At 38.3% G+C, this 124,687-nt stretch overlaps 2 protein-coding genes, 1 non-coding gene and 1 pseudogene across 7 annotated transcripts; 1 reads left to right on the top strand and 3 right to left on the bottom strand.

Moving 5' to 3' along the window:
* Window positions 1-6,898: 6,898 nt before the first annotated feature.
* On the top strand, window positions 6,899-97,402 carry AQR (aquarius intron-binding spliceosomal factor). Of its 5 annotated transcripts, XM_036259252.1 has the most exons (36): window positions 6,899-7,132; window positions 11,478-11,534; window positions 14,941-14,981; window positions 19,691-19,726; window positions 22,540-22,660; window positions 26,686-26,826; window positions 28,515-28,583; window positions 29,603-29,703; window positions 32,318-32,394; window positions 34,267-34,331; window positions 35,623-35,739; window positions 36,940-37,053; window positions 39,189-39,292; window positions 42,866-42,968; window positions 44,809-44,929; window positions 47,739-47,880; window positions 50,703-50,881; window positions 54,457-54,624; window positions 55,980-56,149; window positions 60,815-61,056; window positions 62,741-62,887; window positions 63,643-63,712; window positions 66,149-66,259; window positions 67,924-68,033; window positions 70,440-70,575; window positions 72,842-72,887; window positions 72,975-73,051; window positions 75,341-75,478; window positions 80,114-80,185; window positions 81,219-81,406; window positions 81,984-82,155; window positions 84,354-84,524; window positions 88,360-88,445; window positions 93,204-93,378; window positions 95,832-95,945; window positions 96,917-97,402. In XM_036259252.1, the coding sequence occupies exons 1-36, from the start codon at window positions 7,058-7,060 to the stop codon at window positions 97,247-97,249; spliced, it is 4,389 nt and encodes a 1,462-aa protein (XP_036115145.1). In that variant the 5' UTR covers window positions 6,899-7,057; the 3' UTR covers window positions 97,250-97,402. The 5 variants fall into 5 exon arrangements, with proteins under 5 accessions (XP_036115145.1, XP_036115139.1, XP_036115154.1 ...); XM_036259246.1 differs by having other exon boundaries at window positions 72,842-73,051; XM_036259261.1 differs by lacking the exons at window positions 6,899-7,132; window positions 11,478-11,534 and adding an exon at window positions 21,212-21,388 and having other exon boundaries at window positions 14,939-14,981; window positions 72,842-73,051; window positions 96,917-97,401.
* On the bottom strand, window positions 12,261-12,658 carry LOC118628385 (60S ribosomal protein L36a-like). The gene has a single exon (XM_036259298.1). It carries the CDS (start codon window positions 12,622-12,624, stop codon window positions 12,304-12,306), a length of 321 nt encoding a protein of 106 aa, XP_036115191.1. The 5' UTR covers window positions 12,625-12,658; the 3' UTR covers window positions 12,261-12,303.
* On the bottom strand, window positions 76,443-76,505 carry LOC118621980. Its single transcript, XR_004957857.1, has one exon. It is a non-coding gene; the product is annotated as a U7 small nuclear RNA (small nuclear RNA).
* On the bottom strand, window positions 91,135-91,577 carry LOC118628376 (annotated as a pseudogene).
* Window positions 97,403-124,687: the final 27,285 nt, after the last annotated feature.

Below are 124,687 nucleotides of genomic sequence, written 5' to 3'. Positions count from 1 at the left end.
CATGCACCAGGAGGTCTCTAGTTCAATTCCCAGTCAGGGCACATGCCTAGATTGTGGGCCAAATTCCCAGTGGGGGGCATGCAGGAGGCAGTCAATTGATGTTCTCTCTCATCGATGTTTCTGGCTCTCCCTCTCCCTTCCTCTCTCTCTCAAATCAATTCAGAAAAAAAGAACCAATGAATGCATAAATAATTGTAACAACAAATCAATATTTCTCTTTCCTCTCTCTAAAATCAATAAAAATTTTAAAAGCAATCCATATGTTTCCTATTCAGTTATGATGGTTTTGGCTGTAACTGATAAAAAGTTGACTCAAACTGCTTTAGCAATAGGAATCTTTATTGGCTTACATGACTTGAAGTCCAGTGACTATACGAGCTCTATTTTGTCAAGTCATATCATTGAATTAACTGTTTCCTTTCATCTGCTCTGCATTTCACGAAAGGGCATTTCCCTTGTGGTTTCTGTATGCTTTGTTTGCAAGGGGGCCCTCATGCTTCTTTCATGACAGTAGTGTGGGATAGTTAGTGAAAGAGATCCAGAAACTCATGAGACCAAGGAACAACTTTTCCAGGTGTCTACAGCAAGCCTTATCTCTCACCTGCCAGAATTGCTTCACAGGCACATTCCTGAGCCAACCACCGACAAAGGAGATAGAATTATCTGAAGCTGGGGCTAAGGCTCAGCTTCCTTCCTTTGGGTACATGGTTGCCTGAAGATGATAGGGACACTGGTCAAATTTGAAGTTGTGTTGGGAAATAAGGGAGGATTTGATAGGCAATCAATGATTTCCACTGCACCTAGCTTAAAAAGAGAGCATTTGAGACAAACAACCTGTTAATTCTGGTTACTGTTACATTTTGTTCTTTGCCTTTTATAGTCAAAGTTGTTGAAAATTCATTTTGCCCCTACTTGCTCATTGCCTCTTCAAGCATTAACTTCTTAGTCCTATCTTACCTATAGTTTTTCTCACCACCTCTTGGGAGCTACGGAGGATCATTGCAGTGGGTGGGCATTGTTAGTTGCAACACATCTTCTCTCCTGCACTGTGTATCAGCCAGGTAGTCTGGGTAGGACTGACCTCAACTGCAGCTTCAGCAATGGGTCATTATCAGTGTGAGACTCTCAAAATATTCATATTTCTCTCTTCATTATGACTGTTCAGGAATAGATACCAAGGGTCTAAGCACAGCATTACCCGTGCTAGAGTAATTGGGTCAGGAGTGAATAGTGACTTCAGTTAAGGTGATTTGATCAGAGTGAAACCTCATACTTATTTCAATGATCAAGGAAGGAAAAGTGAGTGCAGAAACACTTTTTCTAATTTCATACCATGACAGATGCTAGTCTGGTGAAGAAGTCAAAACACAGGGTGGGGTGGGAGGGCCAGGGGGAAAAGAGTCGAAAGAAACATTGAGAAATGGAGCTGGAAGCCTAGTTAAATTGCCTGAAGCCTAAGCTATCACTAGACTTAATTTATTTACACTTGCAGAGTTCCTTTATTTTAAAGCCCATTTGAATTAAATTTTCTTACAACAAAAAGATCCCAACTGATGATGGTCACCAATGGTCTCCTAACTGCCAAACCCATGGGCTTTTTGAAGTTCTTGACCATTTAGCTTTCTTTGAAGCCTTTCACACTGTGACAGTCTTGGATTTTGAAACTCTTTTTTCTTGATTACCTGCTTCCTTCCCTATTTCTAAAACAAATTTTAGAAGGCTTATAAAATAAAGGAAAAAAAACAATACACATAGTGTAATTAAAAACATTTTTTCTCTATTGATTTTAGAGAGAAAGAAAGGGAGAAGAGAAAGAAATAGAAAAAAACATCGATGAGAGAGAACATCAATTGGCTGCCTCCTGCATGCCCCCCACTGGGGATCTGGCCCACAACCTGGGCTTGTGCCCTGACTGGGAATTGAAGCGGGGACCTCTTGGTGCATGGGTGTGCTCAACCACTGAGTCACACTAGCCGGGCAACATAGTATAATTTTAAAATGTCCAAACCTATCAGCCAAAACTCAGCTAAGAGAAATGATGTGAAAATAAAAGGGGAGGAGGGATTGAGAGAGAGAGAAAGATATGAAGCTACAATTTGTCATAGGTGTTATAAATTAGAACCTCTCATATAGATCATTCGAAAGCTATATATGATCTGAAGCTTATTGGGTTAATATCCTCTTGGCCACAGAATTATAAGATACATTATAAATTTAATAAATATTTAAATTGGCAAAAATAAAATTGCTCATCACCCCCTGGATTTTCTCCAGCTAACTCAGACTGTCCCCTCTATAGAATAGAATCATCTTGACTTTTATTATTTATTTTTTTTATCCTTCTGAGGACATTTTTGCATTTATCCTCAGATAGAGAAGGAGGGAAAGAAGGAGGAAGACAGAGGAAGAGAGAGAGAGAGAAAAAATGACGTGAGACTAGGTTGCCACCCACATGACCCCAACCGGAGCCAGGGACAAATTACAACCGAGGTACATGCCCTTATCAGGAACTGAACCTGGGACTCCCTGGCCTGCCGGCTAAGGCTCTAACTGCTGAGCCAAAATGGCCAGAGCTCATCTTTTTAATACCTACTCTACCCTCTGTCTTCTCTATTGTGCGTGATGGTCCCACTATTCTTCAATTACGATTAATTTCTCTTTATTCTACATTTTCAGCATCTTCCACATTTATTCCTTCCTCTTCATTTTACTGCCAAAACCCAAATTCAGGTGTTTTTTTTTTGCTTTTTTTGCTTTTGGATTTGCTATATCCTCCTAACTGGTATTCCCATCCCCATGTTACCTACTCTAATCCATCAAATATACTACTGAAAAGTCATCTTCCAAAAGTACATTTCCAATCAATAGTTTCCCATTGCCTTCCACAATAAATACAGTCTCCTTCCCATAGCTTTCAAGGCCTTTGACATGTTAAGCCTTATCGCTTATTCCTCACATCCTACAGAAAGGCCTGTTTTCTTTCCTTGTGCTGTAACTATACCAGAAATGTTGTCCCTGATGTTTTTGCTTATTAAAATTTTATCTACTTTGAAACTCACCACAAAAACTATTAATCTTATTTTACCTTTTTCTTGTTTTATAGACTATATTTGTAAATAAAATGTCATTCAAAATCTGTTGCGTCTAAAATTGTGATCATGCAAATTTTCATCTCTAGCCTCTATCAACAAACTTTATACAATCGCATGTAGCAGGAAAATAGGACTCCACATTTAATTTCTCTATCTACAGACACCTTTTTTTTTCTTTCACACCTTCTTATTTTCAAACAGGTTATACATGTTACAAAATTCAAAAGTTAAAAAATCCTATAAAGTTTAAAATAAGCCTTCCCTCACCCCTGTTCTCCCCTCCTCCAGTCCCCCCTCCATTAGGAACAGTGTTACCAATTTCTTGCCTGTATTTATCCAGAGAAAATTTCCTAGAGATACATGTTTAGTTTATGTATGGATTTGAAACAGTAGAGGTGTGTGTTCAAACTCAATGACAAGAAAACAAGCGAAGATGGCAGCATAGGTAAACGCGGTATCGTGTCCTCCCACAACCACATCAAAGTTACAACTAAACTACAGAACAACCATCATTCAAAACCGCCTGAAATCAAGCTGAATGGAAGTCCTACAACTACGGAATTAAAGCAGCAGCCACATCCAGACGGTAGGAGGGGCGGAGGCCCGAGGGGCGGCTGCTGCGGCGGGCGGGACGGGCTGGTCCCACACCCACGTGTGGCGGATAAAAATCAGGAGGACACCTCGGCTGGGAAGGCCCTTCCTGAGGACTGAGGGGTCCCCGTCCCACACCAGGTGCCCTACTCAGGGTTCCAGTGCCAGGAAGAGAATCCCCATAACTTCTGGCTGGAAAAACCAGCGGGAACTGAGGCTCAGGGAAGCTGACGCGGCTGGAGCCCCAGGCAGCTCCTTAAAGGGCCCGCGCACGGACTTATCGGACTCTCTCCCTCTAAGCTCGGAGGGGAGGCAGCTCGAGGGGCGCCAGAGACATACAGAAAAGAACTGAGCTGTTTGGCACTGGAGCGAGGGCTGGAGAGGGGGCTTTCTCTGGGACAAAGGTGCTGTCAGAGGTCTTTGTTCCTTTGGTGAGCCTTTCCCGGGGGGCGGCAGACAGAAGCCATATCTGGGACTCCAGCAACCTGGCTCACACTGGTAGCCCCACCCTGCTGACACCCTGAGGCCCCGCCCCACCCAACTTTCAGGCCCACCCAAGCTGTTGCCACTTGCTTAACCATAGGATTGGCCTGTCTTGGATCCTGCTTCAGGTTTTTCCTGAATTCTTTCAAATGAGCAGCATCTGGTCTCAGCGAGCCCCATACCTCTCATTAAGTAATACACTGAAACAAACACAGGGAGGCAGCCAAAATGAGGAGACAAAGAAACAGGTCCCAAATGAAAGAACAGAACAAAACCCCAAGAAAAGAACTAAGCGAAATGGAGATAAGCAACCTAACAGATACTGAGTTCAAAATACTGCTTATAAGGATGCTCAATGAACTTAGTGAGAACCTCAGTGAACTTAGGGAGGGCCTCAAGAGCATAAAAAAGGACCAGTTAGAAATCATGGATACACAGTTAGAATTGAAGGAGGCATTAACTGAAATAAAGAATAATTTACACAGCTTCAATAATAGTGTATGTAAATCCAAGGAGTAAACCATCGATTTGGAATATAAGGCAGCAAAAAATGCCCAATCAGAACAGCAAAAAGAAAAATGAATCCAAAAAAATGAGGATAGTGTAAGGAGCCTCTGGGACAACTTCAAGCGTGCCAACATTCACATCTTGGGGGTGCCAGAAGGAGAAGAGCGAGAACAAAAAATCAAAAACCTGTTTGAAACAATAATGGCAGAAAACTTTCCTAACTTGGTGAAGGAAACAGACATACAAGTCCAGGAGGCACAGAGAGTCCCAAACAAGATGAACCCCAAGAGGTCCACACCAAGACACATCATCATCAAAATGCAAAAGGTTCAGGACAAAGAGAGAATCTTAAAAGCAGCAAGAGAAAGGCAACTAGTTACCTACAAGGGAGTTCCCATTAGGCTGTCAGCTGATTTCTCAAAAGAAACTTTGCAGGCCAGAAGGGAGTGGCAAGAAATATTCACAGTGATGAAAACCAAGAACCTACAACCAAGATTACTCTATCCTGCAAAGCTGTCATTTAGAATCGATGGCCATAGAAAGAGTTTCCCAGACAAGAAAAAGTTAAAGGAGTTCATCACCACCAAACCGTTATTATATGAAATGATGAAGGGTCTTTTTGAAGAAAAAGATAAAATATATGAACAAACAAAATGGCAATGAATACATATCTATCAACAATGGAATCTACAAACAAAATGAACAGGTAGAACAGAAACATTCTCATAGATACAGAGAACATTTTGTTGGTTGCCAGTTGGGAGGAGGGCTGGGGGAATGGGTGAAAAAGGTGAAGGAATTAAGAAGTACAAGTTCATTGCTAGACTGACAAACCTCAAAGGGAAAGGGGTTGGGGGGGGTGGGAAAAATAAACCAAAGAACTTAAATGCATAACCAATGGACACAGACAATAGTGTGGGAAAAGGTGGGAGGGGGGCGGGAGTGGGGAGAAGGGGGTCAATGGGGAAAAAATGTGGAACATCTGTAATACATTTTACATCCAACAATAAAGATTTAAAAAAAAAAAAAAGAAAGAAAGAAAAGAAAAGAAGCAATCCAACTTAAAAATGGGCCAAAGAATCTGAACGGAGGCTTCCCCAAAGAACATGTATGTATGGCAAATAAGCACATAGATTCTCAAGATCAGTCGTCATTAGGAAAATACAAATTAAAGCCACAATGAGATATAACACATAATTATTAAAATGACTAAAATTTAAAAGACTGATCAAACTCACTGTCGGTGAAGAAGAGGAGGAACTGGAATTCTCATCTATTACTGGAATGAATGTAAAATGATACAACTACTTTGGCAAACTGGCAGTTCCTTTAAAAGTCAAACATATACCTATCCTATGACCAAGCCAATTCACTCTTATGTATTTATTCAGAGAAAGAAAATTGTATGTGTATACTAAAGCATATGTACACAAATGCTCATAGAAGCTTTTTTTACAATAGCAAGAACTGGAAACAATCTCAATGTTTATCCACAGATGAGTGAGTTAACAAACTGCTGCATATCCATTAAATAGAATTCTCTGTAATAAAAAAGAATAAACTATTAAGACATCATTGACATGTATAAAATCTCAAAATCATTATGCTGAGTGAAAAAGAGAAAAAGTATATACTATATTGTTTTATTTATATAAAAATTTATAAACAATAAACTAAAATATACAAATATAGTGACAAAAAGCAGATCAGTGATTGCCTGAGAATGGTTGGGTACGAATGGTGATAGGGATAGACTGAAAAGGGCGTGAGAAAACTTTTAGGGGCATTAAATATGCTTATGATCATGATTTTGGTGATGCTTTCACGGATGTATGACTGAAAACGGATCAAATTTTACTCTAAATGTGTGTAGTTCATTATATGTCAACTTATATATCCATGAGTCTGTTCAAAATAGTTAAAACCAAGCCCCGCATTCTGTGTGTGTTTTTTGTTTTCCCCCCACTACTGCTTTCTTTTAAGGTTGAAAGAAACTTTAACCCCCCCAACCCTTAACCCCTGTACCATACCTAGAGAAACCCTCCCCTAGCACCACCTGCTTGGTTCCTCACCTAGACCTCAACACAGCCTGCTGGGTGTTTTCTCCGAGTTCCCGCTAGGGGGAGCATGCGCAGGAGGTCAAAGCCTCGCCTCTCTAGCTCAGACCCAACGCCTGCATAGACTTCCGGCCCAGTTCAGTACTGCTTCCGGGGGAAGGTCTGGGTTGCGATAAGCGGCCCTTGCGGAGCTGAGAAGTCTGAGGGTACCGGGGCGGAGGGATCGCGTTGGTAGGCAGCCGCAGCCGCCTCGTTGGGGAAGTGGTCGGGTTCACCGTTGCTCGGTGAGGTCCCTTCTTCTCCACGGGAGCGGAGCAGCGTGCTGCCATGGCGGCTCCTGCTCAGCCCAAGAAAATTGTGGCCCCTACGGTGTCCCAGATCAACGCGGAGTTCGTGACCCAGGTGCGATGGGGCGAGCCCGGCGTGTGTGAAGGGAGCACGCGCGGGGTGCTGGGGCTGCCTTGGGGAGAGAGGCCTTAAAAGAATCCTGCCATGCGGGGTTGGCTGTGGTCGCGCCTGTCGTTGGAGCAGTGGGTCCCCGGAAGAAGGAGCACCCCGGTGCACCTTAGACTGGCCAGAAGCCTTCCTAGCAGAGGTGATGCTCAACTGATGGTTGAGAAAGGAGTAGACTTTTTCTTGGCCGTAGAATAACCTGGGTTTTTGAGTGGAGTGACGAGAACCAGCTCCGAATAGGTGCGTCTCTGAAGAGAGCAATGTCGTGGTCTGGGACCCTTTATATAGAACCCATTTACTGTATTGCGTTGTAAACCACGGTTCGCTTTGAATAGGGAAACCATCCCGTAGCCTCGGCATCATTCCTAATCCCTATCTGTTGCTTTGGGTGTTGGATACGAGTGCAGATAGTTCAATGCTGAAGTTATTACTCCACCTGCTTCCTGGTCCCTGCCTCAGCGAATTTGCCAGGGCAGAAGTCTTGGACTCATCGAGTGCTCCCTTTACCTTAAGCCCGGTTGCCAATGATTGCCACTTGGACCTAGGCATCCTACCTAACCTGTCTCTTGTCTTTCCTCCAGCCCATTCTTCATATTGCTGTCAGGGGGATTTTGCACAAATGCAAATCTGATCACATTACTTACCTTCTTCAGATCTTGAAAGAGTTCAAGTGCCCTTAGAATAATGACCCACATGTTCAGAGTGTTGTGTGATCTGGCCTGTGCTTATATCCGGCTTCCTCTCTCATTCTTCTCTCTTTCTAACTCTGCTTTAGCCATACTGAACTGCATTTATTCGAATGTGCCTTCCTATTTTAACCTCCTGGCCTTTGGACATTGTTCCCTCTGCCTGGAATCCTCCCACCCCCACTCCATCTCCCTTCCTTTATATGGTTATTTCAGTATTGTTTATCTTCATTACTTTGGAGAAGCTATTCCTGACTATTTAGACTAGATCAGATCTTCCATTTTCATTTGCATTTGTGTGTGTGTGTGTGTGTGTGTGGTAAAAGTCATTTATTAGTTTCTTTCTCTCATGGAGCTTATATTTTAAAGGGATGAGCCAGGAAAATGAAACAAGGTGTTGTGACAGAGACTGGGGTGAGGTATGAAAGGTAGTCAGGAAAGTCCTCTCTGAGGTGACATTTGAGCTGAGTCCTGAATGCAAAAAAAAAAATCCAGTCCTGGGAAGAGCAGAAAAATGTCCAGGGAATAGCAAATGCAAATGGTCTTACTGTGTGAAGGTAAAGAAAGCCAGGATGAAACACACACACACACACACACACACGCAAATGCAAATGGTCTTACTGTGTGAAGGTAAAGAAAGCCAGGATGAAACACACACACACACACACAGAGAGAGAGAGAGAGAGAGAGAGAGAGAGAGAGAACAACAAAGAAAAGAAAGCCAGGATAGTGAACATAAGAAGTGAGAGGGAGAATGGTATGAGATGAGAACAGAGTATGTGGGGACCAGATCATATAGTTTTGGAGGCTGAGGTACGAAGTTTGGGTTTTATTCTAAATACAGAGTTGGCCTGGCCAGTTTAGCTTAGTGGTTAGAGCATCGGCTGGCGGACCAGAGAGTCCTGCATTCGGTTCCTGCTAAGACCATGTACCTCCGTTGAAGTTGGGGTCGTGTGGGTGGCAACCGGTCGATGTGTCTCTCTCTCATGTCAATGTTTCTCTCTCTCTTCCTTCCTCTCTCCCTCCCACTCTATCTGAAGATAAATACAAAACAAAACAACAAACAAAAACTCAAAAAAGATTAAATACAGAATTTAATTGCAATCCAGTGAATAATTTTTAAGGAAGATCACTGTGGCTAATGTGCCACATTAATTAATTGAATAGGGGTAGGAGAGCAACAGTAGTGACAGGGTTACCAGGTAAGAGATGATGGTCGTCTCTACTGTTAAAGGTCAAAGTAGACAGATACACTCTGAAACTAGAGGCAGTAGGATTTCGTGGTGCTTGTGGAGGGATGGAAGAGACAAATTGAAGATAGTTTGAACAACTGGGTGAATGATAGGGACATTTGCTGTGTTAGGGAAGACGAGGAAAAGAGAAGGTTTAGTGGAGAATGTCAGGATTTCTGTTTCGGCCGTGGTAAGAATGATTTGCCTGTAGACATTCAATTGATAATGTTGAGAAGGTTGTTGAGTATGTGAGTCTAGAGCATGTTGGCAAGATCTGGATTTGATAAATTTGGAAGTTATTCATCCAAGATGGTATTTAAAACTGTAGGATTGACTGAGATGTCCTACAGAATGTTGTTTATAAACATATATTTATATCCAGCTTATCCAGCTTTAGATTGTGAGAGCTGAGGCTAGGGACTGTGCCTGTTTTATTCCCCTGTACTGCCTGCACCTAGCAATTGTTTTAGGACACATAGTGTGATGCATAAGTATTTGCTGAACGAATGAATGAGTGAATTAATGAATAAATGTACCAGGGTATTAAGATGTAGTGGGAGGAATTAACATTCTTAGCACTCTTGGGCCATAATAGCAAACATTTATGCTTAATATTGGACAGATAACCATTTTGGGCTACTTAGGCTGCAAAGGTGAAAATGTGATCCTTATCTTCAGGGAGTTCACAGTCTGTATACGGAGACTTATCCCCCAGTAGGGGGCATTCAGGAGGCAGCCAGTCAGTGTTTCTCTCTCTCCCTCTCCCTCTCTATCTAAAAATCAATAAAAAACATTAAAAAAAAGAGAGAGACTTATTTTGAACAATCTTTGCTGTCATAGCTAATACTAAGTGGAGAATGGGAAGAGTTTTTATTTTACATGAGACTAGAGAGTGTGGGGAGGGTGATATATTCCTGGAGGTGGAGATGTCTGAGTGGTCACAGGTTAGACCCCAAGAAAAAGGAGAAACTCAGGAAAAAAAGACACATGATAGATGCTAATAAATGTTTGCTAGATCTTTAATCAAGTAGAAATGTACAGTAGGCAGTTTGGATCAGAAGGTAGGATTTACATATTTATTTGGAAGTCCCTGAAGCCATCAAAACAGATCAGATTCAGTTCTCTTAATGTTAGGAAAAGAAGGCAGAGTTTTGTGATACCCACAGGGAACAGAATAAGAAGTGAGAATACCACAGAATAATTAGGGGTGAAGTGTTTTCTTTTGGGTTTGAGGGTGAATGGTAATTTGGGAAAGTGTCATATAAGTGGGCCATTATTGTAATATTTTCGAGAATTCCTCAGGGCCAAAGTCCTCACTGCTTGGGAGGATCTTTAAGTGTGTCAACTGTGATAGATATTTGGCTATAGTATCAAAACAGACATAGGTCCCATCTCTTAAGTGTTCCAGTTGAGTGATAATAAGCAATCAAATGATTAATAATACAGAAAGACAAGACTATAATAGAGTTATTTACAAATTGAAGAGAAGGAAGAATCAATTGACCACCACCAGGTGGTGTTGAAGAAAGCCTCATAGAAGAGGTAACGTTTCAGATTTTACTTCATTTGTCCATCCATCATCTATCATTTGATTGCCTCCAATATGCCAGACACTGCATATAACCATTTTATAAACTTTGTCATTGCCAGAGTTTTCTATTTTTGAAGAGATTGTAGTTTAGGGTTTTTTTTGTTTTGTTTTGTTTTTTAAACAGTATTTCAATAAGACCATGTTGTTACTTGAATATTATATAATCCATCTAAGTATCTGGAAACATTGTATATATGTGTGTAAAATTCACAATTTCCAGGTAAAACCCAATCTGCTGAAATATAACATACTAACTCTTATTCTCTGTAATAACCCACTGATAGACTACAATTTCTTTAGTTTTTTTTTAGGTAAGTATGGGTGTGTACTAACCATTTAAAGATTAATTTTATAAATCAACATTTCTGAAGATTTTGATTCTGGTTTTTAGTACTAGCTCCACTGTTAACAATTATAATATTGGGCAGCTCACTTAATTTTTCTAGACATGGCTTTCCTTATCTCTATGCTGAAGATGTTTGACTGGTTATTAACTTTGCTCTGTTGTTTCCCCATGTGTGGTTAAAAAGTATGTTATGTTGTTGTTGTTTTTTAAAATTACAATGGCAGCTTACAGTGCAGGACATTAATGGCATTTAGTAGGTTGTGGCAAAGGGTGTGAACTGGCCTGCAAGCCCATATGATCCCCTCAGAAGGTAGAATTACTGTCCCCTATTGTCAGTAGTACCCTGTTAAGAAACAGCTTGTCACTGAATGATCTCAGTCTTTTCACTTTGCAGTGGTATTAATCTATGACTTACTGTTTTTACTGTTTACTTTTGCAGTTAGCATGTAAATACTGGGCTCCCCATATCAAGAAAAAATCACCTTTTGATATAAAGGTAAGTATTTTTGGTTTGCAACATACTTTTTAAAATAGATATGCTTTTTGTATCTCTTTTTAAAAGCTAATTTGCCCTGGCCAGTTTGGCTCAGCGGTTGGAGCATTGGCCTGCGGTCCGGAGAGACCCAGGTTCGGTTCCCGCTAAGGGCACGTACTTCGGTTGCAGTTTGTCCCCGGCCCTGGTTGGTCGTGCGGGTGGCAACCACTCGATGTGTCCCTTCACGTCGATGATTCCCTTCACGTCGATGTTTCTCTCTCTCTCTCCCTCCCACTCTATCTGTACAAAAAATGGAAAAATATCCTCGGGTGAGGATAAAAAAAAAAAAAAATTGAATTGTGGCCCTGGCCAGTTTGGCTCAGCGGTTGAGCATCGGCCTGCGGACCAGAGAGTCCTGGGTTCAGTTCCTGCTAGGGGCACGTACCACAAAAAAAAAAAAAAAAAAATTGAATTGTGGTGTTTAAGGCATCTTTAGTCAAACTGAACTTAACCCAAGATTTGAGCTTAATTATTTTAAATATACTTTGTTTTGTCAGCAACCCCGTTTTATTCATCAGGAGGATATCAGTAAACATGGCATATATTATTCATTCTTAATTATCAGCAGGGTTGCTTTCTCTTATATGCTAATTGTATACATGTTTGTGTTTGTATATGTTGGGTTTGGGGGTTCCTAGGAACATTTTTTATTAATAACAAAAATATCTTTTTTTTTTTTTTTTGATGTGAACATATCCTCCAGATTTTATTGTCACATAAAATATGAAGCTTAGAACTGGATCACTTGGCCCTTTCTCTTCTTATCTCCTCCTAGTTCAAAATGCTTGCATCTCTTGATAGCCAGCATTCTCTTAGATCTGCAGTTGGGCTCAACACATTCAAGCCTCAGCACAATCTTCTTTGTAGTTTTAGCCTTTTTGCGGAAAATCGGCTTAGTCTGCCCACCATAGCCACTCTGCTTCCTGTCGTAACGCCGCTTTCCCTGCGCATAAAGAGAATCCTTGCCCTTTTTGTACTGTGTTACTTTATGGGGTTGATGCTTGCCACACTTCTTACAGAAAGTCCGGCGGGTTTTAGGAATGTTCACCATGCTTGCGAGAGCGCTATCGGCACGCAAAAAGGACAAAAATATCTTGATGACACTGCTAGATCGAGTTGAACCTAATTACATTTAGGTTTTTAGAAATTAAATGAATATGCAGGTTGTTTTAGTTAATACAAGTAATAATTCTAGATGAATCTGCATATGCCTATTTAGAAGAACTTCATTGTGGGTTGGTATTTAAGGAAGATTACTCCTTAATTTTATTATATAATTTGAATTTTGATGAAAAGAAAAGCAATAACAGAAAATTTCATGTAAAATAAACAAAACTTGCTTGCCTCATTGTCTCCCTCTACTACCCACATTTATTTAACAAATATACTCTGAGCAGTTAGAAGACATTATAGTTACCATAAAATAATAATATACCATGTTAAAGCACTTCATAATTTTACAGTAGGATTTTTTATTTTATTTTTTTGCTATTGTCACTAGTACTATTACTTCTACTGATCACTATTAAAAGCTCACCACATGCCAGGACTTGCACTAAACTCTTTGCATGCGTTGTCTTATTTACAACAGCCCGTGGGGTACTTTGTATTATTAGATGCTTTGTGTAGATTGGGAAACAGCCTTAGAGTGGTTAGGCAGTGGCAGTCCTAGCCATCAACAGTAGAGATGAATGGTGTGAACCTGGCTTCCAACTCCAGAGCCTAAATTCTTTAGTAGTACACCATCCTGCCCACCCTAACCTGAATAAGAGGACATTCTGAGGCTTTATCATATGTATTTGGAAAACTGTAGTTAGCATTTTTAATTTACTTTCCTTCTGGCTTTTTAAAACTCATTTTTATATTAGATTGAGTCTGATAATATTTTTACACTCTAAGTTTTAAAAAATCCTGATCTTACGATCTTTTATTTTCCCTAGAAATAATACAAATACATAATTTTTAAAGTTAAATTTATTGGGGTAATATTCGTTAATAAGATTATGTACGTTTTGAGTGTACAGTTCTGTAATGCATGATCTGTATATTGCATTGTGTGCTCACCACCCAAAGTCAAGTCATCTTGTCACTATATATTTGACCCCCTTTACCCTTTCCTATCCCCGCTTCCCTATGGTAACCACCATACTGTTGTCTGTGTCTATGAAGTTTGTTTTATTTGTTTGTTTGTATTTGTTCATTTGTTCCTTTCTGTTTTGTATCCCACATGTGAGTGAAATCATATGGTTCTTGTCTTTTTCCATCTGACTTATTTGGCTTAGCATGATACTATTAAGATCCATCCATGCTGTCGCATATGGAAGTTGTTTTATCTTTTCTTATTACTGAGTATATATGTACCACATCATTTTTTTTTTTATCCTCACCCGAGGACATTTTTCCATTTTTTGTTCAGGTAGAGTGGGAGGGAGAGAGAGGAACAGAGAGAGAGAGAGAGAGAAACATTGATGTGAAAGGGACACATCGAGTGGCTGCCACCCGCACAACCGACCAGGGCCGGGGACAAACTGCAACCGAGTTATGCGCCCTTAGCGGGAACCGAACCCGGGTCTCTCAGGACCGCAGGCCGACGCTCTAACCGCTGAGCCAAACCGGCCAGGGCCCACATCTTTTTTTAATCCTCATCCAGGGATATGTTTTTATTGATTTTAGAGAGAGAGGGAGAGAAAAAGAGAGAAAGAAACATGGATGTGAGAGAGAAACACCCATCTGTTTCCTCCCATACATGCCCCAACCAGGGATTGAACCTACAACCTTTTTCGTGTATGGAATGACACTCCAAGCAACTGAGTCACCTGGCCATTGCTGTACCACATTTCTTTAATCCAGTCATCCATCAAAGAACACTTAGATTTGAACACATTATTTTAATGATTCTTTTTAGGACTTTTTTTTTGTACTTCAGATAGAGTAGGAGGGAGAGAGGGGGCAAGAGAGAGAGAGAGAGAAACATCGACGTGAGAGAGACACATCGACTGGCTGCCACCCACACTACCCCAACCTGGGCTAGGGACAAACTGCTACCAAGGTACGTGCCCCTAGTGGGAACTGAATCCGGGACTCTCTGGTCCGCCGGCCAAGGCTCTAACCACTGAGCAAACCAGCCAGGGCCTTTTTAGGACTCTTTATGTAGATATTTATTATTTATGTTTTTCTATTTTGCTTTCTGTTATCACATTTTGAGGAATGTAATGGGATTATGAAAAACCTCTTAAGTATTATTTCAGTGGCAGTAATATTTGATAGCTTTTCTAAACCAAATTATTTTGTGTAATCTCAGTAATTGAAAAATATGTATGAAAATAGTTGTTTGAGATAGTAAACATTTTTATATTTTTAATAACAGGTCATTGAAGATATATATGAAAAAGAGATTGTCAAATCAAGGTAGGAATGAGTTTAATTTTCATATTAGGGATTAGATGGGACTAACTTAGATTTTATCCCAACTTCTTAATAAAATATGATCATAATTAGAATTTTCTTTTCTGTTTTGGTTTGGTCATCAGGGAAATGATGAGTACAAAATCTTTAATTTAGCTGTTAAAGAGTCATAAGAGTTTATTTTGTTTTTGAAGGAAATTAAGGGAAGTCAATATGGAAATTATTTCAATTCAATTTTCTCATTTCCTGATTAGTCTTTTAAAAAGATTATTTAAAAAAAATTTTTAAGTAAAACATAATTAAATACAAAATAATAAATATGTATTTTATACATAATGTATAAATATATAGTAAAAATAAAAACTTTTGAACAATATATAGAAGGGGATAAGTATAAATAAACCTTCTTTCTTGTCTCTTAACCTTCAGTTTTTTTATATATATGTGTGTGTGTGTGTGTGTGTGTGTGTATTTACACTTATGTTTATGTTTATATATATGTTCCAGTCTACTTCCACTCCAGATTTTTTTTTTTAAATAAGAAGGAGTTTTCACTCTACATACCATTCAGCATCATGTTAAACACAAAAAAACGAAAACAGTGTTTCTTTGGTATATTTTCATACCTGCAACTGTAGATATATATGCCTAGTACGTATTTTAAAAGGATAGTTGATTAACTATGAAATAGAGGCATCTATGTTATAAATGTAACAAACGTTATAAAATGTCAGATTTGATATTTTTCGTGTGTTTGAGTTTTATGAGGTAAATTTTGCTAAATATTGTAAAGGCAAAACCATGACAATGTCAAAATAAGAGACTAGCTGCTTCATTTCAGGGATTGTTGTTTGGCGAGCCTGCAGAAGTAGGCAGGGCCAAAAACCATGTTTAATAATTTTTTTTAAAATTTGAAGAGTAAGGGGAAGCCAGTGAAGAGTAAGCACAATGGCAATAGTTTTAAAGAAGAATTTGGAGGGGGTAAGAGGCAGGAAGTTAGTTAAGTGAGTATTATCATAGTTAGTTTATATATATGAAGATGAAGATGACTTGGATTAGTGTGGAAAGTTGGGATGGAGAAGAGATGCTAATTTCAGAGAGAAGAGATGTTTGGTGGTTGGATGTGCTGAGTGAGGAAAAGGGTGGAATTAATGATGACTCCAAGTTTTTGTCTTAGGTTGCTGGGTGATTATTACTGACTTTTGTTATTGTTGTTGGGTGGGATTGGGTGTTGATCATTAAGTTGCTTTTGGAAATGTTTAATTTTTGCTGCTAACAAGCCATGCAGATGGAGATGTAGAACAAGCAGTTGGGTATCTAGAGGTAGAGCTTAAAAGAGAGGCCTGGGTTGAGCCCACTTTGTATCAACCACATTTGCAGTGCTAAGGATACAACAGGGCAGTTTAAGTCTCAGCTTAGGGAGCTTCCTGTCTGGACACAAAAAATTACACAGATATGTAATGTGAACTGGTAGTAAATGCAAGAATTAAAGTGTGGTAAGAATTCAGTGACAAAGGCTGCTATTTTGGATTGAATGATCAGGCAAAAATCTTCTGAAGATATGATATTTGAGCATACACACACACACACACACATACATATATATATATACATACATACACACACAACTGATTTGTTGGTCTGAGGATGGGTATGGATGAAATTACCTGAGGTAACTTAACTAAAGATGATCAGGTAGATAAAATCTAGGATCCTTTTCCCTTATACATTAAGGATATACCAATCTGAAAATTATCTTGAACTTTCAGGACTAGACCTCTGCCTCTTTTTGGAACAGGCTTTCAGTCCAGTGGATAGCAATTGCTTGTGTGTTTTGTTTGTTTGTTTGTTTTATTTGGACCTTTGTTCCTCAAAGGCAATTTTTGTATAACTAAAAGCTGCCACTGATTTTTAAATTATATAGACTTGGCTACATTATTTTTAATTGCAGAAAGAGGGAACTGTTGTCAGTTGGGCTTACTTAGATTTACCTTGGCACTTTTAACAGCCATATTCCCATCTTGTACATATTTTTAAATATTGGAATGCAATGAAATGATTGCGTTCTCCCCCAAGTCTCAAAATTCAAAAAGTTAAATGTGCTTTTATAACATACAAACTATAGTGTATATTTAAAAATGTAAATGATTATTTTTTAGACCAGTGTTTTGTGGAAGCCCTGTTGCTGTGTTAGGTATGCATAGCATCTTCATTATTGGGGAATGACTAGATGTCAGGTTTATTAATGTGTTTGTAGCCTATAAAAATAGGCAGTTTTAATATTATAAATAAGGCACTCTTAATGTTATACATTAAGATTCTTATAATACTCATTTTTGGGCATCAACCCTATGTCCCTATGAGCCATCTGGGAATTAAATCAGTTTTTAACATGGTATAAATGACCATTTTTAGGATCTCAGAATTAGATCTTAAAATATCATATTTTCTGATCATCCCTGTAATGTGTGGTATATTATACAGTTGAGTTCATTTGCTCTCCTTATCATTATCAAATTTGGCAAGGTCATCTTAATATATTTTTGTTTGATTTTACAATGTTAAAAGTAATTGTTACTTCTTGAGTGCTTACTATTTGTCAGATTCTGTTCTGAGCACCTTGCATATAGTAGCTCATTTATCCTTACAACAACCCTATGATAGTCACTGTTACCCTCATGTTGTGAGTGAGGAAATCGAGGTACAGAGAGGTCAAGTAACTAGCCCAAGATGTTTTCTAGTAGTTAGAGGCAGAACCAGGTATTAAATTCTTGTCTCTGACTCTTTTCCAATACTCTGTTCTTAAATAGGACAGGGTTCATTGCCCTTTAGGATGCTGAACCAGCACATTTTGGTATGATTATTAATCCTTCATGAGTTTATCCAAGTGGTTTTTATACTAGAAAAAAAAAGTGGGGGTGACTTACAGAACAATTTACTTTTGCCAGTATTTACATTTATTTTTATTTAAAATGTTTAAACACCTTTACTATGAAATAGAAAAGGGCATAAAACAGAAATGTATAACTTTCTGAATTATTATAATTCATAACACCATCAACGTAAAAAAAAAGAAAAAAAAACTGTCAGCATCCCAGAAGCCCTTGTATGCTTCCTTTACCATTTTAATATGTAAGTATGCATATTAAATTACCCAATTGTAGGAGGATTTAATGAAATTTATGTTAAACCCTTGGCACAGAGGCACAAAACATGCTCTCAGTGAATACTGGTAACTTAATAATAATAACCATCCCAGAATCCTTTATTACTTATATTTGTCATTGTTGCTTTTAACTTTTCATCTTTATCTTTAAACGTCTTCTGTAGTGCTAGACCTATTTTTATATTTTATATGTACACCTTTACTTAAGCTCTTTACTTTATCTGTCACAGATTATTGGCAGAAGCATAAAATTCCACATTTAATGAATACCACCAGGATTACTATTTGCTTTATCTTGACCTATTAAGACAGATTTTTCACTTCTCCAGTCATCCAAAAAAAATAATAAATAAGTCACTCTACCTTTTTTTGTACCTGAGGAAACTGAGTCCTAGAATGTTTAAAAGATGTTGACCAGGTAACATAGAATCATGACTAGAATACTTACCTATCTGTCTCACGAGCCAAGATTTTCTTTCTACATCAATGAAATCCTATTTGTGGCTCAAATGTGAGGCTGCAGTTATGTGCAAAATGGGCAGTGAGTGAATTCTGCTGTCCAGCATGCAATTAAAGTGAATTGTCTGTAGCGAGAGATCTAGAGGGTGTCACAAAAGATAATGATTCCTCCCAGTGGACTGGCTCGCTGTGGAAGCCAGTATCTTGACAGTGTTCTATCTTTGTGCTTTTGCACAGGAAAAACCTTCATTTCTTTCTCTCTGAAGTTCTTTGACATTGCTTACTTAGTGAAACTATCAGAAATCAGTGGAATAAGATTTTGACAGGGTAATGTTGTCTTAGGTTTTATAAATTCATAACACATTTAATTTTTAAAGCTAGAGGCTATTATCTAGTGGTAGTGTCCTGGTCTGGCTACTTTGTTTCTAATGTACAAAATTATAAAACTAAATTAGTGAATGTTTGACCTGCCTTGGAGAGAGACCCTGTAACTACAGCATGGTTTATTCATATAAAATGAAATACTTCTTTTAAAAAAAAGATAATAAAGAGAGATGTCTGATATTCCCTCCACAATTTTTTTAATATTTTAGACTTAATGTTAAGACGACAAAGCATGTGAAAAGCCTGATTCCCATGTTTGTGACATATATATATATATATATATATATATATATATATACACACACACACACATACATACACACACACGTGTCTCTTGTGCTTATAGGAGAGCATGACTTAAGCAGAATGTTTCCATTTGAATATTAAGTGAAAGAATTTTGGTCATTTTTAAAAAACTGAGGCAGGCTAGCATTTGGCAGTTGTAATCCAATATTATGAATATAAATGAACATTAGTGTTTTGATTAGAATTATTTGGCTATGAATCTATGTGTTATATCCTAGTATGTCATGGTGCTGATTGTATTTCTTTCATGGGTAGGATAAGAATTCACTTGTTACTGTTCTTAGGAAGTTTTTAAAAATAAAGTGTTCTGAAACAAAACACAAACCAAAAAATATATAAGCAAAATTAGCTTTTATTAGTGTATATCTAAATATGATTATTATTTTTATAATTTTAGGTTTGCCATCAGAAAGATAATGCTCTTGGAATTTAGGTGAGTTCAAAGTCTTTGAAGAAGTTAAAGATGACAACATGATTTAACTTTTAGCTAAATTTTTATACATTTCTCTGAATAGTTAAGAAAATAATTCTAAAGTTTTGAAGATTTATATTTTTGTGACTTGATTATTTTGGAATATATGTATGATAGCCTTTGTTTTCAAAGATGATGCCCCATTGTCAGTATAACTTGTATTTTGAGTTGTTTCTCACTAAGTAAGATAGTGTGTGCTGAACAATTTTTGAACTCTAACTTGGTTCCTCTAGTCATCAGTGTAAGTAAATTGGAGTGCATTCTATAGCTATTTTGTTCCTTCCAAGCTAAGTTGCTGTTACCAAGGCATCTTTGTTCTGACCTAACTACTTATAAATATTTCAGACTAAAGAGAATGTACAATTTTTAGATCACAAAGATAGATTAGGTTATATTTCAAGCAGATATTGCCTATAGGCTGGAAATAAAATCTAGGGTTGTTGTTTATGATGGTAATATTTACCATTTATTGAATACTTGTACTAGGTAGGCACAGTGTTAAATATTTTACACACAGAGCTCTCATAGCAACCCTGCAAAGTCAGTATTGTACTTTCCACTTAGTGGAGGAAGAAACTGAGATCAGAGAGATTAAGTAATTTGTTGAACATAATGCAGTTAAGTAATTGGCAGAGCTTGGATGCCAGTGTCTGATGCCAAAGCTCATTTTTCTTCTCTACACTGCCTTGAGGTATAGTCTGTACCAGAGGTCAGAGTCTCTGTTTTTTTGTTTTTCTCTTTATAGATTTGAGAGAGAGAGAGAGAGAGGAAGGGAGAGGGAGAGAGAGATAGAAACATTGATGAGAGAGAACATTGATTGGCCACTTCCAGCATGCCCCTCCACTGGGGATTTGGCTTAGAACCTGGGCATGTGCCCTGACTGGGAATTAAAGCTCTTGGTGCGTGGATCGACGCTCAACCACTGAGCCACACTGACTGGGCCAGATTCTCTGTTTTAACAACTGTTGCTCTATACACACACTGATTTGATCCTCACACACACACAAAGGCATGAAGTTGGTGTTCTTATCAGTTTTATAGTGAGAAATTAAAGTTTATAGTTGTGAATTAACTAGTAAGTTGACTACCTACTATATGCAAAGAATTGTGTTGTTATTGAATACTTGATCTCATTTAAGGTCTAAATAACCCCAGTAAGATCTTCCTTATTTTATAGAGGAAAATACTGAGGCCAGAAGTTGGACCCATCTGGCCCTTAGGTTAATAATGCCCTTTCCATCATATCATGCCATCTTTCAAGAAGACAGGAAAAAATCAAGAGGATGCTGATATACAATTAGGATAAAACCAGAATTCTATGGTTCTGGCAAATAGAAGATAGTAAGAGCTTTGCAGGAACTGAAGGAGAAAGCAACAGAACAGATTGCAGGCACCAGTGGCAGTGAACAATCTTAATAACTAAAAAACTAGGTTGTTACCTTTCAGGGACTTTTATGTAATTTTTATGTGAGAATGCAGAGTTTGAACACAGCAACTGAAGAGCAGCAAAGAAAGATTGAAGATTTTAAAACCTACTGGAGAAAAAGGCATTACTTATAGAGGAAGAAGGAAAACAGATTGAATGCAAAATTCTCAATTGTAATAATAGAGAAGATAATAGAGGTTAGTACATAGAAAAAAAACTATCAACCTAGACAGAATTTTATAACTAGCTAAACTGTCATGAAATAAAGGTATTTCAGACACATTAACAGACTATTGCTAAAAAGAAGTTCTAATGGACATAAATCAGGAAAAAGGAATTTAAACTTGTAAGAAAGGAATGTAATGAATCTTCATGCATTTTATTTATGAAAGAGCACTTTAGTCTCTAACTTGAAACCTTTTGACCATTATTTTGAGTAAAATATTATGTATCCAGTTTCCTAAATTCTCGCAAATTAAGCAAAAAAGGATTGCTAAAGATGGACCTATGGAAATACTAATGTGAGCAGATCTTTGAAGCATAGAAGTAGTAGAAAAATTATAACATATAGCAGAATCTAAAACAGCTTTGTGTGTGTGCACGCACGTGTGTGATTAAAACATTACGCATGTGGAATGATTTAAAGTAGGAACAAAAGCCCTGCTTTTTAAAAATTATTATTATTAGTGTTTTAGAGTACAGCCCAGTACAGTAATTGATGTGTGTAATTACCCTGAATGATAAGAAATGACTAAGTCCTGTTTTGGAAATCAGAAATAAGGAATTTGTTTAGGAGTATTTTCACCAACATCTTAAAATAAAAATTTCGGAGGGGAAAATGCCAGTTATCTTGAAAACAGACTTATGTTGAATACCTTGTAAATTAAATATTACAGAGACTCTTTTTGATTGTTAAGTATCTAGGTTTCTGGAAGTCACTTGGTTCTGATAGGAGTCAGTGTTAATTTCTCTAATACATTTATCTGTGAAACTGCCCATCATATCATTCTGTTTTAAAACTTATATTGGTCAGATATTTTTATTTTTTGCTCTAGAACAAGCCTTAGATAAGGGCATATCTAGTATACCAATGGTGATAGTTACATGTAGTAACCTTTGATGCCTTCCTATTTAAAATATAAGGCTCTCATTCTCCAAAGCTGTATAAGTTTGTAGTCAATAGCAGTGACCTAGATTACAGGTAAATTTGTGAAGGATTCTCAGGTTATAAATATAGATACTCATAATGTTTTCAGGAAGTTGTAAATAATTATGCTTTTTCTGGTGAATGACATATTACAAGTGTCAGTAACTAATGAAATATTCTATACCTTTTCACTCTTCACAGCCAGTACCTTGAAAATTACCTCTGGATGAATTACTCTCCGGAAGTGTCCAGCAAGGCTTATTTAATGTCAATCTGTTGTATGGTGAATGAGAAATTCAGAGAAAATGTCCCTGCATGGGAGGTAAATTACTTCAGTCTGTGTTCTCTTAAGCCATTACAAAGTAGCCGAGCTTTTAACTGGTAATAAATAATGCCTTTAAAACAGAACTTGAGCCCTGGCCTATTTGCCTTAGTGATTAGAGCGTCAGCCCGTGGACCAGAGAGACCCGGGTTCGGTTCTCGCTAAGGACACTTATGTCGGTTGCGGTTTGTCTCCAGCCCTGTTGGGGTCGTGTGGGTGGCAGCCAGTGTATGTGTCTCCCTCACATCGATGTTTCTCTCTCTCTCTTCCTCCTCCACTCCCTCCCGCTCTATCTGAAGATAAATGCAAAAATGTCCTCGGGTGAGGATTAAAAAAAAACAGAATATGACCCAATTATAATGTCAATGTTGAGAAAAAGAATAGATGTATAACAAAATAATGTTAAATTTCATTTGGTTTCTATACTTTCTTCAAACTAATTTACTATTAATTTAAAAATTACGAACGTGGTGTTATTTTTTCCACTTTGTGCTTATAAAGACTTTTAAAATCAGATAAAGTTTATATTTACTAGTGCGAATAGATAATACTCAGATGAGCTAATATTTTGCATTGCCTTATTCATAACTGGGAGTATATATTTGTGGTTTTACATGTATAAAATAGCATTTCCAAATCAAGACATGTTTATATTGTAATTTCAGTTTTCTCTTTGTCTCTGCTCTGGGATCAGTTTTCCTGCTTTGAAATTTCTAATAGACTGACATTTTCTCTTTGTGCTTAGTATAATAGAGGCTTGGTCAGTAGAGGTTCAAAATCTGGGTTTACTTTGGCCACCATAACATGTTTCTTCCCTTTCAGCCATTCTTTTTTTAAATGAAAAAAGGCATGGATACTGGTCATCTCTTTTGAGGGACTGACCTCCAAAATGAAAAGGTGTTAGACTCTTTAAGATAAAAAGCATGGCCCTGGCCGGTTTGGCTCAGCGGTTAGAGCGTTGGCCTGCGGTCCGGAGAGACCTGGGTTCGGTTCCCGCTAAGGGCACGTACTTCAGTTGTAGTTTGTCCCCGGCCCTGGTTGGTCGTGCGGGTGGCAGCCACTCGATGTGTCCCTTTCACGTCAATGTTTCTCTCTCTCTCTCTTCCTCTCTCTCCCTCCCACTCTATCTGTACAAAAAAAAAAATTGGAAAAATGTCCTCGGGTGAGGATAAAAAAAAATTAAAAAAAAAAAAAAGATAAAAAGCATGGTTGCTTCTGTCAAATATTCATTAAGTGACTACTATCTTATGGCAGATTAGAGCTCAAAGTAAAATATGGACCTTGTTGTGTCTTACGATCTTAGGGATTTCTTGAAGTTGCTTCAAACTACTATAGGAAAGGAGAGGGGAAATCTTTTGAGCCAGAGAATGACTTGATCAGTTTACATATTAAAAAGACAGCTTTGGTACCCAAGGCAATATGCTCAATTAATATTTGACAAAGGTGGCAAGAGCATACAGTGGAGTAAAGGCAGCCTCTTTAATAAATGGTGTTGGGAAAATTGGACAGCTACATGCAAAAAAATAAAACTAGACCATCAACTTACACCATACACAAAATAAACTCAAAATGGATAAAAGACTTAAATGTGACCCATGAATCTATAAAAATTCTAGAAGAAAATGTAGGCAACAAAATTTCGGACGTCATACGGAGCAGAAGGCAACAGAAACAAAGGAAAAAATGAACACATGGGACTACATGAAACTCAAAAGTTTCTGCACAGCAAAAGATACAATAATCTAAATGGAAGGCAACCCACTGTATGGGAGAACATCATTGCCAATGATATATCAGATAAGGGGTTAATTTCCAATATATATAGAGTCCTCATACAACTCAACAAAAGGAAGACAAAGAACCCAATTAAAAAAAATGGGCACAGGAGCTGAATAGACACCTCTCCAAACAGGACATACAAATGGCCAAGAGACATATGAAGAAATGCTCAACATCACTAATCATCAGAGAGATACAAATTAAAACAATGAGATATCACCTCACACCTGTCAGAATGTCCGCCATCAACAAATCATCAAACAACAAGTGTTGGCGAGGGTGTGGAGAAAAGGGGACTCTAGTACACTGCTGGTGGGAATGCAGACTGGTGCAGCCACTATGGAAAACAATATGGTGTTACCTCAAAAAATTAAAAATTGAACTTCCATTTGATCCAGTGATCCCGCTTCTAGGAATATACCCTAAGAAGCCTGAAACACCAATCAGAAAGAATATATGTACCCCCATGTTCGTAGCAGCACCATTTATAATAGCTAAGATCTGGAAACAGCCCAAGTGTCCATCAGTAGACGAATGGAAAAAAAGCAGTGGTACATGTACACAATGGAGTACTATGCAGCTATAAGAAAGAAAGATCTCTTATCCTTTGAGACGACATGGAGGGACCTGGAAAGTATTATCCTAAGTGAAATAAGCCAAGCAGAAAAAGACAAATACCACGTGATCTCACTCATATACGGAATATAATGAACATAACAGTCTGAGGAGTACGGTAGACCCAGAAACATGGAAGTAGGGTACAGACTGACATCCCTCAGAAGAGGGGGTGGGGAGGTGGGAAGAGATAAACCACAGAACTTATATGCATGTTTGCATAACCAATAGACATGGACAACAAAACCGGGGATGGGGTCGGGGTGGGGTAGGGAGGTGGGTGCCAATGGGGTAAAAAAGGAGAAACATCTGTAACAAAAATATAAATAAAAAAATAAAAAGACAGCTTTGGTGATTTGAAATAGAGAAATGGCAATACAGATTAAGAGAAGAGGTTATACAGAGATTTAGAAAGTAGAATGGGTTGGATTTGATCTCTGAAGTAGCATTAGAGAAGGATGTGATTTTCAAAAACTTTCTAAGCTTGGACAAGTGAATATAAAAGATTATAATGCTCTTTACCAAGATAGGTAAAGAGGATTTAGGAGTACACTGGAGGGCACAAAATTGTTGAATTGAGTTTTGGATTTACCGAGTTAAAATTGCCTTTGGAATGTAACATTATTATTACAGAAGAATTTAAAGATTTGAGCTAAAGAGAGAAATCTGGATGGAAGAGGTGTATTTGGAATCATTAGCATTTGGTAGTTGAAGTAATGGGAGGGGTAGAAGAAGAGGAATGAGGCTAGAATCCTAGGAGCGCTGCTACATAAGTGACAAAGGAAGAGGAGCCTTCAGCACAGTGAACAGGAGTTGAGGGTGGGTAAGAGTCCATTGGACTTGACAGCGGCAGCAGCTTCAGGGGGCTGCTGTGGTGGAAGCTTGTTTTAGAGAAGTGAAGGAGAGCAACGAGTGTGGACCATGCGTTTGGAGCACTTGTCTATGAAAGAAGAGAGATGTGGCGGAAACTAGATAGAGAGGTAGATCAAAAAGAGACTTGAATACTTTTATATTATTTATATTTGTAAAAAACCATTGTTTACATATTAAGAGTAAAGGGGAGATGCTGTCCTTTAGGTTAGAGTGGGAGCATTGTAATTTTGCTAAAGATGTTTCTTTTGTTTAAATCAGAAGAATTAAAACACTTCAGATTCTTAATAAGACAATAAAGCATAAGCTAGTTACCGGCATAATTCATCCACAGAAGAAAAAATAAAGGAATTAAAGCCATTATTTTCTTTTCTTTATTGATGGGGCGGGGGGGCGGTGATGAGAGAGAACATCGATTGGCCTCCTCCTGCACGCCCCCCACTGGGGATTGGGCCCACTACCTGGGCATGTGCCCTGACTGGGAATCGAACTGGTGACCTCTTGGTGCATGGGTCGACACTCAACCAATGAGTCACACTGGCAGGGCTAACGCCGTTATTTTATTAGCCAAAGATTTCTGCAACTGTCAATAGTCCAGAAACCTATATTTAACTTGCTACCATTATTTATAAGTTAGCAAATAATCTTTTTTGTAATTACTTTTTTAATAGACTCCTAAAAAGTCTACCAGTATTTGTTTAAGGGAGAAAAAGAGGTGAGCAAGCCGTTTCAAAATGAATTTTTATTTTTTCTCTTTTCAGATTTTCAAGAAGAAGCCAGACCACTTCCCATTCTTTTTCAAGTGTATCTTAAAAGCAGCATTGGCTGAAACAGATGGTGAATTTTCACTCCATGAACAGACAGTCTTACTGCTTTTTCTTGATCACTGCTTCAATAGTTTGGTAATTTTACTTTATCTTTTGTGGGAACTTTCAAGTTTTCTTGTTCTTTTAAGTTGATTATAGATAAGATTACCTCTGTAGCCGACTCTCATTTATAGTAATGGGGAATGAGGATAATGCTAACAGCTTAATTTCAGCCACTTCTTAATCACCCATTTTACAAGATCTGTTTGCTTTTTAATAGATTTGGACTTGCTCTCTCCTTTTTTTCTATTAGACTCTAAGAAAAATGATAATGAGAACTGAAATTCTCCAAGGTACAGCAGCAAAGAGCCTGGTTAATAGGAACTTTGAGTAATGAGATCTGTGCTATAGCTACACACAAAAACAGTTTCGTTACTCTTCAGTCATACTTCACGCACAGGCTGGCAGGTCAGCAGGAGAGTTGTTTTGTGTTGACTGATTAGGGGTACTTGTGGATGATCTTTGAAAATCTCTTGGGCTGTATATAATACATTTCTAATTCTTCATAAGATTATCTTGTAAAAAATTAAATATTTACAATAATTAATATTTTATTTGTGCTTCCCTACTGTGGTTATCTGAAGGTATATACCTATTTATTTAAGGATAAGTGCTTCTGAATTGATAGTGCACTTAGACCCCTGCAGGAGGATGCATGAGGTTGTTCCTTATCCTGAAGACTGCATGTTGATTGACCGATGCTTATTACCCGTTTCTATGTACTACCTCCCATGGATCTTGTAAAGGCAAAAAAAAAATTTATCATGCCTCTATTGAATGCCTCTATTACCTCTTTAACATTTATTAAACTAATCAAAGCAAATATAAATAGATGCGATGTCTTATCAAAAATTGAACAGAAACAAGATTTTATTAGTTTGGTGCTAGGTTGAATTAACTTAAAATCTGGCTTACTGAAATAGTATTTTTTTTTTTTCAATATACTGTCAATTCTCATTTTCTGAGGCAGTTTATATTCTTTAAAGTAGCTGTGAACCCTGAATTAGCGAAACCTGAACCATTGCTCCTAAGGCAAAATATAGGGTTAGGTTCAGCAAGCCTCTTTGATCACATTTATATCAACCAGTCAATATATATCCTTGTTTTATATGTTTTTCTGTTTAAAGACGCCATATGTGACATACACTGTTGATTCATTAACGTTGAACTCATGGCAAACAGCTATAACTTAGGTATGAATGAACCTTATATAAGACACATATTTTCTCTGTAAGGCACATCATAGCCTTCTTGAGCCTAGGAACACTAGACAGCACTTCAACCCTGTTGCTGGGGACCATTTTAAATAGCAAAACCACCAAAAAAAAAAGCATAACAATGAAAAAGTACACTAAATAAACCAGGAAAAGGACACTTGTTTATAGAAGATCTGAAACAAGAAGACAGAGCTGGAAATGTGCATGTTGGACAACTCCCATTTTTCACTGCTCTGTGCTGTCTGGATGACTGCAAGTGTCGAGAGTATTGAATTAGGTATTACAAATACATTTTTGCAAGTAGGATAATTCACAAATATAGAAAGTGCGAATGAGGATTGTTTTAAAATAAAGTATTGAACTTCTTAATATTACAATGTCATTAATTTGAAGGTATTGGTGGCATGTTCCCCCCCAGAACTTGAAAAGGCGCTATGCTGCATATATAAAAACTTAGGTTAAAATGTTTGTGTGTTTATAAACTTGTTTTCTTTGTGCTTTAAACAGGAGGTAGACTTGATACGAAGTCAAGTACAACAGCTAATCTCCCTCCCAATGTGGATGGGCTTACAGCCTGTAAGTGTTTAAATTCTCAAATTTACTTGTATATATGTTATAAATGCAACATGTGGTTTTAGACTATGTAGTTTTACTATGAATATAAAATGATAACTAAATACCCCCTTTTCTGCTTAAAAATGTATATAATTTACTATGCATTATATAGTTTTTCAGTTTTAAAGTTCTTATGTGCAAGCTAATATATATCTTACCTAATTTCAGTATTGTGAGGTGAAATAAAGTAATATCTATGGGCCTTAAATTAGCAAAATGTGATTATTCTTATGTATGTCTTCGGATAAGACAATACAGAATTTAATTTTTTATTTTCCATGATTGGAATATACATACAGCTATAGGAGAAGGTCTGGATTATATTTAATATTAATGACTTCACTTTTTTATCAGGTACTTATTAGAAATACATACTAGTATCAAAGTCAAATTAACAGACCTTAGGGAGTAAAGTTAAAACTCAAATTTCAGAATAATGCTTTATTCAGATTGCCATTTATTGCATTTGAGTATTTTTGCATGCACTCAGATATGCAAGCTCATTCATAGGTACCAGTTGATGGGTATGAAAACAGACACATAAATGATTAATAGTAAGTTAAAAACTGCCAAGTGCCATAAGAATATGATGATATGTACATTGCCTTGTTCACTTGTAATACCTGTTTTATGTTCATTGTTTCAGACTCTATCTTCAAACTTTTTCAGTCATCTTGCTGATAGTGTTAATGTTCACATTTTCAAACTGAAATTAATTTTAGAAATAAGAAAGGAATTTAAATAATTATTGAGCTTAAAATCTTGACTAGAAAAGGCAGTTTCTTTTGTCTTAGTTTTTTCTAATAACAAGTGTTAGAATTGAATAGTTTTTTAAAATACAGTTTTTAGTTTCTTAGTTTTCAGGTTTTATTCCATTACTCTGTGTTATATTCATACATTAGAAAACTAATAGTTGATCTAATCTTTATCCTTATAAACTTTGAGCTTACTGGTGATTTAATATTTCATTATTCTTTCAGGCACGATTGGAATTAGAATTAAAAAAGACACCTAAGCTCAAAAAATTCTGGAACTTGATTAAGAAGAATGATGAAAAGATGGATCCAGAAGCAAGAGAACAGTATGTTGCCAACGCTTCATTCCATGTTGGTTATTACGCTGGGTTGTGGATCTTGGACGATGTTGTCTAATTTTGTTATTTCTTTTACATAATACTGAACCAAATGCATGATTAAGAAGTGTTTTTACCACATTTTTCTTTCCCTTCTCTCTGCCCCAAGGATAAGTACACCAGTGGTCTTCTCCCTGCCTGTTTTCCATTATCTGTCTGCAATGGATGGTTCACAATTTTCTTCACAGTCTTCAGGCTGTCCATCCAACTTCTCTTTCTTTTTCTTACTCCCTCACTCTTAACAGTAGTGCAGGAGATACAGCAGAGAACATAATGGAAAGCAGTTCGTGCTCTTGTGCAGCTTACGTTCTGGTTGGGGAACACAGCAGTAAACAGAAGAGTTATATGGTATACTAGATGGTGACACATGCCAAAGAGAAAAACAGTCAAGTATAAGGATTAAAGAAGAAGGTGGGGGTCATGGGTTATTTTAATAGTAATTATTATCAGTCATATAAAAGTCTGGTAGCAAGTATTTATCGACGAGAGTTCTGTTAGTAGGACACAGAGGGAAGATCTGCATACTCTAAGAGGTTTATTTCTCTGTCTTTCTGAGGCCAACTGGTCTAATTGTGCTTTTGCCCTTTTTACTACATGACTGTTCTGGCAGTAATCCCTTTTCTTTCTCTACCTTTAGTTGCTTTTTTCCACTCTTTTTGGACTAATTACGTGGCATCTTTGCATCATTTGAGTACTTTTTAAAAAAAACTCTATTAACTCAATAGGATTTACCTTACATCTCCCTGGCCCCGACTTCTATATGTTCTTATCTTTGTATAACTCTTTGCTGTATACTTCTGTTTAGATGCATTCCCATAAACTCCAATTTGGCTTAATCAAGTAATACTCATTGTGGTTTCCTCCCAAACTCACCTTTCAGCCCTGTTCCTCTGAATTTGTTCAGTCATTTGGGCTTGGAACACCCGAATTCTGTGACTAGCTATTTATATCCAGTCAGCCAGTCCTATTGGATTCATCTTTTGTCCATCATCTCCTTTCTTGTCTGTTCACACTGCTGTTGTCTAATTGAGGCCTTTGTAGCCTCTTCACCAAACCACTACAATGAGTTCCTATTTGACATTTCTTCTAACTTGCCTACAGTAGTGAGGCTAACTAGCCATTTCATAGAAAATTATGCTTACTTTGTCATAGTCCTACTGACAAGCTTTCATGGGTTTCTTATTCCTGTAGGATAAACTCTAAACTCCTTACAGTGACATTCAGAAACCTCCATCTATTTCTTGTGACTCTCAAATAACTAGACTAGTCTATTCATTGTTTCTTAAAAATATTCGTTCCCTAAGTACCCTTTCCTATCCTGTCCATTCCATTTGCTTGAAGGTTAACCTTTTAAACACTCTTCCAGACCAACTACTGTAGTTCATAGTACTTTCTTCTTCCGAATTTCAGAAACACGCTGTGTGTTTTTTATTGAAACACCAGGTGTTTGTGTAAAGGTTATAATATGTACAGTTGTTTAGAGCAGCAGTTTTCAACCGGTGTGCTGCAGGAATTTTTTAAACATGCAAGACCTTACTATTTAGCCAGAAGCGCTGACCTCTTTTCCCTTAGATTATCAAATAAAAAAATGACAACAGCCAACACAAGAGTAAACGTCTGATATGAGTGAATCAAAATTTATACCTATTTATTGTCAGATTGGAAAAAAAATAATATATTTTTTGATGTGCTGCAGAATTTTAGTAATTAGTTTGTATGTGTCATAAACTAATTAAAAGGTAAATAATCACTGTTTAGAGTATCATTCTATAATCCAACTAAGCTAGGTTCCACACTCAGTTGCTGTGTAACTTTGGGCAAGTTACCTCACTTCTTTGAGCCTTAGTAGGAAATTGGAACATAGTATCCATGTCATAGAATGGTTTTCAGCATTAAATGAGATTGTTCAAATGACATACTTAACACAGCTCAGATCATGGCACAGTAAATGCTCAGTTAATGTCAGCCAGTTTTATTACATACATGCTGGTTTGTGTTACTAATTATCTTTATGTTATGGACTTGTCATTTCCCTCCTCTCTGTCCCCAGCAGGACTGGTATAATCATGTGTAACTCTACTACCTGATGACAGTTTGTTGATTCATTGGTACATAGAGCATCTTAAATTAGTAAGGAGTAGAAACTGTTTTTTAAACTAACATTTAATTTTTAAACATTGTAATGCTCTATTATATTTAATACTTGGAGAATATTAAAGTATAAAATTGCTCATCTTATTTTAACTACATACTTAAATAGAGTTTAAATGTTAAGGACAGGCTATCAGTGAAATTTTGAAAACTCTTTCTTGTCCTGGTCTTTAAATCACAGGTGCAAACTTTTCCCTTTAGAAGGAAGTTGCTTTTTGAGCTGACTTATCAGGGCAGTGCTGAGGCTTTTCTCTTCCTCACGTGCCGCCGTATTTACATTCAAAGAAGCTGTGTGTTCAGATTATGGTCCCAATTTCAGAGAGAAATAGAACATTTCAACAGTGTAAGAAATGCTTGTTCAACATTTTTTATTTTTCAATACGGTTGGTCAACATTGTATCTGTGATTTTAGAGCCTATCAAGAAAGAAGATTTCTTTCACAACTCATCCAGAAGTTCATCTCTGTGCTGAAGTCAGTCCCACTTTCTGGTAACTATTTACTTTTGCTCAGCTGATTTGTAAAGTTATTTAGATTCCCCTATAGGATTTACTTATCTTGACTCTAAAAACTGCTCTTAGAATGATTTTTTAAAAATTATGATGACAAAATGTATGATGTCCTCCCATTTTCAAATATATTACCATTCTGAATATTGTGACTGCCATGAAAAATTTACATATATTAAAGGCATCAGCCTGGTTATTTAAATGTTCATTTATTTAGCAAATTACTTTTGAGCTTGCTTACAAGACCCAGGTCCTGAACAAGGAGCTAGGACAAAGTGGTAAACAAGTGAGTCATAGACCCTGTCCACGTGGCATTTATAGTATGGTGCTGAATTGTGTTTTTAAGTGACATCAGATACCCTTTGGAGAGGAAGCGGAGAATTCTTTTTGAGTTATGAGGTACAAGGCAAAATGGAAAGGATTTTCTTCCATTGTGGCCCCCATTTATTGATAAAGCAAATATAACTATAAACTATGTAGAGTATATACTTTACAATATATCATGATTATACTATGTGTGTGTGTGTGTTATATGCCAAGTAGGGCGAATTACATTATGCTGGGTTTACAAGATCTTTATAAACATTTAGTGAATGCAAGTAGAATGTTGTTTACTTAATAAAGGTGTATATGCTATGTAAGGTATGTCACTGGTTAATAATATCTTATTTCCTAACTGGAATATAATCTAAGAACTGCTCTATAGATGTACTGTAGTGCTATTTAACACTAAAAATACAATAGAATTACTTATAAATGCTGACCCTCCAAATAATATTTTACAATTGAAAATCATACCTATAATTCAGCGAGGAACAGTACTAATGCTATAAATCAGTTGCATCTGATTTGGGGCATAATATTACTGTCAGCATCAGTAAAAAAATTTACATATGCTTATAATCTAAGTCAATGTTAGTAAATTTAAATCTTTCATTTAAGCTGCTTACACTTAGAAGAGGACTTAGATTTGGTTTTCTTGCAGCAATTTGTAATAATGAGTGCTTACAACTACTAGTATCTGTAATAACTAGTTCACAAAAAATTGATGTCTCTAACTATGGAATGTTTATCTGTGGTCATTTAGGAAGGTTTGATAATCAAGTAACAACAGAGCCTACAGTAATTTTAACCATTAAACCACTAACTATTGCCATTATTGTTTATTATATATAGTCAGAAAACAAGATTTCTTAGATTGGTCTTGAGCTTCACTCAGAATTTATTAACTTGCTGCAAAGGAACAAGCAAGATGTTGAAAACAGTGTGTCAGTTCAAAGATGGATGGATTATATAATGCTCATGGATAGTATAAAATAAGATAGTGATTTAAAAAATACTGTTTTGCTCTATGTGTCATTGACATGTTAATGTCAAAAGGAATACATGTACAGTGGGGAAAAAGTCATAAAAATTATCACTTTAATTAGTTTGGTGTATACCTTTCCCACCCATTTGCTCTGCATTCTACAGTATATTTGTATGTATACATGTACACATTTGTGTATGTGTTTATGCATATGAAAGAAGTTCTAGAAACCTAGCATGTGAAGACAATAAGGAAAGTTGGGCAAGAACTGACATAAAACTGCCTTACAGATTTTTAAAAATTAACACTTTAAACTATTTTTGCGAATCTTATTTTTATAATGTGTTTCTGATCCAAGCTAGGTTTTTCATTTTCTGGTATTTGTAGAGCTAATATAAGGGTAGGGCCTGCCCTACTCTACCGTAGTCTAATTCTGATGAATAAGAGACAAGTGACCTTGTTTAAATAACTTCCAAGTTTGGGATATAGTACCATAGAATAACCTAAGTAAGAAAATTCTAACCTGTCTTCTCTGTTATGCCTAGAATCTGTCACTATGGACAAAGTTCATTACTGTGAAAGATTCATTGAACTCATGATTGATCTAGAGGTAAGAGGTATACAGTGACTTTTCTGTTATATAGTTATTAAGGAGGCTAAGATTAAGCATATGACTAAATATATATATTTATCTTCACCAGAAGACATTTTTCCATTTTTTAAAAAAATTTTTTAAGTTTATTTTTTGTGTGTGTGTGGTATGTACCCCTAGCGGGAACCAAACCTGGGACTCTCTGCTCCGCAGGCTGACGCTCAACCACTGAACCAAACTGGCCAGGGCATTTTTCCATTTTTTATTCAGACCGAGCGGGAGGGAGAGAGGGGAAGAGAGAGAGAGAGAAACATCGACATGAAAGGGACACATCGAGTGGCTACCACCGGCACACAACCCAACCAAGGCTGGGGACAAACTGCAACCGAAGTACATGTCCCTAGCAGGAACCAAACCCTGGTCTCTCTGGACCACAGGCTAATGCTCTAACCGATGAGCCAAACTGGCCAGGGCTGAAATATTTTTTTATCACCTCAAACTGGCCTTAGTTTGTACCTATTTCAAGGTGTCTCATAGAGAAGAAAGTCAGAAGCAATTGACTGACCCTTGACATTTTTAGAAAGCTGCTGTTTGTAGAAAAAACATTATTTAGTATTGTCATTAAACGTGAGTTTCAGTAGTGGCAGTTTAGTCTGTCACATTTTAATATCCCTTCATAGAGTTCTGAATAGTGGCTGAAGTCATCGGTTTATGGCCATATCTTTAATAATTTCACTTTTAAAATTTTGCATAATATTGTTGATAAAGAAAGATATAGCTGCTGTTGTCAATTTTTAAAATTAAGATTCTTGCCCAGCTGGTGTGGCTCAGTGGTTGAGTGTCGACCCATGCACAAGGAGGTTGCAGGTTCCATTCCCTGTTGGGTCACATGGCCAGGTTGTGGGCCCATTCCCCAGTGGGAAACATGCAGGAGGCAGCCAGTCCATGTTCTCTCTCATCCATGTTTCTATCTCTCTCTTCCTCTCCCTTCTTTCTAACCACTTAGCCACACTGACCAGGGCATAAGCAGCTCCATTTTTAAACCTGCACATAGTACTTACTGGAATTTCATACAGGATTTTGTTTGAAAACTACTGGCTGAGATATCGCTGAGATTTTTTTCAGTGCTGTATTTTTTTAGAAATATTAACAGTGTGTTTACAATGTGGACCTTGCTCTGTGCATGGCATCTTTGGGAGACTGGAGGGTACTTTGGATGTGATTAATACTTCTGAGTTAAATATCAGTAGTTTCACCTCCAGCTGCAGAGAATCTGCAGCCTTATTGCTGTGGTGTTCCTTTTTTCTAGGCCCTGCTCCCCACAAGGCGCTGGTTTAATACCATCCTGGATGACTCTCACCTTTTGGTTCACTGTTACCTTTCCAATCTTGTTCATAGGGAAGAGGATGGCCATCTTTTTTCCCAGGTAAGCATTGGCATTGATGTATCTGAACATAACTTACTGTTCTTATTTCTAAATTGAGCTTTTCTCTGTGGTGAAACTTGGAGTACCAGGGCAGGCACAAAATAATTTTGCTTTATATTGAATTGAATAGTGAAAATTCTTAATTAGTCATTTTTAAATTAAGTTTTAAGGAACATAATAGATGATAAGCATTAGTTTCAAGCGAACTATTCCCTCTTTCCATGAGATGATGGTGACAGGCAGTTGATAGCATGGAAGTGTATGCGCTTCGTTTGCTAACTTGGATAGGAAGATGAAGTGTTAGCGTTTTGCATTTCCTGTAATGTGATCCAGAAGAAAGTTTTCTAACACTTGACTTTCAATGAGATTAAAGTTAGAGGTACAGTTCTTAATGTGATTACATATTATAAGATTTCTTTTATCTTGTGTCTGTGAGCATTCCTTTTTTTTCCTCATTGTCTTATTAAATCCCAGTGAGTTGACTCATATATTAAAATATAGTAAGATCCTAATATCTGATATGGCATAGATTAGAATTAAGAATAATAAAGATTTGGGGTGAAGGTAGCCAAGGAACTATGTTCATGCTGCCCCACGGGGGAAAGCAGGCCTCCATTAGCAGTAGGATCGAAGCCAAAGAGCCGGCTTGATGGCTGTGGGGACCGAGGAGAGAAGGGATTATTTAGCTTTCCCTGCCTTGCTGTTTCCTCTCGCAGAAGCAGGACAGAGAGAAGAGTATCTCCGATCATGAATTCCAGATCCCTCATTCAGAAAATCTAAGTGGCCTAAGTAGAAGACCTCACGTGGTATAGTCCTATAAATTTGCTGTGATTAGATAGACTCTTCCCCCCATTAAAATGATCAGCTTTCTTTGACTAGATTGTTAATGACTCTTATTATTGGGATTGGAGGTTAAGTTCTTCTCCGTATAAGTAGACCGTGTATATGACATAGACTTAGCAGTTTATTCACAAGGCACACACATACCTGTTCTCACATAAATAAAACACGTTTTAGAACAGAAGTTCCTTCTGTCCTTCTGTTCCTTCTGAAATGTTGTTGCACTGTTTACATGACAAAGCTTTTCAGCACCTCCGAGAAGGTAAATGGACTTGTTTATTGTTTTTAATAAATCGTGTCTGTTCATGCTTTCTTGCTCTTATGTTCACACAGTTTGTTAATTTAAATATATCCTTTCAGCTTTTGGACATGCTGAAGTTTTATACTGGTTTTGAGATTAATGACCAGACTGGAAATGCTCTGACAGAGAATGAGATGACTACCATTCACTACGATAGAATTACTTCTCTACAGGTAATTGGAATGCATGATAGCCTTTGCTTCTGCTCCATGAAGTCAGGTCATGAATAATTTGGGATTTGTATAGTACAAATAGAAAAGGTATTAATTTAATACTGTTTGCATCTTGAATGTTGAGCTCATGAAAAAATGGCTTTTTTTCATTGGCTTCATCCTGAAATCAGTATATTGGTATTTGACACTCAGAAATATTAGTTACTGGGCCAATTTAGTGCCCAGTACAAATATCAGTTGTACTTTATGAAAGAAGATAATTTCAACATATGACAGTAGTATAAACATTTTGTACATTTGATTATTTATTTATTGGTGTGGTTTTTTAAAGTTTAATTTTTTTTTAATCCTCATTCGAGAACATGTTTTTATTGATTTGAGAGGGAAAGAAATGTCAATCGATTGCTCCTGTACGTGCCCCAACTGGGGATCGAACCCGGAACTTGGGTATGTGCCCTGACTGGGAATCGAACCTGCCACCTTTTGATATACAGGTCGATGCTCCAGCCAACTGAGCCACACCAGCCAGGGCAACATTTTCTACATTTTATTTATTTATTCATTTTATTTTTTATCCTTACCCGAGGATTTTTTTTTTATTTTTTTTATTTGAATTTATCTTTAAACAGAGCAGGAGGGAGAGAGGGAGGAAGAGAGAGAGAAACATGGACATGAGAGAGACACATTGAGTGGTTGCCACCCGCACGACCTCAACTGGGGCCGGGGACAAACTGCAACTGAGGTACGTGCCCTTAGCGGGAACCCAACCCAGGCCTCTCTGGTCCGTGGGCTGATGCTCTAACCACTGAGCAAAACCAGCTAGGGCTATTCTTTATAAATAACATTTTCTACATTTTAAAGATAAACACATGTAATGAGATGTACTGATATAGTTCAGATATGAAAACAATACCTGTGTGTTCTGTTAATGATCTCCCCTTGCTCTTGAGCTCCGTTTTCTCTGGTGGCAGAAAGAAGCTTTTGTTTGTCAATTTAAAGTATTTCAGTTCCTTCTGTTCTAAAAAGTCATTATTGGGTAAAGATTCAGTCAAAGTTAAGTTCAGATGTCTTTCATAATCAATTCCACTATCTTTCAAGGGGTCTCTCCTCTACCTCTTCTCTCCCAAATGGCATCTGGTTGCATGGAGGGAGACACTAAGCTAGCCTCATTGTTTGGAAGAGGAATGATTTGCACACTTTCCCAGCTCAGATGTCTTTTCTTGGTTTTTTTGGAGCATTATTGTTTTGTCCTCTGCCTCTGCCCTTGCAGTGACCATAGCTGGAATGACATGTGGTCTGTTCAGGCACAGGCAAGGCATGATGATTGCTCACGAGAAGCTTGGCAGTCTCACCGGTGACGAGACCCCAGCTCTGTTCTTGATGGTGCTAGAACTCTACTGAGAGCTGACTCTCATTCATTCCCTAGCTTAGCTCACTCTTCAGGTCTGGGTTGCAGGGTCATTTTGCCATTGCCTGTAGTAATCCCATGGCAGGGTCATCCATAACCTTAGCAACCTTCTGCATGATCCACTGTGGGGTACATGAAAACTTCTGGATCTGCTCTGTGCCACATGGGAAGACTGGATGCTCTCTCTCATTCTCCTATGACATCAGCATAATGCTACTTCTGTTTCTTGTAGCTTACCCCATGTTGGTCGGGGGTGGTGCCTGACAAGACCCTCTGTTTCAGAAGTTCCAAAGCAAAGCAGGACACAAGCACCCAGTGCTTTCGGGCTCTCCCTCAGGCTCTCTTCAGTGGGAATTTTTCTCGAAAACTAAAACTTTCTTTTAGATTTGTTAGGCCAGTTCTTGATATAAAGTGTTTTGTTTTGTGTTTCTTCCCTCATGTCAGTGAAGCTGGCTTTCCTATATATTCAGAGAACATGTTTAGAAATAAAAAACTGAACATTGATTTGTTGTTTTTGCATTTCTGCTAGAACAGTTCTAGTTTTTTTCCATTGTATTTAATGCTTCTGGCTAAATAAGGCAGAGGCCACATGTGGGAAGCATAAAAAAAAAAGAGAAGTGCATTAATATTTTAAAAATATTTTTATTATAGAGTATATAAATCGCAGTTGATTATGTTAATAGGTAGACATTAATAATGTATTTATTTATTTGCTGTTTTTTTCTAGAGAGCTGCTTTTGCACATTTCCCTGAACTCTATGATTTTGCCCTTTCAAATGTGGCAGAAGTAGATACTCGGGAATCCTTGGTCAAGTTTTTTGGACCTCTTAGGTAAGGCAACAGAAAGGAAAACTGAATTTTAATGTTTCTCTTTTAATAATTTTTGCACTACTTTAGATAACCTTACTTGTTACTCTTTTTATTGACTAGAACTTGCTTCTCTTTAGCATTTGGTATTTTTGAGTCACATGTATAATTACCAAGCTTCTCTTTCTATTTTTGGTAAAATTTATATTTTTTCATAATGTACAATTTTTTAGATCTTAATTTTTTTTAATTTAAATTTTTATTTCTTTATTGATTTTTAGAGAGAGAGAGGAAGGGAGAGGGAGAGAGAAATAAAAACATTGATGAGAGAGAACATCGATTGGCCACCTCCTGCATGCCCCACACTGGAGATCGGGCCCACAACCTGGGCAGGTGCCCTGACTGGGAATCGAACTGGCAACCTCTTGGTGCATGGGTCGATGCTCAACCACTGAGTCACTCTGGCCAGGCAGGTTTTCTTAGAATAGAACATAAACCTGGTATCCCATTTGTCATAAACTACATACAACAGAAACCAAAAAAATGTCATACACTAGTTCCACCTTATCCACAGTCCGCTTTTTGTGGTGTCAGTTATCTGTGGTTGTTTGTGGTCCAAAAATATTAATGATAAATTCCAGAAATAAACAATTCATCAGTTTTAAATTACACACTGTTCACTCCGTCCAGCCTGGGAGGTAAATTATCCCTTAGTCCAGTGTCTCCATGCCTATATACACTACCTGCCCATTAGTCACTTAGTTGCCATCCTGATAACCAGATTAACTTTTACAGTATTGCAGTGCTGTATTTAAGTAATTATTATTTTACATAGTAATGGCCCCAGAATACAAGATTGGTGATGCTGGCAAGCTGATGTGCCAAAGAGAAGCTGTAAAGTGCTTCCTTTGTTTAATAAGATAAGAAAGAACTGTTTGCTAAGCTTACTAAGATCTATGGTAAGAACGAATGATTCAACCTTGAAATGGTGTATCTTGAAACTGTGAAGAAGGAAAAAGAAATTCATGCTAGTTTTGCTGTTGCATTACAGACTGCAAAAATTGGGGCCACAGTGTGTGATGAACACTTTTGTTTAAGAGGGAAAAGGCATCACATTTGTGGGTAGGAGACACGAACAGAAAACATGTTCCGATTGCTGTGCCAGAAAGCATTGAATCTGTATGAAGACTTCAGCCAGGGATCCCCTGAAATGAGTGGCACCAAGACATTAACTGCAAGGAAGGGATGGTCACACATTCAGGAGTAGGTTTGGGCTGATCTAAAAATTACAGGAGAGGCTGCATTTGCCCGTGAAGAAGCTGCTGCCACATTTTTGGTAGAGTTGAAGAAGTTGATTAAGGACAAAGGCATGTATGTATAGGAAAAAACATAGTATATATAGTATATACTTAGGTTTCAGGTATCCAGTGGGGGTCTTGGAACATGTCCCCCATGGATAAGAGGGTGCTACTGTATATAATATTACAGGTGTAACTTAGGACAATTTTTACATGTTTAAAATTTATTAGTAATATTCTCTGGCACTTAAGCTATCTGTTGATATACTTTGTTAAAAATAGTAATAATAGCATACATTTCTCTACTGTATGGTAGGCACTCTACTAAGTACGTAAATAATCCTGAAAACATTCATGGGAGAGGAGTAGGTATCATTTTACATATAAAGTAGCTGACACATAGAATAGTTGAGTAATTTGTCTAGGTCACACAGCAAGTAAATGCAGATAGGATTTGAACCTAGGTAGTCTGCTTTCTGAGCCCTAACATTAAAAAATATATTTTTTATTGCGGTATATAGCTAACATACATTATATTAATTTCAGGTATACAACATGATTTGATATTTGTATATATTGTGAAACAACACTAAAAGAAGTCTAGTTAACATCTGTCACCATACATAGTTATAGAATTTTTTTCTTGTGACGAGAACTTTTAATATCTATCCTCTTAGCAACTTTCAAATATGTATTACAGTATTGTTACCTATAGTCACAATGCTATCCATTACATCCCCATGATCTATTTATAACTGGAAGTGTGTATCTTTTGATGCCCCAAGCCCCAGCCCTCTGGCAGCCATCAATCTGTTATCTGTATCTATGGGCTTTTTTCTTTAAGATTCCACATATAAACGAAGTCATACATTCCTGATGGGAATTCAAAATGGTAGTAACACTTTGGAAAAATTTGACAGGTTCTTAGAAAGTTAAACATGTACTTAACTGTATGACCTAGACCAGTGCTCTCTTACATGCCTAAAAGACGTGAAAACTTAGATTCACACAAAAATCTGGACAGAAATGTATATGGTGGCATTATTTACAGTTATCAAAAACTGAAATACACAGTTACCCTTTAACTGGAGAACGAATAAACATACTGTGATATATCCTTATAATGGAATATTACTCAGCAATAAAAGGGAACTAACAATATTAGTCAGCAATAAAAAGACGCAATAAGATGGGTGGATCTCAAATGCATTATGCTCAGTGAAAGCAGCCAGTGTCAATAGGCTTAGTAATGTATGATTCCACTTGACCTGGAAAATGGGATCTAATGTTTGAGGGAATTGGGAGTGGGGGGTGGGGTTCAACTACATTTAAGTAGTGGAAAGCTGTCAAGCTCAGTGGCAAATGCAAGTTTTCCAAAATTCCAATTTTTCACTTGGAAGTTTAAGTTTTATCTTGGGCAACAAATACTGTCAGTTGTTTTCCTCGACGGTACAGGATTATTTTGTTCAAATTAAATGTTTCTTTGCCATTTATTCAAGTCTGAACAGCCGTCATTTGTCAGTTGTTCTTTCAAGTGAACATTGTGCACAAAATGTGCACTTCCCGTTCTGTCACACAGAATTCTTAACAAACAGATACACAGGGGTCCAAGTTTAATAACTGCTTCATCAAGGATATTCTTAAAACTGCACGTGGCATGCAAAATGCTGTAACTGCTTACAGTTATGGTTGGTGACCCTGCCTTGATCTGTGCCAGCAGTTCTATCCAGAATTGCTTTTGCACTGTCACCGTGTATGTAGAGAGTAAAATAACAATAATAATAATAATAATAATGTCTTAGTATTAATATACAAAGGTGTTGCCCTTGCAGACTCCCTGAAAGGATCCCAGGGACCACAAGAGGTTTTCAGAAGACACTTTGAGAACTCTGTATTAGGGGTTTAACTTTCATTGCTGATGTTTTATATTTGCTAGTCATGTCATAGGATTATATTTTAGGTAAAGTAATCTATAAAATTACATGCTTGCCCTGGCCAGTTTGGCTCAGTGGTTAGAGCGTTGGCCTGCGGTCCAGAGAGACCCGGGTTCGGTTCCCGCTAAGGGCACGTACCTCGTCTGCAGTTTGTCCCGGCCCTGGTTGGGTCGTGTGGGTGGCAGCCACTCGATGTATCCCTTTCACGTCGATGTTTCTCTCTCTCTCTTTTCCCCCTCCCGCTCTATCTGAACAAAAAATGGAAAAAATGTCCTTGCGTGAGGATTAAAAAAAAAAAAATTACATGCTTCAGAAGTGAAGTAAATTGTTAAAATATTCTGATTTGAGTATTCTCTGTTCTGCAGTTCAAATACACTCCACCAGGTGGCATCATACCTCTGCTTGTTGCCAACTCTTCCTAAAACTGAAGATACAACTTTTGATAAAGAGTTTCTTCTAGAATTGCTGGTAAATAGATATTAATGTTCTTCAAATTTTGCTTGTAGTTTTCCCTAGCTATTTGAATCATTCTTAAAGATGTAGATTGGTACAGATTTTTTTTTTCTGGGCTAAAGATTAGATGGATAATTTTCTCTCTGGAAATTATATTATCATTTGCTTTTATCCAGTTTCTTTTCTCATCTCTTGGATTTCTTTTTTCAAGTTTTTTACCTCTTAAAACTGCTTTATGGCATGAATTTATTCTATGCAAACACATATCAGCAACTTCCATGTCAGGTACTGGAGTCAGGATTGGGGACACATAGATAGCTGACACCATTCCAGCCAATAAGGGGTCACAGTTACACACTGTTATTTAAACACAGTACCTTGAACACTAAGCCTTACTTACCTTTATCACTAGAAGATTCAGGAATGTTTAGAAATGAAGTTATCATGAATTTAGTGGTTTAATAATTCTAAGGGATTTTTTTCAATCATTTTGGGAAATGAGGGCTTTAACTCTTAAATTAATTCTGTTTTTATAAAGTTTTATTTTTCAGTGCAGTTTTAGGTTCATAACAAAATTGAGGGGAAGGGTATAAAATAGTTTCTTACTGTAGGAAGAAAGATAATATGCTAGTGTTTGGGGTAGTAACAGGAAACTTTTTGTAGCAGGTGTTTTAAGCCTGGTGACAGGTGTCTAAGTGCCATTTGGAGAGCAAGCCTCAGGAAGGGCTTTAAATTAATTCATGTATGGAAAATACTTTTTATTGACATATTTACTTGCATGAAATGTGTGTCCTGGGTCACCATCTTTCTTTCTTACAAATCACTTTCTCTGAGTACAGTGTTTTCTAAAAATTCTTTGTCCTATTTCCTGACAATGTAAAATCTTCTCTCATAAGTCAGGTTTTGGGGGTTAATAATAAATTCTTACTATAGAAAGAAACGATTTTTTTCAAAAATCTTTCTAATGGAAAGGAGTTTTGTGTATAAAGTTGATTCTGTGGCTTTTAGGGTCTGGTAGCTAAGATTTCATCCTTAAAATTTGAATAGTTATACCAAAAGAAAACAATTTTTAAAATGTACAGTGCTCTAACATTATCTTTTATTTATGCTTCTACTAAAGGATTTACTTAGGCTTTGGATTCTTCTAATATCCAAATTATGATTCAAAAGTTGAAATGTGCATATCATTTCGATGATATCACACTATCTTCTTTCCTAAAATAATGCTCTCTACTGAAGAGAATGTGACACATTTTTCAAACATTCATTATTTTAGCATGTGTTACTTAGACAACAAACTTAATTTGAGAATAAGCACTCTGATATTAACAATGGAGAGCATCAAGTCCAATTCTCATATTACAAATTAGACAGAGGCCAGCTTATTAATAAACTATCACCTAGGCCTTAGAGCTCCCATTTTTTTCTTACATAAACCAATGCTAAGTGCTATGGTTTTTAAGATCTTGGCATGTGCCAGGCACTTTGACACAGTTTTACAGTATTTCATTTTATTTTCATAAGAAACCTGAGAGGTGACTGACATTTTATCTTTTTCACTGAAAAGGAAACTTAGAGCAGGGAGGGTGAAGTAACTTGCCCAGCTTGTATGTAGCTCATAAGTAAAGGTACTGGGAGTTGAACTCACAAATGTCTGAGTCCAGAGACCATCACAATGGATACATCCTGCATCTTTGATTGTTGGGGGGAAAAGGGAAAAAGGAATAAAACCTCTTGTTAAGTGCCGCAGTAACTGCAAGACATGAAAGTTCTCATTCCATACTTTTGGTGAATTTCTCCATGAATTATTCTGATTAAAATGCTTCTAACTTTCTGCCCTTACCTGTTCTTTTAGGTATCTCGTCATGAACGTCGAATTTCTCAGATTCAGCAGTTGAACCAGATGCCTTTGTATCCAACTGAGAAAATCATATGGGATGAAAATATTGTCCCAACTGAGTACTATTCAGGGGAAGGTATGATAAAGAATTACAGGATCCAGGTGTAACATGAAACTTAGTTTAGATTCATATGTAACTGAAAATACTCCTATGCATTAATACATTAAGATAATTTTTTGGTACCTTCAAGTTCAACTTTAGAAGCCAGAAACTGTTTAGTATTTTTAATGCTTAGCATTAAGGATTTAATTAAATTTAACCATAGGTGTGTGTGTGTGTGTGTGTGTGTGTGTGTGAGAGAGAGAGAGAGATCCTGTGAAATATGACCATAAGGCAATAGTGTTGTGTTGTTGGGAGACCTAAGAATACAGGAAGTCTAGCTCTTCGTTATGTCACAACAGGCTTTGTTTGGTAGTGCTTTTTTAGAGGCTTTTTTCAATTCCTTATGGAGCCAGGTAATGACCACCATAAAAAGACCTTGTTGTTTGTTAATAATTAATTCTTAGTTTTGATTGAAAATGGTATTGCCTAGTTTGTTCACCTACCTATTTTAACAGATTGTTTCTAAATGCTTTTGCTCATCCTCTGAGGATGAGAATTCGCCACAGTTGAGTATATGCCAAAGTGCATTCTCACACATTTTGAAGGCATAGTTCAAAAATTTTAAGAAAATCTTTTGAACAACAGTATTAGAAGAAATGTGGATATTTTAAAGACATTGCCAGTGTAAATATTGGTACATTTATTTAAAAGAAAAACTGTTACTTCAAAATAATATCCTGAGCCATAACTCCAGTAAAACCAGTGCACTAAAATCGTACTGTATGTCAGAATAGGCAATCTTTATATCTTTTAATGTTATGACAGTGGTTAATGCGTTATTTTCTCACTTTTTAAATTTGTTCATACTAAAAGCATTTATGACCATATATGTCTGACATATAATTCTTGGACTAATCAGTCCCTAAAAGGCAAATTACACTTAAGAATATTTTGTCTTTTTAATAAAAAGTGTATGTGTCTTAAAAATGTAAATAGTCTTATAGCTAGCTTTTGGTACTATTCAATGATGCTGGTCTGAGTTCAAAACATATTCTGCTTAGTACAAAGTATTACTTTTATTCCAATGGTAGATGAATTTAAATGAAAAGGAATGCTTTTCAGAATTTAAGTCTGTGCACCTTTAGTACAGCTGTTTTCAGAGACGTGATAACGTCTCGCTATTGTTCTTCATTGACCACGGATGGGACGTTGGGGGGCCCAATATCTGATGCTGTGAAATAGGCAAAGATAAAAGCTATTACTGTATGATTATGCTAGCTGCTTGTAGCTCCCAAAGAGAGAAAATAAGTGTTAAGTGGGGCAGATATAAAAAGATACAGTGTAAGAATTGTAAAGAGAACCTTTGTAACACTTTGCCATTTTAAAACCTTTTTATTATAAAATAAACATTAAATATAGAGCTTTACCAATTACCATAAGGGAAACACCATGAAACCCCTGTAACTACCTTGTCAGCTATCTTAGAACCCTCCCATGTGCCCCTTTCAAGTCACCACTTTCTTCCTCTATTCGAATGTAACCATTTATTCTCGGCTTTTATAGCTGTCATTATCTTGCATTAAAACTAGTTTTATCACCTAGTTGTGCATATCTGACACTAAAGTCAGTCTTGCACATTAAAAAATTGTCTTTTACTTTACAGGTACTTCCATATCCCTTCTTTTTCTTCTGCTGAATAACCTGCATGGTTTGATCTGTATAGTTTCCCTTAGTCTAGATTTTTGTAAGTGACTATTAGCATGTCCATTTGCTCTTTATTTTTTTTTGCAAATTGACAGCTGGATGCAGAGGCTCAGTCACGCTGAGGTTCTCTCTCTTTGGCCAGGTTCTTGGTGGTGGTATATTTATTTTCATCAGGCGGCACATAATGTCTGTCTGTCTCTATTTTTGTCTTATCAGTAGCCATTGCTGCTTAATAGCTAGGTTCGTTAATTCAGTGAGCATTGTAAAATGGTGACATTTTCATTGTCTTTTCTTTTCTCATAAAAATATCCTATCAAAGGAGATGCTTTCTCTTAGCAATTAAATTAGATTTTAAGTCAGAGTTTACTAACATAAACAATATGAACTTTTTTAACATTGATGTTTCTTGCTTTTAAGAGTGTTATTGCTTTGGTAAGTACAGCTAGGGATGATGACAGGATGATTTGCCAGTAAAGTGTGATCTAGGTTCTCTTTCTTTTTCTTTTTTTTAACCGTTTGATATTGCTGCTGAGTGCTTGGTCACTTATTATCCAAGGGAAGTACTGTTAAGTGAGGATAATGGAAAGAATATTGTTTATTAATACAGTCAGAGAAGGGAAGTAACTTGAGGAATAACATAATCAAGGCCTCACCCTTAAAGACTAACAAGAAGGCAAAGGTTCAGAAGAGCACAGTCATGGTCATTGTCGATAGATTAATGCACTGTAATATAAAAATTCCACTTTTCTTGGTGATTTTGTCTTGAGCTAGTACTGTGGTAGCATTATTTATTTTAAGATTTGCCAAGTGTAAGTTAGGTGGTAAAGGAAGAATTTTTAAACTACTTGAGACTATATTAAAGAATCTTCAGATACTTTTTAGAAGCACTGTATGGATATGAATCATTGATGTGCAGATTACCTGTATTAAAGGAACTTATCTTTTATTTTAAATTTTTAATGTATAGCATTTGTCAACTTGGTTTCACTTATGTAGAAGTAGAAATAAGACCTTATTAAACATGCTGTATTTTAGACATTGTTAGATTCTCACCAAATTTGTGATGCCTTTTTTACAGAGAAAGCAGATGTCTGATTAAAAAAATAAATTCAAATATGGATATTATTTTCCTTTTCAGGTTGTCTTGCTCTTCCCAAATTGAATTTACAGTTTTTGACTCTTCATGATTACCTCCTAAGGAACTTTAACCTCTTCCGCTTAGAATCAACTTACGAAATCAGGCAGGACATTGAGGACAGTGTCAGCAGAATGAAGCCTTGGTAAGTAAATTGGTTCCACTTGCAATGAAGGGGTGCAAACAGTGACTGACATACTTCTGTCAGAAAGCTCATAAGTGTATTTAGAAATATACCTGGCATGAAGATGCCCTCCAAAATATGGGATGTTTACTCTGAGAAATTCTTAAAAGTGAATTAGAATACATTAAAAGTGCTAAAGTATAAAATCTGGGTCTTTGGGGGTGGACCTGGGGAAAAGAGAAGAGAAATCATTGTTCTTGGAGGCAGGGAGAGAGAGAAACGTAGAGGAGTCGGCCGGGCACTGATGGAAGCGAAAGAGGAAAGGGTATGTGCTGGCCAGCAGGCCTGTACAGGGCAGGAGAGGTGAAGTCCTTGGAAACCTTATGATGAAGGAGCATTCCGCTCGCTACCCTAGCTGCTCTGGCTGTCACCACTAGTCTCAGTCCGCCTGTCTGAGGAACCTGGCAGGAGGTGAGCGGTGTTGCTGAATATTGCCTGGAGTGGCACGTTGGAAAGTCTTCCCTGGTCCTCCATCGATTGCCTTGAAGAGACTAAATCATCAGCATTTACTTTTACGGTCGGTTGAGTAGGTCTTGTTACTTAAGGAACTCTTCTGCTTGAACTCAGCTCCCCACCTGCTAGCTCTTTCCTTCAGCTATGAAAAGACTTTCATTCTGATTTCAGGCAGCTCTGCAACATATTTATGAAGGTTAATTTTGCTTTTTAAACATGACTGACTGGGTAAATGCTCTCACCATTTCATTCTAAGTATAAAATTGATGGAAGTAAATTATATATCACAAGTGACTATAAATGAGTAAAATAATTCTGTCAAGTGAATTTTTGTTCCATTGTAGTCACACCATCCATACATGTACAGTTATACTGTATTCTCTATGAAAAGCTTAACATATTTTAAGTGTAAACTGATTCAGGTATCTTCCAGGCTTCTCCCCTTAATAATTATAGAGAACTATATGGACACTGTGATTATAATCTGTTTTTTCCCTTCCATATTTATTTCATACACAGTTCTATTTTTTAATTAATTATTATGTGAATAGTTATTCTGGGTGAGACTGTAAAACACAACATAAAGTATTTTTGACTTAATAATCAGTTGAGTCAGAAGGCAGGCCAGCACTGTGAAATTTGTATACCCACTGGCTGATCGTCCCTGCCCACAACTTTGCTGAAATCGTTGCCCATTGTTTGGACCCCAGGGGAGTGCTTGATCAGAAAGCCTCCTTAGAATTTGTGGTTACCTTGCATTTATATGTTCAGATTCTGGACCTAATTTTGGCCATTTTGTAAAGTAGGGATTTATTAACTAGCAGTTCATCAAATAGAATTCACTTATATTTTACCTAAGTGCCAAATAAAGCAATAGCACTTACAGTTCTGATGGTCTATTAATAAAGGATTTTTTTTAGCTTACATTTTCTGTTAGGGAGGAAAAAATGTCACTTTTTGTACTTAACTTGTGATACTAAATTTTTCTAAATGTTCGTTTCTAATCGCCCATGATGAAAACCTAGAAACAATGAGATCTAAAAAGGAGCTGGGTTTCTTTCTGTTCCGTGCATCCTGAAGGTGGAAAAGCAGCAGAGGCATTTTTTCTTATCGCATAGTTCTAGGGATCGTGTTTTCAGATTGACGAAACTACTGAGCAGGATAAGAGAGGATGTGCTTACGCGGGGCAGAAGTCTACTTTTTAGTGCTTCATGCTGCAGGTAGATCTTAGGGGGAAGGAGTTGGGGAAAGATGATGAGTGTGCGCCCGGAGGTGGGAACAGGGATGGACCGCAACTGGGCAGGAGTCGTCTTTTTTAAGTATGATGGAAATGTTCTAAAATTGGATCGTGGTGATGGATGCACTCTATAAATTAAGAAAGTTATTGAATTGTACATTTACAATGGATGGATTTTATACATTAAACTACATTGTAGTAAAGTTGTGAAAAATGGGGACAGTGATAGAAAGCTATTACAAAGGGTTTAGACACAAGTAATGCCTTTTAGAAATTGTCTCAGTGTGAATCAAGCCATTGTAGAATTCTTATTTGTAATTAGTTTTGCTTTTTGATATTGTGAAGTTCTACAGTTTTTCTTACAGCACAAAGCCTTACTGAGGATGTAGTTTATCTTTGTAAGGATGTCATTTTGGGCAGTACTTTAAAATTTTAGAGTATTACTGCCGTTTTTATATTGCATATTTCCCAAATACACTATTTAATGTAAAAATTAAAGCACTACTTAGACTAATATAAGAAGAAAGAATGAGTGTTTGGATGTTAGTGGGTCTAGTTATTATATCTAGCTTGATTATTTGTCCCTCAGTCCATGGTAGCATCTTATAAATGATTTAAGTATTTTACCCTAAAGAAGGCATTTGCATAGATATTATCATTTGTTTGCTTGTTTTTAATGTTTTTAATTATAGCTTGTTCTAAAATGTTTCTGAAACAGCTTATAGAAATACTGATAGTACATAGGAAAAATTAAACAGTTGAGACTATTTTATGAAGAAGGGAGAAAGATGGGAATATAAAATAAAACTAAATGTGCTGAATTGTTCATTCTTTGACAGAATGACTCAGCTCTTAAGCACATAGAGTTGAGGGGATGGGGGGTGTTCCTCTACTTCCCTTTCCTTTCTGGACCATGTTTGCCTGTTCCATTTTACCATACATACTCCCTGTATACTGAGACTTTTTTTTAAGTGTAGAAATAAGAGTTACTAATGTTAGTGCTTAAATACTAGCTAAACTTGTATTCTTACTTGTTTTACTTGTCCAAAAGTTACATTTTGTTCAAGTAATCATCCACTTCTTTGCTTTTCAGGCAGTCTGAGTATGGCGGTGTGGTATTCGGTGGTTGGGCACGAATGGCTCAGCCCATTGTGGCTTTCACTGTGGTTGAGGTTGCCAAACCCAACATAGGTGAAAACTGGCCAACCCGAGTCCGTGCAGATGTTACCATCAATCTGAATGTCAGAGATCACATCAAAGATGAGTGGGAAGGTAATTTTGCATTTCTAAAAGTGGTTACCTTTTACCTTTTTTGGTTTATTTTATAGACTTTCACTTAGAGAATTAGCAAAGCACTTTTGCTAAATGTTACCCTTTTAAACTCATTAAGTTTCATCATTAAAATTTGATTTAAAGAATAGCAATTTTCTTTATAATTATTATTAATAAAACATATCAAGGATTATATAAGAATGATTAAACATCTTAATACTTTCATAAAGCATAAAATAACATTCATATCAAAGTGTTTTGAAAATTGCAGTTAGCAGAACTGAAAATGTTTTAAGTCTTAAGTTTAGTAAGGTAATGTCTGAATTTGTAGGGTCAGTATAAAAAGAGTAAAAATATTAGTGTTCACTAAAGAAAGGGGGAACACACAGCAAAGCAAGTAAACAAACTGATATTTTAAAAGGATAAAAGCGGTCAATTCAAAAGGAATTTTAGGGAGACCTAGCTAAACAACTCAGAAAGAAATAATAGTTTATTTCCACCAAAGGGAGGAAGTCAGATAGAGAGTTAGTGAAATCCTATGTACTCAAGAGTAAATAAATAATAATTGCAGAGAAATTAAATATTATTTTTTTTATTTTTTACCAGGCAAGATTTGAGGGATGGAAATTCAACAATTCATTTTATTTAGGGACAAATATGTTGAGAGTTACTAAGTCAAATAGAGCTAAGACACTGCTAACACCTATGCCAGAAATGGCATATGAACTGAGTTTTAATTGGCACTTTTATATTTTTCTCCCAGCTGTCTATGAGAGCCCTTGCTGCCTTGTTGTGAGAAATAGTAGCCAGTGGGTTTTATCTCCTTTCACCTTCTTGGCATGCCAGCAGGAAAGGGATAGTCCCTTAATGGTTTAGTTTTCAGAAATTAATGCTCTCAACATAGCTGTTTATAACCGTAGGGACTAGATGATATATTTATCACATAACTCTGAAGGAATCCAGCAACGAAGCTGGCCAAATGTTTGACAAATGGCCACTGTAGTGGGTAGAGTTGGTGACAGATTTTTGTGACTCCAGTGTCTTTCAAAAGACTTCCAGTCTGACGCATTACACATCTAGAATGTACCTTTATTATTTCTGAATCTTGAGAAAGGTGTTAAGTTGCTGGAGAAGGTCTTATATTTATTACCCCTTAGAGCTTAAGGAGGTATTAAAATAAACACTATTTTTCATTGTAGGTAATAAACTGAAATAACTTAATGGCTATCCCTAGATGTAATATTGGAAATAAACTTAAAAAAAATTAAAAGATTTTTCACAGAAATTTATAGATGACAGATGACAAGTCTGTGTTATGGTGTTAAGGGAGGGGAAAAAAAGGATGTTTTGATGTTTTATCCAAACCCCTTTCCTCCATTACTTTGTAGACTGTTATCAGGACATCAGTCTTTTGCTGGGGGGTAGGTGGGAGGGAGAACTCTTTTTTGTTTTAAACATAGGTCTCTGGTAGAATAAGAAATACAGTGGGTGGATTTTGATGGCAGGATAGAGGTCAATAGGGTATTATGGGAGAAGCAATTCATATTTTGAAGAGTGATGGGGAGAAAAGTGTTTTCTCGGAGGCCAGAACCAAAATTCAGACCCAGACCAAGTATTGCTCACAAAGAGAGTGACCAAGTATTGATCACAAAGAGAGTAACCAAGTAGAAAATTGAATGAGAGGGAGGTTCTGCAAACAGTAATGAATGTATCCTATAAAAACAGAATAGCTCTGAAGAGTTTAAGCTAAATACTATAAGACATTCTTCTTGTCCGTTGTAATATTATAGGTGTTTTAAATGTGGATCTGTAATGTCCCACAGTAAAATGATCTGCTTTAGGAGGGAACAGACACTCATCCCTCAGTGATGCCAAAAGTGACATTGGTAGAGACTAAATCATGTCTCAGGACCACTTCTGTGGCTCCAAGACTTAAAAATTTTACTGAGTCGTGCCAATCTGAAGTCATACAGGCAATACAAGTCACAGTGGAACAGTTCCCTTTAGTTCTCATTGCTCCTCCTGTGTCCTTTGCGTAGAATTTGTTGAGAAATAAAGTCATTATTATGAATCAAGAGTTATTATTTCTAGCACACTCTTAATCCCACTCCATATTGAAACAAACCAGAGTGGTCCCAGCACTGTTAGCCACACACTCACATTGTGGGTTTGATTTGTGTATCTTGTTACCAAGGTTATGAGCAAGCAGACTGTTTAAATTTACATCTATGTCATACACTGGCTAACAAAATCAAATCAGGAAAGAAAGAAAGATTAAATTGGGTAATAGTGTATGCTGTGTGATCTAATTTTATGTCCCTTGTCTTCCACTGTCTACTTTTAATAGAGCAGGGACTCCAGGTGAATTTATCATTTGGTCAGATACTGAGAAGCCATGGACTTTGGCACAAGTCTTCTATTTCTTGACATTCACTTACAAAAATGTTCCGTATTTGCCAACTGAAACTATATATATATGCACACAGCCATCTTCTCAGGATGGTGTCTGTAAACAATGCTATTGTGCTTTGATGGATTATTTTTGAGTTGACCTTTTTTGGTGAAATACACTAAGACTGTTGTTGGAGTGACTGGTAGATAGTTTAAACTGATGTTACAAACCTGCTAAATATGATATAGATGGATTATATGCCAACCATATTTTTGGTTACTTATTAAGAATGTTAAAAATAAGAATGAAGCCCTGGCTGGTTTGGCTCAGCAGTGAGAGCGTCAGCCCATGGAGCAAAGAGTCGTGGGTTCAATTCTGGTCAAGGACATTAATCTGGTCGGGGTCATGTGGGAGACAGCCAGTCGATATATTTCTTTCTCTCTCTCTCTCTCTCTCTCTCTCTCTCGGGGTCATGTGGGAGACAGCCAGTCGATATATTTCTTTCTCTCTCTCTCTCTCTCTCTCTCTCTCTCTCTCTCTCTCTCTCTCACACACACACACACACACACACACACACTATCTGAAGATATTTGGAAAAATATCCTCGGGTAAGGATTAAATAAATAAATAAAATAAGAACGAAGATGAGCATCCAATTCTGGAGCTGTAGTGTGACTTGGAGAACATAATTAGTAATGTATTCATGGCATAAAGGTTTCAGATTTTAATATAAAGAAACGTTTATCTTAATTACTGTTGTCAGTCATTGAGTATTAGAGGTTATAGGAAAGCCCACAATTGTATTACAATATGAATACAATTATTGACTACCTCTGGTATTTTATATCTTTTTTTAATTTATTTTTTTCCCTTTATTGATTTTAGAGAGGATGTGAAAGGGAGAGAGAGAGAGAAACGTCAATGAGAGAGAACATCGATTGGCTGCCTCCTGCATGCCCCCAACTGGGGATTGGGCCCACAACCTAGGCATGTGTCCTGACTGGGGATCGAACGGGTGACCGCTTGGTGCATAGGTTGACGCTCAATCACTGAGCCATACTGGCCAGACTTAAATGTTTTTTTTATATCTCTACTCCAAAGATAAGGAGATAAGAAATTGCCAACAGAAGACTGAAAACAGTAACATTCTGATAAAAGTGAAAATGTCTTTTTGTTTTACCAGGTCTTCGTAAGCATGATGTATGCTTTCTAATTACTGTGCGTCCCACAAAACCGTATGGTACCAAGTTTGACCGAAGGAGACCTTTTATCGAGCAGGTTGGCCTGGTTTACGTCAGAGGCTGTGAAATCCAGGGCATGCTGGATGATAAAGGACGTGTCATTGAAGACGGTATGGTGATCTATATTTTTGAAAGAGTGTGTGTGCATAATGATAAATTTCTTTGCCTTTTTTTGTCTTAGGTGATTATTTTTAGTTTTATATACTAAATTGACACAAAGGATTAAATATAAAATATGTGTAGAGTACCTACCACCCAGTTTTAGAAATAATTAATATGATTTCTAAACTTCTGTGTTAGATACTGGAAAGGACAAGATATTTTGAAATCATCTTTATTTAAACCTACCTTTTATAGTATTTTACAATATTGCTTTTACAAAACTTCTTATAGTTAGTTATTCAGTGATATATCTGTCTAAATTTTCCTTTCTAAGTTTTATTGATTTGATTCATTATAGGAGTGGTTCTCAATTAGGAATAGCACTACCCTGCAATTTGAAATATGTAGTTGTATTTATGTTGTCAAATGACTGGGCTGGGGCAGGGGTAGGGACTGGTGAGCTGTTGGTATTTGCCAGTTGGGGACCAAGGATGCTAAGCATGTAAGCAGAGCTATTTTGTAGAAGGAGTTGCCCTGCCTGGGATGCCAGCATTACCCATGTAGAAACATTGCCTTGCAGGAAGTCAGCTCTTTGAGTTCTTAGGCTGATTACTAATTATGCTTTGAAATTCTTACGTTTAATGAACTTTTTTGGTAATACATACTATTAAATTATAACTGCATCCATATCCAGTGCTTGTTTTATAATTTGTTTATTAAACTTCTTGTAGAACTTGAATTAGCTTCTATTACCTGTGATTTCAAGATTGCATCATTGCTAAAATGCTGATAATTAGGCCACTTTTATCACTAGACTAAAAGAAAAATAGGAGAAGGGAATGGAGGCTAGCCGGGATAAACATAAGGCCATATAGTGGGACCAGAGTTGGAGGTCTAAGACAAAAAGAAAAAGCCTCTGAGCTTTCAGCCATTAGTATATGAAATTTCCTTTCAGTCTAGTGATGCTGGGTATGGAATGTGGAAGGATAAAAAGAGTGATCAGCCAAGTGCTTACTCTGTGTAAGACAGTAGTAGGAGCTGTGAGTGACTGACGAAAGCAGTTCTTTGACTTCCAAGGCTCCAGTGTTAGTTGAGGTTGTATACAGATAACTGGAGTTCCTAGCATTGCGTCTTAAACATTACATGACTGTTCCAAGAAGAAATAGTAAGAATTCAGAGAAAGAAGAGTATTTTCAGCTTTCTGGACTTTGAAGTGGATGAGTGGAAAACATTCTAGTCCAGGGAATGGCTGGAGTAAAGTCTGGACAGTTTACTCGTCATTTTTAGAAAAGGAATACTGCTAACTTACTTTGATCATTGAAAAATATATATTTTGTTTAACAAACTTTTTCAAAATGTTTAGGCCCTGAACCCAGACCTAATCTTAGAGGAGAGTCAAGGACATTTAGAGTGTTTCTGGATCCAAACCAGTATCAACAAGATATGACCAGTACTATACAAAATGGAGCAGAAGATGTGTATGAAACTTTCAACATAATAATGAGGAGAAAACCAAAGGAAAATAACTTTAAGGTAATTTTAGGGCTATATAACTAAAAATAGTGCATAATTTGAAAAACTTTTAAGACAGATACGTAGATACTATGTTTAAATGTTTTGTCAAGAAAATAAGGATCATTGCTTTTTTATTTTAAACAGTTCTCTTAGATTAAATATAGAAACTTTTTTTTTTTTTTTTAATCATCCTCACTCGAGGACATTTTTCCATTCCTAGTTCAGATAGAGTGGGAGGGAGAGAGAGGAACAGAGAGAGAGAGAAACATCGATGTGAAAGGGACACATCGAGTGGTCGCCACCCGCACAACCAACCAGGGCCGGGGACAAACTGCAACCAAGGTACATGCCCTTAGCGGGAACCGAACCCGGGTCTCTCCGGACCGCAGGCCGATGCTCTAACCGCTGAGCCATACCGGCCAGGGCTAAATATAGAAACTTAAGGGAATTGATTTGCTAAACCTGTTTTGTCTTTTGATAAATTTAGAAACTTAAAATATGAATTAACTCATGTGTTATTTATTTTAATTTTTAAGTTTACCACTTAGAGCTCAAGAGCATATCTTTTATTTAAAAATTTTTTTTTCTTTATTGATTTTTTTTTTTGAGAGAGGAAGGGAGAGGGAGATAGAAACGTCAATGAGAGAACATCTACTGGGCATGTGCCCTGACTGGGAATTGAACCAGCGACCTCTTGGTGCATGGGTTGACGCTCAACCTCTGAGCCACACCAGCTGGGGCATGTGTTATTTAAAGGTCAGCCTTCTTCCTTGCTTTTTGTATATTAGATATTTAGTTTGTGCCTCAATATGAGGTGAGGAAAAACTGCTTGTTTATTTGGTTACTGAGACTTCTTTTATGAATCAAAGTAGGTGTAGTTTCAAATCACTGAGAATACTGATATGGGACCTTAGGGCTTGGAATTACTCTAGGATGCACTATATGTATACTTTCCTTATGAGTGGGAAAAGGGAGGTTTGGGGCTAGAGAGTTTTAATAATAATTTTCTATGGGGAGTTGTGGTAAAGTGTGATTTAAATTTTTTTTTTTCTATAAGAGGGAGAGGGGTAAAATGTTTTATTTGAAACTGTTTATAGAGTTCGTCGAGCAGCTCCGGCATTCGGTGAAACTAGCTTTTGCACAGTGCCGTGCTGTTCTTTCTCCACCAGAGGCAGTGCTTCTCAAACTTTATCACATTATTTTTTTTTAAATCCTCACCCGAGGACATTTTTGCATTTTTCTTCAGATAGAGCAGGAGGGAGAGAGGGTGGAAGAGAGAGAGAAACATCAATGTGAGAGAGACACATCGACTGGTTGCCACCCACATGACCCCAACCGGGGCCGGGGACAAACTGCAACTGAGGTACGTGCCCTTAGCAGGAACCAAACCCAGGACACTCTGGTGTGCGGGCTGACGCTCTAACCACTGAGCAACCGGCCAGGGCTTTATCACTTTTTTATTCATTGTAATTGAAAAAGAAAACCACATACAAAGGAATTTATTCCCCATCTCACACTGGGGTTGTTGAAGACAAAACATTGGAAATACCCTTGATTTCTCTGGTCTCACTCCGCATGCAGTTCATCAATCAGTTTGATTGGCGTACCACCTCCATTGATGCCATGTATAGGACACCTTCCTCTCTCATGTCTCTGCTTCCATCCGTGACTGCTCTTCCCCTTGGACCATTCTCCACATAGTGACTGAATATGAGTTATACCTGGTACCCCTGTTCAGCACTCTTTAATGGTTTCTTATCACAGGGGAGAGTTGTCACCATAATTTGATACCCTTCACTGTTTTCTGGTTCTCTCCCTAACATCTTTTTTTTTCTTCTTTTGTATTTATCTTCAGTTAGAGTGGGAGGGAGAGAGGGAGGAAGAGAGAGAGAGAGAGAGAGAGAGTCACATCGATGTGAGAGAGACATCGAGTGGCTGCCACCCACACTACCCCAACTGGGGCTGGGGACAAACTGCCACCGAGGTACATGCCCTTAGCGGGAACCGAACCCGGGACTCTCTGGTCCTCAGACCGACACTCTAACCGCTGAGCCAAACTGGCCAGAACCCAACATCTTTATCTAACTTTTTTCCCTTATTCACTCCATGGCGGTCACCCTGACCTTTTTGCTGATCTTCAATAATACAAGCCTGTGCACATGGTGCTCGCTGTACCTAGACAGTCTTCCCCTGGGGACTTAAAGGGTTTGTGCCCTTGCTTTGTATGAGTAGCTCTGCTTAAATGTCACCACCTGAGAGAAACCCTCTCTGGCAACCTTATCTAAAGTAACATCTCCCTTTCTCATCATTCTTTTTTTTTTTTTTTTTTTTTATCCTCACCCGAGGACATTTTTCCATTTTTTGTACAGACAGAGTGGGAGGGAGAGAGAGGAAGAGAGAGAAAGGGAAACATCGATGTGAAGGGACACATCGAGTGGCTGCCACCCACACGACCAACCAGGGCCGGGGACAAACTGCAACCGAGGTACATGCCCTTAGCAGGAACCGAACCCGGGTCTCTCAGGACCGCAGGCCGACGCTCTAACCGCTGAGCCAAACTGGCCAGGGCTCATCATTCTTTATCTAATTACTATTTTCCCAGATAACCCTTATTCCCAATGATTATATGCTATTTATTTGACTTCAGAATGACTTTATATTGTTATTTCTCTGACATTAGAATGCAGGTTTATGAGGGCAGGTCTCTGTTTTGTCTGTATCTGTTTTGTTTCTCTTGGTAATGATTGAATTTCAGTCAGTTTACTAAAATGAAAAGTTTCTTATCTTTATTCCTTTGACAATTTTTTGAAATACCTACTGTGTGTCTGGTATTGTGCTGAGTTATATGGAGCAAATAAGGATGAGTAAGACACAGCTGATCCCTTTAGGGAGCTTAGACTATTAATAAGGAAAGTTAGAAATGTAGACAAATAGCTACCATGAAAGCGTAGAAGGGGCCAAAGCCAGAAGGAGGATGCAGGTAAAAGTGTCCTGAAGTTCCAAGAGGCATTTAGGCTCCGCTCTGAGGAAAAGGAGGGATGGTTAACTCGCCTATGTTTGGGCAAGGAAGAATGCTATTCTGGTATCTTTTGGTTTTTCATTCTATACCTGGGCATCATCCCTCATTTATTTTCTTCTCTTTCTTCCTGTTTGTACAGCCTGTCCTATTCTGGATACTTGACTTCTGCCTTCTCAAAACATTTCTGTGACTACATTAATGATGACATAAATCAAGGCTTTTTCACAAATCCTTCACTTAAACTCAATTGAAATGCCACATTTCCTCCATGAAACCTTTTCCAATGTCAAAAGTCTACCCTACACCCATCTCTCTTACCTCAAATTGTGCTCCTATTGTAATATTTTTTACTTTTTGCCACATTCTGCTGCTTTGTAGCATTGTTAAGGATATATTTTATCTCCCTACTAGAATCATAGTTACCTTACAGAGGAGAGCTCTCATCTTCATCATGTGAACGTAACCATTCGTCCATTCATCCATTTACTCGTCCCGTATTTAAATTGTCCTACATCCCTGTTGTCATGGAAATTATATTCTAGTGGTGATTAGGCAAATGGTAAACCAGAAACCAAGTACATGAATAAGAGAATTTTAAGTAGAGATAAGTGCAAGAAAATAGAACAAGGCAGTGTGGTAGCATATGATTTATATACACTAGCCTGCTATTTTGTTATCTTGTTGGATTGAACAGCATTTACAATCTAAAAATGGCTGTTTTGGTTTAGTCTTTGAGATTAATAGCTTAGCCTTCTGATTTACATAGGTGGTATAGATCACTTTGTTGAAATACTCATTGGAAAATCCAAGAATTTGCCTTGACTTTTAGTAATTACTTTTGACTTAATATATGTATTAACAACTGTAATAACCTTTTATTGTAGACTTAATTCTTTCATCTTGAAATTTTATTTGAGATTTTATTTTTGCCACTCTCGCTTTATTTTTTATTTATTTCATTTTTTTAAATCCTCACCCGAGGATATTTTGAGAGAAAAACATTGACTTGAGAGGGACACATCCACCAGTTGCCTCCCACACGACCCCAACCAGGGCCGGGGACGAACAGCAACCAAGGTACGTGCCCTTGGCCGGAATTGAACCTGCGACTTATTGATCCGTGGGCTGATGCTCTACCGCTGAGCTAAATTGGCCAGGGCTGTTTCTTATTTCTAACAGTGCTCATTTTAATACGTGTTTCACAATTTAGGCATATATTAATGTGCTTCTGGTTGTGTGTGTTGTTAGCATTGAGGAACTATGGATTATAAAGGGGAGAAAACTCCAGTAGTTTCTAAGAGGAAGCATTTTCTTTAAGAGTTTGTTCCCTAGTATTTTCTTGCTGTTGTGTAGACCTACTTGGATTTTCCTCCTACCCAACAGAAGTCAGGTGGTCAGCTCATTTATGACATTCTGTCTAAATGAACTCCTGACGGATAAACTGTTCTTGCTAAGTTTGGTCTTTTGTTTAACTCAGTGTATGGTATCAGCTTAAAATATAGCTGTTGATTCAGTCTAGCCAAGCACCTGTCAGCAAAAAATAGCTTCTTGCCCTGAAACACTCAGGAATTCTGGATTAGCGCAGCCAGCTCTGCATTGCACTGAAGTGCAGATGTTTGAGATGTCTTCTTGACACGATCCTTTTCTGTTCTTTTACTGGGCAGGCTGTGCTGGAGACTATCCGGAACCTGATGAATACTGACTGCGTGGTACCTGCCTGGCTGCATGACATCATTTTAGGTTACGGGGATCCAAGCAGTGCACATTATTCAAAAATGCCCAATCAGATTTCCACCCTGGATTTCAATGATACATTTCTCTCCATTGAACATTTGAAAACCAGCTTTCCTGGTCATAAAGTTAAAGTAACTGTGGATGACCCAGCTCTACAGATACCCCCTTTCAGGTAAAGTCAGAACTGGATGTGCTCCTTTCAAGCCTTCTGTGGTCAGTCTGAATTAGGCCATTAGGACTATAGCTAAAATAAGTTTGGAGCATCAAATCTGGATTTTGTTTAGGCATTCTGTACCTTCACCATATACTCACTGGGACACATTTATTTTATTTGACTCTAGTTCTAATTTTTTGTAGTTATTTTGAACCACAATAAAAGTAGCTTCATGTCTTTTGAGGGATCAGTAAATGCTTGTGTAAAGAGTACTACATAAATATACTTACTTATAGCATTGGACTGAAGAAATATGTGTGCATATTATGTATAGTCTGGTATATTTCCTAAGTAGCCATGTGATTTTAAACTTTCTTTTGTTTTTAAGAAAAAATGAATTTTTTTAACCTTACTTGCCTTTGATAAATATTTACAGTATAGTTATATTTAATGTTTAAGGAATATTGGTGTTAAAATTTAAGTAGAAATAGGACAAGTACCTGAAGGCCTAGTTGCTTCTCTGAGTTTCATCATGAGGGCTGGTGGCAAAGCAACAGTGCACCTGTGGGTGGTGGAAAGGCGTGTACTTTGCCAGTTGGAAATCAGCACATACAATTTTAATTGACTGTTAAATAGAAATATAATCATTCTAAATATTAAAAACATACATCTTTTTAATGCCTAAACCTAGTCTTCCTTTATACTTTCCAAATCCTGTTATTGGCAAAATCATTTTCTAGTTACTCTGCCATGAAATCTCAGCATTATTTTCAATCCCTTTTCACTCCTATAAGTCTTGCTATGTCTTATAGGATATTTTTTATGCCTTAAGGATATTTTTTTCATGTGTCATTCCTGACTGCCACCTCTAGGCCCTCGGCACCTTCCATCTTTATGGTGGTGGTGTCATTCCTGCCCGTCTCCTCACTTGACCTATTACGTGCTTTACTACTAGAATCATTCATTCCACTCTCTAGATCAAAACTGATTTTTCCTGTTGCTTATCAAAATAAGGGCTGACCTCTTAGCCTCTTTGTTTCTTAGTATTTTGGTGGGTATCATCTTCTTTCAGAATGGGAAAAAAGACTGGAAAAAGGGCACATAGAGAATTAATGTTTTAGTTTAACTATTTTTTCACTTTCCCAGGTACCTATGGTGAGTTGCCTCCCAAAGGTATCTCTGACTCCAAGATAGAAACATCTGCCTTAAAGGCTTGATATTCCGAAGGTGTCGTACTTGGCTCCAGCCTTCCTCTCTAGCCAGAAATTGTGTCCTACATGCCAGCAAAACTGGCTTCTTAAACTTGACCCTTTGCTATTACTTCTTTCTTCCTGGAGTGTCTTCCCTCCCATGTCTGTATGTCTGTATTCTCCGAAAGTCCTCTTAGAGGCCACCTCTCCCTTGATTTAATTCTAATTAAATCAAGGACAGCGTGTAAAGCCCTTTATAGCCCTTTACATGTAACATAAATATATAAATGTTCCTTTTTTCATTTTCCCTTAGTCAGATGACTTACTCTTCCCTTATCATATATTTTAGTGCTTTTAAATCTACTTTTTTCAAAATTTATGTATAGATCTTAAGTTCCTTTAGGTTGTGTTTCTTACTGATCTGATTATTCTTTGTACAGTGTCATGCACAAGATAGGTATTTGATGAATCATTGTTAATTGTAAAACTGAACAAAAGTTTTGGTCTCGTAGAATAACTTTTCCAGTAAGAAGTGGAAAAGGGAAGAAAAGGAAAGATGTAGATGGGGAAGATGAAGACACTGAAGAGGCAAAGACTTTAATTGTTGAACCTCATGTTATTCCTAATCGGGGTCCTTACCCTTACAACCAACCCAAACGGTAATTTTACTATCGATGCTAATTACAATAATAACTAATTGTTTGCTGTTTAAAATGGATTTGTAATATTTTTTTAATTTTCTGATTCTTTAACTTCTGTTGCTATACCCTCTTTCCTTTTAGTCTATCAATCGGCTGAATTTGCTCAGACATTTTTGGTCATTCTGTAGCCATATTTTAAAAAGAAACATTTTCAGATACTATGACAAATAAATATTAGTGGGCCACCTTAACTTGAGCACAGAGTTCTACTTTGTGACCAAGTGTTACAGGTAACATCCACTCATGGGTGTGCCATAGCTAATAAAGGGCGTCATATTTGGTATTAGATTGTGAACTAGGACTTGAACACTCCACATGAAGTCTGGAATGAGCTAAGTATATTGGAAAATAACTATAGTCTTTTCTTTCCACAAATTTCATTCTGTTTTAATTGGTCTGTGGGAGGGCAGGAGTGAAGAGTCATTCAAAAGAGATTGGTTCAATCATGTAAGATATAAAAGTTCTGGAGATCTGCTGTCCAGCATTGTGCATATAGTTAATGATACAGTACTTACTGTACATTTAAAGTTTGTTAAGAGGGTCAATTCCATGTAGTTTTGCCACATCCACAAAGGTCCAGCGTGAAGGGGGAGAAGAGATTGGGAAAACGGATGAATACAGAGCAGATGTTTAGAACTGTGCTTGTTGTTGTCTAAATTTTTACTAAGTGTCATTTGTATTCTCAACCAACTTTAATCTACTCTTATTTGCAGTAATACAATTCAGTTCACTCATACACAGATAGAGGCCATCCGTGCTGGAATGCAGCCTGGGCTAACTATGGTAAGAGCATTATTGCTACACGTTTTTTACAGATTCAGGCTAGAAGTAAACAACAGATTATGTAGTGTGTTCTATTTGAAGCACAAAAGCCCAACTTGATTTAAGTACTTGTGGCATCTGAATGCATATGGATGGAGACCTTGCTACTCATTTCAGTGTTCATAAATAAAGTTTTATTAGAACTGAGCTATGCCCATTTGTTTATGTATTGCCTATGGCTGCTTTTGTGCTACATCAGCTGAGGTCAAATACTTGCAACAGAGACTGTATGGGCCACAAAGTCTAAATTGTGTACTTGCTAGACCTTTACAGAAACATCTGCTGACAACTGATGTTGATCTGTGTTTAATTTTCAAGTTTTGGGAGATTTTCTGTTATCTTCCATTTACTGATTTCTGGTCCAAGTCCATTATGGTCAGAGAATGTACTTCATGTAATTTCAGTTTGGTTTTATTGTGTTTTTTTAAATTTGTTATGGTTTGTTTTATGATCCAGGATATGATGTATCTTGGTGGATATTCCATGTGCACTTGAAAAGAAGGTGTATTGTGTTGTTTGGGGTGCAGGAGTGTCCTGTATATGTCAGTTAGATTCATTGCTTGATAGTATTGTTCAGTATTTCTCTAGCCTTGCTGATATTCCACCTAATATTTCTGTTGATTACTGAGAGAGGAGTATTGAAGTCTCCAACTATAATTATGTTTTTGTCTGTTTCTCCTTTAAATTTTGTCAATTTTTACTTTAGAGATTTTTAAAGTTTTATGATATATATACACATATTCAATATACACATTCAAGGTTGTTATGTCTTCTTGATGAATTTATATTTTTATCATTATTTATTGTCTCTCTTCATCACTGGTAATTTCCTTTGCTCTAAAGTCTACTTTGATATTAATATACCCACTTTTCTTTTAAATAGTGTTTATGTGATATATCTTTTCCCATCATTTTACTTCTAACCTACCTATTATATTTCAAGTGAGTTTCTTGTAGACAGTATGTAATTGAGGCATGTTGTTTTATCCATTTTGGCAGTCTCTGTCTTTTAATTGGTGTGTTTAGACCCCATGTAATGAACTAACTGATGTGTTAAGATTTAGATCTACCATTTTATTATTTATGTTTGTTCCTTTTGTTTTGTGTTTCTGTTTTCCCTTTCATATACCTTCTTGTGAGTTATTTGGATAGTTTTTAATTCCATATATATATATTAATTGATTTTGGAGAGAGAGGAAGGGAGAGGGAGAAAGAGATAGAAACATCAATGAGGGAGAACATCAATTGGCCGCCTCCTGCATGTCCCTTCACCAGCGACCTCTTGGTGTATGGGTTGATACTCAGCCACTGAGCCACATTGGCTGGGCTTTAGTTTCATTTTTAAATTGATCTATTTTGTTCTTTTATTACATCTCATATAATTTTTTTTTAATGGCTGCTCTGGAGAATTATAGTATACATACTTTTCACAGTCTACTTAGAATCAGTATTTGTCTCTTAAGTTGCATGGAGGATCCTCATTTCCTTTACCTACTCCTCTTTTATATTGTAGGTGTCCTATGTATTGTCTATAAATACATTGAAAATGCCATCGGGCAATGTTACAGATTTTGTTTGTGAACATCAAACATTTTGAAGAACTCCAGAGAAGAATAATCATCTATTATACCTAACCATTAATCCTTTATCTCAAGTTTCCTCTAGTATCATTTTCTTTCTGTCTAAGGACTTTCTTTTACCACTCTTAAGAGCAGGCCTGCTAGCAATGAATTATCTTTGATTTCTTCATGTGAGAATGTCTCTAATTCACTTTCATTCTTTAAAGATAATTTCACTGGCTTTATAATTCTGCTTTGACAATTCTTTTCTGTCAGCACTTTAAAAATTTTATTTCACATCCTTCTTGCTGCCATGGTTTCTGATTAGAAATACACAGTTATTTGAAAATTCCTTTTACTATGTAATGTATCATTTTTCTCTAGTTGCTATTAATACTTTTTCTTTGTCTTTCGTTTTCAAACATTTAATTACAGTGTGTCTGGGCATAGATTTCTTTGGAATTATTCTGTTTGGGGTTCTCTGAGCTTAATTCGGTAGATTTATGTCTTTTGCCAGATTTGGGAAATTTTCAGCCATTATTTCTTCAAATACTTTTTCTGTACTGTATACTTTTCCCCCTGTTTTCTGGGACTTCAGTGATATGAATGTTAGACCTTTTGGTATTACAGATTCATGAGGCTCTGATTATGATTTGTTTTCATCCTTTTTTCTTGTTTGTTGTTTAGGTTGGGTGATTTTTATTGATCTATCTTGATGTTCACAGACTCTATCAGGTCCATTATGCTATTGAACTCATCCAGTGGATTTTTAAACATTTTATCTTTCAGTTTTAGAATTTCTATTTAGTAGTTTGCTATGTATTCATCTCCTTTTTAGGTTGTGGGCCCACCAGGTACAGGAAAAACAGATGTGGCGGTTCAGATCATTTCCAATATATACCACAATTTTCCAGAGCAGAGGACTCTGATTGTTACTCATTCTAATCAGGTAAGAAAGAGAGAGAACATGTATGCACACATACACACACGTACACATACATGCATAGAGTGAACCTGTGGGGAGGTAAAGAAGGAGCAGGAATGCATGAAAGCACAATGGAGATTTCTACGTGTGTGAGACCTGATCATAGGTACACAGCTACCAGGAAAGGCGGATGAGTAGTAGTGTTTGTTACTGAGTTACTCTTTGATTATCACTTGTCCTGACCAGACTATATTGAGGAAAATATAAAAACAATCTTTTATTTCTAATAAAGGGAGTCAAATTGTGGAAAAGTTAAAAAGAATATTTAGATGTGTAGTCAAATATTTGGATTAGATTAAATTGCTATTTCCCTCATCTTGTGTGTGAGCTAGAGATCAAAAGTAGTAGTAGCATTTTTTTCTGCTGGTAGAACAAATATTCCTAAAAGACTAAGTCTAAACTATATGAATACTGGATTGAATTTCATGTTTATTTATTTTTTTATTCTCACCTGAGGACATTTTTCGATATTTTGTTCAGATAGAGTGGGAGGGGGAGAGAGAGAGAGAGAGACACATCGACGTGAGAGGGACACATCGAGTGGTTGCCACCCACACGACCCAACCAGGGCCGGGGACAAACTGCAACTGAGGTACGCAACCGTAGCGGGAACTGAACCTGGACCGCAGGCCGACGCTCTAATCGCTGAGCCAAACCGGCCAGGGCTAAATTTTATGTTTATCTCTTCAGTTTCTGAGCTCTACTTGGCAGAATTTTTATAGCAAATTGTATCTATATTTACATTATATAACCTGGATGTTGGCGAGATTGCATGCTGACTTGATGGGCAGAGTTAAACTGATGGTGAATTAGGAGAGATGTTTGAGTGGGGGCTAATTTTTAAACGATGTCTTTATTAGTGTCTCTTCCCATAGTATGAAACTTTTCCCTTTCTGAAAGACCTTATAACTGCAGATGTTTAGATAATAAGTCCTAGGACTTGAGGGAATCCTAAATAAGAACATTTCATAGGTAGAAGGGAGTAACTTCTGAATGGTTTTCATCAGAAGAGCTTGCAATAAATGAATGTTCATTGTTTTGTAGAGATCTTTAGATTCTCAGCCTAAGATTTGATTGATGCACTTTACCTTTTACTCTGTGGTCCTCTCAGTGTGTTCTACCTCCACACTCACCACCTGAGAGTCCTTCTCTAACCACAAACATTTTTCAGTTCTCTGTGACCCATACATTTTGTTGAATGAAATGAAACTTGGGATCATGCTCTTGCACTCTCTCTCTCTCTCAGAAAAAAAGAAAAAATGAAACTTATTGTGGTTATTCATTATTTTACTAATTGTTATTACTTGGGTGAAATAGAAACTGAGCTCAAACCTTTCTCTCTTCATAATTAGAAGCAGAGATTTAGTGGGTAGATGATTTTTATGGTTTCCAGTTATTTATTTGGCCTAGTATACATAGACAGAAATATCAGAATTCAATAAAAATATTACTTTGTTCAAATTGTACATGGACTAATATAAGATGTTTCCATTTGTATTTTGATTTGATTCTTATCTGACTGAGCAATGCTTATTCTCTTCTGTCTTTCTTAATGTTGGCTGTTGTTACCTTTAAAGGAATACTGATTCTTTAAGACTCACCATCATCCTTCTTGTTCTATTCCCCAGGCCCTGAACCAGTTGTTTGAGAAAATCATGGCTTTAGACATTGATGAGCGCCACCTCCTGCGTCTTGGTCATGGAGAAGAAGAGCTGGAGACAGAGAAAGATTTCAGCAGGTGAGCAAATTGGGATGAGTTTTGAAATGGTATACAAAAGAATTGTTAACCCTCTCCTTTGCATGTATCTTATGCACCAGTTGGATTAATGGCAATGTAAAATCTGGGGTTGTAAGGATTATTTTAGGCACTTTATCTGTTTAGATGGACTTTATGTTTAATATTGCATATTGTAAAGTAATAACATTTTTCCACTCAGATTTCTTCTGCTATTAGTATTTTGTTTTTTTTCCCCTTCAAAGTTGCTTTATAATAGCTCATTTCATTTGTATTTAAATCCATTTTTAAAGCATAGTTTTAGACAGAAAGCATAATTAACAGCTGCACATATGTAATACAGCCTTTGGCTGTGAACATGACCTTTGACTAAATTGATCACGGCCATCTAAAGAGCTAAAAGAGTGTTAAATTATTATGTTGCATCTACTTTTAGTTCTTGTATTACAGAGCTTACCAAACATTTGTTAGCTTCTAAAAAGTCAGAGGGCAAAGAACAACACACATTAACTTATTTGGGGCTCTAGATTCTTAATTTTGGATCAGCCAGTGATACCTCTTTGACTTCTTCCCATGGGTATTTCATCCTGTTAAACCTAACTTACGATAGTGCTAGTGTCTAAAATCTAATAATTCCGAAGTCAGTGAATATATAGATGCTGATGGAATGCTAAATACTGTCATCATAATTGTGTTGCAGTAGAATTTTTAATTTTTAAAGAATATTATAATGGAACAGAAGTAGGAATTTAAAAATGATTTCAGGTACTACTGAGTTTCTAGGGGAAAAAATACTTTTGCTTTCTGATACACAAACCAAGCCCCAGGTCTTGTTAAGTGTGTGCTTGATCAATTGGGCATATTCTTTCATTTATCTCCCTTTGTTGTAACTAAAATGAAAAATAGTGAATACTGTTTCACAATAAAAGTAATATAATTTTTTATAAAGAAAAAATGTTAAATCTATTAAGACAGTAGAGAGGGAGTGATCATAATTTCACTGATCCAAAACAAGTGCTTGATCATCTTTTTTTCAATAATCAGCTGTAATCTTGTTATTATTTATAATTATCTACATTGCTGTTTTAAATGAATAGATTTAGATTTACAGATAATTGAACTAGTTTCACATAGAGTTCCATTGTATACTGCTTTTTAAATTTAACATTGTACGCCTGGCCAGTGTGGCTCAATGGATTGAGCATCATCCCATGCACCAACAGGTCACTGGTTCAATTCCTGGTCAGGGCACAAGCCTGGGTTACAGGCTTGATCCCCAGTGTAGGGCAGGCAGGAGGCAGCCGATCAATGGTTCTCTTTCATCGATGTTTCTCTCTCTTTCCTTCTCCCTTCTTCTCTCTCTAAAACAGCAATAAAAACATACTTTAAAAAATAAATTTAACATTGTATCACAAGATTTTGGCATTTTATTACAAATTCTTTATAAGCATTCCCAATTTTTTTCTCATTGTGAAAGTGTTTATTGTAGGGAAAGTTTTAAACTATAAATAAGCACACAGAAAAAGAATTACCTGCTATAATGTTTTTATTCTTCTAAGATGGAAAATTCTTGAAAACATAGACCATGTCTTATCTCTTTTTTATTCTTGATCATTGTTTGATGCCTCAAAGGTGAAGCTGTGAACTCTGGAGCAGCCAGGAACATGACTCTTCCTGTCTCAAATCTTTAAACATGAGAACTGCAGTGTTTACACTATTTTAATCTTTTTTATTATTAAAGGGTTATAGGAGGCACTTTGTTATGATGGAAAGAGTATTATAGGCTTTGGGATCCAATTCTGGTTCCACTACTTTTTTTTCTTAACTATACATCTCTGTCCAAATTTTATATATAACTGTCCAATTTTTGTTTTCTTACTCATTCAGTAAGTGTTTGTGAACCTACTAGGCTCAGTTGCCAAGCCACATGTTAGGATGACAAAATAAAAAGATATTACATTTCAAAGCCTTCAAATCTACTTTTGTCAATAGCACTGCATAAATCAGTGTTATTCAAAGCAGTCAGTCTGTAAACTGTATGTTCCTGGTCTGATGAGATGAACTAGTACCAGAATGCACTGTACTGTTTGCTTCTTTGTGAAGATCTTGTTATGCAAAAAAAATTAATAGCTGAACTAAATGGTGTATTTTGTGGTGTCATTGGTTTTTCTTCCTCATAGACCATTAACACATTTGCAGATTTGCACTGATCCATAGGGTACACTTTAAGTAACTTTGGTGTGAAATGACCCAAGAACCACTACTTATAGTTAAATATAAACTGTTTTGTATTTTTTTATTTGACTATTTGTATTTTCTAATATGATTTTTCTTAACATTTTGCTGACAGTTTCCTTGAAAGTCTCTTCATTGTGTAATTTTAACTTTTTGCTTAATTGTCATTTTTAGGTATGGAAGAGTTAATTATGTTCTGGCTCGAAGAATAGAACTTTTAGAAGAAGTCAAACGATTGCAAAAAAGTCTAGGGGTTCCAGGAGATGCTTCGTATACTTGTGAAACTGCAGGCTATTTCTTCTTATATCAGGTAAGAAGTTAAAGGTTTTTATTTTTTTTTATTTTTATTATCCTCACCCGAGGATATTTTTCCATTTTTTGTACAGATAGAGTGGGAGGGAGAGAGAGGAAGGGGGAGAGAGAGAAACATCGATGTGAAGGGACACATCGAGTGGCTGCCACCCGCACGACCAACCAGGGCTGGGGACAAGAAGTTAAAGGTTTTTAAATCATATTTCACTTATATGGTCTTCAGTTGGAAACTGAGATGGGTTTTTGAGAACTTTCTTGAAAGCTTTTTTTTTTTTTTTTTTTTAATGAGTAGATTAAAGTGGCCAATGCGGTATTTGTGAATGTTAAATGTTTGCGTTCCCTGTAACCTTTTGTTTCCTCTGCTAACTTTGCTTGATGACTCATGTTCTTTCAACGAAAGGCCAGTGTTGGTACTTTATATATTTTTCTTTTTCTATTGAAAAAAATTTCTAGTCTTTTTTTATTATTATTACTGTAAATAATTTAAAATATCCTAGCTACCTAGTGGTAACAAAGTACAGTTTTGTAACTTACTTTTACTGTGCATATTAATCAATTAATAAAGAAAAACATAATCTCCCTTTTAAATTTCCAGAAATAAATTATGTTTTAAAATTAGTTTAAAGTAGGAGTTTAAGTTAAAAATTCTTTTGACTTTAATTTAGAGGGGTGCTTTATTGCTTTTGTAGGATTAGTTCTTTGGGTGTGAAACCAATGAGAAAGTCAAATAAAATGAATACAAATAAACTTGGTCTACTGATCTTTTTTTTTTTCATCCTCACCTGAGGACATTTTTCCATTTTTTGTACAGATACAGTGGGAGGGAGAGAGAGGAAGAGAGAGAGAGAGAGAGAGAAACATCGATGTGAAAGGGACACATCGAGTGGCTGCCACCCGCACGACCAACCAGGGCCGGGGACAAACTGCAACCGAGGTACATGCCCTTAGCGGGAACCGAACCCAGGTCTCTCCGGACCGCAGGCCGATGCTCTAACCGCTGAGCCAAACCGGCCAGGGCGGTCTACTGATCATTTTAAATGGACTAAGGCTTAATCAAATAATACAGATTTTGTATAACTTTATTCTCTTTTTACTAATGCTATTTGTATATTTTAGGTATAAACCATAACAATTAAATTTTAAAATGTATATGAAAGAATGGGTTTGTGCTCATTCTAAGTGGACACACAAACCCGTTGAGTCCATTTAAAATGAGCATACTTCATGGTTTCTTATGAAACAGGGAAGATATACATCATTCTGCAAAATAGTCTGCATTAGTCTCAGACTGTTTAGAGCTTTGAAGAACAGAGTAAAGATCATGCTTAAACACATATTTAGCACAAAATAAAAATCACCAGGCTATTAGTAAAAACTATTTTTAAACGTAGGAGAAATAATCTATAAATTATGGAGCCTTAAGGAATAAATTTGGGAAATAGGAACTTGAGGCCTCACAGTATAGATCAACAATTTTCAGCATACAAGAATCACATTGGGAAAGTTGTTCAAAAGGAAGTTCTCAAGCTCTGTCCCCAGAGAGTCTCTTTCAGTAGGGAATGGCATCTAGGAATCTGCATTTTTACTTAGCTTCGCAGATATTCTGCCTAAGGACCACACTTTGAGAAACTCTGAAATTGTAACAGAAGAAGACTTGGGAGAATTATAAAAATTGAGATTAATTAAGTAGGAACTTTGTGGTAGAGCCATAGATAACATTATACCAGGATTTAATTGAACTCTATCACAAAAGTCATAAAATGAGCTTTCTAATGTGTACTCAGTTTAACCAGAAGTTCTTTATAAATGTACTAAAAAGAACTGGAAAAATGATAAAGGTCTGGCAGAAGGGTTAAGTGCCAAATTGACTAAAAAACTATGAAAGCTCAACTTACCTATATGGAGAGAAACTGAGATGATGAAAAAGTAAGGAGTTTCTAAAGCCTCAATAATAAACTGTCTTGCATAAATGGAGACTCTGAAATGTCTGAGATAAAGTTCCATGAGATGACCCTGAGGCTTTTTACCTCTTTCTACATTTTTGAAGAAAATCTTTTTTCTGTCATCTTAAAGGTTACTTTTATAAAACAAGGGCAGTCTAGTCCACCATTGACTTTGATAAGAAATAATTATTTGGGGTCAAAGAATGCCTTTCTTTTCTTTTACCTATTAGAACTTATTTTTACTAAATTTCTTTTTTATTTTACCATTTAAAACATAATTAGCTAGCAATTTAAACCTCAAGTCCCTTTATTTTTTTATAGGTAATGTCTCGTTGGGAAGAATATATCAGCAAAGTGAAAAATAAAGGTAACACATTGCCAGATGTCACGGAAGTCTCCACTTTCTTCCCTTTTCATGAATATTTTGCAAATGCCCCTCAACCCATTTTTAAAGGCCGATCTTATGAAGAAGACATGGAAATTGCTGAAGGATGTTTCAGGCACATTAAGAAAATCTTTACTCAGCTCGAGGTAAGGATTCTCAGGTTCTTTTAGCTTTCCTTTAAAGGTTCTAAGTTTAGTTGTTGGTGGGGTTTTTAAGTGAAGTAAGTAAAATAATTTAAATCTAACAAACCACATTGTTACTTTTTCTTTTTGGTCCGTGCCCCTAGAGGGAACTGACCCTGGACTCTGGTCTGCAGGCCGACGCTCCAGCCGCTGAGCCAAACCGGCCAGGGCCAGATTGTTACCTTTAAATTGGTTTGTGTTACTTTTAAATTAGTTTATTGCAAATATTTATTGTTCTAGTTCAAGAAATAAGTAAAAATTAAGGTATGAATTGAATGCCCGTTATTCTGGCTAGTCTGGTGTAAAAGTCTTAACATTTAAGAAAGGAATGCTTCCATCAGGAGATTCACCAATGGTTCTTTGAATTGGAATTTGAAACTGCCACGTGGCCATAGTTCCAAGTTCTTCGTGCTCTTTTTTCAGTAGGCAAAAGGGGAGGTTGCTGGTTAGCCAGGATGATTGATCCTGATTACTAAGGTGAAATAAGAATCACACTATACAAAGGGGACAGAGAAGAATATGTCTGGAACCCAGGGATCGCCAGGGGTGCTTCCTAGTTTTCTCATTCCTTATAGAAAACATCACTGGAAGACTAGCAATCCTCTAAAGGGATCACATTCAGACTCAGATTCCTCAGTAAGAAGGTTTAGAATTATTCCAGGTAAAAGGGCAAAGACTTTGCCTCTTTTGTCTTTATATCTTTACATATCATATGCCTGTTTCCTAGAACAGTATCTGGCACACAGTACATGTTCAGTAAATATTGCTATATGATATGAGTAGGTGGATGGATGGTAAATACAGAATAAGAAATACATAGTGTGATAATAAATAAAAATTTAAGACCTGAGAAACAAAATTATAGTATGTTTATAATGTAAAGTAAAATGATAAACATATAATTATTATAGTAGCTATTTGGGGAGGCGGTGGGGAGAAGACTGTACAGGGTACTTCTCTTACCTGTAATGTTTTAATTACTTAAAAAACAAAACAAAAATGTTATTTTTAGAAGTAGCATTTTAAAAGTCTGAAGTGAGTATGACGAAACTCAGATTTGATACAACTTGCTATTAGGTACTCTGGCTTGTTTGCTCCTCACATCCATCTGTTGTTCATCCCCCAGCTCTGCTCTGTGGGGGATCCTCTGCCATGGTCAGGGGTTGATCCTTGGAGGTTTAATTTCCCAGCTTCCCATGTCAGCTGACTCATACTGGGTTTAGCCAGTGAGAAATGTGGAAGAAATAGAAGAAAAAGAAAGATATTCCTCTACCACCTCTCTCTGCCTTGGCCTTCATGTCTCCTGTGGCTCCAGTTTCTGCTGGCCTGGCCTCTGTGGTTCTGGCTTGTTGCTAATCCCTGGTTTATTTCACCTCCCCTCATTGGCTCTTCTCCTCTCCCCTCACCTGTGTAGCCACTCCCCTGCATTAAATTCACCTTTGTTACGAATACTTGACATAGTTTAAGTATAGTGGTAATTGATCTTTTATTCAGTATTCTTGGGTGTTTTGTTTTTTTTTAATTCTTACCTGAAGATATGTTTAGAGAGAGGAAGGGGGAGAGAAAGAGAAACATCGATTGCTTGCCTCCCATAAGTGCCCCAACTGAGGATCAAACCCCCAACTTAGGTATGTGCCCCAACGAGCACCAAATCCACAACCCTTTGGTGTACTGCGGGATGATGCCCCAGCTGAACCATCTGCCAGGGCTAGTATTCTTTTTTTTTTTAATCCTCATCAGAGGATCTTTTTCCATTTATCTTCAGAGGGAGAAGGAGAGAGAGAGAGAGAGAGAGAGAGAGAGAGAGAGAGAGAAAGAGAAAGAGAAACATCTATGTGAGAGAGACACATCGATTGGTTGCCTCCTGCATGACCTTGACCAGGGCCAGGGACAAATCGCAACTGAGGTACATGCCCTTGGGCCAGAATTGAACCCGTGACTCTTTGGTTCGAGGGCTGATGCTCTAACTGCTGAGCCAAACCAGCCAGGGCTAGGGCTAGTATTCTTGTTGATAGTGCAAATGTTTTACCTTTTACCAAAAATTCAAATTGTAGCTTGACTGTCAGCTATTATTTTAGTTCAGTTAGTACCTAATTAATAATGAAAATAATTATGATTCTTTAGGTTTGGTTTATGGTATGTTTATGTTAAATTCTCAGGAATCAAGTCTGATTAGCTGGATTATGTAGATGTATGCATAAACTGTTTATTTTCCTAAAATAGTCTCTCACTGTCCCCCTCCTCTCCCCATAGGAATTTAGGGCCTCTGAACTGCTTCGAAGTGGGCTGGACAGATCTAAATACCTTTTGGTGAAAGAAGCCAAAATCATTGCCATGACCTGTACTCATGCTGCCTTAAAACGACATGATTTAGTCAAGTTAGGTTTCAAGGTAAAGACGTAATATTTTAGTCCCTTAATTCATCATTTATTCACATGTTAGTTTTTTGTTTTATTTTTTTAAATCTTCACCCGAGGATATTTTTTCTATTTATCTTCAGGCAGAGTGGGAGAGAAAGAGAAACATCAATGTGAGAGACACACAGTGATGGGTTGCCTCCTGCACAACCCGACCAGGGCCAGGGACTGAACCGAACCTGAGCTGTGTGCCTTGACCTGAATTAAACCTGCAGGCCAGGGCTTTTTTTTTTTTTTTTAACTTAGGCCATTTCCCTTAGAGATTGGCTTACCTCTTATTGAAGTTTGCATTTATAATTACTTAAAAATGTCTCTTAAAAGTGATGATAACTTTGTATGTATATTTGGTTAGTGAACTCTTAATGTGACTTCCCAGATCAGTAGTATGCCCATTAAGTAATATAACCATATGCTTGTCTAACCAAATTTTCATACTTGTTAAGGTAGATTAATATATTTTCACTGTGTGAAAAATCTCTGAACAGAGCTAAAAGCTATAAAAATAACATTTGGCAATGTTTTTCACCTATTAAACATCTATATGCTTGTATTGTTCACACTTTAAGCACACATTCAGTCGTTATTTGTTTACAATAAATAAAAAGACTTCCATCTGAGGATATGGAATACTCTTACTTAGCCTGTAAGGATGAGGTATTAAATACTTAATGATATGATAAAGACCAGAGAGCTAAAGGGCATGGTATAGCCTATTAGCCTGTGACTCACTGAAATGGAATGTAATAATTGAGCAGTAAATTTGAATTTGCACACTGTGACTTTGCTAGTGACACTGACCTAGACTCTGATTTTAATGCAAATCACTTAACTTCTGGCTTATCTGTGCTTATTTGAAATAGGGTTGTGTACTGGTTTGAATTCAAAGTTTGCAAAGCATTTGTTGTTGATGTAAGCGACTGACAATTTTGGTTTTTTTTTAGGGCCTTCCGGTGAAAACCGGAAGACCTACTAGACAAATTCAAAAAGAGCTGTTAGCACTAGTAACTGACAAACTTTTAAGTGTTATATGTTCACTGGAAGATAGGTGCTAAATAAATTCAAGGTGATAGAATTGTTGTTATCTTGGATGAAAGATACCTCAGCTGCAAGGTAGGACAAATACGATAATTTATTAAAAGGGAGTGTGAAGTTACTCTTTTGCAAATTAATAGTGAGAATTTTTCACCTGAATATATTCTTCTTGGGGCCGACATAAAATATACTTTTAATTTGATGTTATATCATATCAGTTCAGTAACAAGGGGAGATGATGCAGTTATAATTAGCATGTTATACTTTCATGAGGCTTTTCTTTTTTTTTTTTTTTTTTTTTTTTTTTTTTTTTTTTTTTTTTTTATCCTCACCCGAGGACATTTTTCCATTTTTTGTTCAGGTAGAGTGGGAGGGAGAGAGAGGAACAGAGAGAGAGAGAGAAACATCGATGTGAAAGGAACACATCGAGTGGCTGCCACCCGCACAACCGACCAGGGCCGGGGACAAACTGCAACCAAGGTACGCGCCCTTAGCGGGAACCGAACCCCGGTCTCTCAGGACCGCAGGCCGACACTCTAACCGCTGAGCCAAACCGGCCAGGGCTCATGAGGCTTTTCACACGCATATTCTAAAACATGTTACTTGTAGCTTATCATATTTCATTAGTCATTTTCTTTTTTTTTTTAATCCTCACCCGAACACATTTTTATATTAATCTTCAGATAGAGCTGGAGGGAGAGAGGGAGAGAGAGCAAGAGAGAAACATCAGTGTGAGAGAGACACATTGATTGGTTGCCACCCGTACAACCCCAACGGGGGCAGGGACGAACCGCAACCAAGGTACGTGCTCTTGGCCAGAATTGAACCCAGGACTCTTCGGTCTGCGGGTGATGCTCTTAGTGCTGAGCCATACCGGCCAGGGTGGTTTAGTCATTTTCTTTACTTACATTGTGCTAACTATCTAAAGATAGTTAACATGTGTGCTGATAGTATCTTAGATCTTTTATGTTTTTAAAGTTTTATTTTTATCCAACTTATACATGTACACCTAGTCTAAGAGCTTAAAAAATTTGTAGATCTGCTGAAATTTTTAAAAAGGCAGTCCCTTACTCTCTGATCCTCCCCAATTATCCACTCTTTCAGCTCTTCTAGTATTTCCTTTGGTATTTTAATCTATATCAATAAAGAATGTTAAATTGTAATTTTAGGGATTGACTTTTGACTCTGTGCTGTCCTCAAGGAGAGATGCGTGCACATTCGTGGGCTTTCTCCTTAATATTCCCAATATAGTTATGTAATAATTAGGTTAAATTGCATTACATTTTCAGAGTTTTTCAGAAAGCAGGCTCTTTAAGCTGTCTTCTTTGAGCTTCTCCCATTCTGTTTTGCATAGTGTGTCTATTATCCTGAGGGTCCATGCAAGGACTTCTGTGAAAATGTGGCTTTTTGAACTCTTCCTTCTCTTAAGCTCCCGCCAGGATGACCCAATTAATCATGGCTATAGGGAAATTCAGTATCAGAGCTAGAGAAGATATCCGGCCACATGCCTTAACATTTTTCAATAAGAAACAGTGCAAAATTGAACTTTAACTTTCTTTTTTTTTTTTTAATTTTTTTTTTTTTATCCTCACCCGAGGACATTTTTCCATTTTTTGTTCAGGTAGAGTGGGAGGGAGAGAGAGAAACAGAGAGAGAGAGAGAGAGAAACATCGATGTGAAAGGAACACATCGAGTGGCTGCCACCCGCACAACCGACCAGGACCGGGGACAAACTGCAGCCGAGGTACGCGCCCTTAGCGGAAACCGAACCCAGGTCTCTCAGGACCGCAGGTCGACGCTCTAACCGCTGAGCCAAACCAGCCAGGGCTGAACTTTAACTTTCATCCCGTCCAGTGGAAATCCAGCTCAGCTACCAATCTTGGACAAATACAGATGCAAGCATATTTTGAGAGAAATGAGTAACACAGAAATTATAGGATATATAAACAGTTTTAAAAGGGAGAATTAAAGTTAATTAAGCATTAAGAGTCAGTATTATCCCCTCCTACCTTCCACTTTCCTAGAAAATAAGAGGAGAAAACCTTAAAAACAGAAAACAAAGGGACTCTACTGTGTACTTAGTGAGATTCTCAAAGAAGGTGTTTTACCAATAAAACAGGGAGTAAGATGCATTATGTAGCAATCAGTATTAGAAGTAGAGGGGAAGGATACAACATGTTGAGAATTGATCTAGAAGAGAATTAGGCAGAGAAAAGAGAGCAATCATCAAAGAAAGAAGGAAATTTCCTTATGTTGGAAAAAGACTTGATTTTTAAAATTATTTTACAAATGTTCAGTGTCTAGCGTTACTGTAAACTGGGCTAGTGGGAGGATACAGGCATCAAACAAGTAAAGACACAGAATGACAGGTCGTGGTTTGCTATGAAACAAAGGAAAGAATGCTGTGAACCTGTTTTCGATTGGGAGGTCAGAGAAGGCCTAGACACAGTGGGCTTTACTGATACGTTAAGAGTGAGAAAGAGCCAATCAGACAGAAAATAAAGAGAGAATAGCATGTGCAGAGGACCAGAGGCAGGAGTGGTTTTGCCATTTCTGAGGAGATGAAGTAGGTCAGTGTGGGTGAAGTGTAATGAATAAGGAGAAAGGTGACATGAAAGTAGGAGAGGGAGGCAAGGGCCAGGTTGACGATAGGCCCTAAGTTGATACATCTCTTACAGGCCACATGAAGGGATTTTTTCCTAAGACAAATGGAAGCCAATGGAAGGTTTGATACCAGGGAAGTGAAGTGATTTGTTGACTGCTGTATCAGTGATTTAGGTGATACAAGACAGGAAGGGGTGGGACTAGTAAAGAGATTGCTTGCAGTAGTCAGAGAAGTGGCTTAGACTAGAGTGATAGAGGCTGTAGAAATGGAGCGAAATGAATAGATTCACAAGGGAGTTTTTTAAGGTAAAATTGACATACTTTTGGTGATATATTAAATGCCAGGGACTGAAACAGAAGGAAATTGTTGAGTGTTGGGTAAGATTCATAAGGGGAAAATTACCCCAAAATACTACCTATGATAAGAGTACCAGTGGATGAGAAGTATGAATTGGTTGTTACAGAATAGTCATGGGGATGTAAAGTACAGCACAGGGAATCTAGTCAATCATATTGTAATAACTATGTATAGAGGCAGTTGGGTACTAGAACTATCAGGGAAAAAACATGATTGACTAACCACTGTGCTATACACTTGAAACTGTTACAAAATAATATTGAATGTAAACTGTAATTTAAAAAAAAAAAAGGAAGTACCAATGAAAACAACCTCATATATAGTCATAAATTGATTTTTGCTTGTGTAGAACTTAAAGAACTGAATTGATATTGCAGCCCAAGAAATGCTATGCAAGATCTCCTTGATGTAGAGTTATCTGTTTAGGGGCCTTCCCTGAGGTTAAAGCAACTGGAGAAGCAGAGGCAGAGTGATAAATAAAATCATGAACTTTCTGTTTGAATAAGTTATTACTCTAATCTGAATTTTTTTTTCATGGTGGTTGTGGTTATGATGGTAGTTGCTTGGCTTTCAAGCTGTCTTGTTGACAAGCTTTCCTTTTTCTCCCTTTCTCAGTATGACAACATTTTAATGGAGGAGGCTGCTCAGATTCTGGAGATAGAAACTTTTATACCTCTTCTTCTACAGGTAAGATATTGCGATCTGAGGCAAAGAAAGAGTTTTAAGAATTCCCAGGGGCAATATCTGAAAGCAAGATAATTTGTCATAATTATGTATTTTCATTAACATCGGTGTTTGATATTTTGTAAACTTCCTTTTATTCATTCACTGGTTATTTAGTAGTTTGTATTATTTCTGGGAGTATATTTTAAAAATTCATAGTTTATCTCTAAGTTTTTAAAAGACAGTAATTTTAATCAAGAAAATTGCATCTTTACACAGTTTGGAAGGAAGATAAGCTATTTTTTTCATTTCTTTTGTTAGAGTTGTTTTTAGAATTATTTTTTATTTTTACTGGGTACATTGCTTTTCCTTATGCCTGCTTTTTTTGAGCTAAATCATGGTGTTTAAATATGTTTCTTATTGTGCAGTGGTCTTTACTGTGGAAGCATTAAAAACAAAATGTGGAATCCCCAATTTAAGAATAGAGACTGCGCTAACTTATAGATAAATTGGGTTCCAAAAGTAGTTTTAGAAGCCAAGTTATTTGGGACTTGAAATGCATTTTATCAGAATATGTTTCAAGGAACAAGGAAACAGATAGTAGTGTGGGAAATTAAAGAAGATAAAATTTTTACTGCTTTGGGGGGGTTTCAAAACGGGCTCTCGGCACAATTGTGATTCAAGGTGTTTACTTTGACATCTTTTTATTTTCCTGGGTGGGCATCTGTTTCTTTCTCTGCACGCTTTGCCTAATTCTGACCTAAGCATCCCAGACATCTTTGGATTACCCTGCCTGTTAAAATAGGGTAATTCCATGCTTGCCTTCTCAATCCCCCTCCTTTCTCACACTGTCAGCCAAGAGCTGTGGTACCCATACTTGATTCACAAGTCATTCTGTAAATGTGCCAGATTCCTCTGTGGAGCTGGTGAATGTGAAGAACTGGTAAGCTATTGAAGCCGTTTTATGAATAGCAAGAATCTTATGCAGTAAGTTGGTGACTAGCTGGGTAAAATGTCAATGAGAATACTATCCCATTTCCTCACTTGTCGTTTCCAGAACCCTCAGGATGGTTTCAGCCGACTGAAACGTTGGATTATGATTGGTGATCATCACCAGTTACCTCCAGTCATTAAGAACATGGCCTTTCAGAAGTATTCAAACATGGAACAGTCTCTCTTCACTCGCTTTGTCCGAGTTGGAGTTCCTACTGTGGACCTCGATGCTCAGGGGAGAGCCAGAGCAAGGTAAAGGACGGGGAGGGATTACTCCAATTTAAGGACATATGTCTTGTAATCCAAGTATTTGATAACATCTTCTGTATAAACTCAGCACTCCCAGCTGTCTAGTAACTGGCCATCTAATATCCAAAAGCACCTTTATTGCCTTTGGCCTGGGGTATGGATTTTTTTCCATTGTCCCTTCTCCTTTTTTTATGCCTCCTAAAGATATATGGTTAATATACAGCAAAAAGTGAACAAGAAGAGAACACAGTTCTTGCTTCATTAAGTGTATAGGCCCCAATTCATAGTTACCTTAACATTTTCCTGAATTTACGGACTTATCCCTGCTTTTTCAATTTGAGTGAAGATAACATGTGCCTCGGAGAGCAAATGGAGCTGTCATTTCTTAACTGTCACCTGGCCTCACTTGGGTTGAAGTAGGGAGGCAAAGACTGGAAAAGCATCACTGCCAGAAACAGCACAAAATAGGAACATGAACATTAGGAGGAAGAGCACAGTTCCTTAGAAATGCCCCTGAGTATGTTAGAAGGGATTTTACCTTGCTGATATTTTCTGTTTGGGGGGATTTGTCTTTGGAAAGCTTGTGCAACCTGTACAACTGGCGATACAAGAAACTAGGCAACTTACCCCACGTGCAGCTCTTGCCAGAGTTCAGCACAGCTAATGCTGGCTTGCTGTATGACTTCCAGCTCATCAACGTTGAAGACTTTCAGGGAGTGGGAGAGTCTGAACCGAATCCTTACTTTTATCAGGTAAGAAAAAGACATGAAACTTTTAAGTTTGTTTTGCCTTTGCCAGGCTGAATTACTACCTAAATCAGTGATACAGAACCATTTGGCTAGTTATTGAATAAAGGAACATTAGATCCCCTCTTCATACACAACACAAAACATTTAATTTCAGATGGATTAAAGATACATACACAAAGGAAACTGTAAGCAAACTTTCCAGAAAGAAGAAAATATTGGTGACTATATAATGTAGGGGTGAGAAAGATCTTGTTAAACTTTTTACCAAAAGCAAAAATCATAAAGAAAAATATTGGTTTGAGAAAATTTTATTTTCAACATTTAACAAACAATGGATTGAAGTCTGAATGTATATAGAACTCTTTTAAATTGTTTTTTTTTAAATCGGCATTCCAACAGAAAAATGCAATAAGGACAAGAATATGCAATTCACATACACAAAAATGTATAGATTTATACATTAAGTGCAAATCACTGGAACATATTTTCACCTCTGATACTACTTTGTTGGGGTAGGTTTGGGGAGATTCTATACTCATACAATGCTAGTAGGAAAGTAATTTAGCAGACAGATTGTCAATATGTATTAAAAGCACAATGTTCTCACTTGTAGGGATTTATCCTAAAAAAAATTAGAGCAATTTGCAAAGACTTATATGCTAAAATGTTTATTTTATCTTTTTCTTTTACTGCTAATTATTTTGGAAATGAGAAACAACCTAAATGTCTTATCAGTAGGGATTAATTACATTGTTATTTATTCCATATAATGAAATACTGAATTGCCACTAAGGATGATAACATTAAAACTTGTTTTACAAAATAAACTGAATAATACAGAACCACAGGCATAGAACAGACTGAGGAATCTCAGAGGGAAGTGGGAGGGGGGAGAAATTAACTAAAGAACTTACATGCATATATGCATAGCCCATGGACACAGACAGCGGGGTGGTGAAGACCTGGGGCAGGGCAGGAGCCAGGGAGGCGGGCAATGGGGGGGACATCTGTAATACTTTAAACAATAAAGATAATTTCTTAAAAACTTGGTTTACTGACAGGAAAAATGTTTTTGCTATATAAAATGAAAAAAATCAGCTTGTAAGTATATCTTGAGTATCCCATTTTATTTTTAAAAAGGAACAGGAAAACGTACATATAGAAATGTATACTGATAATCTATATGAAGAAGTCTGGCCACATATACACCAAAAGATTTGTTCTTTTACCTATATTAGAGCTGATGCTTAGATAATTGTAGTTTGCTATTGATAAGAAAATTGATGCAATTTACAGTCATGTGGCTTCTTTTCCCTCCTGTCCTCCAAAGAACTAGAACATTTAAGAGATAATTCAAGCTGTGTGAGTGTCAACAGAATATAAATGATTTTTCTGAAGGTCTTCCTGTAATTTTCCTATTGCCTTGTCATGAAATCCAGCTTCTTATCTTTCTTTTTCAGTTTTTATGTTATGCATATATTCTCATTTTACTTTCTCATTTCCCTCATCTTGTACTCCTTTAATTTAATCTCTGCTGAACTGGATTAAATAGCCTTGCGTATGCTTTCTGCCTTTCAATGTCAGTTAAACTCCTTCCCACCAATCTTTAACCAGTCTAACATCACCGTGAGCCAGACCAGTTTGGGGCCATATCCTCTTCCCACCTAAAGTGGTCTGCTAGAGTTGGCAGCCATCATCAGAGAACAGATACAAAACACGAAAAATACTATGAAGTATGAAGAAGAAGGAAAAACATTCTGTAAAAATTGACAGTTGACTACAGTATATGCTACTAGACTGGATTTTATACTGACTTCTAAGACAGTTACCTCACCCCTTTATCTTAATGTTTCCTTCCAGAACTATAGTTCCAGTGCACTGTAGCAGAAAATTATTGACCTATAGTGCTCCCAGAAATATTAAGTCTTTAAGTTGGTAACTTTTATTTTATGATGTTACATATATTACAAATATATGTAACTGTCAGAGGTTACTAATTACATTATTCTATGTTTATTTATCATAGAATAATCTAGGATAAGGTGGTTCATCAGTTTTAAGTGAGATGTTCACTTGTCCAAATTATTAACTCTTCACCTCTGGAAGTGTGACAAATGAACAAATTGTGCTAGCTAACCATTTTCTCGATAAAATTGAAACAAAGGAAATTACTGCATAATCTGATTATGTTTGCATTACAGAATCTTGGAGAGGCAGAATATGTGGTGGCACTCTTCATGTACATGTGTTTACTTGGCTACCCTGCTGACAAGATCAGTATTCTGACAACATATAATGGGCAAAAGCATCTTATTCGTGACATTATCAATAGACGATGTGGGAGCAATCCGTTGATTGGAAGACCAAATAAGGTAATTTTATGATTGTAATATGTATGTTCTCTTATTCGTGATGTTGGTAAGATGGAAAGATTTATATTTATTATGAGCTATTTATATTGTTCCACTTTGTCTTTTTGCTGTCTCCTTTTAAGACATGTGAGAAATTGCAGTCATAGGAACTGGAAGTAATTCTCTGGCAATCCTATCTGACTGTTGTTGGTTTGCTTTGAACGTCTGTCTCAACTACCACACTGAAGATTTTTACAGAGAGTAATAAGAAATAAATGTTTCTAAAACCTTTTGTTGACAAAATCATGAGTAATGAAATTACATTATTTAGGTACTGTTAGAGTAGAAGTGTGAATTGTATCACTTTTTGTTTTGTTTGCAAAGGTGTGATTTGTACTGCCTCTTACTGAGTGTGTATAGGGGAGTATTTTTTTCTTGACGATAAAGGAAAATAGTAGGGTATCCAGACTTAGGGTTTTTTTGTTTATTTGTTTTCGGTTTGGTTTGGATTTTTGTAAAGGGTTTTTAAAAATTGTAACATAGGCACAATTATTTAAGTTAATAAATTTTTATTTAAGGAATTTCACATGTTGTGATTCCTTCCACTGCCTTAGTTCCTCCTTAAGATTTTAGTCTTAAATCTCTTTTTAAAATAATTTTTGCTCAATCCCCGGTTGTCACATCAGTCAGTCTTATATAACAGGAATAGAGGATGATCCTGTGATCATATCATACTGTCTGGTCACTAGCAACCCAGAAGGATTAGCTAGACAAAGGACATCTGCAAGACTCCAGAGATCTAAGACAGCTATTGTAAAATCTCACTGATTACCAGTGGCTATTATAAAAGCATATATAACTTGTAGTATATTTATATTGGACAGTGCTGATCGAGTCAGTGAAAATAAGTTGGGGTTAATAAAATGTTCTCAGTAGGGTGAATGCTAGCAATGTTACAGAAGGAAAACCTAGTGGGAAAAATGTTTTGTGGTCATATCCACTGCAAATGAAATATATGGAGTAATATCAAATAATGAATATGCTTGATTTTATCAATAAAGTGTTAAAATCGAAAAGAATAACAGAACAAACACATTAGAAATTATGAAATTGGGACTTTGGTTGAGAGTATGGCCATATAAAAGCTCTTCCATCTTTTTTTAGAAGTAATCCAAAAGTAAGAAGAAAATGGGAGGAAGAGAAGACAAACTCCATTTATAGCTACATAACACAGATAGAGTGACTAGAATCATGAAGGAAATGTGGGAAGAAGAGAATTAGGGGACTAGTCTCGAAAGTGCCAGCAAGTGCTTCCGGGAGGTGAGCGCCATGCTCTGAGGTGTATGGGCCACATCCCTGTTATTCAACAGTGGGCGCCGGAATTGGGGTGAGCAGAAGGCTTCCTGGCCCCATGTTGGTTCAAAGAAGTCTATAGGTGAGCTGTATTTGCTTGCAGTAGCTTGATGTGTAAGTAGACTGTCACTATAGTAGCAGAAGAAAAGAACCTTCTTTTGTGAAAACCATCCAACTTTTAGAAAACAGTCCCGCTCACCCAGCCTAATCTCCTACACAGTAAGTGGGTTTTCTTTAGGAAATCCACTGATTCAGTGATGAAATAGTGGGGCAAAGGCAGCTAGCACCAGCTCAATTTAATAGGGGGGAAATCAGGTAAAGAGCATCAGAACCTACTGACAAGATACATGTTCCAGAAAACATGTTGGCCTGAAACAGATGAAAATTTTGAATACACATTTGGCTTTGACTTTTAAAGTACTTAATGAAGGTATCAGAGAGAGGGAGGCCTACAAAGTAGAGAATTGAAGAACTCGGGAAGAGACAAGATGTGAACTGGAAGAAAATAAAACAAAATCATAGAAAGGACTGCAGTGGGGAATACACACTATAAAACACTTTAAGGGATATAGAGAATGAAAAATGAGGAACTAATACTTTGAAATGTAAAGTTTAGAAATAGAAGGACCTCAGTATCTGAGTTCTATTATTTATAAGTAACAGAAAAACTCACATAATAAAGCCAGTTACTGTCTCCCTTAGTAGGATGAAAGTAGCATGGCCCCAGGTTGGGTTACAGTGGCTCAGTGATGTCATCAAAGACCAAATTTCATTCCATCCTTCTGCCTGGCCATTAGCAGTTTCTGAGCCCAGTTCTCCGACAAGCTCCCCCCATGTTCAGGACAGCAGCAGAATTTCCTAGAATAATATCACACAGAAGAGCAAAGGACTTGTATCCAGAACATAAAAACTTATATAAAAATCATTGTTAAGTGAAGACAACCCAATACTAAATTGGCAAATGTATTGAACAGACATTTCACTCAAGAGGACATATAAATGGCCAATAAGCACCTGAAACAGTGCTTACCATCATTCGTTGTCAGGGAAATCTACATTGAAACTACAGTGAAGGTACCACTACACACCCAGTGGAATGGCTAAAATGATAACGATGGCCATATGCTAAGTGTTGGCAAGGATGTTGGAGCATCTGGAATTCTGGAACTAGAACATTGCTAGTGAACGTGTCAAGTGGTGCAGCAATTTTGGAAAACAGTTTGACAGTTTCTTATAAAGTTACACACTTTCCATACAGCTCAGCAATTTCACTCCTAGCTTTTATCCAACAGCAGTGAAAACATGGCACAAAAACATTCATACAAGAATGTTCATTGCAGTTTTATCCAAAATAGCCCCAAACTGGCGATAACCTAAATGTCATGAACAAGTGAGTGGATAAGCACATTGTAGTATATGTATTCAGTGGAACACTAATCAGTGGTAGAAAAGTATGTATTTTTGTTTATTTGTTTGTTAATCCTCACCCGAGGATATTTTTCCATTGATTTTTTTAGATAGTGTGGAAGGGAAGGAGGGAGATAGAGAGAGAGAAACACAGACTGGATGCCTCCTGCAAGACCCCGACCAGGGTTGGGGATTGAATCTGCAGCCCAGGTATGTGCCCTTGACTGGGAATTGAACCTGCAACCCTTCAGTTGGCTCTCTCTAACTGCTGAGCTAAACCAGCCAAGGCAAAAAAGAGTGTGTAATTTATTACTTCATTTTTATGACATTCTAGAACTGGTAAAAAAAAACTGTAGTGACAGAAAACAGATCAGTGGTTGCCTGGAGTTGTAGAGATACAGATTTGATGACAAAGGGGCCTGAGGTCTTGGACATTTTTATTGTGGTAATGGTTATTTGGGGTATGCATTGTCCAAATTTATCAAATTATACACTTAAATGAGTGTATTTTATTATATGTAAATTATTCCTCTGTGAAGCTGACTTAAAAAGAAAAGAAATATTCTAAAGGTAGGACCATGATTGTAGTTTGTGTAGGATAAGCATTTAAACTTTTTGTTGAATTAATGAAAATGATAAATGCTGAGTATCAATATTAGACTGAAACCTCCCTGAATTTCCTTATTTCTACATGCATTTTCAAACTGAACAAGAAGTACTATGAAGATTGTTTGTTTTTCGACAGAGGAATGTGATAGATGAGAACTAGGAATGTGTTAAATAATAAGTGAGCCAACTAAGTTATGTTGCTGGGCATCCAACTGGGATACCAGGTAATGAGCTAAAAACAGTCCCTGCTTTCATGGAGCTAAGCAGTCTAGTCAGGGAAGACTGAATTTCACGGAGAGTTATTCATCAACAGAGGTAAAGATGAATGCCATAGTGTGAATAACAGGGACAAAGCCTAATCTGGTCACCGTGGTTCATTTCATAGCTCATGTCCAATAACTAGTCCTTTCAATTCTAAGTATACAGTCATGTTTATTTTGGAATCGATTACTTTAAATATACCACATGTACCATTTTTTTTTTCTAGGTGACAACTGTTGACAGATTTCAAGGACAACAGAATGATTATATTCTTCTTTCTCTAGTACGGACCAGGGCAGTGGGCCATCTGAGGTACGTAAGGAAAATCTGTCACATTATTGAACTTTACTATGTGCTTTAGTTTTAAACTTCTGTGGCTAAGTAGTTTTACTCTTTTTTTTTTTTTTTTAAGTTTAAAGTATAATGACTTGTTATGGCAGCTTTTGGTGCTGTATGTTGGAATGCAATGTGCTGTCAGAAATGAAAGGAAGTAGTGGTGCAGACGTCTTCAGAATGAATTTTTCATTGCACAGGATTTCTGATGTTTCCACAGTCTCTGAGCCTCAGTGTTAGAGGATAAAGGAACCATTTGTTCTCCTAGGATTAAGAATTGTCAAAACAAACAATAATCTGTTTTTATCATTTATTGTGATATATTTATGTGCCAGAGATTTATGGGAATAATATCTTCTTATTACAAAGCAGCTGTTTAGTTTTATATAAACCTTCATCTCATATGACTTAATAGCAAAACTATATGGAGAGTTCATTTTATTATTTCATTTGGTGGATATAAAAAGAAAATTCTCCAAGCTCTCATAATGTTATCACTAAGTCAAGATCTGCTTGGAGCTTAGCCTGGTGCTTAGGTTCCATGACTGATAACTTTTATGTAAGAGTAAGCAAAGATAGAATGTTTCAAGAAATTGTTTGAAGGCTAGAGCATTCTAAAATGGTTTATTTTTGCCTGTTTATTTAAGTGTCAAGTATATATTTGGAGACTTAACTTTCTAAAAAGCAGTTTCTTTTCCCCAGTGAGATTTATAGCTAGCTGCTGTGTGAATGGGGCATCATTAAGATTTACGTAATTAAAATCTCTCAAAAACAGCATGAGTACACGAGGACTGCTTCCTCCCCTCCCCATCCTTTTTCCTACTCTGTAGTGATTTTTCTTTTCCAGACGCCCATGGGTTTAGTTCTGTGTCATTCTTTGCCTGACTTTTCTGGAAACTTAAAAAAAGAATTATGATGATGATAGTAAAATACTTATTATAAATGAAGGGTTAAAAGAGAACCTGGTTTCAGTATTGTCTAATATCAAGATTTTCTAAGTAAAAAAATACCATTATCAAAGTAATCAATCTTCTTTGTATTTGCCAAAGTTTGCTCTTGACTGTCCAGCTTCTTCATCAGGGGTTGCTGGTGATAGTGCAGGTGTCCTTAAAGTATACAGGGGAAATGTCAGTTTAACTGTCATTTATCTTCTGATTATCCACATTCCTCAGGCATCTGAGCTGGAATTTTATCAACCTCTTCATAGAATATTTAGGTTTATAGAGATAATCTTTTATATCTTTTTTTTCCTAATATTTTGTTTGTTTCAAGAGACCAAGGAATCCTAGTTTCTTTCATATTTCTCTTTTATTTATTTATTTATTTATTTATTTATTTTTTTATTTTTTTCCTCACCCGAGGATATTTTTTCCATTTTTTTGTTCAGGTAGAGTGGGAGGGAGAGAGGAAGAGAGAGAAAGAGAAACATCGACGTGAAAGGGACACATCGAGTGGCTGCCACCCACATGACCAACCAGGGCCGGGGACAAACTGCAACCGAGGTACATGCCCTTAGCGGGAACTGAACCCGGGTCTCTCTGGACCGCAGGCCGACGCTCTAACCGCTGAGCCAAACCGGCCAGGGCTCTTTTAAATAATAGCTTTATTGATACATAATTTGCATACTATAGTTCATGTATTTTAAGTGTACAAGTCAGTGACTTTCAGTATATTCATAGGGTTATCTTCACAATCAGTTTTAGGACATTTTCATCACCACCAAGAAACCCTATACTTACCAGCAGTCACTCCCTTCTCCTGTCCCCCAAGTCCTTGGCAACCACTATTCTTCTTTCTATCTGGATTTGCCTATTCTAGACACTTCATTTAAATGGAATCACTTGGCATTGTGTGTTCAAGGTTCATTCATGTTGTACAGTGTATGAATACTTCATTCCTTTTTATTACCAAATAACTTTCTATTTTATGGATATGTCACATTTATTTAGCGTTTATCAGTTGATGGACATTTGGGATTTTTCAACTTTGTGGCCATTATGAATAATGCTATGAACATTCATGTACAAGTGTTGGTGTGGACATGTTTTCCTTTCCCTTGCATGTAGTTACCTAGGTCATATGGTGACTCTGTGTTTAGCCCCTTCAGTTTTCCAGTGCCTGTCATATTTCTTTTGCTCACATCTTTTTCATTCAGGGTAGACTCATCGGGTGATTGTATGGGGGCCAGACTATTCAGCTTTAGTTCCAGAGACCTGTCTTCGGACACTGTGGAGCTATTCAGAAGCCAGAGTAGTGAGACATTTCTGGTCCCTTTTCCAACATTCGTTGTTCTTGTCCCCACCTGATTTGAATAGCCCAGGTACCAATAGGAATGCTCAGGACTTGTTCCGTGCAAAGCAGTGAAACTGTCGCTTTCTGTGTTGTCTCCTCAGAAGGAGTTCTATCAGAATGATGGCCTATTGTTTGACAGTACTCTCTGCTAGCCGCATTCTGGGGACTGTGAAAGAAGGTGGTAATCTCATTGCCCTGAGTTCAAGACACAGCCCCAAGGAATCCTGTCTACTCATTTACTTTTTGCCTGGAGCTTGTCATGTTCATAGTGTTTGGACATTCATTTACAAATACTTTCAAGTTGATCTATTATTTGGTAGTGTGCTGGATTCTTTTTTTTTTTCCTTTTAAGTTTTAATGAAAGTTGTATGTAAGATTACTTTATTCCTGCATCTTCTCAATTGTTTCTTCCTTGTATTTGCCCTTTTCCTTTTCTACTTGGCGAGATTTGGCTTTACGTTCAAGGATCTTTTTGTGGTCTTTGTCCAGCTTTAGTCTACTGATAACCACCTTGCTGGGGTGAATGCCCACATGGACATTCGTACCATTAGCTTTCTCCCGCTGCACTCGGTCACTGTAGATGACATATTTCTTCCTGTAATCCTGGATTACTTTGCCAATTTGCTGCCCTTTGTCATGTCCTCAAACAACCTGAACTTCATCATCCTTTCGGATGGGCATGGACTGAACATTGTACTTCTATCTCAGCTCTTTGGAAAGAGGAGAAGACATAATCTTCTTGCGAATGTGGGAAGGTGCATTGAAATGCCTTTTACGGTTCTTGCTCCGGTCGGAAGTCATAAAGGGAGTAAACTTCATTTTGACTGCTGGCGCTTCTACGATGGCCACCTGGATTCTTGATCTATAGAAGTAATTCTAATATTCATGATCTCTACACTCATGGAGTTTAGAATCCAGGTGGGGAGACACTGGGCATATCCTTTGAAGGTGCCTGCATTTGAATCTGCAGAGGATTTTAGTCTGACCCTCCTGTGCAGGGGAGACCAAGCTTGTAGAACCGCTCTACTGCACCTGGCACTGAGGACTGGCGAGAAGCTTCCTCGAGGGCCGGCGCGGTCACTGCGGAAGCACGGTAGCTGCACCCTGCCTAAAGTGTAGAGCCTGTTGGGTGGGAAGGGGAGAACTGGACCTTACGATGGAGCGATTGCTATGGAAACAGTATAGGTCCTGCTTCTACCAGTACCATCCTTTTTCCCTGAGAACCTTGTTTTAACTTTACTTTCCTTTGTAATGTTTGTGTGGAAACTCATGCTAAGTATTTCTAGCCTTGTATGTCTACTACCTTGTAGCAAACACCACCTGTAACATAACCCCTTGGGTTCAAAGGAAATGTGGAGGAAATAGAAAACAATTTGATTTGCAGTAACCTAGAAGGTAATACTTATTCATGATTCCAGTGTGTCAGAGATGTGGAAATGCTACTGCGAAGGGGTATGTTTTCTCCTACCTAAGGGAACATCTCGTAGTTTTGTGTATATGGAGAGGGGGTAGGTATCCCTGGTTACTATTTGATCTCTGTAACACTGATACTTTCTTTCAAGGATTAGGGAAGATTTTACCAGACTTTATTATTATTCATGAAAGTCTTCTTTTTGTAAAATACTCACAAATTTAAATAGCCATCGAAGAGCATCTCAAGAAAACAAACTCTCCTCTGTATTTGAAACCAAAAATGTCTTTTACCCATACTAGTAGTGAATATTAGACTTAATATATATCCTTCCTTTTATAAATTTATTTGATTTGAATTAAGTTTTAAAAACATATGTTCCCTTTAAAAGATAAAGAAAACTGACATAATTCATTAGGTGGTCACATATATAGTTGTATTCTTCAGTTTAGCCATTTTTGTTATTGTTTATGTGAACATTGACTACTCATTTTATAGGCCAGGCATTGAGACGAGGTACTAGAGTAAGTACATGAAAAAACATGGTATTATGTTATGTTATATCATGTTAGCATTCTATATGTTTATATTTGTAATTATTATTACAAATAAATGTAAAACACTGTGGTGAGAATTATCTAGGAAGTAAAACTTGACTTGGAGTAGCCTGGGAGTTTGGTAGGTGAAGTGGAGGAAAGGTTGGTTTAGATGGACTTAATAGTGGTGACTGACAACTGAACTATTTCTTAATACCAGTATAGCTACTTCGGTCTTTTTAATCAGTGCATCTGTTATTTTGTGTCCCCCCCCCAAAAAAACCATATAGATTAGTAATAAAGCATTAACTTTGTACTTGGTTTACTAGTCACATAACATTGATTAACTTAATGTTTACTCTCTTAAGTTTTGAAGAAAACTGTTAAATGACACAGTTTAACAGGAATATTTAGTGGAATATATAAGGAAAAGAAAAAGCTGCGTAAATATATTACTAATCTTGATGTGTGTTAATTAATTTTGTTTGTTTCCCAAAGGGATGTTCGGCGCTTAGTGGTGGCCATGTCTAGAGCCAGACTTGGACTTTATATCTTCGCCAGAGTATCCCTCTTCCAGAACTGTTTTGAACTAACTCCAGCTTTCAGCCAGCTCACGGCCCGCCCACTTCATTTGCATATAATTCCAACAGAACCTTTCCCAACCAGTAGAAAGGTAGGACTTCTTTATTCACTGTATAGAGCTGCGTTCTTCTCTTCTACATGACCACATTAGCTGGGAACATCATCAAAAAGATCATCCAATTACTGGTTTAGAGTGCTGCTTGCATTAAGGAACTAAATTAGATTTTCTATATAAAAATAATATATGCCAACATTCATTGAGTACTCACCATGTATCACACAATTAGCTCTTTACAAACATTATCTCATTTCATCTCAGTAACAGCCATGCTCAGTAGTTTTTCTTATTAATCCAATTTTATGCATGGGTAATTGAGGATTAGAGAAGTAGTTTGGCTGTGCATCTAGTAGATGAAGAATCCAAGATTTGAAAACCCAGGCAGGCTGACTCCAGAGTCCATGTTAATAATCATTGTATAGCTTTGTAAGGAGAGCATAACTAATCATTTGATAACAGAGTAATAAATGGTTTAGCTCTTAGAGAAGCCTTAAGAAAGCTTACATTCTGGGGAAATGTGGGAAGGAAAGCGCATATGCATATACTTAATAAAAAGATATACTTACTCCCTTATTCATCCCTGCTACCATTTTCCTCTCCTTCCTTCTCTCCCCTCCTCCCCCCTTGGTAAACAATCTCTTTAGTTTCTGGTTTATTCTTTATATATTTCTTTTGCACAAAGGAGTAGATACCTGTTTATTTTCTTATATTTCATTTCTTACATGAAGGTTAGCATACTATATAGACTTCGGCTTTGATTTTTCATTTAATGAAATGTCTTGAAAATCCACTAGAATTTAAATGAAACTTTTAAATGTTTGTGGTACACTTCTCCTTCCCTCCCAGGGTTCAGGGAAAGAACAGACTCTGTGTATTTGTTTTGTAATAATTTCAAATACTTTAAACAAGAAGAAGAGAAAAGAAATGCTCTGTAGACGAGTATGAGGAAGCGGGTAGAGAGATACGGTGGGGGGCGGGTCATGTAAAGCCTTGAGTGTCATCTCTGGAGTCTGGACACAATCTTGTGGTGCTGAGGTTCTCCATCTTTTGTGGGCCGGTGATTAAACAGAGAAATTCCTGACAAGAGGTCTGAGGCAGAGCCTCTGTGTCTTCAGGTTGAACAGATTCCCCAGGTGCTTTGTACCCAGGTGTGTGCAGGACACACCTGGAGAAAGTTGGCATGCAGATCGGGCAGTACCAATGAGCAGAAGTTTTAGAAACTGGTGCTTTCTTCAGCACCATGGCTTCAAGCCTGGGGAGCTGAGGGCAGACGGCATCTCCCCATGCTGTGCTCAAGAGATAGTGTCAGGGGCAGGGAGGGCTGAGCAGCGAGCACTGCATCCCAGAAGAGGCCCAGCCAGCAAAGCCACCAGAAAGTAAGCAAACAAATCAAAGCCAAACCCTTCCTGTTTTGAAGGCTGCGTTGCAGTTGTAACAATATGGCAGTTTCTGTACACAGAAGTTGTGACCATTGCAGAAAGTGACTGTTACCAAAAGAACACCTGCTCATAAGCAGCTTACCATCTGCTTAATTCTGGGAAATGCTGTTTAATGTACTGAACATTTCTAACTGTATGTGCTTTAAATAAGTGGTCACTTTAAGGTAAAATTATTTTTCTTGATAAAAGTTTTTAACCTTTATGGTTTTCTGAATTGTTCCTGTAGTAAGAAAGGGCAAGACTTTATAAACATTTTGTAATTGACTGCAAATAGGAAAGTCTGCCTTTATTCTCATATGATGTAGGAAGAACTGCAAATTTTGTATTTCCTTCATTTACTTGACCTGCCCCAGGTTGTTGTCAGAGACTGCTCCATTAGAATCACCTCATTCTGTCTCAGAGTTGCTGAGTCAACACTGGGGCTGGAGCCAGGCCTCTGTGCTTTAACATTCTCTCCCAGATGCTTCCGACAGACACCACAGAGTTTACACTCTAGACTACTGTTTGCCAACATTTTTGACTGTATTCTTTATTAGTAAAAATTCCTTTTGAATATTTGCTTTCATGATTGATAGTCCTGATATCGTTAGCTCTTTATTGTAAATGTTAGCTTCTTATTTTTTTTAGAAAAACATGAATAGGAAGAATATTTTTAACGTTTTCTTTCTGAATAATTTTCAGAATTGCCTTTAGAGTATATATATAGTATTAGAGACCATTACTTTAGACCATGTTGATTTTTTTTCTCTATTCGAATGATTGCTTATCTCTTTTTCTTCTGTATTAGTTAGTAGGCCAAAACTCATATTTTATTTACGAACCTGAAATTGTATTAAAAATTAGTGACTCTTAAGTCCCTTCTAATCACTGCATTTTTAAAATTCAGATTGAATCACTCATCTTCATTCTTTATTAGATTCTCACACTTACATCTTTATGTAAACCCTACTAGTGCTTATACATAAAACAGAGACATGGGCTTCTGTTGGAATGTTAGTTTTTAGTGTGTTTCACTCTATCTTTAACTTTCTTTTTGCCTTCTTCTAGAATGGAGAAAGACCAGCTCATGAAGTACAGATAATAAAGAATATGCCTCAAATGGCAAACTTTGTGTACAACATGTACATGCATTTGATACAGACTACGCATCATTATCATCAGGTGAGTTTCTCAACACTGACTCTTCATCTTCTTGCTGAAGAAGAATCTTTTTTGTTGCAGAATAAATCTATTTTTTTAATTTAAGTACAGTTGGCTTACAATATTATATTAGTTACATTAGTTTCAGGTATACAATATAGTGAGTTGGCATTTTTTATACCCTACTGTGGGATCACCCCCTAATTTAGTGATCATCTGTCACTGTGCAGTGTTAAGACAGTATCATTGAATGTATTTCTCTTCCCTTCAGAATAAATCTTTAAATATTTGATTCCTTATAGCAAACCAGCTATGCCAAAATGGGTTATTATTCATGTAACATCCATACTTTCAAAACACCTTTATGTAGATATAATTTGGCATGCAATAAATCCCACATATTTAAAGTATACAATTTGATGTTCTGACACATGTATATATCCGTGAAACCATCATCACAGTCAAGATAACATATTTATTATCCCCAGAAGTTCCCTTGTGCCTCTTAGTAATCCCTCTCATTTCTCACTGACCCCTGTCCCACCCATTCAGGCAGCCAGGCTCAGCACTGAGAACTGCTCCAGTGTTTGAGTGGGACAGAGTCTCATCCCTTCCCCCTCCCTCCCTGCCATGGCTTTGTCCCTTCTTGACTTTGCGTGTCAGTCAGTCCTAATCAGCTACTTTTTCCAAAAGTGTGACAGCACATTCCTTTGCTAAAAAATCAAATAGATTTTCATAATATTTTCCTCTCTAAAGATTGAATATGTATTTTAATCATTATTTGTGATATCTGTGTTGGCATATTTTTGGAGTTAGTAAAACCTAGGCCATAGTCACATCCAAGTTTGGTCTGGAATATAAAATGGCCCGCAGTGTTTTGGAGAACTCTGGAGTGAACAATAGTTACTAGGAAGATAATGTTAATGTGAGAGCTTAACTTTATAAGCTGTGTTTTTTCACTTGAGTTAGTTCACTTTCTTATTTTTTATTAGACTTTATTACAACTACCACCTGCTATGGTAGAAGAAGGTGAGGACATTCAAAGTCAGGAAGCGGACATGGAAGCAGAAGAAGAGGGCGTGCCTCCTGGTGCTGCCGTTCTCAGTCCAGCCCGTGCCGGCTCCAGTGAAGAGCCCTTGGGCTCTCAGGCTGAGACCACCCCCAGTCAGACGGGAGCGAGCTCCGGCCCAGCAGCTGCCGCCGCTGAATCCGAGGTCCCTGCTGCGGGCGCAGGACCCGAGGCTGTTCCAGCAGCAGCGAGCGCCCAGCAAGATGCCACATCTGCCCCAGAGGAGACCAGATCGCCAAGCACTAGCCTTTCTTAGCGAGGACATTTCATTTGTAAAGTTACTTTTTGTATTTTATATTTGCTCCTGCCATTTTAAAGGTAATAATGTTCAGTCCTTATTTTTGTTAACAGATCAGTGTTTGTTCTTCTTGGGTATATTTTTTTAAATTGTATGTGTATGGAAAACTCCATTTCACTTGTTCAGTCAGAAGAGCAAATAATCATTCCTTTGATATTTTTTCTCATTAACAGAGTGTATGTTAAATCATACATACATTAAAAGAATTTTCTATAAAATATATGACATACTGTACATACTTAGTGAACTTCTATTAAAAAACAAAAAAGAACAGTGCACTGGAAATAATCATAAATGCCCCTAAAGTAAGTGTTGAAATAGGGGAGGAAATAGTTAACTTCTGTCATAGTATCAGATGCTCAAATTTTCCTTTTTTTTTAAACCTTTCTTCCTTGATGTAAAGGAATTAACAGCCACGGGATATAGGGTTCTCAAATCCATCAAAGAGGTTACATGTTTTTTCTTCCCCCAAATTTCCTAGTGTATCAGAATCACCTAGGGTGTGTGTTTCTTCTTGGGGCCACGCCTGAATTAATGAACCAGAATCTCGGGGTTAGAGCCCAGGAATCTGTCCTGCAGCTGGTGCTTGGAATGTTTGGGTTGCTGGCAGAGTGGCATCCGATAAGGCTGGTGAGGCTGAGCCAGGATTTGTCATTCAGCTAAGCAGGAAGAATTTGACAGATCCATCTGGGCAGGAAGAAAGATCCAGAGTCTGGCAGTGAGAACAGTGGACTGAACCCCTGTGCACAGGATCGAATTCACTAGTGCACGCAGAGCTTGCGGTTCCTGCCCGGTTCAGTTCTCTTGGTAGATAACTAGCCACAAGGAGACCCTAAGGTAAAATGTGCTCCAGAGTGGGGGGAGGGGGATACTCGGACCTCGCTACTCAGGTTGTGGTTTGCAGTCTGCAGCATCAGTGTTCATTGAAGCTTGTTAGAAATGCAGACATGTGGGCTCTACCCCAGACCTATTAAATTTGAACCTGTTTTTCCGAAAAGGCCCCAGGTGATTCATAAGCACTTTGTAGTTTGAGAAGCACTGTACTGAGGTTACTATGCTGTCCTCACATGAAGGAGAGGTAGAATGATGATCTCTGATGGTAGAATTAACTGAACATGACTAATGTTTCCTTAGAAGGTCCCTTCGCATGGTGGCCAGAAAAGACATGAATATGAATATATAAGGAGGGAGAAATTGCCTATTAGTTCCTCCCCCAGTTTGACATCTGCTAGAGTGGCGGAGAGAAGCATTTCCCCAAGTGTCTTCTCTAGTACATGTACCTGCAGACTTGACCATGTCCAAAGAACCTTTGACGAAATAAGAACTACGCACTGCCATTGGAATGTTTCTGATTCTGACATTTTGAAGAAATGATCAATTCGATAGGAAATTAAACCCAGAAAGTCAGGTCAGTGATACAGTATTTTTGAGTGACGAGTGTTTGCTCAACTCTACCAGGCTGTGGTAGATGTGATTCACTCTCATCTTTCTAGTGTCTTACTGCATCAGAACTCTCGTGTAAATGAGGAAGGAGAGAATGAAGCATGGGTTGATGAGGGGAGTGAAATGCCCAGGAAACTACTAGGAAACCTAGGTCTACTTGTTATCAGTGAGGATTGAGCCAGAACGTCTGTTATATAATGTCTCTGATTATGGGAATTTGAAAGCAGGCATCTATATGAGGACTAGCACTTGAAGAATTATTTTCATTTGTGAATAAATAGTATCAGGCTAACCAAGAGGGAAAGAAGCTTTACTGTATTCCCGTCTTTCCTGGAAAAGAGTGATTTTTCTCTCTCCTTTAGGGTAGGGGATAGGAATCATGCTACCTGCAACCAAAATAAGCAAACTAGTATGCTACTTTCTCATTAAGTAAGCCGTTTCCAGACACTATAAATCACTGAGTCACCATACCGATTTCTTTGCTGCTTAATTTCCTATCAGACTCAAAAGAAAATTTAACCAGAAGATTGGTAGGTCCTTTGCCGTTGTCCAAGAAATGTTAAAAAAGATTATGTTGGTGGGATTTGGATTGCTTTAAATTGTTTTATCACTTGGAAGTCCAGTGAGTTGCAGATAACTATTGACATTTTTTAATCCTTTTTTTTTTTTTTTTTTTTTAAATCCTCACCCGAGGACATTTTTCGGTATTTTGTTCAGATAGAGTGGGAGGGAGGGAGAGAGAGAGAGAGAGAGAGAGAGAGAGAGAGAGAGAGAGAGAGACATCGACATGAAAGGGACACATCGAGTGGTTGCCACCCGCACAACCCAACCAGGGCCGGGGACAAACTGCAACCGAGGTACGTGCCCTTAGCGGGAACCGAACCCAGGTCTCTCCAGACCGCAGGTCAACGCTCTAACCGCTGAGCCAAACCGGCCAGGGCTAATCCTTTTTTTTTTAACCCTCACCCAAGGACATGCATTTATTGATTTTGGAGAGAGGAGGGGGGGGGGTATCAGTCAGTTCCCTCCCACGCGTGCCCCAACTGAGGCCAGGGATCAAACTCCAAACTCAGGCATGTGCCCCACTGGAAATCAAACCCACAACCCTTCGGCATACAGGACAACACTTCAACCAACTGTGCCATGTTGGCTAAGGCATAACTATAGAATTTTTAAAGGAACTTAAGAGATCAACTCTTATTATAAATAATGAGGAAACTGAATCAGATTGTCTTAGCCAGGATGGCAACTTTGGGAGAGTAGTGTAGAATCCAAGTCTACAGTCCTAGGATAGTATTGTATTTTTTCAATCAAGCACACAGGAGTGATTGCTTTATAAAGTCAAGAGTTTTCTATTTAATTTAGGGTGACTACAGACACAGGTACGCTAGCCACGTGACCATTTCACATTAGTGTTCCCATTGCTCTCCCTCCTGTTTTTCATATCTGAATATGCAATGATTTGGACTCTATTTTTAAAAGCAAGCCAAAAAGATGCATGCAAAGAGAATGAGCACGAAATGAAGCAATTCAAGTATTTAGACTTTTTCCCCACAAAATGCTGAGTAAGAAAGTTTATTACCAGCAGTTGAAAATAAATAGCTCCATTGATTTGGGCAAATGAATGAGATGATCTAAATATTATCAGGTCTCTAGAAGTGAGTGTGATGATAAAAGTTGAGATGTTTTGTTAGATTCTGGGAGAAACGGGCCATTTATGCTCCCACATAAAACTGAAGTGTTTTGTGATCAGGAGACAGCACGTTGCTCTAAAACAGACCTTGGACTCCCTCAGACCTGGCTCAAATTTTAACCTAATTTACTCACTCATCAGCATTTGGAGTGTCCTTGGACTGGTTTTATAACCTCTCTCAGCCCTAGTTTTCTTTATGTACAAAATAAGGAAAAGATTTGTTTATTAATGAGGTAATGTGTGTGGAAATACCTGGCATCTAGGTGCTCAGTAAATATTAGTCTCTCGCTCTCTCTACTTTTCCCCAAAGCTTTGAGACAGTGTAGGATTTTGTCATCCAGTCCTCTGACGGGTGCTTAGCTGTGCCCCTATCCAGGGAGCATGGAGGATGGTGAAGAAGAGGACATTTGGTGGCAATTGACTTTGGAGGATCAAGAATCAAGTCTACTGATTGGGAACTTCTGGTGTGGAGGATGGTCTCTGCTGAAGTTCAAGTTCTCACAGCACAGCATAGCCAGAGGGGAGATCCCGGTACCTCCTGGTCTATGTATCGCTGGCTTCTGTCGGCTCTGAAGCCTGTACCGCCCTACCCCAGAGCATCTAGGTTGTTGCAGTTGTTTAGTTTTGCTCCCTGAATGCACTCTTTCCTTTTTATCGTGAAGCTGTTCAAATGGTATTTTTAGAGCTGTTTCTCAATTAAAATAAAATAAAAAAGACTTTTTAAAACGCTGACCCTTTTGCAGAAGCCAGAAGAGCAATTAAAGACAAGCAGTGTTGCCTTGGCCGGTTTGGTTTAGCAGTTAGAGCATCGACCCAAAGACCCAAGGGTCACGGGTTCGATTCTGGTCAAGGGCACATACCTGGGTTGCAGGTTTGATCCTCTGCCCTGGTCAGGTTGTGTGGGAAGCAACCAATTGATGTGTCTCTCTCACTTCAATGTTTCTCTCTAACACTCTCCCTCTCTTACACTCTCTCTAAAGATCAATAAAAAAATACACACTTGGGTGAGGATTAACAACAACAAAAAAGACAAGCAGAGCCTGGCTTCCTGTGAAGAAATCTTGGCAGCTAGCCTTTGTAATTGTGAAGCAATCATGTTAATAGATATTTAAGAATAATGCAACTGGAGCTCTGCAGAGCCACAGATGGAAATGAACCCAAGACATTTTTCTTTCATCCACTGGTGCTCTTTGGTGCCCAAGAAAGGGTTTCAATTCAGTGGGATCCAGAAACTGGATGCTTTAGTTTTTCTTCCTAGGAACAAACCGGAGCTGGGTGCCCGGGAGCACGGTTCAGAATGAGCGTGGCCACTGCTGACGCACTCGCCAGCTCCCTTCAGTCAGCTCGCTCCGTGTGGCTTGTACCTGTTCCAGTGGCCGCTTAAACTCCTGCACTGATGTGCAAATAGGGCTGATCCCATTATTTTTCAATGTGTATTACAGAGAACTTTAGTCTTGAAACAGGCTCTGAAAAACAGCCTCCATGGTCAAATGAGTTTGGGAAACACAATGAGTTAGTCCCCTTTCATCAAATCACTGTACTGTTAGCTAATTAAAAGTTCTGAGAATTCTCGCTAGGGAAAAAAAAATCATTTTAAATCTGTTTAAGTTAGCATTTCTCAAACTTATTTAACCATAGAACTTTTTTAAAAAATAAGACGCCTTGCCCAGCCAGTGTGCTCAGTGGATTGAGCATCGTCCCATGGATTCAGTGAGAGGTCCCGGTTCAATTCCCGGTCAAGGCACATTCCTGGGTTGTGGGCTTGATCCCAGTGAGGGGCCTGCAGGAGGCAGCTGATTGATTTCTGTCTCACGCATCAATGTTTCTAGCTCTCCCTTTCTCGCTCTCTAAAAAATCAATAATAAAAATATTGAAAAAAATAAATAAGACATCTTAAGGAACAGGCTTAACAGAACACAGGTTGGAATCTAGTATTAATTTTTAAAGGAGCAATTGAACTTCGATCGCTTCTTAGAAAATTAAGGGGATCATAATATGCCACCCTAAAATAATGCCATTTTGGCATAAAGATTATTTTGAGTTGAAAGCAATTGAGAAGCAGTAGATGCAAGAAGAACTCTGACCTGCTTCTGCCTAAAAGCAGGGCATAAAATTCCCTTTGTAAAAGTGTCTCCTCTTTTCTGGTCCTCATTGCTGGAAACAGATGATACTAAACTGAGTGTACAAACAAACCGTAACTAAAATAGCCCTTATTTTCCATCAGTTTCCCTATGGGTACTCTTCCACAATATACCACCCCGAAAAGCCCAGCCCACTTCCCCTTTGCCTGTTTACTTCATAGTTGATCACCCTTTGTTGAAATGGTACATAAGCTTCTGAACCTGTCTGCTGCTTTTGACTTCTCACATCTGTGTATCCCCTGAGGAAGTAAAGTTTACAATATCGATTAAACTTGCTTTTATAAACTTGACCATTTGGGTTTTTTTAATTCTGATTTTTAGTTGTTTACAAGTATGTATGCTTTTTCTCCTGTTAATGTGTCTTTTGTGAGTTCACAGACCCCAGCCACCGAACTTAAGGTAAAGAGAACGTTTTTCCTCCCCTACAACAAAAGACTCAAAGGCTTTTTGTCTCTAAATCACCAGAGGCTAAAGTAACACAGCTGAAGAAGAAACCAGAGGAGAAGTGATTTGTACAGGATGTCATATTGTAATGTAATTTGTTGAGTGTCCTGTGGTATTAACAACGTCCTGAAAATGAAGATGAGTAAAAGTTTGGTCATGTTCCATGACATTTCCTCTTGTGAGCCTCCAACAAAAAGGTCACCGATCATTCTCTGTTTTACTTTTAATTTTAGACTTCAGCATTTCACATTAGTATAAAAAAATGAAGGAATTTCCCTGCATAAGAATGTTTAACATAGAGGACCCCAAAAGTTGCCTCGCATCAGACATGTTGAATTCTCTTGGTTGATAACCAAAGATGTCTGTCTCCACGATCCCCTTCTCCACCTTTGACTGACATTATTGCACACTCAGCCCACGTATCTCTTCTTGCAGTGAATCTGAGTGCAAGCATCATGGTAGCTGCTGCTTCTTGGGAGATGCCCAGTGTAGCATAAAAAGCTCTTTTGAGAAACTGGTTTTATTGACTTTTTTTTTAAAAGTCGAGTTCTGAATAGAAAGTGGTTATAGAAAACCTTTTTTTATCCTCAGCCGAGGACATTTTTTCCATTTTTTATTCAGATAGAGTGGGAAGGAGAGAGAGAGATCAACGTGAAAGGGACACATGGAGAGGCTGCCACCCACAGGACCCAACCAGGGCCGGGGACAAACTGCAACCGAGGTACGTGCCCTTAGCGGGAACCAAACCCGGGTCTCTCTGGACCGCAGGCCAATTCTCTAACCGCGGAGCCAAACCAGCCAGGACTAAAACTTATCTTTTTCTTTAGTTCATTGGTTCATTTGGCCATTTGGGGGCAGAGGGGCCTTCTGGTTTTTACAAATACATGTACTTACAGTATTACTGTATTCACTGCCCCTTGATTCGGGCAGCACCTTCCAGTGCTGGTTTCTTCTAATCGCAGACTGCCCCAAGCATAGTAGTGGAACAGTAGCAGACCTGGTTAATTTGCATTTTATTTTGCTGATTGACTACTTTTCACAGAAGTGAGTTGAGTGAAATATAATGAAAAGTTGGAAGATGTCCTTGGAACTACCTAATTGTGCATTCATAGACTATTGAGTGCCTACTGTGTGACAGGAAACAATGCCAGAAATAGCCCCGTTGGTTCATAGATGAGAACGCCGAGAAATTGGGTGATCTGCCTAGGACACCACAGTCAACTGAGCCGGGACTAGACCAACAATCTGCCTTTCAGGCAAATCCCTTACCATGCTGGTCTTAAAACTTACTTTAAGACGAAGTGGAAAGAGCAATACTTGACTCCGCACATAAGCCTACTAAAGAATTCCTCCCAAGGTTGGAATACCAGGAGACCACCTTGCCAGAATCAGAATAGGAAATAAGAGGTCTGTGGAAAGTATGCTTCAATGTTTACAGTGTCTATACTTATGGGTGAAAGCCAAATTAATACTTATTTTGGTTTGAAAAAGGTATGAGAAACAACGGGAAGGGACTCTAGTAAATATTACTTAATCTATGTCTCCAAAATGCTAGTTAATTATCTGAAAGCCATTTGATTTTTAAGCAAAGTCAGAGCAGGTTAAATAACAATAGTTTTTAAGAGTGTAATATGTAATAAAGGGAAAGATAGGATTTACCAAGACATACTTTAAATTACCATCATACATCAACTGGCTCAGCCTCCCAATTTAACTCTACTTATCACAAAGCGAGCATAGCACATTTGGGAGGAAAATGAGCATCCAAGTTAAAGTTCGCAAAAGTAAATTTAGGTCTACTTTTTTTTTTTTTAATCCTCACCCGAGGATATTTTTCCATTTTTTGTACAGATAGAGTGGGAGGGAGAGAGAGGAAGGGAGAGAGAGAGAGAAACATCGACGTGAAGGGACACATCGAGTGGCTGCCACCCGCACGACCAACCAGGGCCGGGGACAAACTGCAACTGAAGTACATGCCCTTAGCGGGAACCGAACCAGGGTCTCTCCGGACCGCAGGCCAACGCTCTAACCACTGAGCCAAACCGGCCAGGGCTAGGTCTACTTTTAAAGCAACTCAAAGTAATCAATTGTGGTATGTTTTTTAGAGGCTGCCGTTGCCCCTCTTGATCTACTTGAACTTGTTAGATAAATGGATGGGCTCATCTAAACAAGCAGAGAATGTGTCTCCTCTGCAGACACATAGTCCTAGCATTGATGAGAAGAGTCATGAACATCAGCTGGCATTGATACTTAAATTGATCCAGTGGTTCCCTTAAATTGCCATAATATTAATATTGGGCATGGAAGTGCAGTCTTGGTTCTTGCCTAAATTAATTACAGGGATCACCTGCCCGTGACCTGGCTAGTTTGAAATGTTGAATGCAAGTCAGATGAATGCTAAGTTCTCTTACTTGGTACTCGCAGAATGGATTTCAGGTATCGCCTCAGGAGTTTCTAAATTAGTGGGACCTTGCATGAAGCAGGAGGCGCTACATCGCAGAAGGCATTTGGGGGTCCCGGGGGATACATTTGATAATATATTGTATGAAATATTTACATTTATTAATTTTTTAATCCTCAACTAGGGATATTTTTCCATTGATTTTTAGATAGAGGGGAAGGGAGGGAGGGAGGGAGAGAGACATGATGTGAGAGAGACACACAGATTGGTTGCCTCCTGCATGACTCCAACCAGGGCCGGGGATGGAAAGTGGAACCCTTCAGTCAACGGGCCAATGCGCAAACTAGCCAGGGCTTACATTTATTTTTAGGACAAAAATGACACTAGAAGAAAGAGCATTTTGTATGTGTAATATACAAATTTTGATTACAATGTCAACCAGGTGTAACCACTTTTTTCTGTTAGTCAATTTTTTAGTGCAGTATATTAAACCTACAGGAAAGTACACAAGTCATAGGTGAACAAGTCAATAAATTTTCATAAAGTGAATGCAACCATGTAAACATCACCCAAATCAAGAAATGCAACATCACCAGCTCTCCAGAAATTTTAGTTGTGCCCCCGACTGGTCATTCCCTGCCAAAAGAAACAAACAGCCTGTATTCTGTTTCAATTAGCTGTTCCTGCTTTTGAGCTTTATATAAATGGAATCATACAGAGTATACTATTTTTGTGTCTCTTCAAATAGATTTCTCTGTATAGTGTGAGGTAGGGATCAAAATTAACTGAGCACTACTTATTAGAGGATGATCCTTCCCTCACTGCCCTGGAGTGTCATCTTTGTCATAAATCGAGTGATTGTACATGTATGTGTAGGGTGTGTTTCTGCACTTGTTTCATTGTTATTTTTTTTTATTCTTATGCAAACATTTCACTGTTTGTTACTGTAGCTTTCTAATAAATTTTGATATCTGGTTGTATATATCTTTTAGCTATTTTGTTCTTCAAGATATTAGCCATTCTTAGTCATCGTATAAATTTTAGAATCATCTTGACAATTGCACAAAAACTTTTTTTTTAACCTGATAGGATTTGTATTTGAATTGTATTGACTCTATAGATTAATCTGATGAAAATTGGCATCTTTACAATCTAGGAATATGCTCTCTCTTTTCATTGACTTAGGTCTTTTTAATTTCAGTAATGTATAGTCTTCCATATAAAATTTTGGACATCTTTTGTTAAATTTATTCCTAGGCATTTGATCTTTCATGCTACTGTAAATGGTACTTTTAAATTACTTTTTATAATTATTTGTTACTAGTTATAGGAATACAGTAGATTTTTGTATGTTGACTTGGTGTATAGAGATCTTGTTGAAGCCACTTATGGTTTGTAGATTTTTTTGAATTATTTTTTTTCTTTATTGATTTTAGAGAGAGAGGAAGGGAGAAGGGGGGAGAGATAGAAATATCGATGAGAGAGAAGAACATCGATTAGCTGCATCCTGCATGCCCCTCCCTGGGGATTTGGCCCTGACCAGGAATCGAACTGGTGACCTCTCGGTCAATGCTCAACCACTGAGCCACACCAGCTGGGCTTGTTTGGATTTTCTACAGGCATAATTATGTTATCTGTGAATAATGGTAGTTTTATTTCTTTCCCTTCAATCTTTATACTTTTCTTTTTAATCTATATGTCTTTTATTTCCCTTTTCTGCTTTATTGACCTATTAAGAGCCTCCAGTACAATGTTGAATGGAAATAGTCATATTGAGTGTCTTTGTTTTTCCCAATCTTAAGAGCAAAGCATTCAATATTTCACCATTAAGTGTAGTGTTTGCTATAGGTTTTTGTGATACTCTGTCAAAAAGCCTTTTGATTTTTAAGCAAAGTCAGAACAGGTTAAATAACAATAGTGTTTTAAGAGTATAATATATAATAAGGGGAAAGATAGGATTTACTAAGACTTGCACTTTAAATTACCATTATACAACAACTGGTTCATCCTGCCAATTTAACTCACTTTATCACAAAGTAGGATTGTTTTCCCAATGTACCAAGTGTTCAGAATCAATAAGAGACACTTATGAGAGACTTTCAGACAAAATATTAAAGATGTTTACTAGATATTTAGTATGTGCCAGGTACTGTGCTTTTTGTTTGTTTTTTACATGCTTTCTCTCATTTAATCTTCTCAATAACCCTGAGACTTAGGTAGTGTTATTGGAGAATTGCGTGAATTGCCTTTCTCTGTTGCTAGTGAGAGTAGGGTTTTCAGGGTGTTACTGGAATAAATATTTCTGGAGGCCCCCATGGGAGGATGAGATGTAGTAAAAAGCTTTATTTTTATGGAATTACATTCCTCCGTTTGCAAAGTCAGTTCCCTTAACTCCACCATGGAAAGGAAACTTTGGACACTGGCCTTGCTTTAGCTCCACTAAATCCCCAAATGCAGGGGAGCCAGCCTCCTGCAACAAGCGAGCCGAGAGAGAACCAGGAGGCCAGAACTCCTTTGTTTAGGAGCTTAAATATTAAATCTTCCCATGCTTGCAGTGGCCACGCCCATTCTGGCCAATGACCTGTTTCCAGGTGTGACTGACAGGCAAGTATCTTCCCCTACGTCACCCAGACTTGACCGGGCATATGTCTGAATTGCCGCTTCCCTTTGCTCCTTTTCTATTATTAATAACTGGGTTATTACAATGGTATCATTAATACTTTAAAATCCCCATTGTACAGACGAGAAAACCTCTCTAAGCCTTATTTGTCCAAAGTTACAAAATGTACACGTGAGAACTGGAATTTGAACTTTGACTCCAAAGTTCATCATTCTCTAAGCTGCTTCAACATGTAACTATTTTGTTATCTTTGTCTTCGAAGGCCTGGCTCAGAGTCAGGTTTTATTGTTTATGGTGTTACTGGAAAAGTGGCTTTATGATACTGAGGTCACCATAGGTCATAAATCTACTTTTCTCTCTACTAGGTAGAGCTAAATTCGAGTCAGTGTTTTGCTGATAACAGCCATAGAGTGAGTTTGCCTCAGGCACCTCCTCTTTGTTTCAGTCACCATGGTTACGAATTTGTTTACAGCCTTCTTATTTAAACATGTTTTAGTTACTTACGAATCCAATGTCAGGGAAATCTCCATTGACATTTATCCCTAATTTCTTCCATGGTGCATTTAATTTGGAATATCACAGGGCTATGTGCTCATGATCATTATTTATTACAAGAATCAGTATTCCTCTGGCACCAGAAGAGAAACCAGACAGACACTATTTCATCTTCTCAGGATCTGGAGTTGTGCTGGTTGTCAACTCTGCTTATGTAATTCCGAAGAGCACTTACCACTGTTTAACAGACTTTTCCACAGAGAGGGCCCTGGTGCACAGCACCCTGCCAAGTTCCTCATTTGTTATGGAGAAAAGCCATTTGTATTCGGAAATTGCAAATCAGCCAGGCAATCACCACACAGAAATAGCCCCCGTGAAAAGAAAGCAGTGCTATATCGGAAGCCTTAATCATGTATATTTATAGACCTGAGTTGAGTTCTATTTGGAAATTTTCACATTATACAGTAACATTGTGATTACCAACACGCTCAGGGGGGGGAGGGGATGTTTGATCCACTTAAATTTTGTGCGTGCGTAATGGCGAATCAGTCATGAATACTTTTTCTGTCCACCCTTTGCTGAATGCCTTTCAAAAACTGCTTTAGTCCGCTCATAAGATAGAAGGCCACCTATGAGGTGGGGTTGTGGGGAGGAGTATGGAAGTGAGTTCTCACCAGATTTGTATGTAAAAATCCATCATTAGAGATCCAGTCTATGGCTTAGGACCCTTTTCCACATTAAAATGAAAAGCACTCAGGGTGACTCACTAACTGTACGTATTAATGTCTTAGGACTCAGTATTAATAAGTTTATCAGGACACTTCCTGAGAGAGGGTTTGAAAAGATGGTGGATAACTGAGGGCCTTGGGTACCTGGAGGGAGAGCAATTTCACCTGTTTCCAAATGCTGCCCTTCAGTGAACACGATCACTGATCTGTGATGACTCAGCATTTTGTTGATGACAGATTCACACAGCAGAATGACTCATCAGCTTCCTCACCCTCTGGCCTGCTTCTGTGACATTCACTCTCGCCCATTCTAAGACGCTCGTGCTGGTGGGGGAAGGCCTCGCTGAGCAAACACTGTAAGGGGGTGAGGGAGGGAGACATTTGGATAAGTAGACGGAGAATATTCCAGGCAGAGGGAACAGCAGGGTGAAGGCCCGGGCCCAGGAGCTGGCCAGGGTGCTGAAGGTGCATGAGTGCTCAGTAGAAGGAAAGTGAGGCCAGAAGTAATGTGTTGGCATTTTCCACTGTTTAAATTAGAAAGTTTTGAGTTTGCTTTGACATCTTTTTCTTTCTCTGTGTTCCAGTGCACTTCTTCCCCCAAAGCTCTGAAACATTTCTCAAAATTGCGACCCCTCCTCCTCCATTCCCACTGCTGTGGCAGATCAGTTCCTCCTATCCCGTGGCTTTCCCTCCCCAGACCTGCCTTCGCTGTTAGTGTTCGCCTTTCACAGGGCTATCTGATCGTGTGTGCATCTCTTTAACGTCCTCAATGGCCCCTGTTCGCGACGCCAGCACTAGCCAACAGAACTGTCCACAGCAATGGAAATGTCCTCCGATCTGTGCTGCCGCGTGTCCACAGGTGCATGGGAAATGTCAGTGAGACAGAACCTGCATTTTAAATTTATTTAACTTTAGATCATTTAAATAGCCACACGTAGCTGGTGGCTTCAATATCGGAGAGTGCAGCATTTCGGTGGTTTTTAATCTTTTGGGAAAGTCATATTGCCCTTTGGGAATCTAATGAAAGCTTGATTTTTCTTTAGCAATTCAGTTACAATATTTTTCCTAGATTTCTCTTTTTTTTTTCAATTTCTTATTTTTATTTTTCAGTTGCAGTTGACATTCAGTATTATTTTAATTCGTTCCAGGTGTATAGAATAGTGGTGAGATTCTTTTTGAAGTGATCCTCCCGATAAATCTAGTACCTACCTGTCCCTATGCATAGTTATAACAATGTTATTGACTATAATCCCTATGCTGTATTTTACATCCCCATGACAATTGATTTTTGTAACAACCGATTTGTACTTCTTAATCCCTTCACCATTTTCACCTTGCCCCCTAACCCCCATTCCATCTGGCAACCATCAGTTTGTTCTCAGTTATTTATGAGACCCCCCCACCCAGATTCTAATGGTTTATGATTCCATGGAGCCATCTACTTATCTCTAATTAAAATCCCTGGCCTACAGGGTAAAGTCTAAGCCCATTTCTCACCCTGGGAAATGGGTAGCCTATGGATAATGTCTTCAGTCTCAAGCTACGTTGCACTGTTGGACTGTCCTGAGCTTCTAGAAGCAGACTAGTTGGAGGGGTCAGTGGCGACCAGGAAAGGGAGCCAGGGGCCAGCCCCAGCAGGGCAGTACGGAGCGTCAGGCAGCACGGCGTGGGAGCTGAGAGCAGGAACAGGTGGGAAATGCAGTGCTGGGAGGGGCACGGCCGCAGGGTCCACGCTGGAGCTCGGTGAAGTGGGGTGGTGCCGCCAGTGCTGGGGCACACGGTCCGCTCCCAGCACAGTAGCCCAGCCCTGTGCTCCAGTTCACCAGCACACTGGTCTGCCGCAGTTCCCCACACAGTGTGCTTTCCTGTCTTGGCTCAGATGTCCTCTTGCTAAAATGCTCTTTCTTTCCTGTTGGCCTGGCAAACTCCTCATGCTACAGGCCAGACTCCTCTCCTCTGTGATGCTTCCCTCTCCTGTCTTCCTTATGAAATTGCTCAGCCATGCTCCTTTACCACCGCCGCCCGAGCCTCCCAGCCTCCCAGCCTCCCAGTGTGGCTAAGTAGTTTTAGAGTCAGGAGAACCCAACTTAAAAGTTGCTAAAGTAGCTCTGCCGCTCACTAACTGGGTGACCCTAAACCACACTGCATTCCTTTCCTCACCTGCATAATTGGAGTAATAACACCTTCCTGGAAGAGCTGTTCTAAAGATCAAAGATGCTGACCTATGGGAATTGACTAATATAGTGCAGACACGTAGTGGAACTCAGTAGATAGCTGTCGTCGCCATTATTATCGTCTATCTGAATGGTAGCATTACCACGAGATGCTACGGTGACTTGCTTATAAATGTTCTCATGAGATTGGATTCCAGGGTGGCTTACCCATTTCAAGCAGACTGGAAGCCACCTGATACAAAGAAGGAGCATATGACCCGGTTTGCTAGTCGGAAAAGTTCCAGGAAGCATTTATTTGGTTAAGACAGTTACGGCACCCTCACTGTGCACCACACTCTTCCATCAGACAGGCCAGTGGTGTAATCAGCATGCACCGTCCAAGTCTGCGTGGCATGGCTTGAAATGTCTCAAGAGATCTGTTCTTTCTCAGTCCTGGCATGCTCCAAATCCTCTGCTTTTTGCAGGCCTTGGTTTAACAGACCAATGTCACAGGCAGCTCATGAGACGGGACTATCCCCGTAAGTTGAGGGAGGAAGGCAGAGAGCAGGTGGCATCGGAGCGGGGCCTGAGACTGTCGACGGGCCCATGACGATGCTGTGGGTAAGTTCTGTGCCTTACACATCAGATACTGAGGCGTGTGCTGCACACAAATGATTACGTTTGATCTCACAGTGGCCCTTGGTATTACATTTCCTGTTGTAGAGATGAGGACGTTGGAGCTTAGAGAAATTAAGATACACATCCGAAATGTACGCAACCGAGAAGTGGTGGAGCCAGGATTTGAAACAGGATATGTGAGGATAGTCTATGCCTGAGCTGGTGCGTGCACGGAAGGGCTGCCCAGAGGGCACCCCCGGGTTTTGGGAAATGAGAGGAAGCGGCTGGTGTGCAGCTTCCTGTGAGGACGCCAGGCAGGAGGTGGAGGCTTTGGGGTGTGGGGAGGGGCTGGAGAGACAGACAGAAGGTGATACAACATCGCCTGCATTTATTACTGACATACCTGTGGTGAGTGAGCTGGCTCACGCTAGCCTTTTTACCTATTTATTTTTTCATCAAAAAACTGATTTTGCCCTGGCCGGTTTGGCTCAGCAGTTGGAGTGTCGGCCTGTGGTACAGAGAGACCCGGGTTCAGTTCCCGCTAAGGGCACGTACCTCGGTTGCAGTTTGTCCCCGGCCCTGGTTGGTCGTGCGGGTGGCAGCCACTCGATGTGTCCCTTCACATCGATGTTTCCCTCTCTCTCTCTTCCTCTCTCTCCCTCCTACTCTGTCTGTACAAAAAATGGAAAAATGTCCTCGGATGTGGATTAAAAAAAAACAACAACAAACAAACCCTGATTTTATTCTTTTTTTTTCTTTTTTTTCATTATTTTGTTTTATTGAATTTATTGGGGTGATATTGGTTAATAAAATAATATAGGTTTTAAGTGTGCAATTCTACGATACATCATCTGTATATTGCATTGTGTGTTCTCCACCCCAAGTCAAGTCTCCTTCCCTCGCCATATACCTCCCTTTTACCCTCTCCTATCCCCCTCCCCCACCTCTAGCCTCTTAAATGATGAGAAGCACCACTTGATTTTCTGAATATTTCTAGTGGGTGGTGGTGCACTGGCCGGTTGTCACGTGTTGCTGCTGGGCAATCCACACCATCCTCTGGGACCTCTCTCTGGTGGCACCATCTCTGATGGACACAGCGTATTCAAGTAGCATTCATTCCTCTGTCCCACAGCTCTTAAAAAGTGATTGTACCCTGCTGGTGTGGCTCAGTGGTTGAACATTGACCCATGCACCCAGAGGTCGCTGGTTCGATTCCTGTCAGGGCAATGCCCAGGATGTGGGCCTGATCCCCAGTGGGGGACATGCAGGAGGCAGGCAATCAATGTTCTCTCTCGTCGATGTTTCTATCTCTCTCCCTCTCCCTTCCTTTCTCTCTAAAATTGATAAAGAAAAAAAAAAAAAAGAGAATAAAGGAGATAATTTTCCTAAAAAAAAAAGAAGCAATTGCTTTTACATATACTAGTAACACATAATGGGCTCACTCACATCAGTTCTGAAGGGGGGAAAATACAGCTTTTCCTCAATCTGTTTTCTTTTTTTCATAAATGACTAGAAATTTGGCTTCAAAAAAGGATGAATGACTGTCTGGTGCCCACACACCGCTCAGCTGCGGCTGCCCGGCCAGGAGGGAGGTGGTGGGCAAGGTGGCGCTCGCTGGGGTGTGGTCGCTCAAAGACCCCTCTTCCGCTCCTGGCTCACAGCCCAGTCTCTCCCCTGGGTTCCTTCTGCTCCTCACCAGCGTTGGCTGAGACCTCCTGGTTTCAGAAATCTGGAAGGACTCACTGCTGTCCCCCATCCGCCCAGTCCCCTGTCTCCCGTTTTCTCCTCCGCCTGAGCCTCAAGCCCTCCATTCCTGCCCAGGCAGGGTGCCCTTCTTCCCACTCCTGCCTCTGACACCTGAAAGGCTTTCTTCCCCCTTCACCTGCTGTGACAGGGAGGGTGGCCAGAGGCACTTCAGGTCGAGAAGTTATGAAGCATCAGTCCAAATGCCAGCTGCCTTGATCTGACCAGCCCTAAGCTGCTGGGATTCAAGGCCACCTGGAGCTTCTGACAAAGACCTTGGCCATTAAGGACGAACTAAAACCTCTAAAATGCGTTCTCTGGGAGGAGAGTGCTGTGCATACTGGCAGAGAGGTTCGCGGGCCAGAGGAGCCCTGGGAAAGCCCAGCAGCTAAGGCCACCTGCTCGGTCTGTGTGTGGGCTGAGCTTTGCTAGGATGTGACCACCCGCATTTCTGTTCAAGCCTGGGAAGCTAGCAGGGCCCGTCGACGACTCAGGAGAGACAGCTCACTGACCCTGTGCCCACTTGTTTGGAGCATCTGAGGGATGTCACAGTCCTGCCGATGTATATGTTGCTCAGGGTCACAGCAATCATTGCCCAGTAAGCTCCCAGACACTCATTCACCCGAATGCAGTGATGTGCATACAAAAACTTTTTTTTCTTTCTTTTCAAAGATTTTTTTTTTTGTTACGTGCCCCTAATGGGAACTGAACCCCGGACTCTCTGGTCCGCAGGCCGATGCTCCATCTGCTGAGCCAAAGCAGCCAAGGCTCAAAAAAAATTTAACTTTATTTTTATTGTTGACACTATTACCAATGTCTCCATCCCCCTGCTTTTACCCACCTGCAAAACAAAATCTTTTTTTTTAATCCTCACCTGAGGACCTTTTTCCATATTTTGTTCAGATAGACTGGGAGGGGGAGAGAGAGAAAGAGAGAGAGAGAGAGAAACATCGCCGTGAAAGGGACACATCGAGTGGTTGCCACCCACATGACCCAACCAGGGCCGGGGACAAACTGCAACCACCACTGTACGTTCCCTTAGTGGGAACCGAACCCAGGTCTCTCTAGACCGCAGGCTGACGCTCTAAACACTGAGCAAAACCAGCCAGAGCCAAAACAAAATCTTAAAGTCAGGGCATTTATATAAAGCTGGGTATTTTAGCTTCTCCCCAGGCAGTTAAACATTCATTCATTCACTCGCATATCTGGAGAAGCCAAAGAAATGCTTCAGTGCTCCTCGGCCACTGTCATTGCCACCATCTCCAGAAAGGGTAAGAGGAACCCGTCTCGGATCCCTCCACAGCCTCTCCCTGCTCCAGGCTGCTTGCAATGCATGTAATCGTACAATTTTGGAAATAAAATAATTAACCAGAAGTTCCGTGCTGTTATTGGTTGGAGGACAGACACATCAAGGTGTTGCACGAAAGCTTCTTCAAACAGAAAGAGACTTTTACAAGGAAACTAGATATCGAAGCCGTCCCATATTTCTGTCTCAGGAAGACGGGGTTCAGGCGACCTGGTCCCCGGTGCTTGAAGGCAGTTTGTAAATACATGTACCCTGTGAAGACCAGATCTTGAAACTATGATCCTTGAAGAAAAAGTGAACATTTGCACACAGATCCACACCTGTGTGACAGGAATAACTTGTACCATACAGACAGAGGCTATTCCCTGTCTACACTGATTATGGGTTACCCTCAGCTGCTGCTGCTGCTTTTTTGATTTAGGGAAGAGAGAGAGAGATCAGTTCCTTGTTCCACATAGTCACGCGTGCATTGGTTGATTCTTGTATGTGCCCTGGCCTGGGATCAAACCAGCAACCTTGGCGGAGCAGGACAACGTTCTAACCACTGAGCAACCTGGCCTGGGCACCAACAGCTTCTTAATGAGGCAGAACAGGACACAGATACCGGAACCCGCTGTGTCCCCTCTACAGTACAGTGGAGTGTGGGTTGCTCTTCTCACAAAAGCCCTCTGTCCTCATCATTACATTCTGTCAGTTCAACACCCTTTTAGGCACAGTTGTGTGTAGATATCTGTTCTTCCTCCCCCATGGTTGAAAGAGGCCACCCAGCAAAGGATACATCCGTTATGATTCCACGTGTATGGAATTCAGGGGCGTGGTGATAAGAATCCATGGTGATAGGAATCAGATCAATAATTGTGGGTGTGGAGGCGGACTGGAAGGGGCCTCAGGAAACACCGGGGTGTGTACATTTCTTAAAACCTCATCAAGTTACACACTTAAAATACGTGTACATCGTATTTGTAACTCTAAGGTGAAAATGACAGAATTTTAAGTCAACATAAAAGGAAAAAAGTTATTAAAGCCCTTAGGTCACTGCAATGGATAACTTCTCTGGAACAGCCCCTTCATCAGAAGACGTTCTTGCCTCTCAGGTTTTCAGTTCCTTCATTTCTAGTATCTGGGGGTGTCCTTTTCTTACAGAGACTTCTATACACTATGGAAGCTCCTGCTTTGTGTTATCCGGCATGCCCAGTTGTGTGCCATGGGATAGTCAAAGATCAGCCTGACGCACACTCTGCTGGAACCGGACATTTTCACTTTTTCTAATGACTTTGTCTATAGTACCTTTTGCCCTGCATGTTTATACATGGACATCCCAATATACATGCATAGGTACATATATGTAAAAAGCCTATCTTCGCCCTGGCCCGTGTGCCTCAGTCGGTTGAGCGTTGTCCCATGTACCGAGCAGCTGCTTGTTCGGTTCCTGGTCAGGGCATGTGCTCGGGTTGCAGCCTCGATCCCCAATAGCGGGGTGCAGGAGGCAGCTGATGGATGGTTCTCTTCTCTCATCGGTGTTTCTTTCTCTCTCCTTCTACCTTCGTCTCTCTCTAAAATCAATAAAAACATATTTAAAAAAAAAATCTCTCTTCTACTCAGTGACTTTGTGCCTCAGTTGGTTCTTATTTTGGGTTAAAAGCAGTGCTTTAAGACCATTGTCCAAAGTCTGGTAGTGGACAAGCCAGGTTATATACCCACGATACCTAAAGCCAGTCAACTACGGTCCGTAGTGTCTGTTTCAACCCTAGGCCTGAGTGTTGCTAAGTGATCAGCGTGCCGCCCAGTAAAACACTGAGGAAGAAAACTAAACACACCATCAAGAAAACCAGCGTCTCCTTTGGGAGGCTGACAGATGGCTCTGCCTCTTCTATTCTAGTTTATCTTTTCTCCTTCGCTTTATATTTTCTCCTGTGGTTAGAAGCCATGTTTAACTTTCCCTCTCAGATATGTCACATCTAACCTCTTTATTGAGTTTTAGAAAGTGATTGACCCTAAATAATTAAAATTGTATAAATCAACAAATTATGTAAAAAGAATCCAGTTTCGTTTGTTATATGATTTCAAGGCCACTAAACACAATGAAAAGCAATGCTAGGATCATCACTTCTATTTATATTTGGCCACCATGTGTACATGTGACGTTTAGAGGTTTTTCATCTACTTTGGGAATTTCCTGACTGCCGTAAATTTAAACTTCCCATAATATCGTCCCACTAAAACTCTCATTTGCACTAAAATATTTAAAGAAGGGAAAATGGCACCCAAACTGTGAAGTTGCATCACTTATGTGAGAAGTGTGCTTCTACTGATGGCATGTGTTAATCAGGATGTAAAGCTGAAATATATTTACTGTGATGTCGGCGGTTTATCCGTATAGATAATGTGTGGGTGTGTTGAGAGAGAGAGACAGACAGACAGAGAGAGGGTGGGGAGAGAGAGGGAGAGGGAGAGAGATTAAATATATATGGAGCTCTGGCCCATTTTGCTCATGGTTAGAACGTCAGCCCATGGACCAAAGAGTCTGGATTCGATTCCTGGTCAAGGACACTTACCTGGGTTACAGGTCATCCCTGGCCCCAATTGGGGTCATGTGGGAGGCAATAGGTGTGTCTCTTTGGCATCAATGTTTCCCTCTCTCTCCCTCCTTCCCTCTGACTCTATCTAAAAAAAAAAAAAAAATTGAAAGAAACAGTATCCTTGAGTGAGGATTAAGTAAATAAATACATAAATAAAATATATGGGTATACTTATGAACAAAAATATGCATTACATGTGTATGTACATGTATGTTTGTGAGAACATTATATTACCTGATTCTAAGATGTACTTTTATCTTTATTTCAACATTTATAACCATGTATTCATTTCACAGAGAGTCTTCTTTCTCCCCAAATATCTATTATTGAATTAATGGTGCATTTCTAAACCTCTAAGCGTCCTAACGATGAAAGGTCACATCGAGGTGTGCACACATCGAGAGCTGAGACGTGGTGGGTGGGAAGGTGGCCTCCTAGAGCGCATTTTCTCAGATGCCCAGCTGCTCAGACCTGCTCCACGAGTAGGGAATTATTCACACAATCAACAATTTCTGCTTGTCAGGTTGTGCATGCTGGGGATAACTTCAAACGTGCTTCTTAGATAGCTCAAGCCCAGAAAAAACACACATTTGAGAAATATTTGATTTACTCAAAAAAGGTTGACTCGGTTTGGCCAAAGTTACAAGGACGTTGTGCTAAATGAACAAAAATGTGGCCATTTTATGGCATAAAAAGATACACAGACCGGGTGCCTCCAAGAGAAACATTAATAGGTGGAAAAAGGAAAATACATTCTACAACTGGGGAAACGTGGAGACAACTCTTACATCTCTGGTTCAGCCTGCTTTGTAGTAGTAAGCGGTCTTGCACACAGTTGATATCTAAATATTTAATGCTTGTAAAGATTTGGCTAGTGAACCGTATTTACCTGTTAAAAAAGAGAATAACTTTAATCTTTCAATTGAAAAAATCAGTCTGCAGCCCTGGCTGGTTTGGCTCAGCAGTTGGAGCGTCAGCCTGCAGACCAGAGAGTCCCAGGTTCGGTTCCCACTAGGGGCACGTACCAAAAAAAAAAAAAAAAATCAGTCTGCAATGTCAATAATTTTCTTGTTGCAGATATAATCTAAGACGCTTTTTCTAGTATCTTCTCTTCGTGCTATTGGATATTACATAAGTGCAGATTAGCTGAAAATTCTGGAATGCACGTATCCTGAGAAATGCATTTGGAAGACCTAAGACTTGATCCCGTACCTCAAGAATCCTTTCTTCCCCTCTAGTTCGAAGACCTGGTTACAGAGCTACTGAAATCATGAACCCTGTTGTCTTCTTATATAAATTTCATATGTTAATTCAGTAAAGTGATAATAGGACAAGAGACTCCAGTATGAGAGTGATTAAAATGAAGTGTGGGCAATTTGAAAACACAGACTTTAAGTGGGAAATATTACTGTTGTAGAATGTAGGTGGTGGCTTTTCTTATTTTAATTTTCAGTACTAACTGCGCAAAGTATCTACCAACATTTGCATATCAGAAACAACACCATATGCTAAAATAACCTAACTCCAGACCTCTCTGCTCTATATGTAAATGTGGAGACTTTTTTTAGCAATAAATGCTCTATAGAAGAAAAACATGGGCCGTTAAATTTCCACTGGCGATCCCACTGAGTATTACAAGATGACAGAAAAACTTTGCCTGCATCCAGCCATCTTTTCTAGTCTGTTGCTTGCAAAGCTGTGTGTTCCCTCATTCAATTCAAATTAATCCAATTCAATTCAATTCCGTTCAATCCATTGAGTTCCTCCCATATTTTCAAAACTTTCTCATAAGAAGATAATTATTAACTTTGATTTCTCTCTCACTTCCATGCACTATTTTTGGTTTTGTGGTTTTCTTTTATTCCTGAAATATTAACAAAGCGAGTCAGAATGGATGTAATTGAGACCTGAGCCAAGATATGGCCAAAGATGAGGACTATAGGGGCTGGCTGACCTCTCTAGAATTCTCCGAACCGTTGGCTAGAGGTGAAGAACTCTGCACCACAGGCAGAGGGGTACACAACCACGCTGGAAAGGACCTGCATCTGGTCTGACGATGCTCCAGCTGCAGTCCTTGGACCAGCAGCACACACATCATCTGGGAGCCAGTTCAAATGGACGTTATCAGCACCCATCCTGCTCCTGAACCAGGATCTGCATTTTATTTAACAAGATCCTCGGGTAACTGTAGTTCATCAAGCTCTGAAGGGGACTGCATATGAGTTTTTGCCTCTTGCCAAGTGTGCCAAAGAACTACGCCCAGAATGCTAAGGAACCAGAATCTTGTTGAAGAAGGAAGAGACGCCCACTGGTGTGGCTCGGAAGACTGAGCATCGTCCCATGGACTGAGAGGTCCTGGTTCAATTCCTGGTCAGGACACATGCCCCGGTTTCCAGCTTGATCCCCGGGGGAGGGGGGAGGGGCGTGCAGGAGGCAGATCATAGATGTTTCTATCCCTCCCCTCCTCTCTCTCTAAAAAATCAATTAAAACAGCCCTGAGCAGTGGTTAGAGCGTCGGCCTGGGGGTCAATGAGTTGTGGGTTCGATTCAGGTCAAGGGCACGTACCTCGGTTGCAGTTCGTCCCGGGCCCTGGTCGGGGTTGTGCAGGAGGCAACCAGTCAATGTGTCTCTCTCACATCGATGTTTCTCACCCTCCCTTCCACTCTATCTGAACAAAAATGGGCCCTGGCCGGTTTGGCTCAGTGGTTGGAGCATCGGCCTGCGGACCAGAGAGTCCCGGGCATGTAACAAAAATTTAAAAATAAATAAATAAATAAAGGAGGAAATTATTATTAAAAAAAAAAAAAAAAGAACAAATATCCTTGGGTGAGGATTAAAAAAAAAAACAATTAACACATTTAAAAAAGAAAGATTTTTGAATGCTTTTCGTTGTGCCCTTCATACGGAACCCAGTCCTGCTAGAATACTGAATTGCATAGAAGACGGAAGGTGAGCCCCGACATGTGGCACAGCAGACGACGTGGCACAGCTTCCCACGGGTCTGGCAGTGACATGAGGGTCCTCCAGTCAGCGGAGCCGGTTGCCGCAGCCCTATTATCAAGCACAAAATCCGCAGAGGCCAGAGCAGAGGCCACTGGGAGAGTTGTCTGGAGCCCGGGAAGGCAGGGTGGTGCCACACGGGTGACCCAGAAAGCGGGGCCCAGCGGCCGGACTCTCTGGTTTGTTGTCAAACACCACAAGCTGGTAGTAGCTTGAAATCAGCGGTGGTGGGAGTATTTATACTACAGCAGTCAACAAACACTGCAATCAAGGCTTTATTTTTTAATTTTAATTAAAAAATTTTTTTTTCTTTATTGATTTTAGAGAGAGGGGAAGAGAGACAAAGAGAGAGAGAGAGAAACATCAATGAGAGAGATCAGTTGGCTGCTTCCTGCATGCCCCCCACTGGGGATGGGCCCACAACCTGGGCATGTGCCTGACCAGGAATCGAACAGGCAACCTCTTGCCTCAACCACTGAGCCACACCGGCCGGACTAACTTAATTTTTTAGAGAGCCGATTTATTAGTGCACGACTTCAGCAGAGTACACGGGTCACAGGAGAAAATGCCTTGGAGCTAGTATGTGTGAAGTGTGACAGAGAAATTCAGGGACGGGACGGGCAGGTGAAGGCCTATGCAATAATGCCACCAGAGCTATCTCATCTTAAGCTCCCTGTGATGGCTGGGGTTCACCCACTAGCCCCATTTCTAAAACTACTCTTCACAGGTCTGTCTCAAGAGTGGGAGTTCATTGAAAGTTCAAAGAGACCGGAGATGGCATGAAATAATATGGAGAATAAAATCATGAACTGACTAGAGAGCCTTATAAAGATGACTGGGAAGCTAGAACTCTGTGGCGTAAAGAGTCCCCCTAATTCTTCATTCACTGGGGCATAAGCCTGGAGAAGGTGGGCACTGGTTCCCTTAGGGTGAGGGCTTTTTTCAGTCATCTGGATATTGTATTTAATCACTATAATGTTTGCACCCAAATCAGCCTTTTCTGGTGACTTAGATTTACCCCTATGCTTCTGATATTTAGCATTACTTCTAGTGAAAAAAAACACGTTTCTGGTAAAGAAGTGTGTCATTGGAATGAATGCATCTCTCTCTCCTTCTTAATTAAATTGTTAACTGCACTTAATAAGCTCTATCCTTGAGTATCTCTGCTTCATCCAGGCCATTTTCCTTCATTTCCCTTGAAAACATCCTGGTTTTTCTTACCTCTACAGCTTGGCTTTGTCTGTGCCTCTTATTTGGGTTGCCATCCTTTTCCTGTACTCCTGGTCAACTCCGCTCAGCCCTCAAGACCAAATACTACCTCCTCCTGGAAGCCTCCCCTGATCATCCCAACCTGTAGTAAACTCTTTCTGCATTCAACACTGACTGTCTGGACCAGGTCCTTGGAGATTGTGTCTTACACTTTCTTCAAATGAATATTAGGAAGTGTGGTCTATTCATTGCAGAGCTGCAGCTACAGAGACTTAAGACAGTCAACAGCTGCCTGCAGAAAGGCGCTTGATAAAAACAATGCACACTTTTTTTCCTTTCGCTGTTGGGTTTCCAGTGGTCTTCACAGTATACACCCAGTGCACCAGTTAGCATTCTCCCCTGTCTCTGTTTTATTTATTTATTTTTTAAAATAATTTTTTATTAATTTATTTTTGTTACAGATGTTTTTCCTTTTTTTCCCCATTGACTCCCTCCTCCTCGTCCCCCTCACCCCATACCTGGCTTTGTTGTCCGTGTCCGTCGGTTATGCGTACATGCATAAAAGTTCTGTGGTTTATCTCTTCCCTTCCCCCCACCACACCTTCTTCTGAGGGTTGTCAGTCTGTACCATACTTCCAAGTCTCTGGGTCTACCCAATTCTTCAGACTGTTCATTATATTCCCCAAATAAGTGAGATCATGTGATATTTGTCTTTCTCTGTTTGGCTTGTTTCGCTTAGGATAACACTTTCCAGGTCCCTCCATGTCATCTCAAAGGATAAGAGATCTTTCTTTCTTAGAGCTGCATAGTACTCCATTGTGTTTAGGTACCACAGCTTTTTTTATCCATTCGTCTACTGATGGACACTTGGGCTGTTTCCAGATCTTAGCTGTTGTAAATAGTGCTGCTATAAAAATGGGAGTACATATATTCTTTTTGATTGGTGTTTCAGGCTTCTTAGCGTATAATCCTAGAAGTGGGATCACTGGATCAAATGGCAATTCAATTTTTAATTTTTTGAGGTAACACCATATTGTTTTCCATAGTGGCTGCACCAGACTGCATTCCCACCAGCAGTGCACTAGAGTCCCCTTTTCTCCACACCCTTGCCAACACTTGTTTGATGATTTGTTGATGGTGGCCATTCTATTTCTTTTTTCAATGTCCTATAGTTTTCTGTAAATAAGTCCTTTATTTCTTTGGTTAAGTTTATTCCTAGGTATCTTAATTTTTTTTGCTGCGATGGTAAATTGGATTGCTTTTTTAGTTTCTCTTTCTGTGAGTTCATCATTGGTGTATAAGAATGCCGTCGATTTCTTGACATTAATTTTGTATCCTGCTACTTCACCAAATTCATTTATTAAGTCTAGTAGATTTTTGATGGAGTCTTTAGGATTTTCTATGTATAATATCATGTCATCTGCAAATAATGAGTTTCACTTCCTCCTTTCCAGTTTGGATCCCTTTTATTTTTTCTTCCTGTCTGATTGCTGTGGCTAAGACTTCCAGTACTATGTTAAATAAGAGTGGCGAAGGTGGGCATTCTTGTCTTGTCCCTGTTCTTAAGGAAAATGATTTTAGTTTTTGCCCATTGAGTATGATGTTGGCTGTAGGTCTTTCATATATGGCCTTTATTATGTTGAGATATGATGCTTTCATTCACAGATTGCTGAGCGTTTTTATCAGAAATGGGTGCTGGATTTTGTCGAATGCTTTTTTAGCATCTATTGAAATGATTATGTGGTTTTTATTCTTCATTTTGTTTATGTGGTGCATCACATTTATTGATCTGTGAATATTGTACCAGCCTTGCATCTCTGGGATGAATCCCACTTGGTCATGTTGTTTAATTTTTTTGATGTATTGCTGGATCCGATTTGCTAATACTTTGTTCAGGATTTGGCATCTATGTTCATCAGAGATATTGGCCTGTAATTTTCTTTCTTTGTAGTGTCTTTTTCTGGTTTTGGAATTAGAACTATGCTGGCCTCATAAAATGTGTTTGGAAGTCTTCCTTCTTCTTTAATTTTTTTGGAATAATTTGAGGAGGATGGGTGTTATTTTAGTTCTTCTTTGAATGTTCGGTAAAACTCTCCAATGAAGCTGTCTGGGCCTGGGCTTTTGTTTGCTGGGGCAGTCTTGACTACATCTTCAATTTCCTTAGTTGTTATTGGTCTGTTCAAGTTTTCTATCTCTTCCCAGTTCAGTTTTAGGAGACTATGTGTTTCTAGAAATTTGTCCATTTCACTTAGATTGTCGAATTTGTTGTCATATAATTGTTCATAGTAGTTGTTAACGATCCTTTGTACTTCTGTGGTGTCAGTTGTTACTTCTCCTCTTTCATTTCTGATTTTGTATATTTGGGTTCTCTCTCTCTTTGTTTCTTGGTGAGTCTAGCTAAGGGTCCATCAATCTTGTTTATCTTTTCGAAAAACCAGCTCTTTGTTTCATTGATCCTTTGAATTGTGTTTTTGGTCTCTATGTCATTTATTTCTGCTTTGATCTTTACTATTTCCTTCCTTCTACTTGCTCTGGGGTTTTCTTTTTGTTTGCTTTCTAGTTCTTTAAGTTGTGAGGTTAGATAATCTATTAGAGATTTTTCTTATTTCTTGAGGTAGGCCTGTAGTGCTATGAACTTCCCTCTCAGAATTGCTTTCACTGCATCCCATAGATTTTGTGTTGTTGTGTGTTCATTTTCATTGGTCCTTAGGAATTTTAAAATTTCTTCCTTGATCTCCTCAGTAATCCATTCATTGTTTAATAACATGCTCTTTAACCTCCATGTGTTCAAATGTCTTTGCATGTTCTTGTTGCAATTGATT

The sequence above is a fragment of the Molossus molossus genome, unplaced genomic scaffold, assembly GCF_014108415.1.
Source record: "Molossus molossus isolate mMolMol1 unplaced genomic scaffold, mMolMol1.p scaffold_m16_p_1, whole genome shotgun sequence".
NCBI lineage: Eukaryota > Metazoa > Chordata > Mammalia > Chiroptera > Molossidae > Molossus > Molossus molossus.
Note: the sequence above shows the minus strand (reverse complement) of the source record. Positions and strands in the feature narration are given on the sequence as shown.

What these genes read in the sequence shown, in the direction of transcription:
- AQR (XM_036259246.1), top strand. Translation starts at nt 7,058, where the DNA reads ATGGCGGCTCCTGCTCAGCCCAAGAAAATTGTGGCCCCTACGGTGTCC. An exon ending in GATCCAGAAGCAAGAGAACA is followed by an intron (nt 29,704 to 32,317) that starts GTATGTTGCCAA and finishes CTGTGATTTTAG; the next exon opens with AGCCTATCAAGAAAGAAGAT. An exon ending in AAATCTTTACTCAGCTCGAG is followed by an intron (nt 73,052 to 75,340) that starts GTAAGGATTCTC and finishes CTCTCCCCATAG; the next exon opens with GAATTTAGGGCCTCTGAACT.
- LOC118628385 (XM_036259298.1), bottom strand. Translation starts at nt 12,624, where the DNA reads ATGGTGAACATTCCTAAAACCCGCCGGACTTTCTGTAAGAAGTGTGGC.